The sequence below is a fragment of the Linepithema humile genome, chromosome 5 (genome assembly GCF_040581485.1).
Source record: "Linepithema humile isolate Giens D197 chromosome 5, Lhum_UNIL_v1.0, whole genome shotgun sequence".
Taxonomy (NCBI): Eukaryota; Metazoa; Arthropoda; class Insecta; order Hymenoptera; family Formicidae; genus Linepithema; species Linepithema humile.
In genome coordinates, this window is record NC_090132.1 from 10612201 (window position 1) to 10738423 (window position 126223).

A 126223-nucleotide genomic window follows, 5' to 3' on the forward strand; every position below is an offset into this window, starting at 1 on the left:
CAATGAGTGCCGATGTTGGTAAACCGACACGGGGCGCAAATATTGTCGGCGTTTTGAACATTTGCACAGGGCATTATGAATTTCGGGTCGAATTCCAATGGCGCGGTGTTGTTCTTCGTCGGTACTCCGTCGGCAGTGATTTGGGTCGACGGTGGATTTTAAATCGATTAAGCGGACGTGGCTGGCCCGGCGGGCTTTAAATGCACGCGCAGCACGCTTGATTTCGTTATTCGATTTTGCGAAAAATAAAATCCAGTTGTTACCAGACGCGAGACTATGCCCACCATGCACACCATTAACGAGACGGAATAAAAAGGCTGTCGACCTGTTTCCAAGTCGAAGCCTGTTAAACAACGCCGCTGTCAAGCTGTTAAACAATCCCTCTCTTTCTCTTTCTCTCTTTCTCTCTCCATTCTTCCTCTTTTGCATGCGCACGTTCGAAAATTAATATTCATCGAAGTCGCGCGTCGACAATAAATTCTGCTTTTTCGGAATTGCGCCATGGGGAGCTTTTTTTCATTGTCGTGTAATTAATGTGCACATTGGAAAACTTGTCATAGTAGTTGCACGAGTGAAAGTGCGTGCAAACGTGTGACCAATATTCTGTTTTTGCAATTTTACAAATAATTCTTATTTTTAATATTAAATTTACAAGCATTTGAGCTCTCTTTTTAATTGATATAATTTAATTATTTGGGAAATTTTGTACATTCATATAAATGATTGATATTGGTTTGACAATTTAATGTGTGGCAAATTGCATTCTATGATAAACATTTAATATAGTATGAGTAGTATCGATCACTTTGTTGATTACCAAATAATAAGTGATTACAGAAATTATAATACTTTTGATTAAAGTACTAAAAACTTTTGATTAAAATACTAAAAATATTTACATTTTTGATTATTATAAATTTATTTAATTTATGAAATTATTAAATAAATATAATTGTTTGTAAGAGTTGATAAAATTTATTTCTAGATTATTCATATTCTGTATTTTATATCAATTTTATTTTACAATTTTCTTAACAAAATTCTGCTCTGATAATTTATCATATTTTGATCATTTTAATAAAAAGGATAAATTTAAATAATATGTAACATTTAAAATAATATGTAACTATTTGCAAGAAATTGAAGCCACCAATGGCCACAAAAAAGTGCCGGAATTTTCCACGATATACAAAAAACCCATAAACGCAAAAGTTTCATTAACTAATTTAATGGAATTAACTAAATTTTCCCAACGAAAAGCGAAATGCATTTTCTTACTCTAAATATCCCGGTTACTAAGCTTCCGTCACAAAAAAGGACATCGTCCATCGATGAAAGTTTTTATTCCACAATCGGATCCTATTTACCGCAGCGTAAAAAAGTCGATACTCCTTTTGCAGGACCATTTAAAGTCAAACATACACGACGATCGAGTTTTCCGACTTTCGATATTGCGACGTATCCTAAGTCGCGACAATCGCGTGAATCTACGAAATACGTGGCAGTAGTCTTAAAGCGCAATTTCTTTTACACTAAGAACTTCGTTTGAAGGTGAAACCCGTCTTATGCAGTGGAATCGCGGGAAAGCGCGAAGCAAAGCGATAGAATCGAAAAGTTACGAAAGCGAGTCGATCGAGCGATTCCATTGCCGAGACCTTTTAACCGCTTCTTTAGTGTAGCCATATGTCAGTATGTTGTAGTAGTCAAGTATAGAGTTTAATTAAAATTATACAAAGAATAAAAATTTTGTTGTTTCCAGTTGTAAAAAGATTAATCGCAAAGAATCTTTGATTTTTATAAATTGTATACAACTTGAATAATCTAATAAATTATTGAAATCTTATTTTTAAACATTAATCGATTTTAAAGTGGCCAATTGTTATGTATTTTTAAAATTTAGATATTAGTTTCAAAATCATTCTGTATATATTCCGAATAAAAGCGTTCATATTTGTATAATGTTAAAGTATTTAAAATCTTTTATGTGAAAGAACGGCTTGTATCACACTATAGTGTATATTGTATCACTATACATATACTATACGTAAATAGTATTTTGCTCGTAGAATAAATATTTACTGATCTAAATTGCGCTAAGCGATCCACAAAGTTAGTGTTAGTCAACGTTTCGATCGTTGAGCATGAACTCGAGCTTTGGTTAGATATTTGTACTAGTTAATTTAATTAAACAATCAGTTTAGTTTATCTTAATTTAACAGGTGTATAAAGCATCACTTTTCGTGTATAAATTTATTAAATATTAAGATTATTTAAATATTAACAAAATAGCTGCAAGTCTAAACGGCAGTTCTGAATCCGTTGCAACATATGTATATATACACACACGCACACACATGTATAACAACAGTAATAATATAAATTAATAGTCGTATAAAATAGCAAAAAGATTGAAGAATTCAGAAATTTTCGCATATAAAATTTTATTTAAAAAGAATATGTACACATCCTGAAGATTTGAAAGCAATTTAGCAAAGCCTTAATAATGTGTCTTATATAAAGCACATCATTTGCAATGTGCTGGATTTTGATCCAGATTAGAACGTATTCAATTTGCGCTAAATGTTCATTTTATTACGGTGATCCTACAATGCATTCTTGAGAGTAGATATAGCCGCACGAGAGTATGCAAATCGTGCTTGTGTTCGTTTATAATCCTCTGCGTGTATGCAGGTCAGTAGCTTATTTAGAGAATCCTCAAGGACGTGCTCCCTGAATCGGGAAATTTGTATCTACGTACAGCAGATATACTTCGTTCACTCTTACGTATTGATTTACTTTCATGTGAGATTGCGCTTATTATTATTGCTAAGAATGCTGCTTTTCAACAAATTTACTTTACAACAAAAACATTAGTTTTTAATATAATTAAATGCGTTAGTTTCTTTATTTACTCACTTAAATTTTATACGTTGACATTCTTCAACTCAAATTACTTTTCCTTTATGCTTAAATGCATTTTATGGATGCACCTAGTTTCCTCTCTGTGCTTGTATCGTTAATATTTATTTCAAAGTTACCTGACGATATCTGAACAAGTTTTACCAAAGTCTCGTGCATCTTATGTAATCATGATGAAATTGGAAAGTTCTGGGAGATGGACTGATCGAAGAGAAACAGCAGATCCTGGCGGGGCTCTTAACCGAGTTGGATGACTACTGTGCCTGACACGACATTCCTACGGTATCCTGATTCTTGCTGGTTTCTTTACTCCAAAACGAATGAGATCTCCATTGCAAAGATCACGTTGACGCGAACATCATACCTTTACTGTGCGCAAATATAGTTATCTCGCACTCGCATATCTTTCACGTATATATTTATGGAAAACACAATTTTAGTAAGATGCATCTTCCTCACTTCTGCACGCGTCAGGAGAAGCGTACATATATACATTTTCTTGTAAAATGTTTCTGTAAACTCTGATCTTGGTAATCATTAGCATTGTACTTTTCTCTCGGAAGAAAGAACCACGCGTCACAGTTGTTTTTGTAAGCGAAACGTTTTATTCACTGTGTGTGGAACATTTTATGAAAAGTCCGTATTTAGAAATGACTCATTGATTTTTATGTAATTTTCTTTAACAGTGTTGTTTTTTCCATAAAAGTTTTATATAATCTTCTCGGAAAGACAAAAGAAACTTATTTGTACTTGAAATCGTAGTAAACTTTACGTTGTCCAAATATTCGTATTACAAAGTTTTAGCGAAAGGGTAAATACTGAGCTCCTTTTCCTGCCGCCGTCAATTAAACTCGTTTCCGCGTTCGAGCTTACGTCTGCGAACTAATGCGCGAAAATGAGCTATTGAATCCGACAGGATCGTTACATTATCATCGTGTGCCGTTCGTCGGAAAAATATGCCGGTATGACGTTGGCAACTCTGACGGGAAATTTCGGAACGCGGCCAAAGTTTGGGCTAATAGCATTAACCCGACAATCACTGAAGCGGCAACCATAACTCGATGACAAAATCATTTACGCAATACCTTGGGGCGAAGTTGTAGAAATGCAGAACACAGGAGACACGACGTATGCATAACATGGCGCTTTGACGTGCGCAAATTTTAAAATACGATTTGCCGCTTGTCAGAGAACGGTTCGGGCTATATTATTCGCTAGTTTGCTCCCATCATTCGCCACTGTCAAATACTGTCTCTTATACATTCTGTTACGCTGCGTTAGGAAATGTAATACTGTTTTCTTCTGTTCTTCACGTTTATCGCCTAATTAACGACCGCGCGCTATCAGCAGCACCATCGACATTACCTTCTTTGTGCGTAAACATCCACCTAATTTGCAGCGTAGCCCAATTTAGCGCATTAGTATGCCGCGCAAATGATATACAATCATGAACCTCCGTATTATGCATGCACGCTACTTACGCGTAGCAGATGCATTTATCTTCGCCAGGATGCACAGGATGCCGGATTTTGTCAGTTGCGCATAGATTGCCGAGGAAGTTTCCTATGTAAAATTAATTCCCATTCCAGTCGATATAGTCATCGTGTCAAAACCTAACTTTATTTGAAATTTCATTTAAAATTATGGTTCCCATATTTTCCCACCTCAGGTAATTCACCAGGTAACTACGGGATCATAAATCACGTTGTTCATCGACGATAATGAATACTTTAATATAAGATTATCGCTGTATGCGTCTTATTTTTTAATCCTTCAATCCCTTCGTGTAATTTCAATTAAATTAATCCTGCGTATATTTTTTTGCATTTTTTGCGACGCGTAGAAATATTAACTTATTAAAATTTTTATTTCTTATAATTTTATTATTAATTATTCTAAAATTTTGCAATTTGACAAAAAATGCAGAAAGTAATTTTTTCAAAAGAATTAATTTTGTTTAAAAAATAAAGGTTATTTAATATTATACGTCTCAACTTTAGCACGCGTAAATCACATCTACGACATTTTTATGACAAAACTAAGGAGCAACAGAGTTCTTAGTTTTGCCATAAAGATGTCAAGAATTCGGCGTGCGATTTACGAGTTCTAACACACGAAGCTATAAATAATTTTTATATTCTAAATGGATTTCCACAACAAGATTTTCTCTTTCAACTTGTCCTCTAGTAAAAAGATCAGATGTCATTATTACAAAAAATCTTTGTGCAATGACTTCGTGTTACGTTGAAATTTTTTTATGGTTGAAACGTGAAGCGTCGTCGCTTCGCTTTCACATCGAGAATAAGACCGTAAATTCGCAGGTAACTGCTAGTGTCGGCTAATTTAGCAAATCAACTGCTCGTTCGAATGCGCACTGCAATCGTAAACGTAGATACGTACAACGCTGAACCCATAAATGCATCCGAGATTACACATGTACTTTACACACGCGTATGTCCTTTGCCGGGACGTAGTTCGAAGCAGGACGTCGCAGCGCGCTGCAGCGCAATTTAATCTCGCGCTGCAACAGCGCGTCAGAGTCGGTGCGCCTCGTGTATAATAATCTGAGCTTATCACGGTTCGTCGACGGGAAGCTCTGTTGCCGGACCAGGCTTGTCAATTCGCGTGCGGTCGATAAGGTCATCAGGACGAACCGCCCCGTCCAGGGTCATTTAGCGACGCGCACGGAGCCAGCCAGGTACGTTCGCGTCATCGGGTCATTCTCGTTCGAAGGAACAAACGACGGTCCTGGGCGATCGTGCCTGAACAATCACGCACGAGTTATCCTCATAGCTATGAAATTTACGGAAGCCGGATGTCTGCCGGAAGCACGTGTGTACATTCCGCGCCGAGTCGAATTACGAGACGGAAGTACGTTGAGTCAACGGACTGATGATCAGACGGGAACAAGACTGAGAAAGATAGGTATTCGTGAATTTTCGTTTGCGCTGCACAGTTGGGAAATCGGAACGATGCCCGCGGCGTGCGGAGCGTGTTTTATGTAAGTAATGTTTTTCTCTAGAAACCTGCGCACAAAGCTTTAATTGGTTTTTGAGTTTTTGTTCCGAGCGCTTTAGGCGATTTTCCGAAACGTACTTTTAATTAAGAATCAAAAGACAGAATATTATTGCATAGATTGCACCGAATAAACTGGTGAAATTATTTGTTATACATTAGAAATGTTATTCTCGTTACACATGAGTCCATTATCATACATAAAGATGCAATTAATAGTGCTTGAACATTTTCTACATTTTTTATGACGTATGCAGAATAAGGTTTTAATTATTTTATTTTCTACAATCTATTTATTTTTAATAAAATGATTGACGTGGAAGATAATTTTACGCGTTTTATAAAAATTATATATCTTATAAAAAATATGGCATAATTATAATGCTTATATTTCATTATTAAAACTGATGTATTTTTAATTTATTAAATTTTTTACTACTCTTTATTAAATTCTTTCAAAAGTTAAATTAAGAGTTACTTTACACGTATGTTTCTCGATTAATTTCAACGAGATTATTACCAACTTATTGCGTGTGTACTGATGCTTTTAAAAATTGATTATTTTAAATAATATTTTGTGGACAAAAAAGAAATTTGTATTGTCGAAAGCATTAATTGTGGAAATAGAATGTTTAATTTTTTCTTCATTTTTCTTATCTTCGAGTGTATAAAAAAGCTGTATACAATAATAAAATATCAATTTGTTAAAAGTAACTTTCTGAAATAATGTGTGTGTGTGTTTTTTTTCGTACATATCTGTAGAAAGTTAAATTTGTAGTAATTTATCCCTTGAAAGACTATGGATACTAATGCTGTACACGATAATGCAGTTTTATTTTTTTTTTTATTGTCCTGAAGTGTGTAGAACAATTTTAAAAATTATTTTCAAAAATTTTATTATGTTTTCTTTCAGAATAAAATTTTGACATATATTTATCTCCAAGTAATAGTAAAACATAATAGAAAAAGAAACAAAATCTACATATTCTCACAATTTTTATTTAAAAAACATTATTATTTGAGACAATTAAGTTTACCGATAAAATAAAAAAGTGATAATTTAAATAATTACTCTTTAAAATTAAATAAAATTTATATTTAACTTAAAAAGGAAACTGTTTCCTTTTATTTTGCCAACCGAACGATATGTATAAAATTACTTTTAATTTAATTTATTTTTGTTAGAATAAATTTTTTCTACACAGATTTTTCTAACAGAGACATAATTATTATAATTTTGTGTTTTTTTACATTTTTTTTTAGTTAGTTGCATGCATTACGGATGCATAAATATCAATACGTTACAATTAAGTATCACTATACTGAACAGTTGTTAATTGTTACTTGAATTAACAATTGCAACAATTGTTAATTGAATAATAAACCTTTGATTGCAAGTATTAAATTAATAATAATTAGTACAAGTATTTATTATTTACATGAGGTAATAAAACAAGTTTATACGTGCTTCTATAAAGTATAGCTTAAACAGCCCTAAGACAGCAGCAAAATTTCAGCAGCTTTGTATAAATTACAACAAATATATGCTTCTAACTGAGAACAACACATTTAGATCAACAGAAACTAAACTAAAAGTTAGTGCATGCTGTTATAGTCTAGAGATCCGGAAGCGTTCATGAATATGCATCCGCAGATCATTTTCCATCCAGAAAAGTAAATAACTGTACGCTTGTTACGTACATAGACACAATTTCAAACATGCTTTAAAGTTTATTGGGTAATCGAAACATTATTTAGTAGGGTGTAGTATGGTAACTTGCAGCTATTGAAGTTGTATCTTGAATATTTTTTGACACATAATGTTCGTGCTACGTGCAAGGAATACCAAAGCTCTCTGGGAAACACCTGCAGCTTGAAATAGCATTTCGCACATAGCTTTTTCGGCTATTATAAAGAATTTATTGGTATTCAAACATTTGTATTTTTTTTTACATTTTTTTATAATATCTTTACATTCAATATATAAAAAAAGCTTATTTTTGACAAATTTTGTTTCAATAGTTTGTAGGATTATTCTCTCTATTAAATTTATAAATTTTAAGTAAAAATAATTGCATTTTTAAGAAAAATGTATGAATATTAAGTGCATAATGACAAGAAGGGAAAATGACGAAACAAATTATATCTTTAATATTTTTATATGTAAAATTGGACACAAAATTTTTTTAAATTACACTTTTCTATAAAAGAGATAATATTATATAAGATAAAAAAATAACAAAAATTATAATAAAAAATAATGCAAGATTAACTGTAACTTATGTTGAAAATTATGACATGGAAATTCTAATGAAGTGATTTGTTAGTTATACTAGTTATTGAGAATTTTATATATGTATATATTGTAATTTATTAGCAAGCATATTTACTTGACGAAAAATTAAAATAACTTGATAGAATATGCAATGCGAGAAAATATTGAGATTTTCATAGTAACTTTGCTTTGTCCATCGACTAGCGTATTTTTGCAATGCATATTGGAGAAATATGGAATATGAGTTCGTCGACGCAGCATTCTATATAACAAAATTGCAGTACAAAGTACATAAAATCGCTGGCTGGTGGAACGAAAGATATCGATACAATGAAAATTTGCATTTAATTTCATGGAAACCGTGAATAATATTGTAACCGACAATCGCGGCTAGAAATTGTCGCTGTGATTTCACACCGCGATATGTTACACCCATTACCCTTAACAGGGAAGGTCGGAGAGAAACCCGGCCGTCGTTTTCACGATGGGAATGTCGAGTGGAAGCTCGCGGGGATACATATGACGCTGTGAACTGAAATACGCGTGAAACGACCGTTAGCGGAATCACAACCATTGGTATTCCCGAAATTTCGAAGCATACCACTCCGTCGCGTGTTTCTCGTAACTTTTCTAAGCAGAATTTCGTGCTTGTCACCAAGAATTGTATAACGATATGTATTTTTTGAAAAGCCATCGTCGCGCGCATGCATAAAAAAAGGATCGCTAGTTTTTGTCGGCATTACATCTAGTCACTAAAGCACAGGCAAGAGAAGTGAGACTAAAAGATTGGTATCGTTTAGAATTTGCATTTAATTCCATCAAGAATTTGGAAATAGTTTCTACGTTGAGAATTACGATGGACTTGAAGATTTTAAGTTGGTTTCGTGTATCGTTAGAAAATCAGAAAATGTTTTTTATACATTTCGATTTGAATAAAGTAAAATAGATCTTTTTTATTTCCTGAAAAAGTTTCTTGAAGAAGTATCTTTTCTTGTTACGAAAAAAAGTGCGTATGTGAAAGATATTATTAAAAATGTAAAATATGTGATTATTAAAAATTATTACTTATAATAAGTTTGCTATATAATATAATAATATTACTTCTACGTAGAATAATATAAAATATTGTTACAAAAATATGACGATAATTTAATACTATGTTATAAATGATTTAATTCTATTATAAATGATAATCAAAACAATACATAATATAATGATATTAAATACAACTTTTAAAAACTGTATTAATTCTTTTCATTCGAATTGAAACTCGACTGTCATCACATAATTTCTTCGGTTTGAATTAAACTGATTAATTTAAAGGTTTCTTTAAAGTTGTCTAGTTTCGTAAACGGACCAATAAAAATCCCTGAAATTTAAACTGTCAGACTTTGGAGTAAAAGACTGATTGGGTAGTCGTGGTAATTTCACGTAATTCTATCAAAACTTCGAACGGTTGTGCACGCTACTGTCTGGAATTATAAGCGGATATCGCCAACGGTCTTGAATGCCGATGTCCTTGATTCTGACCACTATCGTAAAATAATTTTACTCTCATCCACGTTATTATCCGCACCTATCGCTTCTGGATGCGATTAATAAATCCGATAATATTCAATATTCCTGTAAAACCACTATTTTAAATTTAAAAAAATTTTTTTACAACGCTGCTCTGATATTTATCATTGTCAGAAACTTTTGATATTGTAGAAAATCGAATGTTTATAAATTTTTTTAAGTATATGAGAAATTTTTAATCTTCAAGAAATAAAATATAGTAGAGTTATAATTTGTATAATACTTTTTTATACATATAATTTACATAAAGTTTAATTTTTTTGTCTTTGACTATTTAAAATTGTTTAAACATGTAATATATTCTTTATCTGTTAAAAATAAATTTTTTATACATAACATAACAAAATGTAGAGAAAATAATTATAATTTTTAATAGAGTCAAATAAACTTAAATTTTAATTTCGTGAAATTATTAATGAAAACAATATCAACCGGCAAAACTTTATGAAGTCCATAAAATAAATTTTATATTAACTTTAGAAGTTCCATTGTTGGTGAATGCGAGACGCGGTTTTGCATATCTGTTGTATGGAACTTTGGAAATGGTTATGCGCCGCCAATCCGAATGACAATAGAATGAATATTTTTGAATATTGATAACGCATAAAGATATAGGAATATCGGTTTTAAATTACAAATCATACACAAAGGAGTTACGTATTTTCATCATTACATTATGTGTTGTATGTTTAATTTCCAATTGTATACCTGCATTAATTCCGAAAAAGGTTTCGTGGAATGTATTTTATTTCGCAAAATGCGTGAATGTTTTATTATATTAAAAAAAGTATCTTAAATAATGTAGATAAATTTGTGTGTGTGTGTGAAATATATGAAAAGAGAACTATGAGATATTTTTTAGTATTTCTTTCTTTATATACATTTGTAAATTTTAGATTAATTTTTAAAAACAGAAGAATTAGAAGCAAGCTCTCGCATGTATTTATGTTATAGAATTAAATATGTAAAAGAGTTGATAAAAATTTGTAATAAATGCTACCTTTAAACTGTAACATGTAAAAATTACACGAATTCTACATTTAATTAAACTAGAAATTCTAAACCGACTTATCAACATACTTGACATATAAATTATATATTTTATACATCGATAAAAAATTTTAGATCATAAATAAAAATTATTATTTGATTATTATTCATAACACATAATATAATGATGAGTCAAAACGTTTTGTTTAGCGATATCTACAGAAGTATGAAATTTGCTTTGGGCAGATTTGCAGAAATCACATTGACCAATTACGAATAATTGGACTATAACAGCGATGGTTGCAATAAGAGAGCGCATCGTGGTCTTGTGAGGATCTTGATTTGATTACCTAAGTGCTTGAGTGTCCTTAGCGGTTTCATTATAATTTGAAACAAGAGCCGCGGTCGTCAACACAATTGTGTCATTAAGCTAAGAACGATCTTAGAAAATAAATCATTTATCTTTTATTATTAATCCTTTTCTTATAAATTTTATTGGCAAAAAACCAAAATCTCTTTCAAAAATAAATAAACAGTTAAAATTCAAATAAAGATAATAATAGATATTACAAAATTTCGAGATAACCGTTATATTAAAAATTCGGAAATGAATGAGTTTATTATTAGTAAAGTTACAGAAGCATATAATTTCCGAAGTTGACATTATTGAATAATCGTTCTGTCATTTGATATTCATACATTAACATAAGTTTGGAGATCTTTGTTACTTGTGGTGATATGACTTGCAGTATAGATCAAAAGTAATATTTAAATTACTTTAGAGATAATTACGTAAGAAGTTTGTAATAATTTGAAGTTAGCTTTGCATAGGTTTATTAATACCAGATGTACAAAACTTATATATTAACCTCGTGAAAATACCGTAAATCTTTTTCGCGACATAATGAAGTCGTTGTTTTTACACTTGCAAGCACGACTTAAGCAGATTCTAAAAAAATAATTGTGTCTCGTGTGCATATAAATAAATATATATATATATATATGCAAATATAAGGTGCGTAAGCGACGAGATATGGTGGTGTTTTCTCTGCAGAGTTAATTTACTGTTTTATATAAAAAAGGAACGATATGTGATAAAACTCTGATAAAAGTCTTAAAACTTCTGTGACCCAAAAGTTTTAAATTTTGCATGTTAAAAAAGTTTTTATATTTAATACTATTTAATTTAAAATGTTATAAACTATTTTACTTGGTATTATTAAAAGTAGAAACAGAATTTTCATATTGGGCGTATTCAAATTATTTATGTGACAGGCAAAATCGGGGAAAACAAAATAGCTTGTTTATGTTTTTAAATGTTAACAACAACATTTGTTTACTTTTTATACAAATATTTTCTAATGCTTTATCTGTTTATTATAAAAGCAAATCGTATCTACTTTATACCTTTTATCCGATTTACAAATAAAATTTATTTAGTTCACATTTAACACATTAAGTGCCGGTTGGAATTGCGCCAACTATTTCCGGTTCTGAACTATTTTTAAAATTAACATACTTAACGTATGCATACATTAAAATAATAATAGCTTTGAATTTGCATTAATCTATTGTAAGTAAGAATGTAGCAGATAGCATAAGCTGTTCTTCGACGCTAATCCGGAAGTCCAAAAGTCCTTCATCCAAAAGTCACCGAGAGCTGTATGGCCGCAAAATGTGCATAGTACAACGTAGAATTACAACTAAAAATTTATCTATATTGAAAATTTATTTATTTATTTATTATTTATAACTGATATACTACGCAATTTGTATTTTAATATTGCATCGGTTCCATTCTTCATACGCGCTTCATATACGCATTCAGTTTTTTAACGGTGTATTCTAATTATAATGCTATAATATAAACCAATAATGTTAATTGAATTGTCCAACAAAATATCGCGATATTTCCACAGCGACTCGTCGTTCCACGCTTCGGTATGTTCCGGGCTTTTCGGCTCGTCGGCGGGGGAATTAAAATCAACGTGAATTAATCAGTCATGGCTCATAGCAACAACGGGAACGGGTGGATTCGCGTATCGGTTATCAGGCACTGTTATCAGAAGCGTACGCGAGATATTCGTCATGATTTTCCTGTTGACATTCCCTTCTATCTGTTCTCGTTCAAGAACACACGGGCGGGTAGGTATAATAATCCGGCTTTTATCCTAATGTAGACAGCCGGTGCTGCTTTCATAGACTAAGTCTGACACGCCGAGGAGTTGTCACGGATAGCGACGGCGAGTCGGCCGGGAGAGATTCGCCACTGCGCATAGTTAACTACGACGGCGTCCCTATCGAAGATACGAATCAGCAAACGTACATACATACAGTCGGCCCTACACCTATAACGAGACGGCGGAAATAGATTAGAGTCATCTTTCTGGAATAATGACGACGTGTCGCTGCGCGATATTAACGATTCAAATTTAGCACGCTCGGATATCGGACGCTGATTGCAAATGCAGCACCCATTTGGGTCGACGGCCGACGTGCATCGCTTGCCTGTTGGGATTTCTCTCTTTTTTTTGTACAGTCAGCGATCGGTATGCAACGTGATCGGGCGCGCGCCTGTGTAGATGTGGGGTTCATATTTACCTAGAAATATCAGCGGGTGTTGACTGAAACTGTGTGTGCCTGTGATCGATTCCCAAAATCGAAGAATTTCCTCACACCGACGAAAGATCTACTGTTTCGCATCCGTTGAGTGTGTCGAGTTTGATTTCGACGTTTATCCCACGTTATTCCGAAATTGTTAATTTGTATTTGGGCGCAAATGCACTCACCTGATTATGAACTGTTGTTTGCAGTCCAGCTCACGGGGTGAAACCGGGACGGATTTAACGCGCGATTGGGAGATTAACGTTTTGGCCGCCGGGTGGTCGACTCGAAAAATCCTGCAATCAATCACCTGCAAGTCGCTTATAATCTCTGATGACATAGATTAATCTTTGATAATAATATTATTTTATTAAAAAGAACATTTTTATTCAACAAAATAATAAAAATATATTTAGAAACCAGTGTGCAGAGATATTTCTTATCAAATGCGTTTTTGGATTTAATTGCGTTTTAATAGAAATTATAAAAATGATGAATTTCTTTACATAGTTTGACTTTATAATTCAATATACAAATAAATTTCATATCTTCTTATTACTCACATTTAATCCATTGTTTTAGATATTTGAAACGCATATGCCGTAATAATAAAAATTTTTTAATTAATAAAAGTGTACGTGTGTTTAAATATTTTATACGAACGAGCATGGCATACTGCTCGCAAAGTGACATGAAGTTTGTACACAAGAATTTCATGTTTCCAGACAGGAAACTTGTGACTCTAAAGTATAAATTTAAATTACTTAGATCAAGGAAGCTTGTAGCATATTCAAACTTATAGTTATGTAATAAATAAGAGTGAGATAAAGCTTATTCAAAAATTAATTAGATATTTCCACAATTTCTGGATATAATAAGGGATTTTTATGTTTTTTTATACACGCGTAAAAATAATAAAGATATAAAAATTACTTCATTCTTTTTTTCGATTTAAACAATATTTTACTCGTTTATATGAAAATTCACAGTAAAAATTACAATTATAGATAGCCATACATTTAGTTGTAAATGTAGAACATGCAAAGGTCAAATGAATTATCGAAATATGTATCGAAATTGTGTCGGGAATTATATTCGTCAAAACGACGAACGGGCAGATAATTTCAATCGTAATTAGAATATACGAACCCAATCGCAATGGTGCATTTCAGAATTGAAATTTCAATTTCAACTCTGTGAATAAGATTACGTTTCGTTGAACATAATAGTGAAAATTTGATTTTCTCAAGGTAATCAGAGCGCTGTTGGTTACAGACAGTTTCATCACTGTATTCGCATTTATGGAATAACATACGAGGAGGAGGGGCTTTAATCTAATAGGAATATCTATAGGATCAAACGGTTATCATAATTGTACAAAGAGAGACAGACAGACAGAACAAGGACGAGAGATTATAGCGAAATTATTCTATAAAAGTTATTATGCTTGAATCTTACCTTGCAAATGAGCACATCTGTGATTCTTCTGTTTTGGAATGAAACTATGTAAACAAACACTTAAATATTTTTTTTTTTTACATATCACCGAAATAATTACAAAATATTTAAATATGCATTTATAGGAAATAAGAATAACAAATTATTCGATTCTATTACACACTATTAGATCTTTCAACAATTAAGCAATAAATTTATACCAACATTAGATTATTTGAATTTTGAAATAGTCAAATCCGATAGCTAAATATTGTTTAATTAAAATAGCATTAAGTTTAACTGCGAATATGCATTTTAATTGTATATTTGCATATACCGTTTTGTATGTAAAAATTTGAAATTTTATAGAACAAACAATTGTACTTCAGCGCTTTGTTGAATTTTAAGTTTATTGTTATTATAACTTGTTAATAGATATGTTGAAGCAATAATCATAAGTCAACCTGTCGTTAAAAATTTAGGACCACAAATTGACGGTGAGCTCAAGTTTCGTCAAACCACTCAGAACCATAATTGTCTGGCGATAAGGATCTCCTTTCGTAAATTAATGAGAACGTTATCCACCTGTGTGCCATTCGAGCGTAGCATAATAATCGACTTGCGTTGGTTGAACGTTAATTTTAATGTGGTAAACAATGTCATTAGCACGCTGATATTATCGAGGTCGATGTTTTATATTACAATATAACACAATTACATTTACTGAAGATACTTATCAGAATGTTTGTAAATAATCTGAGCCTTGTAATACACCCTGTCATCATATTTTACAGTTTACAATATTTCATATCTGTAAATTTAATACTTGTATTAACTTATTTAATATACCATTTCATGCTTTCAGATAAAAAAAGAATTATTCTTTTGCAATAAATTGTTAATTATGATTAATTAATGGCAGAATAAAAAAAAAAACAAGATTTTCTGACAAATCAAAAATAAATAATTATTCAGACAAATTTTAAAAATATGACACAAGGATATATTTGTATCTATATCTACATAACTTGCAATCAAGAGATCGGTAGATGATTGTTTAAACCATTTATTATACGCTTAATGATTAAACAATATTCCAGACGACGTAGTTACAGAGATATTATCGTTTAGAGTTACTTGAAATCGCTCGTCGAGCGATCGATCTTTTTCCGTTAGCATTGTCCAGTCATTAACACGTGTCCCTTAATCTACGGGAGAAGCCACTGCGCGGATTTTCACACATCAGCGAGAACTCTTCATTCAACGGCGCTGAATGGTACGTTCGTTGAGTGCCATTCGCAGTGCGAGGGATTATTCCCGTCGAAAATATGTACGATATATGGCCTCTGGGGACGCCTATTGCAGTAATAATGAATTAATGGAGGACAGAGGTAAATGAAACAAGTATTTAAACTCGCAGCACTGCCGGACACACCGCCCTTCTCCGCTTTTCGCGCTTGCTGAAAGATAGAACAATTTACGGCTATCATAAATTCCTTTCTCTGGTGATTATTTGTGATGCGTTTTGATCACTCACTTGATTGAACCGGTCATTCAGAAAGGTTCATGAGTTATAAAAGGTAAACCCTTCGAAACGACCAGCGCTATGCCATTTTTATCTAGTGACACGGGTTCACTAGATCGAAATGGTACAACAGGGATTTTGTTTCTCAGCAAAATGCCAAAAAAGTATCAATCATCGTGAACGGACAGCGGTACAACCGCCACTTTTATTTCGCGAAACAGGTCTAGTAGATCGAAGCGATCTAGTGCGGATTTTGCTTCTCGGCAAAACACAAAAAAAAGGTAGCAATCATCAAAAAACGGACAACGGGGCATGATCGCGTCAGCCTGCTGCTTCGACAGCGAATAAATCCAGCGCGACATATTTTCCACGATATTTCACCACTGATATACGCGGGACGGGGGCGGAAGCGCGCGGGCGGGAGAAAAAAACGACGAGCGCGGAAATCGCAACCGGGGCGTCGCGCGCGTAACAACTAATACGCACCGGATATAAAACTCACACGGCAAGACATGTTGTTTTTCTTCTTCTTCTTCTTTTTTTTCCGGTGCCATTTATTAGTACAAAATCCTGCTGCCACCTGTTTCTATTCCCAGCGCGACGCTCCAAGGTTAAACGCGAGCGACGCGTCTCATGCGCGACGATCCGCTGAAATCCGTTGGGAAATGTTCCTTGCAACTCATAGCCCGATACATGATCTCTCGTGAACGTTGGGTATAACTAATTTCGATGTTATAAACAAGGTCAGCGGCGCAGCGACGTAGGATAATATCGTTAGGCTGCGCTGCATCACGCCAGGATTATCGCGATTAATTATGTGCACCGGCTACGTAGACCGAATATACAAGATTATTCTGTGCGTGTGCTTCGCTTACATTCAGATGTGGTTTGAATTCACTCGAGTTGAGTCCGATTGATGGAAATTGCCAAGCTGTTGGAAATTAGACATTCCTTCCACATGAATATTTCTTATAAATATTGATTGTTGACTCCCAAGGTCCATTGTTATCTTGCAATAAGATCGATTGAAACAAAACCTGTCTAATGATCATAATGCGATCTTGCATTATGTGTTTCTTTTAATATAGTTGATAAATTATTTTTTGAAGAATTTCTAAGAATTTTGTGATAATTTTATAATTTATTTATGTATGATTGATAGTTTTCTGCAATTTTGTGAGAAATAAAATTAATCTGTTTTTTTTTTCAATAGGTGAATTTTTTGCGAGCGCCATTTTGTCTTGAGAACATTTAAACGCAATTCGTGATAAAGGAATTATTCAATTATTCCTGCGCGAAACGTGAAGCAACTACTGTTCGACAAAAAAATGATTAAAGATCCAAAATCTATTACTGTTCTTTAGATTCCTGACAACAAACTCGAATGTATTTCTAAAACACGCAACACCGGGAAAAGTCAGTTTGTAAAGTCAGTTAATTAATTCTTTCTCTTCAGCGAGAGTCGGCTCAAGTTCGCTCGCGCTGCGCCAACTTCCGAGCAAAGGCTGTGCATTAAATTCAGTGATTCCAGCAGTCTACAGTTTACCGTCAGCTTTAGAACAAACTTTCAAAAACACGCACATATATACTTTGCAACTTTTCCGGGCTTCGCTCGTCCGTTTGCACGGCCGTTTGCACCGATAATTTTTCATCGCGCTCTTCAGTGCGACGGCGGTGTGACGAGGGTGATAATCAAGATTAACAAGTTCTAAACTCCGTAATTTGTCAGTGTCAGTTTTCGCGCGGAAGGATTATCGGCAGCCAGCGCTTGCACTTTCAATCGGAAGTGCGTGCAAGGTTAGCAATTCCGGGTCGTACAAGGTCGTAGGCATTGCGAAAAGTTACGCCGACGAACTGGCAGTGCAGCAACGCGAAAATATCGTTATTCATCGGTATTTATCGTAGATTGATCAAATAATTATCATTTTATTATCGAGAAAGTGCGCGCATCGTACTTTTGCGTGAAGCATCGATCACATCGATCACATCGGATAGCTCGCTTGAAAGTACGTGCGACTTATACTCGTCGATTTGATCGAAGAGTTCTTTTGTGTGCTCGAAAAAGGAATATTGTCACCGTTTTTCGAGGATTGAGCGAAAGGTAAGATATTGTGCGAACATCGCGCCTAATGTTTCAAGTCGAGGGTGAAATGAACAATGTGAGAGATTTGTGCTGTACTTATTATCGCCATTAATTACGTATAACGTTATTTAAGCCGAACGTATCGTCCTCGACGCCAGGAAGACGCGAGTTAATTAAATTTGTGTTTTGTTTTTGCACGCACATTTACGTATTGCAAATATTTTAATTCTTTTCCAATAAAAATCTATTCAACAATAAGTTTAACAAAATATTTAAATTCATAAATAATGAGTAAATTATATTCCACAAATGTTAAAATATGACGTAACACTTGGAATGTAACTTATATATGTCAAACTCATATATTTAACTCAATATTTATTTCAAATCAATGATTTATTATGCTCGTAAATTTTGATAGAAGAATTTACGTCAATGTTGACAATACCGTAACTGAAGAATAAGAATTTTGCAAAAATCTTAATAACGTTTAAAAAAATTATTAAATTTGATTAATCATTATATACAAACAAATACATTTTTTCCACAAACACAAATATGTTTTACTTATCGATGCGAGCGGTTCAAGCTTCGAGTTCTCTTAAACTGACTTTCTGTGAACTTTTAATTATAAAAGAAGTTGGCACGATAGTTTCGCATTTTATAATGTAATAAATATTCGCTTGTCTGAGCGCGCCGCTTGCGAGCGTCGTTTTACAGAGCACACAATAGCAAACTCAGTTTGTGTGTTTAGTCTCGAGAGTACTTTCACCTGCGTTCACTACCTGTCAAACTGTTACTCACAGTATTAGGAGAAAGATAATATTGCACACCAACCCTTGTTAACCCTCGTTAAAGTCCTGCCAGTATCTTAGGCCGCACGCGAGAAAAGACGTTAAGACTTTCGTAACTTCTCAGAGTCATGTTTCTTCCACAACGTGTTTACTGCGTATTTCAGGTCGAAGCGGCAGCGGCATCGTGCGATTAGCGATGGCGTACTGTAAATGCGAATGCATCATCATCATTGCTTCTGTGTAATGTACTGTCGAAGCTACTGTTGATGCTCACGCATCGTAATTTGATGCACCGCAAATAGTCCGTTATCAATCCGCGTTATCAATCTTACTTTCACGCGCACTACAAGTAGGACGAGTATCTTATCACTCAATGAAGTGTCTGTCACGCGCGCGCGTATGCTTTTTCTACTTAAACTTAACGCTTAATTACATATGCGTCACATTGTCCGACAAAATGTGAGCATGGATAAATCACATACAGAGTTTCTCTCTAACAACTCTCTCGTACGTTTCACATTCACGTCCATACAAGTCCCAGCTTATTGGAGTTGCATCGAAGTCATATGGGGCGTCGAACTCCCCGTATCAGTTTGCGGATTGATGAGCCTGTCTTCGTTCGCAGCGCCATTCTTCCCTTTTTTCCATTAAGCATGCGAGTCGTAGACGATCGATCGTGAACATGATCTAGCGAGAGTTAATCCAGCATTCCCGATAGCATCTACCTCTGCATTACGACCTAATATTTCTCGCTCCAACATGTGACACGGAATGTAAAGCGATCGATCGATAGAAGAATGCATGATATAGTGCGACTCATCTGGAAGTTATGATGGCACTTTATTCCAGGCTGGTATCCAAGTTTTTTGGTCCGACAGATGACCGCCCGAGTACATACGAATATACGAGCTATTACACTCTTGTTCTCCGTTGCAAGCAACGTTTCCCGATTAGAAACTTTTCATCAGTTCGCAGACGATTGAATACTGATTGGTCATAACTAATCTCGCAGTAATGGCATTATCCTGTTTCGCATTAGCATACTATATTGTAACGTGTTTCTCTCGTTGAACAGCAATTAAACGCGCGTAGAATGGATTAAATGGTCGCTCGATGGCGCAAATAATCACAGCTGGTCCTCCGATGCTATTTTACTCGGCATCGAGTAAGGGCTGATCGTTCGAATGGATAGTAATCAATCACAGCCAATCTTACAGCTCAGCTCAGAGAGAGAGAGAGAGAGAGAGAGAGAGAGAGAGAGAGAAAGAGAGAGAGAGAGAGAGTTGCGACGCTATCGGTCCAATAACAGCAATGGGTCTTCCCTTCAACTGAAACCACCATGACTGTATCGCTACGTTTCTACAACTTCGGCGGTCAAATTAGCGCACTTTCACAGCACGATCCGCGACGTGGGTCACGCGACACGACAAACGACAATATTACACAATTTCGCTAACATACCTCCGCAACTTTTGCAAAGTTTTACACTCACGCACGTCACAAGCCCCAGTTTGTCTGCAGCGCAAGCTTGAGCGTGACGAACATGGTGAGCAGCGCCGTGCAGGCCATCATTGACGGTGACGACGCCATGCTGTGCTGCATGGCCGCCGGATTGTCGCCTTTGAAGATGTGCACTAGGACGCGCGCCGGCTGGGCGTTGCTGGCCTTACAGGTGTAATTGCCCGAGTGGCGGTCCGACGCCCTCGGCACCTCCAACCAGCTCTCCCGATTGGCGAGGTCGGTGCTGACATTCACGCCCTGATCGACGTCGTAGTTGATCATACGGAAGTTGTGGTACCAGAAGAGATACGACGGCACCTCCGTGGACTTCTTCACCAGACAGTGGAGCTGCAGCGTGCTTCCGGGCCTCACGAATTTCTCCGCCGGGCCGGCTATCTCCGCTCTAGCCTCTGCAAATGGCCGAACGTGACGCGTGAGACGTGAGCCGCTTATAGCCCCGGATAGACGTCGGGGTATTGTTTACTACCGCGGGTGCGAGACTACGCGTCCTGGGGTCGGGAAAAGGGGATAGCTCGTGCTAGGGGAACGACAGGATCTCGAGCACGTCGCGCCAGGGTTTCTCAAACGGCGGTAAGGAGATTGGCGTAGCGCGATTATCTTCGAAAGATCTTCGCGATTATGTCATCCGCCAAGATAAATTTCCTTCAAAATGTTGTCCCACCGGGATGCTGATACGTAATTCCGCTAGCAAAGTTGTTGAAAGTTATGATTACTTTAAAATCTGTTCGCAAATCTGCAATTTACAAAATATACTTTTTCAGCAAGTTTCAAATTTTATTTTAATTAGCTGTATTCAAGCAACAAGTATAAATCAACAATAATAATATAATTTATTTGTTTCTTTCCAAGTTTAGCTTCTTCAGAATTTGATTTTGATAGCTTTGCATTTGAATAGCTTTGCAAAATAGCCGCCCACAATTGTTTCCATAATTTAGCAATCATAATGACCAAGTATGCCGTAATTTGTTAATGATTGTAATTGAATATTTCTCTCTGACGAGGGAAACCCCAATGATGTTTGGTCTACGAGATTTGCGTAATAGGCAATTGATGTAATTGCCGCAGCGGTGTGATTCATCGGAAACGATATGACGCGACGTTTTATCCAATAATATCAAAATTACAATTAACGCGTGAAATGTACATGTGTACACGTTTATAAGCAGTATTTATGTGAAAGCAGTCCGATTGCATAATTAACTTTTCATCTAGAGCGGGAGATCCGCTATGTTGCTATTTCCATTAGCAGAGTGCCAAGTGCATTTGTAACATTCAGAATACGAAGGATATTGAGAAAAGTTAAACCGTTGATTGTGATTTCGATATGAATTTTCTTACAAAAGCGGACATTCAAGTCTTTTATTTCAATAATAAATTTGAAACAGATAATTAACGTGGTAAATGCGGTGGACGTGGAAATATAATAGATATATCCGTCACGTGTTTGCAACGTTAAAAGGAAAAAGCTTAAAATTTTGCAAGTCTAAGAAAGTTCTTTTTATTAGGCAATGTAATTCAAGGAAACGCATTTTCTATCATGATTAATTGCTCGATGAGGCGAATCTCTTAAGGTAATTAATTTCGCGAACAATTCACTCCATTGAGTAAATTGTCTATCAATTAAGTATTCAATTAGACGGTGTTCTACGGAACAGTATGCCCTATAGAGTAGTTTTTCTCCGCAGAATAGTTGTCACGTGTGATGAATATTACCATTCACGGAAATTCTAATTTATCGGCGACTTAACGCTGAGCGGCCATTTACCAACTACTGCCGTTTCTATTCAAAGCGCGTATAAAACAACTACGTTCGTAGTATTATTATGAATTTCACAATCCGCTTTACTAGAGATTTAATTACTTTATCAGTTACCACTCGACGTAATACGATAATATGTAATACGATATTTCCTAGAATAATCATATCAAAAGGATTATTAATTTGATAAATAGCCAACAATCGATACTCGATATTCATTTATACAAGTCATAGAAATTTAATACATTCTATTATAATTTGAAAGTTATTTTAATTAGACTTAATGAAGTCATTGGAATGAAAACGACACACACATTAATGAAAATTGAAAATTGAAAATTGCATGTGTGTATCGATAATACTTTATATCATGCCACGGATTATTGTCATGTAACGTTAATCAATCAAGAATAGAATCAATCATGAAAGGATAATCTTCTTTTAATATCTTTCTGTTAGCAACTGTTTGTGCTCTCACAGAATTTTAACAAGTTTCATCGTAAATGGAAGCTGTTTATTCATTCCTTTACAATGAATGTTGATTTTGCGATTTGTAAATCGATAGTATTGGAACAGCGTATGACACAGGTTTCTCTCTCAAAATATTTAAACTGAACTAAAAACATTGGATTGATAAATTCATGATTGCAGCGTAGCGTTTCAAAATGATTATATACGAATACGTGATACGATACTTTGACAGCTGCACATTTCGGAAAAAGATTCACATCTGCCGCATTGGTTACCTACTTTCGCGAAGCGCACACTATTAGATGTCGAACATTTCAAGTTGTGATTGATTTTGGAAAATATTTGCTCCGTTGGCATTTTTACAAATATTAATATATCATATATATATATATTTTTTTGTGTGTGTATTTTCGTTATTTCTAAAAAATGAATTATTCATACAATCATTAAAATATTCAGCATCGTTTCAATTACAATTATTATATAATTTAACATTTAAATGTTCTAAATCCTTTAATATATTTATCTACAATGACGACAATACTCTATTATACACATACAGAATATTTGCAACAATCGTCGATTGAGTTTCATGACGCTGGAGAATTTTTTTAACTTAATAAAAGTTTCCGCAGGCGTTCATGATCTCGAGACTTTGAGAAATACTGTCGAGATGACTCACGTCTTGCGGTATCTTGCGCGAGGGCTCCGCGAATTTTAAGTCCGCTCACGCCCCGGCGCGTTTCACCCTTTCACTCGACGCGACCTGACACGCCGCGCGCCGGCGGTGGGGCATTATAGGATCAGGTGTGTGTGGGGAACACACTGTAAACACGCCACCGACACCCGCACCAGCCAGCCCAGATACACTTTTACTACTAGTCGGCTACTGTCACGGCCGAACGGCCGCGAACGATAGTCGAGATGTGATTCGAAACGTTTGCGCGCGGTCTGAGGGCTCCCTCCGAGTGAATGGGGCGTCGGTTCCTGTGGAGTTTCTGCCTCGTAGTTTCGATTCGCTAGAGCGTACGCCCTTGTCCCTTGCCCGAACGATTTTTTGACAACCTTTACAGAACGTTTACGCGGGTCACCCTCGCTTTGTCGCGATAAAGGATGTCGATGCCATTCTTGAAAAGTATTCGACGTTCCGGCTGCGGACTTTGCTCCGGATTTGCGATAAATTTTTTCCTCCCATTCATTTAATTCACACTGATTTTTTTATCTGCCATATCTCTTGTTCTCTTAACAACGAGAAATTCTTTTGCTTTTCGCGATCACACTGTAAATAGCATAAAATATTTTAATATAACAGACTTTTATCTGATATCGATAACAAATTTTGCTTTCGACATTATTGAATTATAGTTTATCAAAAAATTTTGTTTATTAAAAAGTGAGATTTGGATATACAGCCTAATTGATAAAAGAGTAATATCATGAAATAATATACTTTTTTTATTTGAATAGGTTTTAGGGAATTGTTTTTTAGGAAACAACATTTTTGCAGCAATTTTACACAATAATGCACAAACGTGTTATTTGACAAAAGTTTGTAAATAATATTTTGTAATTTCTATTTTATTTTTGTATTTATTGTCGTATTTATTACATATATAAACAATTTTAACTGGAGTCTCTCTCTCTCTTTAAATCTGGTTTATGATTTCTTTTAAATAAATTAATAAAGCGAAATAATAGCAGAAAATCCACCTTTATTCCTGTTATTTTTGGACATTATTTTCACATAACGCGGAGTAAAATCTCAATGCGGAACGTTAATGAACGACGTTGCTGTCCCATCTCGTCTGCATAAAAGCATAATAAAACCGATATAAATATCGCGCAACGTGACGTAAAATATATTATGCGAGAAATAGCATCGGCCCGCCGAAAGTTAATAATTCAAAGTCGTTCAGTCGAGCGTTCAGAAGAAGCGTTGCGCCGTTTAATAACATTGATGTGCGGCAATATGCTCGCGTATCATTCGCGACTTATCAGACGTACTACATGCCGCTTGTAATTAAATGGGAAACCGAGAGCCCGTGTAAATTAGAAATTTGAGATGTTACGCGCGAGGAATTGGGCGGCTTATAAAGTGCCGCGGAACATAATATCGCGCGCCGGTTATTGGAAGCTTAAGGACGATGTGCCGTTATCGGATGATCAAATCGGAGTGGTTTTGCCAAGAGAGAGAGAGAGTGAGGGGGGGGGGAGTAGAGAAGAAAGGGGGAGAGTAGAACTGCCGAGGTAATCCTCTAAGGACAAAATATGCTCAGAGTTAGAATAAATGGATGGGAGTGCCGCGCGTCTCGCTCTGCGCGTCGATTGTATTTTAATGAGAGCTCATTAAGGCCGAGTTTAAAACTATCTTCATTTCAAAGACAATATCACGATCATATTGATTCGAAAGTTATACCGGATTCCATCCAACTCGCTGCCTTCATTAAATTCACCTTTCCTTCTGAGTTCTCATTCTTAGTGTACCTCAACTGGATCTTTTCTATTCACTTGCGCACCGATATATAGGCGTTTCGACAGGTTTATTTCAATTTTCTTCATGAGACTGCCGGTTCTCAGAAATTACAATTTGGTTAGCCGTGCAACTTTACGTTTCTCAGATACGACATATTTATTATGTTTTCAGTAATCAAAAGAGAAATGACAAAGCATACTGCCACTCCGGGATTATTGTATAATATTTAGAAAAGCAATTCAAATAACTCATTTTACATTACTTAAATTTAAATTAATAATAAATTGAATAAAATATCAATTTGCAGAAGTTAATAGAAATTCATTACAGATGTCATAAATTGATTTTTGTTTTGTTTTGTTTTGTTTATAATTTTATTAAATCTAACGCTAAATTTAATTAACTCGCCAATGGAAATTTAAATAAAGTTTATTCAATTAACGCCGTAATAATTAATTTTCGAACTGAGCAAATTTCTGTCATTTGGATCGCAAGATTGCAACTTAAATGTTATGGAAGTGAAGACTTATAGAGATGCTTCTGTCAATCTCACCAAGCAGCCTAATACTTGTTGATGCACAATTCATCGGATAATCCTTGTTTTTGGTACTTTAATACGATTGAAAGGTCAATAGGAGGACCTTCTAAATTTTGCAGAGGGTTAGAATAAAAATTATAAATATTAAAGGCACGTAAGAAAAGACCTTAGTTTCGTGTAGCGCGCCAAAACACATCGAGCAAAAACACGGACCTACATCTCGAGAAAATTACGGTGCTGCATACATAAAATATGTACTGTCAGGAATTAGAGTACACATTATAAACAACTTGGCATAAATTAACCTCGGTACACAAACAGGAAAGCGTAATCAGAGCGCGAGCGAATCATCCTGTGAAAATAAGCGATCCTAGAGATGTAACTTGGATAATACATGTATTAAAAAAATATGTACTTATATATTTAGCATATAGTATATATCATAGTATGTATTGCATAAATTATGTTATCAGATTGTCTTATTTATAAACATCCCTATTAACAATCAGAGCGTTAAATCAACTCGATTAAAGTTTGCTAGTTGACGGGCTCAAATAATGCTTATTAAGGTAAATTTTTCACGTATAGCTGTTTGTGTTGCCTTTCGCGTCACTTTTTATGCGTGGGTCGTAACAATCCCAAAAATTAAATTAGATTTCTTGTTTTTGTAACATCTACTTTCTATTGCAAATTTTTGCTTCACGTAAATTGTATTAACGAAATGTAAAATCAATTTGATCAATATGGAAATCTTCATGTGTGCAACGTGACATAAATACGAAATAAAATTAAAATGTAAAATATGATCCTATTTACTTGATCCGCCGTACTTGATTCAATTATTTAAATTGTTTTCACCCCCATTCTAGGATATTAAGGTTGATAGAAAAAGCACGTGTGAGGGTGGAAATGTATCCGAGGTATACCAGACTGGGAATACATAAATATGAAAGTAGCAGTAAGAAAGGCCCATATACGCGAATGTAATTCGGCGTAGAATAAAAAGCAAAAACAAAAAGCCGAGAAAATAACGTAGACAAAATATATGACGATGTATTCTAGATAACTCTAAAATATTTTGTAGTAGAATATCAAAAAATAATTAAATCATTTATATGATGGTAAAAAATAATATTAACTGCGGATCAACAAAAGTGTGCAACAAACATTCTTGACAAATAGAATTAACTATACTATGTTTACCAATTGTATCGCAGAGCACAGAAAAGTTTCACACAATTTTTAATTTTGAAAATTTGTTCACACATTTTTTCAAAATTCTTCCCGGAGAAAATTTAAATAAAAAAACCTATCTCTGAGAAAGAGATATTGTACCATAATTTTTCTAAAGATATTATAATTGCAATAAAATAGCATTCTTATGTGACAGAAAAATTTTCCCTTCAGAAATAGCATCACCTGTAGCAGACAGGATATTGCCTTTTAAAAAATTTCTCTCACGCAGATAAGATCATCTTTTACTTTTTAATTTCGTTGTGTTTTGTGCGTATTTTAATTTCGTTGCATACATACAAAGATTTTGATACTAACTTTCTGAAATATTGTTTGCTTCAAGCAATATCCGCCGGTACAAAACGAGGTATTGACGTGGTTGACATAACGTAGTTTATAAAGGTTTTACTCGAACATGCATTAAAAAGAATCTAGATTTATATAAATATATATATATAATAAATATTTCTGTTATATATCTTAAAAATTTTTGTTTTATCCCGAACTATTTTTCATACGTTTCACAATATAAATAAATATCAATATACTAGTATAACTTTTATCAATATAGTCCAGTTTTTATTTTTAAAATATTGCAAACATTTGCCATAATCTATCCAATTCATACTATGTATCTTGAAATATAAAAAATAATTTTTTTTTCTAAATTATCATTGACTAGCAAACATTGTAACATATTTGAAGATAATCTAGTGCGGTATTGCCTTTATACTCGAAATTTATCGCTCGGAAAAATTGCTTAAATCATGTGCAAGGACTACGTAGAGCACTAAAGCTCAAATGGCTGAGTAAAGGGACGGACTCAACAGCGCGTGTTGCGAAGGCATAAATATCGAAAGCATCGTAAGGAAAAGAGTGGCGAAGCCGCGTAATACCGAGGCGTGCGACGTCGAAAAAAGGGCACCGAAATCCCGAGGAAATTAGATAGCCTCGCGCGTAGAAGAGATGCGCGCCGGAAAAAGCCGTATCTAAATGCAAATATGCGGCTGGCTGGCGCGCGTGCACCGTGAGCGGCAGTCGCATCGAGAGCGTATTTCGCGAAATTCCCGCAACACAACAACGAGAAAGTATTTTCGTGCTATCGATCCCTACGCGCGCTTGCTGCTTAATAAAATCTAAATAAAAATGCCTGTCGCCAGCTGACAGCTCGCGCGGGTCTCAGCCGGAAGAAAAACGTAAGCGCTTAAATCGTGACCCTTTCGACTGAGAGCAAGATAGACAAATTACACAAGGAATACCTAGAAAATCTGCAAAAGTGCACAAATCGTCAAAGCCTCTAGGTAGACATTATATATATACATACACACACACATATATATACATATATATATATATATATATATATATATATATATATATAAGTGGAGGGAAAGAGAGTTCTGCTATAGACGCACTCTTATCACAGACGAACAAAAGCATCGCGGCATTTTTCTTCGCGTATGATACTTTTCACGATCTTCTTTTCACAGGAATCTAGAATCTTTCACAGCAAGATATGCATATGAGTGTGACCGCACACGGCAAACTTTGTGCATTTTTCTCACACATTGACGCACACTGTTCACCGCGCTATATATATTTATTTGTGTACATATTGTCCGCGCACGTTTCGTATAATAATGCATGAGTTAAATGAAAGAAGATGATGATAAAAAAAGCACGTGGAAAAAATGCTGAAAAAATAAAATAGCGAGATACTAGATGGCGTGCTTTTTTGTTGCAAAAAAAATAATTTTTAATTCAGTTTAGTTGTTTACAGCTATGTCGTGAATCGTCAAGAATACTAGCACCACAATTTACGAGCTGAATATTTTTGTTGTAAAAGTTTTCTTAATGTAGAGTATAATTTTTCTTTTTAAACGCATTTATTCATTATTATCCTTGAGATCTTTCCAAAAGCACGTAAAATATAAGAACTGAAGTAATATTATTAGAGTAAATTTGAAGTTACTACCCAAGTAAAACAAATTACAATAATATAACATAATAATTTATAAAAGAAATATAATACAAGCGACATTAAAAATGATTTATAGTTATAATAAAAGAACACAACTGATTGCGAATAGTATATAACGATTGATATATAGTCGGTGATTAACTCCGTGCTAAAGCTTTACGCTTACCGACAACCTCAAGGGATAGAAATATACTCGTGGGCGGATGAGTGGACACTTGGCACTCGTACGTTCCAGCATCCCTCGGTTGGACGTATTTTATTTGAAGAGTCCAGTCCTCACTGTGGTGGAAATGAACTGCCTGAAACCGCTCGTCGTTGGCGTACGTCGTCAGTCCTACGGTCAGTAACTCTTGTACGTTTTTCCGCTTGATCCACGACACCTGAAAAGAGATTTGTAAAGGTGATATAATTATTGTGGGCGGTGTTATTTGCAGAATTAGTGATAAAATTAGAAAGAAACTCCTCTTTAATAGAGATAACAGTGATTTTACTTTATATCTTACGTCTTCCTAGACAATATTTCGGCAAAATATCTCATTTGCTTAAGAGAAAATTGAATTTTAATCAAATTGCATAAGTGTTGTGCATTAATCATTTTTTCTCTCGTCTATTAACCTCTTAATCTCCAATATTCATTTACAATTTTTATATTTGCAAAATTATAATAATTGCAAATATGAGATATTGTAAAATTTGAAATTATCAAATTGTCAAAGAACCCCGCACAAATTTTATGGAAAATGGATCAAATCTCGATCAAATTGCTTCAAATTTTAATATTTTGTAGCTCATGTCAAGCTGATTAAAAGTTCTCACGGGCACAAACCTCCAAGTGCCTTAGTTGTTCCAGGACCTTCGGAAGGTCATCACATCTTATGCGGAAAAATAGTCAAAATAAATTTTTTTTACTAACATTAGTTATGAATACTGTATAATATATTCATGGATATCATGGATATATACTGTATATATGTTACGGAAAAATATATCGGATATAATATCACGAGAAAAGTATCACATCCTTCAATATCACTATTAAAGTCAGTATTAGACGCAGCACATAAATCTCCATGAATAAATCTTAATAATCGAGAATTACTTGATATTAAAGTGAGTAATTGAAGAAAAGGATTTGAATAATTATATTATACGTGAAAGGCAAGGGAACTCACAAAAATCAAGCACCCCAAAGAAATGAAACGCCCGTTTTGTCGTTCATTCTGGGTAATTCTAAGAACGGGCGAAAAACTAAAATCATAAATATACACTTGCAGATGCACATTGATACATGCACAAGTATAGTAAAAAAGATTTATTTTGACTATTTTTCCGTATAAGATGTGATGATCTTACAAAGGTCCTGGAGCAAAAACTAAGGCATTTGGAGGTTTGCGCCTGTGAGAACTTTTAATCAGCTTGACATGAGCTACAAATATTAAAATTTGAAGCAATTTGACCGAGACCCATTTTCCATAAGATTTGTGCGGGATTCTTTGAATCGTAGAATGAAATATTCCTTTAATCTGTCAGAGTGAAAGAATGAAGCAATTGAAGAATTTTAAGACTATGCGCGTATAAAGTTCATGTTAAATGTACAATGTTTATATAAAATTTTTGATAAAAAGTTGACCACAAATTGGTGGAAAAATCGATGGGACTGGAATAGTATTGTATAAGAAAAATGAAATATATATTACAAAAATGTGAGTCTGATAATTGATTAATTTATATCACTTTTTGTTATTTAATATAGATAGTTTCAGCCTTTTTATTTGCTTTTGTAGATGACGTCAAAAGGAAAATATTTTGTCGCTATTTTTACATACATTGTGCTCGGTTATTGGAATACAAATTGCCAACTCAGCTGTCACAACTGTTAGCCATAACATTCGGTGACTACTGTCCGTATATAATGAACAGTAATCACTGTCCGTTCATAACGGTTAGTAACTACTGTCCGACATGGCGATCCACTACTGATATGTCGTAGAATACAAACAGTAACTACGCGCATAAACTCGCTCCCCAACCCACAGTGTTCGTTATTACATTAACGGTTTATATCTTAATTCTATATACGTAATTGTTACTTTGAAAATAATAATCCCAGATGTAAAAGAATACGTACGTACATACCTATATGTATATTTCGCAGATGCAGTACTTTCCACAAGATTTAGTAAAATGTATACTTTGTAGAAGTATAAATACGAATTAAAAATATAGCAATAAATAAAATTGCTTTCATTTGTGTTTTTGACAGATAAATGTTTTAGTATCTGAAAGTTTTAGCGAAATCACATTACAACGGTTATCGCAATTTGCAGTGGAAAACTTTGATTTCTTTTCTATAAATATGAGATTTGTAAAACTACAAATAAAATTGTTGCATTCTCACGAAAATATAGTAAAGTTTAAAAATAGAGCTTTTATAAAAACATAGTTGCTACATTTTTGAACATTTCAGCTTTATATAAACCTGGCTTTTATTGAGATACCATACGTGAAGTTTTAGTAACTTTTTTGATGATGCAGTTACGTACTGCAGTAAATATACGTTTTACGTTTTCGACAATCACATGTTTTCACAAATAGAATTTCATTTCTTTACGAGAAGTACCGCTACTATATCGATGTGTGCATTTTTGCATTTCTGTATACATTTTTCACATTTTTCAGATTTATTGCTCTTTGCAAAATACATAATAATAAAGCTTTTTGCATTTCAAGGCATTTTTGAGTCAATTATTTTATTGCCATAAAATCCGCGCTTCCATATTAAAGAGTCCATATTTTATCGTGCGATATCGGCTTAAAAGCTTAAACAATGAATATTCTCATTTGCCCGACCTCCATCATACTGCGTTTAATTACAAACACTTGGCGCGGAGTGGGAGACACATACCTGCCTATCTCGGCCAAATTAGGCGTTATAAAGTTGGTGACATCAATAAACCACTCAATGTCGACAACTATTAGTACGTACTCGATGCTCATAACGGACAGTAACTAACGAAAACTTGCTACGGCCAGTAACTGCGACACACACACAGACACACACACAGACACACACACAGGCACACACAGTATATATATATATACACACACACACACACACACACACACCTACCTACACACGACGCTAGTAACTACGGCACGTCAATAACGCTCGGTAACTACTGTACGTACTTCCGCCCGATTCGGACCACCTGAAAGCCACCAAGAAGCGCCGTCAGCCAGAATAATCCGACGACTGTGCCGCGAGATGATTGTAGGACTCGTGACCGGAATTGATCGTGAACTCCAAAGACGTTCAGATCCCCCTTGATAACCACACATCTCTTACCTCTTTGTCACGCCGCCATCTCTCACAATAAGGAAACATATATGTACCGAATAGAGAGCATCGTCATACATAAAATATTTCTTACTTATAAATCAAGAAATATTTACAGTATTTACGGTAATATCTAAAGTGTGATAAACCTAAATTGGCTTTACTCGCTTAAACATTATAATTTACTTTCATGAAAAATAGTCTTTTCTAAATCAACGTGTTGTAAACACACATGGCGATGGAAATGACATAATAATTAAAATGTAGAAATTGTTTTTCAAATGTCTTTTTCGACGCGTATAACTATTCTTACTCTGGTTTGGTAGTCGTTTCGTGTCATTCCGCGCAGCATAAACCGGCGATGTTTGCTCGCAGAACGGATATATCGTGGAGAAATATCCCGCGGAGTCGATCAGAAGACATATCTCATAAGAAAATATTTTACGTTTGATACGACTTGGCCGGTATCCATTTTCGCATTTCGTTGAACGGAAGTCCGTAAAATTGAGCGGACGAATCGCGTCTGCGGTGGGCCGAACGTCGCAATAGTTAATTTTATTGTGTATTTGAACGTAACACCATACTAAAAAGATTTAAAAAGCGGTTTTCCTAGTTTAAACACGATTTCCTTTCGATCGTCATTCAAACAGAACGCGAAGAAATTAAATTGGACAACAGGTGCTAGTCGCAAGTATAAAAAAATCACACTAAATTTGATAACTTGCAAACACTAAAAAAATTTGATGGCAAACGTGTTTCTGCGAGAGAGAATTGGACTGCTTTCGTATATTATTTAATATGTAGACAACGCACAAACATAGTGTTTTGCAAACAACGAAACAGCAAAACGGAATATATGTAATGTATTTCTACATATACACACTGAAAAAGGTAGCGGGAAATTTGCATAGGAAATGAAGGGAAAAATTTTTCTGCAGGAACTTACAGTGCAGAACGCTGGAAAATAGAATGGAGAGAGACGACCAGAAGACCAAATGTGATTAACTCTTTTATTTCAAGCAACGGTGTCTCTCGGCTTGCGCGTTTTATCTTTCATCATTGTTATCTTTGCTATTATAAATTTCTCTGCATTAATCAGTGTGTCACTTGTGTAAGACATGTTCCGCACTTGAAGCTAAATGCAGCCTCTTCATTCGTCTTATTCAGAAAATGTTACAAGTATGTCTATCTAATTAAAAATCAGATTGATGTTCACATTTAGTGTTAATATAAATGCACATAAATACGCACGCACACATAAACTTGGAATAATTACAGATGATTTATCGTAATTAAAAATTCTTGTGTACAATTTATGATATTACATACGATTTGATATTAGTATATTTCTTTTTAAGTATGCAAACTTGCGGCAGTATTTGTTAAACCGAATTTTATGGCATCTAAATGTAAATATAACCGATTTATTCGACCGCAATAATATCCGTTATTTATCCGTTGCACGCTATTAGGCCGGAATCTTTTATCTTAACGAGAAAATATTTTATATGTCACCTGGATGGCCGATAGCCATTAACCTGTTATTTTAATGGAGCTATATTTTGCAAAATGGTGCAACGTGAAAAGCATCATTAATATAATATGTACCGTTGCAAGCTTTATCGTGTATTCTAACCGTTCTGTGGTTTAATACAAAGGTTTAAAATAATCCATTTGCAAGGAAGCACATAGCGAAAGGTTACAGCGAACCCTAAATTCAGTCCGAGAGAGAGAGCGCTGGACTCGAAGAGCATAAATATTAAAAGCACCTGGGAAAGGTTCATATATGTACGTACTATTCCCCAACTGAATGCGGTAAAGTACTTCCTAAAATCTCGCGTAAATTAGATGACAATGTACATAAAATATGCACAAGCTAAGATAAAATTTCGAAAGAAAATTTGGACTTATGAAAAAATAAAATATTAAAAGACTTTACAATTTTCATTATATAGCTCGGTTATTGTTTGAACTATTGCCTCATTGTATTAACAAAACATGCTATTAAACATTTTAATTAATATTGTAAACGAGAGTAGTTGTAATTGTTTGTACAAAAGATGTATTATACATTTAATAGAATTTATCATTCTGCGCATATATTATATTAGTTTAATCTATCTTATTACATTGCATAAATTTTACGAAATAAATAATCTTTCTAATTATTCTAATAGTTATAATGCATGAAATTGATACGCTACATAAAAGGAATAAACAAATATTTATTTTAAACAATGGTATTTTATTTTTCAAGAAAAAAATATCAAATATTACAAAATATTGTAAACACAATTTTGGACTTTTATCACTCGGTAGGAAAATATTTTAAAAGTATCGCGCGGAGTGAGATATGCTGTCATGGGCGGAAAACAGGCATAACAATCAATATCCGTTTTCACGTTTTCTGAAAGGATTTGCGATGCCTAAAAACGGTCAGTGCCGTCACAAGAAGAGCTATCAGCAGGGATTATCCGATGAACGCAGTGCTCCCCGAAACGACGGTACCGCCCGTAGACAGAATTGGCCGGCGAAATCGGGAAGGAAGAGGTCTGTCCGTGACGATAGGATCTTTCCGTCCGTATATGCCTTTATATTCCCCGTAAAGTTCTAAGCACCTGCTAAAGCGAGATTGAGGAGCTTTTTCCCGCAGAGAATTGAATTCCATCGATCGCATGCATACGTGCCGCGCCATGCCGCGCCGCGCCGTCGCCTGATTCTGAATAGTGGACATCGCGGTAACGCCGCTTTAATCGAAACGCTTCAATCAACCTCATGTGACCTCGACTTCGCTAATGATCATTCCGCGCAATTATCACAAATTCTGTAACGAATCTGCTTTGAGGTGTCCGATTTGGATACAAGTAAATATTTTTCTTTGTTCTTCCCCCTCCCTTTTTCTCTTTCGGAAACAATTATACGTTTTAACGAAAATAATCAACAGGATATAATTAATTGTTTTTTGTTTTAAAGAAAAAAAATTTCCATTTGCTGTCGACTAACAAAACATCAATATCTGAAGTTCAATAAAATTATCGCAGTAACAATAACTAAGAGGATTATTGTTAAAGGATTAGTTTTCGAATTAAATTGTTTTCCAAAAAACTAGACCCCTAATTACATTTAATTTTGTATTTAATATAATTTGTCATTTTGTTAATTGGTTTGTTGACATTTCTAGTTTTTTTTACGTCAGATTATTATAAATAATTTATCATTCATTCAAGTTGAAAATGTATAAATTAAGTGACCGCAGTAGTTGTCCTGTTGCGATATGAAAATATATCTACTGTGTTGCACGTCGAACGTAAAATATCGTCACAAGCACATATACTATTTCGCGTGGTTTATTCGGTCAGATTGTCCCGAGAATTTATTCATTCGCATGTCCAACCATTTTTCATCAAGAATAAGTACTGGACTTCCTTATACATTTGTCGAGCTACCCCAACGAAAACATATACGTAGAGAAATTTATTCTCTTCAAATCCTGCACTTATAATTTTATTTTAGTGTAAGATGTATAAGAAGGCAATAAGTTGAACACTTGACTGCGATGAGAGACGATCGGCGCGGATTAGACTCAATGGATTCATACATAAGAAAAATTTCCAACGAGTAAATTCTACTTCTCGTAAAATTCGAATGAGCATAAATATAATAATGATGATGAAAAATAAAAAGTGCTCTTTTGAAGAATTTTTATTTCTTGCAATACATGTTTCACGCGTTACGATGTATTGTTAATAAAACACAAATTTTATTGAAGCAGTAAGACATAAAACTCATTAGACATATTAAACAAGTTAAATATTTTATTCGGAAAATTCATACAATGACTTTGTAAATTTATTTGTAAATGTTATGTTTGAAAATATAAAACCTAAATACAAATATTGCTTTTTTAAATTACAATGTATTTTTTTTCTATTTAAAGTCAAAATAAAATAACAGCATTTATATTTCGTTGAAATATCTTTCCATTTAAAAGTTTTCTGTTCGAGACATAATTTTGTTGAATACATGCTGTTAATGTATAAACTATTAATAGAATGCATTCAGAACACGACCAGAAATATATCATTTTGAAAACACTATAGTTAGAAAATTAATTTACCATTTACGGACTTTAAGCCCTGTCCCAGGTACGAGAAACTGTACTGCAATTGCCAGTAAAACCCGGACGGATAGTCACTGTTGTGAGTTGAGTGACGTGGATTTAGGGATCGTTTAGTTAATGATTACGAAATTGTCGGAAGACGCTTGTGAGATGTATTAATGTAAATGACAGAAATTGTTATTGTCGACATGACATAACCCTGTCGCTTCGCGTGACATGATGGCGAATAGCGGTATTGTTACACACAGCCCCATTCAATTCGAGAAGCGTTAGATATCGGTCACTAATTCGCTTAGATTACTAATTGGGTTTGGCTCTTTTGGCGCTGCGCCAACGTATTGTGTACTTACATTTGTCCATATTGAATCAAAGCAAACATGTGAAAAAATCACATGCATTTGACGTCGACGTGTTTGCGCAGAGAATAAAAAATTTAAAAAAATATATGTATATACATGACACTTTTGTAAAAGTTAAAAATTGTCACTTTTGTACATTTAAACTTCCAATAAGAATGTTTGCTATCGGAATATGTTTTGCGACATTTTATTATACATTACTATTTTCAATAATAATGTATAATAATAAATTCGTTAACTTTATAAATCATTTAAATAATAGTCATTCTAATAGCCATCAGGATTGAGTGATGTAGATTATCAAGAAAAAAACCTGCCACATCATTACGTCCGGCAAATTAAATGGCTCCTTTTGAACAAAATCGTTCTTTTTTTATCGCTACCAAAACGAGGGAAAGGTATTCGAGCTATTTAATGAAGGTCTGGGATTCAGTAATGAATCTCGGCGCAGCGAGATCTTATCGTTGAAGATGAGAATCTCTTGTCCTGGTTTCACAAACAATTTTAGAAGCTTTCCAATCATTTCGTACAACAGTCGACAGTCTGTACTGAGTTTTGATCAAGTCCGAAGGAAATTTTCCTTTAGACTTGAAGCGCCTTTAAACTTGCCAAACTTTTATTAATTAATTTAATATTATCATAGTTTGTGTATAACAATACGTATGATTTATCTCCGTTGTTTTCCAAACTTAGAATTTACATACCACGACTTTAAGCTTATCTTAGCTTTTAGTTCCTCTTGATTTATCTACTCTTTTTGTTCCGCTTTGTATACATTTCGCTCTCTTACTCCGATTATTTCTTACACGCACGTTTCCTTCCTTCCTGTTTCCTCCAGTCTTCTTCCTACTATCACTTCACGGTTTCTTGCACTTCTGTGCTATGTGTTATGTGCTATCCACGGTTTCTTTTCTTCTTCATCTATATAAGTCGCCCATTTCTTATCTTGCCTATGTTTTTGTACACATGTTGTGTACATATTTTACATAGTTTTAACGGAGTATATAATAAAAAACTTTTATATTTACATACGATGTAAAACGTAATTTATATTACAGCATCTACAAAAAATTCTTATTTATTTTTTTGCGATTTGATATCCGAATCAGTCGCGACAGTTTCGAAACCACTGTAATATAGTGAAATCCGGAAAAAGGAAGACATTTCTTTTCGATGATAAGATCTCGTAAAGCATTCCCTCTGCTTTTCCCTGCCCGCCTTATTTCCTAAACTCTCCAATCTCTCTTCATGCTAGCATTGACTAGCATCACGACGCTAAAACTGGCCGTGCCCGAACGGTTTCGCGCAATTTCCGAGATGAGGCTTTGAATGTTTACCCGCTGTCTGCGGATATTTTCTTCGCGCGCATAAGGTCTTTTTATGGAGGAAGTCGAGGGAGGATGCGGGGTGTATGCTGTTTGAGAGTCAGCGAGAAGAATTGTGGGAGAGGAAACGATTGCACAGCTCGCGAACAGAATTGGCCGTGTTGCCGGGACAACAGAAGAGAGTGAGGCGAGATGCGAGTTGAGTGGGTTGGGAGGGGATAAAGAAGAGGCGAGTTGGATAAATAGAAATTGAAGGAATAGCCGTCGGCGAATTCCTGCATCCTTTCTGCGAGCCGAAACTGCGACAACGCCTTGGGCGGAGAATAGATTGAACCAGCCGCTCTCGACGAGTGCGTTATCGAAACGTGAGTGCGCTAATAGCGCATTGCGCGTAATGGGAGATTCATTAACCAGCAAATTCGATTTTCCGCTCATTACGGGCCCCCGCCCCCCGGCGAGGTGTTTTCGTGAAGCTCCATGACGGAGGAGCCACACAGCCAGCGCGACGTCGCGGAAATTTAAAGCAGCTTACGGCAAATCCGGGCGACGACAACGGCATGAATCGATGATGTAGTAAGTAATCGAGACGCGCTTAACACGTCAAACGTGATGCACGTCTCGTTGAAGGCGTATCGAACGTGACCGTGCGCTCCTTACGATGCGCTTGCGAAAACGGTATTACGTAGCCACCGGCTGCAATTTTATTCCTCCCGCTTGAAGGAGGAATTATTGATAGCGCCTTCAGAGCTTATTACATCCACTTTCGATCATGCTTTCAATCTTTCTCGTTTTAAGAAACTTTGTAGGATCGTTTTACAAGCTTTACAGATTTTTTTCTGTATAAAAGCAAAATATCGATAATCGTATTGGTCCATTAGAGTAATAAATATGTTTCTAACAATAAAACAGATTTGACAAAAAAGTGCAAGCTCTTTTATCCACAAAAAAAGATATTCCAATTCCACACAATTAGAATATTGCTATAACAATAAAAGATAAACAACTTTTATTCCACGTAAAGTGAAAAATAAATAAATATAATTACAAATTGGTGTTTTTCGAGTGTTATTAAAAAATTGGCTTAAATCACCGCGTATCAAAAAGAATTTTTATCAAAGATCGCAAGATCTCCGTATTCCTTAATTGCGGAAATTCAATGAATTGCTATGATCAGAACGCGGATAATTAATGTTTCGTATCTTGAAAAGAATAAAGCATCCTATTCTATGAATAGTATTTCAGAGTAGATTTTAATCTCATCTTTTTATAATCTGTAAAAGATGCATTAACGAACATTGTCAAATGCAAGAAATCATATGTTATATCATTTTCAAGAGTGTTTGTGTACTTTCTGCACATAATTAGAGTTTCCTATATCATTATTATAAAGTTTTCGATTAAAAGCATTCTCTCATTCCGTAAATATTTTGTCTACAAGTGGCGCTTGGCATGTTAATGTCTCTTAGACAGTAGAATAGTATGCTGTGCACACTAGGAGGATTTCGTTCGGTGCGAGCTTCTACGGATCATTAAGCTGCTTTAGCAATGTGATAAATACCTCTTGCACTTTACAGCTTCCAGATACAATCTCTCTTTCCCTTCGCTTCTGCCTTTTCCTCTGACCCCTTTGGGCGAGCGCGGTGAAACAAATATCATGTCATCCGTCGGGCTACATATTTCTACATTATAGGATATTTATTACCGATGGAATTCGCAAGAGAGATAAATTTAACAATAAGAAAAGGTACAGGGCAAGCTGCATACGATGACACAAAGGGAGGTTCAAAGAACCACGCCCGTATTCTAATCGATTTTATCGTCCACTTGATTAATGGACGCACCTTCGACGAATTTAAAATTAATCGCATAGCGGAAACGCGCAAGGCAAAGATTTGTCGCGCATTTCGGCTTGCATAACTTTTCTCCGATATACATATATCTCTCTCATTGGTTTTTGCGTGCGGAAAGTACATGACACTTGGAATGGCAAATACGATACGATTGAAAAGTGATGGAACACCGGAAAGTTACCGGAGAATAAAATAAATTAACTCGTCGGCCATGAAGGGAAATCCGAGAATGCATAGCACAATCAACCAATTGAAATCGATCTATCCGCTTGCACCACTGCACACACCGGCTAACAAAGTTCCGGTGTGTATACAGAAGCACGGCTGGCTCCCTCCTTTGTTCCCGAAGTATCGTGATAAATATACACGTTCTACCAGCGGCGGAAACGGCGAAACGTATTTAGCACGCGCTGTTAACGATAATAGTGACTTGCCTCTTCTTAATCCAGCCTTGGATTCGATTGGGTTCCAATTGCGCGTACATATCGGGGGAGACTTTTTCGGAACACGATCAAGTACGTAATATAAAACGTAATTTTTCGCAGCAATAAAAATTTAGTACTATAGATTGTTATATAATTTTAAAACATTTTTTAAATTAAAGTTTTAAACTCGAAATTGAAAAGTTAGTTCTGAAATTTTTAAGACTGCTTTGGAAATTTTCTGCAATCAATCAACTTTTCTTTTTCCTTCTCTCCTTTTTCCGATTGAATTCACGCATTAGTCATTAATTAAATTATGAATGTAATTGCTTTAGAAAAATATGCATTTTTCGTATTATTATATACATAAGTGTGGTATAATTAAAATGCTTGTAATTTTCAAATTATTTTTCAAATTTCTCTTGTTATGCAATTTTATTGAGAAATTGTTAGTTCAGCGTTGTTTTATACATTAATTAATAACGATATCAATACCATAACTCATTACGCAATGATATTACTGCAATTTAATATTCTGTCAAGCGCAATTGATTATGACGTTAAAAACATATTAAATCAGATTTTATTTTTAAAATCACAATCGCTAATTAATTTTATATAAGTGGTTTTTTGTTTCGGAAATTCTCGTGCAAAACAATAAAATCGTTAATTAAAAATTACATTATCTCTCTCGGCACGCTCGTTCCGCTCTTCCCTGCAGTCTCGAAGCAGCGTGATAAATACAAGGCCCAGGTACTTGTAGCGCGCTGCTTAGCTATAATAACGCTCTTCCGTATCTCTCCAATCCTTCCTTGGAGTAATTTCTCCCTCAGGCAGTTTCTCGGGGAATAAAGAAGCGTAATGTATGTGGAATGTACTTCCATGAAAATGTACCATAGTTCAAATAATAGCCGATGTAGACGTAAGGTTCAGGCTCACTTAACAGCATTACGCGACACTTCATTAAACGTTAAAGGACCAATTTTATCGCCAATACAAATGGACGATAATTGCGTTCCGCTTTGTGAATCTTCTTCCTTACTCTGCAGCCATTTTTAATACATTTTCTGATTTAAGATTAATTCTCATCAGCGCCTCCGCTTTGCCTACCATTTTTTGGCCAAGTGCATTTATCTCGCGTTGCAATGAAACATGCATTTCGTCGAGCTGTAAATTCTTTTTCTCGACCATTGCATATGCGTCGTATTTGTATTGTAGTTTTGCATGTGTGCGGTCTGTGTGCGCTCATTGACTGGATGCAAATAATATATGTATGTATGTCCAAGAGTACTATTTTTTGCAGATCACTCTTAATTCAGGCTGCACCATGATTTATGTATTTCATGCTGCGCGCGTTCTACTTTTTGGCCAACTGGCGCTTGCGGTGCCCCAGTATATAGTGCATTTTACTTAAAATTCGAAAATGCAAATACCGTCCTTCACAGTGAGTTGCAAAAAATACATTCCAATGGTGACTTGCAATGCATGGTCGGCGTTTTATTTATTTTTATGTAGCTACTCTCTCACAAACTGTGAAATAAAAACGTATCAAAGAAGAATAATAAAATGGATATTAATGTCCCGATATCTCTTTTCAAAGAAATTATCGTTGCTTAAAAATACAAATATATTCTTAATCAAACAAATAACATGAAACTCTCGCAGTTGCGAACAAATGGATATAGTTAATGAAAACGAAAAAAATAACATATATTTATTAAGTAAAAATGATATTGTGATGCTAAAAGATGCCGCGCTATCATTTTGAAACAAGTTGCATCGTTGGACGCACGAATCCCCGCGGGCGTATGCGCGTACACGCATATACGCAAAGTATATATTGTACAACACACACACACACACACACACACACACACACACACACACACACACACACACACACACACACATCAAATGCACACTCACATACTGCTCACAGAATACTTAATATCGCTTCACGCACAATATATGTATGAATTCTGACCGTTGGCATTTGCATTCTTTTCGTTCTCGCTGCGCCAGCGATTTTCCGCATCGATAAATGCCTATAGATCGCGGGATTACGATCGGCGCAGTTTCGCGAAAGTTGGCAGTTAAGAAAAAAATGGATTAACTGCGTGCTCATTGTCCCGGCAGTTCCGCCGAATCCGCGGCGCTCGACCAATTTGAATCGATCCTACACAGAGCTCGGCGATGCCAATAAAAACGTACCTTGAATGGATGCATGCGCCGCCGTTCGGCTTTCATGTATCCCTTTTTTTTCCACGCAGTTTTCGCGACACGAATAGTTTTCACGCGCAACGCCATATCAGCGCGAATAATTTACGCTGCAGATTGAACGTATTTGTCGAACGCGAGAGATTCATTATATGTGTATTCATTACGTTTTGATCACATCTACACGCGCAAAACGTAGATATTTGTGTACTCGGGACGCGCGCATGTTTCACGCGCTCTACGACTGCTTCGCGCTCGTGTTTCCATATTTTTTCCCTTTGTTCGCCCTTTAGCGTGGGTTAGTCCGCGAGTTTTCGAGTAATGCTGGTAATATATGCATACGCGTGAGCAAGCACGGTCCAACTTTATCTGTTTATATGTGATATGGATGCAAATGCACACAGGAAACGGACGAATGCTTATGCAGATTCTCCGACGCATCCACGGCTTGTGAATTGCAAAAGCGCCTCTAGTGCGCACTCTAAGATCGTTCCAGCATCGCGGAAGTTCACATTAACTCGTTGACATTTAATTGTTCTAGCGTTCTCACCTGCTTTTTTGGCTTTACTGTCTAAATGTTTTCATTGTCTCGATACATTTTGGGCGGTGTAACAAACGCGACTGCACAAGTAGAAGCTTCATCGGGGTAAATTTAAATGCATTATTTATATATAAAATGTACTCTGTGTTCGTTTCACAAATAAATAATAAAGTTACATTTACTTGCGATTATATCACATTGTTATGCAAACAATGTCCATTGTAATAAGTGATCTATCAGACACTTTTGTCAGATATTTCTATCAATGTATAAAATATGTATGTTTTTGTATAATCAACATGCTTTTATTTCATAATTTATTTATTTTACGTTACGTGTTGTGCTTCACATATTAAGCTTCCACACGTGGAAAATTACCGTCGCGCTCGCTACATATTAATAAATCATATTCATGACGGGCGAAATTTTGGTTTAAAGCGATGACAATAAGAAAGGCAAGCAAACATTAGCGATAAATAAAAATATGAATTGCATAACTTTTGCTCTATCTGCATGAAAAACTTTGACAATTACTATTGTGAACTGAACGATATATTTTCGCCCGAAGAATGTACCTTCCGATAATGGCAGCGTTGGCAACGCAAAACGCGCAAATTGATTTATCGCACTGCGATTTTACTGCTATTTCAGATCTTATTCCGGCCGCCAAAAGGATGGCCGCCGCCAGAATTTCGTAGATCTTGCAATCCACTGCACTCGCGCGGTATTTGTCAGTTCTCACGTTATGCCACACATGTTCGCCGCGCGTGGCAGTAAAATTCTCGTCGAATATATCCAACATCCGACCTCGTCACACTTGCCGATGCGATTTTTCGTAGCCATCATGGTGCTCATACGTGCGAGTGGAAAGACGAGGGAGGGGGCAGGAGAGAAGGAGTGAATTTTACTCTTCAGAAAGTATCGGCTGCATCGATCGCGCATATACAATTTATATGCAACGAAACAGCCCACGCGTGATTCTAGTGTTCACGACACAAGTTCCCGTTGTCCATCTTCGCGATCCTCGATGTCGTGCATCGTCCCGAATTGACCTTCTCCGTAAAAGAAATTACCTGACTGTCACATCGATTTACATACGTTCTAGGAAAAATTGCGACGTATCTCAATGAATAATTCAACGGAAATAAATATAAATATTGATTTAGCGATAAATTAAAAACTTATTAACATGCAAATTTATAAAATTTACGACTACTCGATTTGAGCAATTTATATTTCATCTAATACTCGTAGAGAAAACAATAAAATTATTAAGAATTAATGACAAACGTTCTTCCTTCAGCAATATGTGAAACATTATATCAGCATGACAATGTATTGTAATTAAAATAGCATAAATAAAATTGAGAATAAATAATTGTATTAATTTTCGCGCGCGACATGTCCTTTGACAATATCCTTTATTTAACTGTTGAAGAAAATGACGTGACGAAAGATAATGCGGGATACGCGCGTCCGCCCGATTTCATTCGCCTGGCAGTCCTCCATGCACCTGCTGCACACCCAATGCACTTCCTCCACCAACGTGCGGAGTTAAAATTCTCTGGAAGTCGCGCACAAGCCATTCCCGTGCTCCATCGGTCGCGTCGCGATTTTTCGAGACGCCTTTATAGATGTGCGCGCGAGCAGGTGTGCGCTCGCAACATCCGAATACCGAATGCCTTCGGGACCGCGTATATGTTTATCCGCCCACCTCCAGCCATCTCCCCGAAGCGCGGTTCACGCTTATTGAGCGATATCCGGATTCGGATGTAACACGAAACAGCATATCCGACGCCCGACGTCGACACCCCACGTCGCTTTCACGCGCAGACGATTCCTCGTGCCACCCAATTACCGGGATACAGCTCGTTAACGATTCCCGGCAAGTTTTTTGCCGCACAAAATGCGATTCCTTCCTTATCGCATGTTCTCTCCGCAACTGCCTATTATTCGCCATCGCGAAAATACTTTTACACCGCGCAAAGAGTTACAAACCGCCGTCGGGATGAGGTCGCACACTTCCGGAGATTACTTGCGGAAAGTCGCAAGGGTATGGACTCGCGCTCTGATTTGAAGAAGCGAAATGAAAATCGACTTTTTGCGCGCGAGAGAGAGAGAGAGAGAGAGAGAGAGAGAGAGAGAGAGAGAGAGAGAGAGAGAGAGAGAGAGAGAGAGAGAGAGAGAGAGAGAGAGAGAGAGAGAGAGAGAGAGAGAGAGAGAGAGAGAGAGAGAGAGAGAGAGAGAGAGAGAGAGAGAGAGAGAGAGAGAGAGAGAGAGAGAGAGAGAGAGAGAGAGAGAGAGAGAGAGAGAGAGAGAGAGAGAGAGAGAGAGAGAGAGAGAGAGAGAGAGAGAGAGAGAGAGAGAGAGAGAGAGAGAGAGAGAGAGAGAGAGAGAGAGAGAGAGAGAGAGAGAGAGAGAGAGAGAGAGAGAGAGAGAGAGAGAGAGAGAGAGAGAGAGAGAGAGAGAGAGAGAGAGAGAGAGAGAGAGAGAGAGAGAGAGAGAGAGAGAGAGAATGCCAAGAAGGGACCGAATGCGCGCTACAAAAGTCGCGGCGCTCACTTTGATTTGAATATTTTAATGGCGCAGGGTATACGCGCGCGCTCCTCCACAGTGTACCAGCACAGCATTAATGAACGAGGAATGGGCGAGAGAGGAAAGAAGAAAATAGACGAGTTGTTATGTGATTTTTTTTTCTATAAGTCGGTCGCGCGCTTTCGATGCGCGACTACGACGGCGAGAAAAAGATTGCGTTTGATGTAATGACGACGCTCTGCGGACATTTCGAATGCGTCGATACGTGTACACTGCGCGAATAATTATTGCGTACTTTTTCTCGTTATTTTGGTATTATTTCTTTTTCGTATTTTCCGCCCTCTTTATTCTCTACACTTGCGCGAATAATGTATGCACGGTGCTTCGTGTAAAATGCGTCAGAGACATACGTCAGGCTGCATTTTTAGAAGAAAATTTATCTATGACTTTTTTTATTATTTCAATATTAATATATTTCTTATTGTTTGATATTATTTTTTCATCAATTTGCATGAAAATATGTAGAAAATATAAGTACATAAACATGGTACGTGCGCGCGCGCGCGCGCGTGTGTGTGCGTGTGTGTGTGTGAAGAAGTTCTAAATACGTATACAAAATTTCCCACGATTTGCAATTTTAATTTAATAAGATATTCTTTGGTGTATTTCAAATAAATTGTTTTCAGATATGAGTATTATATTTTTTAACATATTTCGTAAGTTGTGCAACAAAAAGTGTACAACATATATTGTTTTACAAAAGGATAATAATTGATTAATGTACTTTTAATATTCTTTGGTTGAAAAAGAAAATAGGGCAGATAGTATATTTACGCTGGTCTGTTGAATCTTTGCGAAATCGTACGTCAAATCAAATAAGTACCTTCTTATAAAATATTCAACGTTTTCTAAAATGGTAACATCAAGTAGGTCACCTTTTGTGTACAGGGTGGTTACAATCTATTGTAGCATATAAAATAATATGCAGAAGGTGATTATATCTCGATCGAGTATTTGCTGATCTCTTACTGCGCAGTGAATAGGTGCGCAAACGAATATTTTTATACAGATAAAGACGTAATAATTAGATTATTAATGAAGAACAGAAATATCCGCAAATGCATATATCTATATGTATACGAATAGTTTGATATAAGAATAAAAAAATATAAACAATACATATTTAAGTTATCCACATTTTCGTTTTTGTGAAGAGAAAGACAATTTTCAAGTTATATTTTATATCAAAGTTAAGTATATCACATAATTTTTAATGTCTAACTGGAAATGCAGTAACATAAAAAGTTATATTAGCTGCAACATATTGGATTTTACTTACGTTTAAAATATGAAAATTTCTGAATATCTTCCAAATGGTTAAATTTCGTTATCATTAATTTTAATATTTTCTTACGTATTTTTATATTTTCAATTAAGAGCACTACATTTCACACACACACGTACGTACGCAAAACAAGAAGAAAAATATTATAATACTTCTTGTTTTTAATCAAATTTACAGAAATATATTTTTCCGCAAATGTAATATTTATTAAAATGTAGGTATGTTAAATATGTGAGAAGAAAAATATTTTAAATAACAGGTGCCAGCGTAAATGTATGCGTAATAAAATATAATATAGAAAGTATAAGCATATAAAAATGTCAAAGAGACTTCTATAAAAAATGTGACATATCCCGCAACTTACGACTTTAATTTTAATGATATATTCTTTCATGCATTTTAGAATCAAGTTTTTCTTAACAAAATGTTAAGATAATTTTAAACAATTTCTGAGTTATAAACGATTCAAAATAAAGAGCATTATAAACCAATATGCAGAAAAATATATCGATAACAAATTATATTCTTCTGTCAATTTTGAGAATTTGATTTAATAGAATTTTAATCTAAAGTTCCAAAGATATATGACGTTGAAAATTAAAAAGTGACAATAAATGATAATTTATTTCGACATTTTTGCTGAAGAAAAATTAATTGCAAATTGATCAAAAAGTTTGATATTAATATTAAAGTCACGAATTGAAATATTCTAAATATATAGATAAATTGAACAATAATCTTTCTTTCTAATTAATAATTTATATCTATAAATATATAATATATTTATATGTATGTAAAAAATAAGATTTATATATATATGTATATTTTTGACAAAGAATGTTGTTTAGTTCGTTAACTCTGAATGAAAGAAGAGAAGAAGAATATAAAGGTTTAAGCGTCCAAGAATTTACTTTATAAATACAATGCACATAAATTAGAAGATCTTAATTGTCCGATTGAAAATACCCTCTCCTCTCGTTCATCCTTAGATCTAGTCACGGCGCGGCAAGGATTTTATAAATTATCGGTACTGGTTGATTTATCGTTCCAGCAATCTTCTGGCGTCTTTTATACTCAGCTGATAATACACGCAATCGCAATTCATTAAGATTGCTGATACACCGAGAACCCGAGCATCCGAGTATTTCCATATCGAGATGCCTTCGGATTGCGGAGCTCCGCAATCTAGCCGACCCCGTTATAATTAGATTTATGCCGGAGCATTCGTCTCTCTTGAACGAATTCCAAATATTGCTGTAAATTACGGATAAAAAGGTTGGCGGTGCGACCTAGTTCGCTCAGCCGTGATTGTATTTCCGCATCCTACCAGCAACTCCCAGCACTCGGAATGGTAACGTCATTACTTCCGTTCGTTCGAATGAAAAAAAAAACAAATTACCGCAAAGGGGCAATAGTATATGAGCAAACTGCGCGAGCTTACGGCAAGTACGACATGTTCGAGTTTTGCGTTAACGCCAATTTAAGTCCTTGTTGGAAAACAAATATTGATCTGTCGCCGCCGATTCTTATTAGTTTATATACGTTTTATTAGTCAAAGAGTCTCCAGCTTATATAATCAAATCGTTCGTCAAACAGTAATTTAACGGATGTCTTTTATACATCTGAAGTTTGTTTGCGATATTACGTATATGAAAATAGCGTTTTGAATATCTCACGAATACGTTACTTTTAAGTATTGATTCGTCCGAATTCTGGGTATAAATGTACTCGTACCACACCAACGAAACACGTCTGACAAAGTAATTTTGTTCATTCAACGAAAGATATTTATTAATTATATTATGATAACACATTGTTCGGTTGAATGAACAAAATTTCGGTTGTAGCAGGGAAATCCTTCCTCCTATATATATGCCGCAGATCATTTATAATCTTCATTGTTATCCGTGTACACTATCATAATTCACGTCCAGCTCGTCATGGCCGTAACGTTTACGTACGCGTAAACATATGCACGAGGTATTCTCACACTGCTGTCTAGCAGTAAATGCAACCCATGACCAGCCATACATTAGATTCGTGTGAGTCTACCGCATGAATCTAATCTTCTCTGAAATACCAATTCAATGAAATGGAAAAGCGCGCACACTGGCCCTTATTATTGCGGCCCGTCTCTCGATTCTCTTTGTGGCCCCGCACGCGTTGCCACGCTTTATACCGTTTGCTCCAGTTCACGGCAATGAAATCTTATATGCTCGCGAAACGACGCGCATGCAACATCCGACAACTACGGCGGATATAACGACGGCCGGGCGAGTCGTTCGACGAGACCGTCCCTATCGATTTCCACCTGCGTCCGTTTGACTCACACGCGCCTGCTCTCCTCTGTCCTATAACGCGCCAATTATTCTCGAGCGCTCGTGGGAAGGGCGTAATAATTCCGTAATAACTTCCGGAACATCGCCCGAGGAACAACGAGCGCGATAGCGAAACGGCCGCAAAACTGACAAACGATGCCGCGCAAACGATTCTGATCACTTTTCGAAATAATAACCAACGATTTTAATATTTCGTGCCATTTCCACGTAATTATCGCGTCTTTCAATAAAATGTTTAATTTACATTTACGTCGAATGGTAAAGCATTTACATTACGTATTACGTGTGTTTTATATTTCATTTTTTATTCCAAAAATTATTATAATTTTTCTGTATTTTGCAATATATATATTTTACAAGAAAACATATAAATTTGTGCATGTATATTTTTAAATATTTTATTTTTTTGTTTTTATGTCAAAAAAAAGTATTTGTTACTAAAGTTGCAGCAAGTGTCAAATGCAATATTTATATAATACATATTAATGAATATATATAGAAAAGATTAAAACAACACATATATATATATATATTTGCCGTAATTCCAATTTTTAATAAACACATCTTGAAGAATGAGTTTGCTTTCTCTGTCAGAAATTCTCATTGTATATAAACACTATTCACAGAGTTCTGACATTATTTGTCTTTACTTATAAGATACTCCAACGTATTTTTGTAAGAGACCTCTCTCTCTCTCTCTCTTTCTCACTTTCTTTTTCTCTCCATCCTCTTAAAGTGTTGCCTCCTTCGAACTCGAGAACTTCACTCCATCTTTTCGAATTAAAGCGAAAGTAAAGAAGAAAAACATTTAACGTATACGCGCAATTTTTCATGCTATTTCCAACAGTGTCGCACATCGTCCCTTATGTTTCACGCGTGTAAACAATGACGACTACGTGTATCGAATTAATTAAATGGAGCTTAAATTTATTGTTGCGTTATATATAACACAATATCGCAGTTTGGAATTTGGACAACGCGACACTTTTGCACCCTCCTACCCCCTAGTTGTAACTGCAACCTCTCCTAGGAAGCAAAAGGAACTATTTCTAATAAGATCCGACCGCGAGGACGCTGCAAATTAATTAATTAAATTCTTGAAATTCTGGAAATGGTCAAACATCGCACGCGAGAGTAGATTGCATTCTTCCACGACAGCATTTTTTCAAGCTTCCTTACAGAAAATCATTTATTAAGTCCGTAACGCTATCGAGAAAATTCCTAAATAAAAAACTATGCATAAAAATATTGTCAATTGTTTTATAATAAATAACTAAAAATAACTATACAAATGTTTCTCAATACGGTAAATTACACGCAAAGAAAAATAAAGATTTTGCAATAACGAGACGAGATATTTATTCTCTGTGCGCTGGTACGTTTTTAAATTACAAGCTTTATATTAAATAAGAAATTTGTATCATCATTTTTACGAATTTCCGATTATTATAGCTGTTTTATACATAGTCAGTAATTAATACACTCTACGTCACGTTATCCAACTTTGACGCGTACGCGCGTAGTGGTAAATGAAGTTGAACAAGCAATAGGTTCATTAAACGGTTCATTAAACTCTATTTGATTGTATTGCTTCGTGTTTGCGTTGCATGTTAAATCAGCGCAACATTGCGGCGGACAAATGCCAGTTGCATTAAGTTATGACAGGCTACGTTGACATCCATACATGGGGAAATAACAACGCTACCTTTTGGTATTTTAACAGACCTCCGATTATTCATGTACACTTTTCGCGCACGAGGATTTTTCCACTCTGGATACTGTCGTCGGACGCGACACGTAAATCCGCGGTGTCGCTACTCTTCGTGGGAAAAACTCCGCGTTGATATGCGCGCAGGCAAAGTTATCGCGCAAACAAAGAAAACAAACTTGATAACAACGTTAGTCGCGAACCACGCCAGAAGAGTTCCGCGAGGCTGCTACATTGTAAAGTTGTCGAGCCGCGTAAGAAACCGCGAATGCAGTTGCGAAAACATCGGATTAATTAAACAGCGCTTTAAAGTTGTAATCGCCACATTAATTCTCTTGCCACGAATTGCGTTCTTCTAAAGTGAGATTATACCGCGGAATTTTATGCGGCGAAAGATACGCGCGTGCTTGTGGAGTTTTTCTAAAACGTGCTTGAATTGCTTTATTATCTTCTTCAATTGTATTATTGGTATATTTGCATATTATTATATTTGAACATATTTATTATATTGTTCGATATCTCGAACACTAATCGTGTCATTTATTTCGAAAGTTTAAATAAAACCTTAAAAAGTCAGCAGTGATCGATACTCAACGTCGGTTCACATTCGCATCTCATTGAAATTCATGATGTTTCAAGCATGGACTTACATAACTTTCCGAATAAGCGACACAATTTACAAAGTTAAATGTAACTTATGTGAATTGTACAATATAAAATATTATCATCTACTTTCGAAAGCAATCAATTTAATATTAAATATAATTAAAACAGTGTAGTATTACATTTCTCAATTGGTAATGTAATATTATAAAAAATTAAATTGCGTTTAAAAAAATAAGAATCAACGTAATTGTATTTTAAAATATTGTGTTATAATATATTATACGTATATTAAATATTTTGCATAAGATATTTTTAATTATCAAAGTTTGTAATTAATGTAATGTATTAATATATTATTCTTATTATTAATGTATTTTTATATTATCGTTAATTTTATACATTCTAACATTACATTATTTCGTTCATCTTCATTTTTTTTTTGTTTAACGAGATAACTGTAATATGGTTTTATATGGTAGTTCGCGAGAATGATACGTCGTAACAGTTGCTCGTTAAAGCTGTTGCTAATGAGAAAATCTTAAACATTATACGCCGCTAGATAAATATAATCAAGCATACGTGAGAAACAACGTTAAATAACAGGAGTGTGAAAAAATAAGAGGACAAACAATGTACCGGCATTAATACAAAAGTCGTAATTTATATACATTTTGATGCAGCGAAAACTGCTATCTATTGCGTGTACATGTTTTATCTATTTTCTTGGCGGTATCATCGATCTTGAAGGAAATTCTCGTCCTATTATTAAGATTCGTGAAAAGGAAGGACGCGGAAGTTGAAAATTCTCCGGACCGACGAAATTTTGTTTATTTCCTCTTTTATTTCGTCGCACCGAAATTAGATGACACTAATGCTTTTACTTTGTACAATTGCACGGACGTTGTCGCCTCTCCGGTTCGTTCTGCATACCTAATTAAGGTGCAAATAAGCGTAGTGTCGCTTTGTCCCGAGATCAACTAAGAAAGGGATGTGCAATGGCGCGCGCGTTGAAGCATTAGATAGTCCTGATTCGAAAAGTTTAAGAAATTTCTCGATATTGTTGACAGCAGGCTTACATCCCCCTTCATAAACTGTGTCGTATCAGAGTTTTTTTTCGAAAATAACACAGTAAACAATATACGGCAGCATCGATTGAGCGAGTATTGAAGTATCAAAAATAATCGTCTCAACACCGATGTTGAGTCTGTGGCACCCATTGTTGACCCAATTGTGATCCTGTGTTGGCGTGACTTTGCACCGATGTCGTCGAACGTCGATTGGCTACTGATATTGCCCTAACTATTCGATCGATCCTCACGATTGGCACTTTACCGACATTTCCACGTACAGCGAGAGAGTATAAACCAATTTTGCACAAATCAATTTTTAATATTTAAATAATCGGTAAAAGTAAGAAAATAGGAAAAAATTCTTACATTGTATTAAATTTCTTGTGTCACAAACTCGCTTCTACTAGTATAATCTTACGACACCGAATTAAGCGCTACTAATTAATGGATGACATTTAATAAATTTTGACTGATTAGTGTATTTGCATTGTTAATGCTTTGAAGGAAAATTCAATTTTCTATCATACGGTAATGCTGATTGCCACAAAATTGTGTTTAATTAATGAGTATAATCTGAGTTTCGCAGTGGTAATACTAGTTACAGAGAAAGCTTGTTTGTGCTAATTACTGAGTATTGGTGGTCATATGGTTACGCTCTGTCTGTCTGAAAACTATTAACCCATTGATTGGCGCATGCGGTAACAACGTTGCAAGCAAATTCGTCTTTTTGCACCAAGGAAATAGATGCAATAGTAACCCTTATACTTTTATCAACTAAATTTCAATATTAATATGTACATTATTTTATTCAATCTCTTTACAAAATAACGGTTTTATATTTTTTGAAAAAAAGAAATGCAATATGTCTCATCGATAAAAAATAAATAAATTTTATCCAATTGACATTGGCGAGACGATGAGTAATGGCGTGCCAATTGTCGAAAAAATTGGAAAATGCCAGGTGTTTATTTATACATCCATTTCTCATGTGTCAATCAATGGATTGTGTGTATAACAAGCTCTGGCAAATGTCTCACCGTGCCCTCTCCTAGATTGTGAACAACGCAAGGCATCAGGGCAGTGGATCCTGATTGCGCTGAAACTGTTGTTGAATTGTCCGTGCCGAAGGTCATCGGCAGAGTTGGCGGCAAGTCCACATCCAACGGTTTCCCCGTCGTGCCGTCCAGTGAGTTTACGTTCATATCGACTATTTCTGCCGTCACCGCCGCCGGATACTCTGAAATTAATTATTGATTATTACTCCTGAATGAAATGTTCAATGATTCTTAAGAAAGCACAAAATATAGAACTTTAGGCACAATATCTATAGTTAAAAGAATAATGAAAAGCTGTAATGTTTTTGTAACAATGTATTAGATTAATGCAGAAAAGGTTTGTCATGTTGTAGAAAAAATAAAATTATATAAAGTCTTAAACCTAATATTTATTAATCAACATTGTTGCTATTAACTTTAATACATTTCTTCCATTTGTGGAGTCAAATTTTTGTACGGATTAAAAAAAACTCTGAATTATTAGAATTTATAAATTCCTTAATGATCATTTCAAGAGCTACATACTTGGTTTACAATATTTTTGTTTTTCCAAATCTGATCTAGATTTTTAAACAGATGGTAATCAGTGGTTGAAAGATCCGGAGAAAACCGTGGCCAAAAAACAGCTCTCTTTGATTAACAGAAGAGGAGTGCTTTTTTGCATGATTACGCTCGGCTACATAGCGAGAATGACCAAACTATAAACTTCAAAAACTCTAATTTGAAACATTACCGTATCTACTGTTTTCTCTGGATTTCTCGTCCACTGCTATCTGTTTAAACATCTCGATTCGTTTAGAAAAAATTCGTAAACCAAACAGCTATTAAAAACGCTGTTGTAAAATTTACAACTTTTAATAACTCAAAGTTTTTTTATATCTGGCATACAAAAAGTTGTTTTCAGATGAAAGAAGTGTATTGAAGCCAATGGCGACTACTTTGATTAATAAACATACATTTCTTACATAAAATTTAAGACCCTTTAATTTTATCTTTTTTCTAAGTATAATATGATAAATACGCCAAACCTTTTGCATCTAATAGCAAAATAAGTATTAAAGTATGTGCTAAAAAAATACTTGTTTAATCAAATTTTATCTCCACAAGTTCGAGATCAAATTTAGACACATAAAAATTAATTTTTTAAAAATAAATATTAAATCATTAAATAATTTAACAACATGATTAATGGAGAAGATAATTAGTTCGATCAATTGCAATTATTGGTGCAATTGTATTAATAAAATTTGCGGATGTATAAACACGTAAATTATTAACCAGATATTTATTGCAGTGAGAATGTTTATCAATTCTATCTAAACGGATTTTTTTTTATATAAGAATAACTCTGCTGTATTTTAATTTTTATATTCACCTTTAAATTAATATAATTATCTCACTTTTTACAGATAGTGTTGGACTTGACAGATTAATTAACAAATTGATATATGCATACCAACACGATATATTATATACTCATTTTATTACTTCCGATAAATGATCAGCCCAGGGGAAGGGGGCGGCAATTTACTCTGGTCATGTATCTGTCCTGTGAGCAATTTTGCATGAAATGTAACGAGTCTAGTCCCTTATCACGAATGCTGAAGCCGGCCGAGTTTTCAGCGCCGGAGGTCATCGACTATCCTCGAAGTAACCGCCGTTAGATGCACCGAGAAATTGGCATTAAATCACGATGGCTTTTACGAGGTCGACTTCGTTACAATATGAGCTTGCCTTCGCATGAATATGAGTCAAACTCTTGATTCTGCGTTCTATTTTTAATGCAGTGTCCAACCACAAAATTTCATTAAATGATAATAGTCCTCGCAATTTAGTGGTACAAAAATAAGTATGCGCACCAAAATGTTTATAACTCGTTTCAGCAATTCAAATTAATAAATAGAATTGTGGTTTGTAAAAACATAAAACGTAAACACATACACGCGCGCGCGTGCATGCGCCTTTTAGTAGAAAATGTGTAATTATTGTGTTTTCGAAAGATGATATTTTTGTCAGAGATTTTTTAGGTAATCCAAAAAATTTAAATAGATGTAGTTTTGTTTTTCTGTAAAATATATATTTACAGGCATAAAACTATTAAACTTGCTATGTTTATGTGAATATTTATAAGAAATTATCACATTTTGCTAATGTTTGATGTTTCCAAATTTTCATTTTCAACTATCGTAACATATTCCTGTATAGTGCATATTATAAGCACTGAGGCTTATATATATATCGTCATTAGTATGCAAGCATTATAACTATAATAACAATAAAATTAATTTTGTGTCATTTTCTAGCTTGTTCAATAAAGTTATTTTTACGTTTTTAAGAGAAAACAATATAATATATTTAACGCGCACTACATTTATACATTTTACAAATTTCGGTGTTACATGCGCAATATTTATAAATTGATTCATGTGTTAGTTATGCGCGCCAATATATACTGATTTGATTTCTTTCATTTGAACCGGAAATGAGTGATACGTATGAAAAAAACTCTTTTCTCTACGCCATGTTTCGCGTCCACGTCGTTTTGCCTATCGATCTCGACGTGCAAGCGCTTCGGTACAGCGCTGAAGATGTCTACAGACTGACATGGCTAAAAAGTACTTTCCATCGTATGCATCACTTTTCATCCATGAAAATTTACGGAATGTTGCCGGTCATGCATGGCGCTTGTGGCTATATCGGATGCGCCGTCTTGTCGGAATAATTTTATTTCTCCCGATGGTTGGAGGGATGGCAGCAGCGAGAAAGCGCAAGGTAGTTATCCGTCCATGTCACGCGGATTCCCACAAGACCGTCATTTATTTTGCTTCCCGTAAAGAAAATAACGAGTAAAAAATCTATATCCCCCGCGTACAAATGTTTGTGCAGGGGCGATCGTGGTGGCGCGAGGGTGGTTAAAGTCCGGTGGAAGCCTCTTAACGAGAATCCCTCCGACGCGGTGCTGAGGCTTTGAGCGGGGAACCGTTAAACCTTGTTCGACCTCGTAACGACTGCTTTGATTTAACGCCTATTTTTCAGAGCCGCCGATTACCGTGGGCGGTGGTGTGTGGTTGGCGGGTGAATTCGTTAGATGATGCTCACAAGGAAGTTCGTCTGGTCGGCGACCTATGTTGACAAGACTGCGCCGTTAACGATCACGCGCGTTGACGTTCTTGTCATTATTCCAGATGGATGAAAGTTAAAGAAAAAGTGTGATAGCTTCGAAGTTGACATCCGAAACTGAGATACCACGAAAATTTGTAAAAAAGATCATAGCAGATGTAAGAAGTGGAAGTAGAAGCTGAAGCCTGGAGATGTGCCAACTTTCGACTTAAAATGTAAAAAAAAAAATCCGAAAAAAAATCAACGTAAATGTCAAAAGAGTGTGAAATAAATTTTGAAAATCATAACGACCCGATTAAAGTTAATATTTTTGCTCGAAACGTTGTTATATGTGTTTGGTATGGAAAATTGAATTTTCCAAGTCTTCTCAATAACGATCAATAACTCGTAATTTAAACTTGGAACGATAGAATCCCCCCAAATCCTTCTAATTACTATGTGAAATTCAAGTCGAAATATCGGGTGTCAAAGTTTGGAACTACACAGCTAAAGCACTAATTACCATTGATTAATTGTTCATGAATCTCCTTAGTTACTTACTACGATCGTTTCTCAACGGTGCGTGATTATGAATTTATGAAATATATAATTAATTACACACAACACAGACGTAAGATCAAGCAGGGGCGCGCGCGCGCGCATTTTAGCGACACGAAAGCTCCTATTCTAGTTACATAGCGACGTTTGAGAATATTGTTCGCGTTTCGTGACGATGAAATTTCCGTTCGCGATTTCCTCGAAACGTTACCGTTCCCTCTGCCGGAGGCATGAGCAACGCGCGCAATGTACATTCGAGATATTAGCTTTGTGCTCGTGCCCTTTGATCTAACTCACTAGTCCTTCTTGACCCGTTTTTCACCCGACGACGAAGGCGCGCGTTCGGCGACCTGCAACCCGCGTTCGGTTACCCAAAAATATTTTTAAAATTGCATCACCAAAGTACCTTGCGCGACCTCGTTTGCCATCAGGGTGCTGATAAAGTTTTTTATTTTTATAGCGAAAAAGTAGAGGAATAATGAGGACATCATTATCGGTACCGAGAGAGATCGAGTTTTTTAAGAGTGTACTAGTAAAACTCATAGAAGATGTTGGCGGTCGATAATGCTAGGAAAATATTTGAGCGGAGCGACTTTTTCTTCTTTGTGATAAAGTAGCGTCCAGATAATATATGGATGTTAGGAAGTCGCTCAGAAATTTTCAGAAATTGCTAGCGATGTATAACATAGTGCTTAATATACCGGTCAGCTCCTTTTCGATCTTAAAAGATTATTCTGAACAATATCCAGGATTTTCTTGGTTCTATTCATGAAGAATAATAGAAAATATAGGGCAGGCTACATTATTTTCATTTCATAAATCATAAACCATAATGCCGAATATGTGAAGTAATTAAATGTTTCTCTTAACATGTTTATTGGTTATAGAGTAATATGCATTAATAAATATTTGATAATCAAAATTGTTACACAAATTGATTTCGAGATTATTTTTTATACATATTCAAATTTTTACCATGTTTTTTTATGTATAAAAAATGTATGAAAAATACAATATAAACACTCATATCAATGTTATGCAATATTCAATATACATGTGATACAAGTATTTGGATTTATCAAAAATATACAATTCTGCTTTTCGTTGATAAAAAACAAGAACGATATGGAAGGTATAAAAATATTACAATCTCGGGTGACTTTTGGTAAACGTACGTGTCTACAAAAGAGAAAATTTTGTAGATTTGGTTAAAACCAGGAACGATAAAATCATTTTTGCACACACACACACACACATATATGTACATACAAAAAAATCTTTTATGTATAAGACTCATTAAAATATTAATACATTTACTGAAAGTGTAATATATTTGTAGCTTAAAATAATTTAAAGATTTTAGGATTATAAAAAATTAATTCATCCAAAAAATACATTCATGTACCACCTTTTCATTAAAACGACATTCATATATCTAGTTGCATTATCAATCGACTTTTTGTTAAAAGTGAGCACATCTCGTTTCAAAAAGACGATTCTTCGAGTACTAAATTCGAAGCCAATGATTAGTTCCAATTAAATCTTTAATTAAAAAGTTAACTATAGAGTTAACTTATTTTTGAAAATTTATAATTAGAATGAAATGTGATGTTGTTCATATTCATCTCTCATATAATATCTGTCATGTAAATATCTATAATATTTTTTTGATATAATAATCGTAATAAAATTTATACAGAGAAAAATTGATAACGAGATGAATATGCTTGAAAGATGCCGAAACGACATTTGAAAACGAGATATGAGACGTGAATAATGTCGTTAAACGTGTCAAGCAATATTGACAACTTCTATCCCTTTTTCTCAATGATATATGAATTGCAAGTGTATATTGAAAGCTTGAAAAGTTTTGCTTACAAGATGGTAAAATATAGCTGCAAATAGCAAACAAAATGCATAATAAAATAAATAATACAAAATTAAAATAAAAATTTTTTAAAAATTTTATTTTAATTATAAAACTTAATAACATTTATGTAGAATTTTAAAAATATACTAAATTACATGTATTTAAAAATACATGCAATTATGCGTGTTATGAAATTAATTATATCAAAAATAAATGTATGATTGAATATGATCCAAATGTATTCTGAAACAAATTTAAAAGTTTTTTTATGCAACTAACTTTACAACAATCATAAAAATTTTATTTTAAAACTAAATTTGGAAACAATTGTAAAACGTGTGGAGATTGCGGATCTTCCTTCTTTAAGATCAATGCAATCAAATAAATTATCGCAATTAAATGTAGAATGATAAGTGGTGTGTACATGCATTGCGTATAATAATTCAATACTTTGTTCTTGCACTAATTAATGAGATACTAAATAATAAACAGGAAATAAAATAAATAGTTGAAGAAAGCTCGAGTCTCAGTGAAACCGATTTATCACCGCGTGTATACGTTTTTTTCACGGTAAGCAAAGTGTGATATTTTTATGCTTTAACCCTAGATTACTAACCTGGTTTACGAGGCGTATATATTAAGCGTCCAGCTTCTATATTGTTATTTTTAAAACTGTTGCTTTCAAGCTTAATATCTAAAAAAAAAATGAATGCAATTTTTCGGACTATATTAATGCCACAAAGTGGAATATTCAGAATTCGTAATTATAAAGATTATGATTAATTATCACACTTTCAACTACTTAATAAGGATATTTCCTCAAAAATTATTTTATAAATGTTGTAATTTCTTGATTTTACATTGATCTTTAGTTTATTTCTCATAAATAAATATTTTTTCAAAGAAATTTGAACTTATTTTCAAGTTTAAATATAATTATAAAATAATAAAAATTTATTTAGTCAATTCAAATAAAATAATCCACTAAATGTATGTTCAATAATGCAAAAAACTAACGAAAATATGTAGCGTAGAGGAATTTACCACTTTCCGCGATTAGTTTTAACGCTTTTAACAATTTCAATAGATTCGATTTCATCCGTTATGTTGCACCAGTGAGGCACATTATCTCCCATAGTGACTTTTTATAAGCGGAGATTGTTACTTTCAGCGGAGATTGTTACTATCTAACGGGTTATTAAATCGCTGCTTCGCGAAAGAATGGAAAAATCGCATGTTTTACGCGACTGCGTAGAGCGAGCATCTTCAATAACGAAGTTGCAATAAAATCGGCCTATATTGTGCTTGACAAATATAATAGCCAAATAACAAGAAGGTGAGCTTTGCTTATTATTTCAAAACTTAAACTGAACCGCCTACAATATCCTTCTTCTTCTTCCCCTTCCGTTTTTTTCTCTTTTTTTGTTCGCTTTCCCTTCACGTTCAACTTTAAATCTCAAGCATCACATTGCCGTGAGACACACGAGGATAAATCCCGAAAGGCTGGCGAAAACAAATAGCAAAAGTTTAAGGCCATCAGAAAAGTTTCATTATTTTCGAAAGGTTACGTGCTGCGTATTTTTAATAAAACAATACTGAGTAAACGTCTGATGAAACCATCGCGCGGCTTATCGTTTATCGATTAGGAGCTTGTACGTATGCTCTCTTTTTAAACGCAACCGCGAACGAATTTAAAGACAGAGTTATCTATTTGCAGAAATTGTAACGGACGATTACCTCCGAAAGCATCTGAAAACTTTTTTGAACATTTAGCTAATGTGAGAAGCTATGCGCGCGAATAAGAAGTTCTGCAAACATCTTTTTCAAATTATGTTAATGATTTCATTCAACTGGTTACTTCAGAAATACGATTTTGTTTTGACGGTCCAAGAGGTATATTTATATTTACTGAAAATTATTATTTATGCGTTTTTATTATTATTTTTTATTACTGCTCCATTCCGACAGTAATTAATTTTTATTCAAAATTTGTACTAGAATTTATAATTTTTAAATACAATCAGTGAGGATATATATATATAATTATTCCTGTAAAATGAGCTCTGTCGAGTTACATAGTATATGTACATTTTAATTGTTTGCTTAACTTGTACGTACCGCCATTGTTTTCATGTTAAACAACTTTCTAATTATATCCTCGTAGTTATTGAAATTCGTGACATCATAACAAGTGAAAATTGTTTAATCTACATCGTCTTTTTATCGTTTAACCGTTTAAAGGCTACCTCCGAGCTAACTCCTAAGCGGAAGTTGCGCCAACTTTTTCCGCGTACACGAGAACGCGAACTCGTGCAACTTCATATAGTCAATTTAGAAGCTATGCGGTCCCAATTCTCCGTATTCGCGTTAACACGAATATTTTTCTTTTGCGATAACTTTAGTTTGAAATTCTTGTATTTTATCAAAAACATATTTTTAATCACATGATATAAGAAACAAGCAATTGCGCAGTATATATAGGGTTTTCAATAAGAGACTTACTAACAATTAAAATGTTATTTTATACAAAAAAAGCTTATATGATGTGAACACCTTTTGTCACTCGTAAGATGTTTTAACTTATTAAATTCCCATGTACACATAGAAAGAAATCACAAGATGTGATGTCTGGCGATCTAGACGGCCATTGTATGAACTCCCCAATCCACACCAATCTAGAAACTTTTTATTGAGTGACTGGCGTACAGTGTTCATTCTATCGGCGCCGTATATTTAATAAATATCAAAATAAAACTTTATGAGTGTTTATTGTTCAATTTATTTTTATTATTCCTCCTTTAGTTTCCACGTCGATTCAAAGCAGTAAAGATAATTTATGTACACCCTGCGTACAGCGCAATTTATTTGACAAAAATAATTAGAAATAATTGTGAAAAAGTCAGAAAAAAGTTTGATAAGGCCTAGAGTTAATTATTAATTCAAAATTACATATATATATAAAATGAGGAACAATCTGAAGCATATAATTGATTAAATTAATTTATTCAATTAAATTTGTTATTAATAATACACAAAGACATGAGCAAGCAAGTTAATACTTTCTGTAAACGCAATTTCAAATTTGCCTCTCTTGACGTAATTGTGGTATTGCATCTTGTTTTTCGATTAATTACTGGCTGACGTTGTTAAAAGTGCCTGCCGCGGAATTGCCATGCATTTCCTCGCGAAACGCGGTACGTTAAATTGCGACGTTAAGCTCGCGCGTTCCACTTCGCGGCTACGGTGCGTTAGCCGCGAATGACACAGCCGGAATAACGTGACGCCCTCGTGCCGCGCGGAATTAGACGTATCCGGAAAAGTTTGATGTCAGTTCGCGAACTCTGGCCATTCTCATGAATTATGTAATCATACGGTTAAATGAGGATGTATTTATTTTTACAAACAACAAGAAAAGTCATGCCTCTCTTTTCCCTTTCCCCTACTTCTACTAATAACGCACTTTATCCTGCGATACATGCATAAAATTTTAATTTTGTTAAATAATTCTATTTGAATTGAAATTTGAATTGAATTGTACGCTATGCTAAAAAAGAAAGGTATAAAAAATTTTGCGTTAAATTTATAAAAATATATATATATATATATTGTGACGTTTCAGGACGTTTCATGCATGGCAATATCGTGCAGTGACACGTAAATAAATAAGATCCATTTTCACCCGTGATTTCGATTCTGATAAATACAAGTGGAACAAGATCGGACTCCCGACGAGTTTTTCGCGAGCTGCACGAATGAAGTGGAAATTTTTCTCCACCGCGAAATTCGTTAATTATGATTTATTGCTCGCGTGTACCTCGAAACTTTGAGAATTTATGTGGTTAAAGCAACTGTAATTTCCCTGAATTTTCGCGTAACGTGCATCTTTCGCACTAATTTCAGCTACAAACTTTCCCTCAACGTTGGTTAAGCCGGGCTAAAATACTGGAATCGTCTCGAGCATTCGTTTTACCGTACTTTGCTCGCTCACTTGCGCACACAACTTCGTCGCGGTCATTCGAATTTGTCCCATAATTAGATAGATTATGCATGGCCGTTTTGATATGTGGCAGCTCTTGCAACATGTAACAGAAAATACAAATGCGGTGCTCGAAAGGACCGACATATCGCAACGTTATATGGTAATTGGATTCCCATATTTTATGGGAATAAACAAAAAGGCAGACTGCAATGCAGAACGCTGTTCATAGCACACTAAGTTTTTATGAATACGCTAATTAAAAAATGGTAGGAAAGTACGTGTGTTTTTCATATAGGAAAAGGTAAACATACTTATATATAGTACACAGAAAAGAAAAATATATAGCAATAGTGAAATGTATTATATTTGTAATATTAAGAATAAAAAGATATATTTAATTATTGATAGAAAATTTACCCTCCAAAATTTACAATTATTTTCACAAATTGTTTCTCATTATTTGCAAAAACAATATATGCAAATTTGATATCTTTTTCTAAACACACTTTGTGCGCTTTTGCAGTAATAATAATTGATTTTCAAAAATTTTAATATATAATTAAATACATTATTATTCCATAAATATATAATTCTTCCGTATAAGTACACTTTTGCGCGCAACTCTTCCTGAAAATAGCAGTTTGGTGCCTTTTAAGATAAATATTCCACATTTGAATTTAAATTTTATCAGGTTAAGAGAATCTGAAAGTTGTCGGTTCTATCGATTGAATAGTTCTACAGTTTCGCTAGAACATGCTATTCCCAGTATTGACTGCACTGAATTGTGAAAGCACTTGCGCTATAAAAGTACGTGCACAATTGCATTGTACGCGTAATTGAGACATAAACTGAAAACAATTAAAGTGTGTTATGATTTTGCACGTCAATTTGCAAACGATAATTGGAGATGCCGACTATTGAGCTGCAAACTAACACGTAAGCCGTCATTATTCTATTGTTTTTCATTTTCGGACTACTATTTCGACTGTTCCAAGATAAATTTGTGCACGTGCCTGCCGTATCTGTGAAAGCTTTTGTAATTCTGTGCAGTCAACACAAAGAATAGTGTTCTATAAAAGCTGCATTCGGCCGTTAAAATATACAGCTACCGAGCCCACTCAACGCTACTGAAATGCAAATGTTTAAATACTTCAATTTAAAAAAAAAAAAAAAAAAAAAGCGTCGATGAAACTCTTCTCTAGTCCCATTCTCGTGACTCATCAGCGAGTGTTCATCGATAACACTTTTAAGATACTAATCCACTTGCGAGTATCCTGAGACACTTTTAGCGCGAAACAGTTGTAGATGTATTTATACTGAAATTAAGATGGATATGTGTGTTTACGCTGAAATAACTTGACTGCGGAAAGCTGTATACAGCTGCGAGTCACTGCCGACTTATTCTGGGAGCCAAGCACGATTTTTACTGGAAAGTTGGCATACAGCTTTATAAAAACCACAAAGCCTTTTCAAACTGAAAAATAATTTACTAGATTTCCTTTTCGTCACAGAAATCGCATTAAGTTATTACGATCTTTTTTACATATCTGCTGCTTCTTCGCTTCTAGCTGCTAATAATAATAAGATTAGTATCGCAAAGCGCTTAGCAAAAATGTATTCTCTATTTTAAATGCAGTATATTTCAGGTATCCACGTCTCTTTAAATGGAGATAACGGTTTCGCAAACGATAAACAATATTTTAATTGTTTTCATAGATTTTTAACTGACTTAGTCACAAATTTTAATGTATAGTGTAGCGGCAATATTATACGTTAGCAGTATTAAATAACAATCATTTTGCAAAAATCCGTAATACGACATTCAGTTCAACAATTTGCAACACCACTGCATCCCGTTACCTGATACCACGCATTATTTTATATAAAAAAATGGATCAAAAATGAAAAACACTGTCGATATTTTTGCAACGAGGTCGAGGTGATTTTGCGAGAAAACTGATCTCGGGGTCTCGATTTTACGGCGCATTTAACAAACATAGCACAGTATCATCAATATATGCATGTGTCTACACATTTATCATATATATGTGTATCTTTTTTCATTCTGACATATCTGCACCGTCGCCCTGCTTCCGTCTTTTCCGAATCTTCTTACAGATTGCTAAATTTATTCAATGTGTCGCATGCGTTAATCAGTTTCGCTTAAATACACTACTTCCCTCTGCGCGGACGATTTGTGTGGAGACGCGAGAATGCAGAAGCGAGCAAAAGGAAACTGTGTACTCCCACCGGGCGGACGTGCAGATGGTCTCGGGTATAGAGTATGGAACACACCCGGACTCCTTGCTCCATGCGCGCAAGGATATATTTAGCGAACGGATAGCCCTGGCGCATGACGTACTATTTTGACTTTCTTTTGCCACGGCGAAACTTATTTAGTGTCACGAAATTACGCTACTCCGCGTACCGCGCGAGAAAGCACGCGTCCAAATACGAATAAATCGTGATAAATTTAGCCGACGGCCAAACGAGCATCGGTTATAGTTACAGCGATTAATTTGCTTTTCAACCACGCATCGCATTTCAAAATTTCGCTAGAGGCTTAATGTTGTTGCAATAAGCCCCGAGATATTCGATTTTAGTAATATTAGCATCTAATTGTGCAATGGATGTGCGACATAAAAAGGATTGATTTCCAAATTACAGTTCTTAAATTTAATTTAATCAATATGTTCTGACCGATATTCGAATAAAATAATTTTTTCGAAATTTGACAAAAAAATTTTTATGTTATACCAAAAAAAAAAAAAAAAAAAAAAAAAAAAAAATATGCTCAATTCAATAAATTTAATATTTCGAGGAAAATATTTTGGTCTTGCTCAATGGACAGTGCAAATGTTCATGTTTAACCAGATTAAACAATGCGTGTCACAAGCGAGCGCGATGTGAAATTTAATGCGCAGTGAGAAACTCAGAAAATTATAACGGTGAGCTAAAATTTTAATTTATAACCCTGATAAAAATAAAATTTTATCACCGGCGAAACGTTTATATCCGTTACGTCTACCGCGCAAGGTAACTGCAACAAGCTCTGAGAAAAAGTTTTCGCTTAATATCGCATTTGTGAATCCCGCAGTTCGCAGTTACGTATATTCCAGATTTTGCAGTTGAGGAATTTGCATTAATTTTAAAGTAATTATATAAAAGTCTGCCCCAAGCTGAAGTTTTTGTTTCGCTGTTACTTAATCCTATAACCATTATATGACTCATACGAGAAACGGAATTTATTAAAAAAATTATGCTCAAAATTTAAAAGAATAAGAGAAGATTTTATTATTCTGTGGACAATTTAACTCATCATACTTAAAGGATTTGGAAAAGGATTATAAAACCACACTGTAAAATAGACACGAAAAAGATTAAACACGTATGTTATGAACGAATATATTTTGCAAACATTTATAATCGCATATTACTGAAAATATTCTATCGTATGAGTTAAATTTATTAAAAATACAATATTTTCAACGTATATTTTTATCAATTATTATAAATGATCAATATCCAATTATCCTTTATAATAAGGAATCTGAAATCTTTCTGATTTATCTGACTTTCTAAAAGTTTCAACTCCACCACCTCCGCCAATTACTTCAAATCATCCCGGATAAGCCCCCAAATCTAACGTTCCCACCAATCAGTAACGAAAGTCTCTAAACGAACTCGTAGAGATCTCGGAAAGTCTGCCGCGGGCGTAACTTTAACGAAGTAAGCACAGTCTCTCAAAATTCCGACTCTTCTTCCCATTCCCTCGGATGTAAGGTGGATTCCGAGCTACCGATCGCCATCACTGCGCCACGTACTACCTTAAACAGCTCGAGGAACTCCATCCCCGCTTGAAACTCTTCAGGGTGAGCTTACGGCGGTAAGCTTTTTAGCGCGGCGAAATTTCACCGAGTGCGCGCTTAAGCCGCTGCGGAAACAAATCAATGTGTAAGATAAACGGAAGTAACACACCTGGCGCGCGCGTCGCCGACATCCCCTACGGCGCGGAAAGTTGCGCCGCGCGCCGAATTTCACGGTATATTGAAGCCGCAACTCGTGCTTTATTACGCCGCGGTGAATATCGTTGTCGCGCTCGAATTCGACGCAGTTTGTTACCAAGTATCGGAGCGTATAATCCCGTGAACACGCCCGCGCTCGTGCATCGCGCCGCGCGTATTAAACGGCAAACACGATCTCCGCGACACAAAGGAACTTTTACTCGCATACATGCGCATATGGGCTGTCTTATTTGCATCGCGGCGCATACGAGAGATACGCGAACAATCGTACGCTTCAGCGCTCAACATCTATCGAGAAGGACACGCCCGCGAGAATAATGTCGCGGACAAGCGTGAATTCCGGGCCTTTAATCACTCCGGAGTGTTAATTCTTAAATGGACCGGACAATTTAAGTGCACTTTCTTGCCGTCAGAATTTTACACGCTCTCTTATCCCTATTAATAAGACATTTAAGCGCGATCGTATTAATCTTTCACAAGTGCTTTTTACAGCCGAAGTGTTTCGTGGGATTTAGTCGGCGAGTGAATTTATGAATTAATTCCACGCACACCTGGCATACCTGTAATTTGCAAACAAGATCGTAACTGCCACACCGAGGGTTATTTATATCTTAATTAGATGATTAAGCGCTCGCAATGGATATGTGAACATAGGTATGTGGGATGAAGCTAGTTGGAATTTTTAAATCAGCGAGCAATTTTTACCAAATGCATTTGGAAAAAACTCTGAATTTTTGATTGAAACAGTATGATGGTATTTTGCATATATGTATGCGATTGGAGAGATTTATAGCTTTGTTCTATTTGCAATTTTTCGCGTTGATTCCAAGTAACTGATGATTTAAGAGCAATATTATTGGCAATACGATACGATAAATTGCAAGAGATCCAATAATAGTCGATCGGTGAGGCAGCATTTCACAATCAATCCGATGGAAGAAAAGCTGACGCGGATAAAAGTTTTCTTAAGGAGGAGCCTTTCGAACGCGGCATTTCCGTTGATTTTCCTCGCCACTTGTGAAAATACGCAGCGCTCGACGTTTGCATGAGCGCATCCTATCTCGGCGCTCTACTCGATTCCATCCCAATTTAACGGCAGAGTTCAATGGCAGTAACGATAGTTACGTGCTACGCCACGCCGATAGGATCCGTAATTAATTGTTAGCGAAGCCGCTACTTTATTGACGCCCTCGATTATCAGCGAGCACGGCCGATGCAGTTGCTCCGCGCGCGAAACGTCTTCGTAATTTGCGGTCGACCGTCGCTTTATCGCCGGGCGCATCGCCTCGACTGAGCCGCCCCCGCCGTCGTTTATACACTTAAGGACTTCTATCGGCACGTCCCTCCGCTCATTTGAATCGCAAATACGCGCGCGCGCAGGGACGAGCGAGCGAGCGACTCTCGCGACAGTTTTCAAAGATGAATACACACCTCGCTTGATGAAGGAGCGTGTCGCGCGCCAGTGCGCCGATTAATCTTTCACGCCCCGACTTTTTATCTTTCCCGATAAAGTAATTCGCAACTTCTCGCTGCGCCCAGGTCTATTATATATTCCCGACGACCCGTGATCGATCCATTAAGCTTTTCGCGCCTCGCTCGTTTTTACATCGGAAGTAAAGTGCATCTTTCCGCGGGAGATTGATACAATGTTTGCAACAAACATAATAATACTCTCGGAATTACGCGGCGATTTATATCGCCATTTGGCGACGGCAGCGTCCTCTCTCTCTCTCTCTCTCTCTCTCTCTCTCTCTCTCTCTCTCTCTCGTCCAGGATTACCAAGTTTAGATAAGAAATGTGATATACCGAGTTATATGAATTTTTTCCCGGCTCTTTCTTCGTCCACGGCACTGCGGTTTAAATTTTTCATGGCCCCGCCAAGTGGCGCAGTGGTTACTATATCATTCCGTAAAGGTTGACACTGTCTAGACTCTAGACTACTTCAGAAGCTGTCCGCATATCGAGTGCTTTTTGTCCCGGAATCGAAAACAATGACACAGCACTCTCCACGTGCGTTCACTTGGCCCCTGCATAGAGTTACTCTCGAACTAAAACAGTGCTTTCTAAACTCTATTCATAGGAGCAACTTCTGCGCACAATGCGTATCGAGTTATCGCGTTCGATTCACGGCAAATCTATCAGCGATATTTGCCATCGTGAAAGTTGATCGAAAGACAGGCTACTGAATGCTGATTGCGACAATTAATCTGTGACCGAATGCTATTTAATATTTAATAACACGATTGCAAACTGTGACTTTAATGTGCTACTTTAATCTTTTGCTGCACGGTGATTAACAATAATCACAATTTTAGGAGAGAACTCTGCAATTAGTGCTGCTAATGACGTTTAAAATTGCAATATTCTGAAAATTTGTACCGTTCTGCAAAGTATTTTATCTCGTGACGCGCGTTACGAGCTTCAGCTTACGACGTTCAGCTTATCATAATATTATAAGTAATGTTAAGAAATTATTATTATTACTTAGAATCTCTCAAGATATACACTTTGAACTATTTTTTTCAATACTTTTTACTCTTAGGAAATTGCTGCTGGCAGCAGCGTACAGATCGTCTTTGTTTGCCAAGAAAATCTATTAATCGAGGAGTAAGCGGCATGTACTTTTTCATTTATCTTCGGTCACGTAGCGCCGAATGGAAAAAGCAAAGATAAGAAACGAAGTTCGCGCGCTGTACGCGCGCTGTACGCGCGATGGTACAAGTGGCAATATGGAAATGTGTGATTATGCAAGTCTCCGGCGTATTCATCGTCTTCGAGATGAATACATGAATTTATAGGAAGTTGGAATTTACGTTCGCAGATATTAAATAAGAAGAAAGAAAAACGCGAGGGAAAAAGAGAGCTGGTTTAAAGCAAATCACACACCTATTAAATACGACAACAGTTGCCAGTAAATATTAAATTGAAAAATTTATAATAATAATTGTTATTGTATGCTTAATAAACGCAGAAAAATGTTCAAAATTTTTGAAACTGCAGTCGCACAAGAACATTACGCATACATGAGCACAAGTGTCGTTTAAATGATAAAATGTTAAAATTGAATATTGGAATAACTCATTATTGATACAAATGAGTCCCGAACGGCTACATCTTCCACTAAATTGAACCCTATATCCAATGTAAATTACTTCCAATATAACCGTAAATAAACGATCAAGCATGTAGAAGGTTTAACGGGAAACGGTTGAGGGTGAGGGTGCGTAAAGGGACGTATGCTTAATGTTTACTGGACCATATACGTTATTTACTACCTTGGTAACGTCTGATTAAAATCGTAAAGCATCAATAGGCCGTAAATTCCCGTTACAATTACTTCACATCCAATAATTATTCGTGTCTTGTAAATAAATAATTTAACTTTAGCAAGATAGTTTCACTTTGTGCAATCAATAAAAACCACTTGTACGGAGTTTTTAATGGTTAATGCAGCCGCCGTTTACTTCGGGGTTGGTTATTGGACCAAGTTTTTGCTTCAACTACTTATGGCACTTACATTATGGTTTTTAAGAGATAACTTTTCAGTCCGACATTCCTTTAACAGTTTCTTAAACGGTTAGTTAAACGCCTTTTTGCAACAAAGCCGCAATTTAACTTTCGCAAAACACGACAATTTATTTTTATGGTACAAACGATGTGATAAAAGGAGGATATAAATAATCCACGTTGCAAGAGTTCTCTATTTAAAGTACGTTCAATATCCGAGAATATTTCTTTGACGCATCCAAAGTCTGTGAAATTTTTAAGCAAGCGAAAATCACTGCAAATCGTGAAGCGCGTACAAGTTCACTGCATTGTGCGCTGTAATCCAAGTAATTCATCAACGATGCAAATTTGAATGCGGGTCACAAAAATATAAATCCTCAACTCTGTCACCAAAAGTCCTTTTCCGTGCATTGTTTTGGGAAATGGAGGTTTGAACACCATTTCCGCTAAACGGAGACATCGGCTTTGTAGAACTTTATCCGCTCGCACATATACGCGCGCAACGACATCTCAACATCTCCAGGACCATATATCGCAACGATTTGTAGTTTCCACCATTACGTTTCTCGCGGAAAATACGTTTCCCACTGACGCTATCAACTCGCAATACCTGGAAAATAATATAATCGCGCCACGTGAACGCGATGCCAGCCATTTATCCAGCATGCATGACGAAAGAGAAAGAACTCGTTACCTTTTGTTCAAAGCCATCAATCATACGCGAAATTGTATATTTTGTGTCTTTTTGTTTGAAACACACGAGCACAGTGCGAATTGCCAATTTTTCGCAAACAAAACTTTGAGAATTCTCTTTCCTTTTTACTTTAATCAAATCTAATCATTATGCATTTAACTGAGCGCATTTAATTTTCTCCGAAAGACAGACGTGATTACAGATAGAATCCTTCCGAATGTTCAACTTACGATCGAATCGGAAATTTCGCGTTTGAAAGTTTTCTCCGCGAGATGTTGATCGAAACTGTCGGACGCGAGTACTTTCTGCTCGAATTGATTGAAAGTTACAGGCCGATAATTGGATCGCGGCCATTGCTACTGGGGCGCACAGCCGAACGGATGCAATCGTTGCTTTGTCGGACTAAGGGTGTACACGGACTCTGAAGATTGACTCGCAGCGGCGAGCGGCGAACAGCTCTCTCTCTCGATCTTTTTTACAGATCGTTTCTAATAGATGGCTTCAAGTAGATATCGCCACTCGTACAGGAGGTTATAAACGCACTTGCCGCAAAGTAATGACCCCAAAGGTTCGACTCGAATCATTCGTAAAGACTTGACTGCGGCGGCGCGCCGCACACGTGCGAGCGCATTTCATCCAAGTTTTATCTCAAGTCCAACAGTTGCGTTTTATGTTCTTTTTAGCTTTTATCCCCAATGTTATTGTGTCGCGCGGCTGGTTTCCTATGTGAATTTATGGAGTCTATTTTTTAGAAAGGAACACCTTATTGTAAGCTGTGCGATATTTTCACGCGAGCGAGGGGTTGATTTACCCGTTTATCATCGCGAAAATTGTAAGGAACAAATAACTCCGAGACTATATATTTGATATATCAATTTTATATGTCTTTTTCAAAACCTGTACAAAACTTATAACAATAATAGCAACAATTTAAATAATTGCACCAACATTTCATTCAACATTTCGTTCAACGTTTGCATTAATTAATAAATTGAAAAATCAATTATTAATTTTAATTATGCCGCAAACAGCTCTGCATGTAATTGTTTTTTTTTTTTTATTAAAAAATAGGAAAATTATTCGTCTGGTTAAACATTCATAAAATGTAACATATCAATTAATTGTAAGATCGTATTCGAACTGTTGAATACGTTCAAATGCTTTTACTTATCGAAATAAGAATAGAATGAATAACGATAAAAATTTGCAAACTACGGGAAATCATTGCGACGTTTAGAATTAAAACGTGTAAACGTTTTGAATAATATAACATAGGGAATATTTTGCAAATTCTTTTCGACAGTAAATTCACAATATTCAATGTAAAATGACGTATAAACTTTCTAGATTCTTTTTCACAATTTATATCTAGTCTATTGCATCTCTTAAAAAGCAAGCTTTTCATTCTAAAGGACGTAGTCAAAAACGGTGATGGTTGTATTTTTAGTTTTTTGTAAGTATAGCACGCAGAATTTTGCATTAGCGGATGCATGTTTTATGCAATACAGATGCTCAGAATATCTTTCTCCTATTTTTGTTATGTTCTATGTGTTTTGCATGTAAAGTATTATAGCGCTTTTATGCCGACATTGTATTTCGAAGTACCATAAGCATTCGAAATGAAATTTATTTCTCCTCGCAATCTTAATATCACAAATGTTCCGCATAAACGTGTTAGATTTTATTGCGCAGTTTAATTTTTATTCGCCGGTTATTGATTTATCATGCATAAATGAAATTTATCATGCATAAATGAATATGCAGTAGGTATTGAATTTGAAACATGAACAATTTTTTTCTATCATCTTGAAAAAAGAATCATATTCCAACAGTTCGATAAATGATCAAAATTTTATCAATAACGTGATTGACATTGGTGTAAAAAAAAAATATCCTTATAAATTTTACTGGAAATTGTTGAGTGGCAAGTATATCATCGTTTTGTGTATACGAATCATGTTATATCGTATTCATAAAACATAATATGACGAATACGCGTGCAACCAGATTCCACTTTTAGTGCTTGTATCGATATGCAGCAGTATATCTGTGCATACTGGGACGTAATTTAAATGCATTAATCCTTTGAGTGGCGAACTATGATGTATCGTCATATCATGCATGTGTCTAGAGTGCCAACGTCGATTTATCGTCGTTGCTGCAACATTCGAGAGATAAACAAGACAAGTATACTTGAATTTTGGACAAGCTTTTATTAAAATCTCATTAAATAAATGATCAATCTTTGCAAGTGATAGGCATGAATATATTTAAAATTATTAGTAATCATTAATCAAAAATTGATGTTTCCAAAAGATATCAATAACGTCGATAACGTCAATATCTATCGTAATATAATGCACGCGAATCTTTCATATTTAACAACTTTAATTGCACTGATAAAAACATTTATTTTATACGAAATTAAAATATTCAAAATTAATCACTTTTCGTGCATCATACACAATTTTGCGTAAATTTTTTTTTAGAAAAAGAGGAAAATTGTGTTTTTTAACCTTTTTTAAATAACTTTAAGGCTATATATGATAGACAGTATTTGTGAAATCTATCTACATAGGCCTTATATCTCATAAGAGATACATATGATCATCCTCTGAAAATAAATCTTTATTTCCAATTTCCAAAAGTTCAGTCACACATACATGTGTTAATACAATATTAATCACACATCAATTCTAATTTATTATTGACACTCGTTCCCTAATGATAAGTCGTCGGGGAATTTTTGATTGTTAAACACGTTCTTTTATTCCGATGACAAATTTTTTGTTTTACATTTCTTTGACATGAGTTTCTTTTCATTTGCTTCCGCCCGTGCTGCGAGGTTGATGGTGATCGCTTCACTGCTTATAATATTTAAAAAGAGACGCTATCTTTCATTTTAATCACACACACCATATGGAGGAACATCCAATTTGGCCTCAATATTTTACCATTGGAAACAACAATTAATAATTTCCAAATTTATCACGCATGGATTCAACAAAGATTAAAACCTTTTTGGATTTTTCGGATGTACCTTCTAAGCTCCTTACCAATGTCATTTTACGTATGTCAAGAATGAATTTTTTATTACTAATTATTGTCTTTTCGTTGACTGTTTCATTTCGTTTACGTTTTTAAAATTTTGCGAGTCCAAGATTGAATTTTATCTTTGATTATTTCTATGTAAGCGTTAACCTCTATGATCTGTACACGCAGATATTTATTTTTAACTTTTTGAATTGTTACACTGATGATAAAACGTGGCCGAAATGTCTGTTTTGTGTTTCTTCTCGAAAGAATTTGAGCAATAAAGATCTGGCTCGGGCTTTACGTAATTTTTCGTTGTATTTTTAAAAATTGTAATGTCTGTAAAGCCCTTATTTTTGTATTATTTTTATTAGAATTGTAATTTATTTTATACTTAAATATTTATTATAATAACTGTCCTTCCCGAAATAACACATTCCACACACGATTACCGATTTATAAAAAATATCCAATTTAAAATACAGAAACGCATGATACATCTAGAAGAAATTTTTGTGAAACTATGCGAATGTCGTGCAAGTGGATAAGAAAAGGAAGCATCCGGTGCGAGTAGCGCTCGAAACTGTCCTTACTTTACGGAATCCGGCTCGGCTTTGACGACGGCCGGGAGGGCGTGCGCAAACAAGCCGTGGAAAAACAAACGCCACCGAAGGGAGAATCCGGAAAGTGATTATACTCACCGGTGCGCACCAGCACGTTGAGCAGGATATACAGGATGAGGGTGGTGGCTCGGTATCCGTGTATTATGATCATCAGCCACCTCGATGCGTTGAATCCCGCCGCGTGCCATAGACCTGTGCCCTCGTGCACCATATTTTTCCGGCTCGCCCGTTCAAGCCTGCCTCAAGGCCGCCGCCGTGCGTCCCTCGCGTCCTCATTCACCGGCGCTCTGCAACGTAACCATCGTGACGATGTAATGCGGAAGTTATTGGCGATACGGTTCACGTCTCGGGCTCACCCGCGGAGAAGTCGATTCTCTCGCGTCGGACGCGAACCGTCGAGAGCCTCGTTTCACGAGAGAGAAACAGTGGGACGCCGCTGGGACGCTCGGAAATTCCTGACGCGACTTTTATTGCTGCTCCCTTGTTATAGCTATCACACGCGAGCGCATGCTGTGAACTCTCGTCCGCATACGGTGCGCTCTATGAATTCGGTTGACTCTCCCGGCGACATTTTGTTCCAAAAGAATTATGGGTTTGGAACGGATTGGCTAAGGATAACTTTTGAATCTTAAGACTTGCGAATCTTGTGGAACTTTTGAATCTTGTGAAAAATAGTGAAATATTACATTTTGAAGAGCTATTAAGAACCTATTAAGAGCTATTAAGAATAAAATGTGTGTGTGTGTGTGAGTGCCTTTCGTAAAAATATTACAAATAAAGCATTTGATGCGATGCAAGTATGCACTGTGAAAAGAACTGTTAATGATTTATCAATTTAATCAGTTCTTTTGTTAATACACCAGAGTATTAATTGTGTCTCTCTACAATTGTACCAATAATCGTATTCAATAGAATCAACTATGTAACAAATATTGGTTATATTAATTATATAATACGCTCAATTAATTTAATGTTTGAACAAAAGCAATTGTGTATTTATGTATTGACATGTGTATATATTGATTTTGTCTCCAACGACCAAATAATTTCTTCTCGACAAAACAAATGTTAAACAAGTATGAAAGATATTTTCATTTTCTAAATTCTCATCAATTAACAAATTTATCATAAAAATTTGTAATTTGCTTGGAAAATGAACATTTCAAAACTTTATCTCCACAACATTTTTTAATATGATACATAATATCGTACAACAAACATGAGTTGTTTTATTGGATATTGGCATGATTAACACGCTGGAAACATATAAATCGATTGAAATGTTTATCAAGAATCAAGTTTTAACAAGTACAGTATTGATCGGCTAATTCTACTTATGGTGAATGAGAATCGATCGGAACGCATCAAGCTATTTGAGATGCGGTATAGTTCGGTGATCATCCTACCGTAGCACGAAGGGAACCGATGGTACCCATTAATGCGAGTAAACAGGTTCGTTGATCTCGAAATTTCTCGGTTGATATCGTGAGATATTAAACAAGTTCCCTGAATAATTTCTAACGATGTCGATAACACTTCCCATTAAAGATACTAGATATAGTATATCGATATACTCGAATTAAATCTGATTTTTCCTGCAGATTTCTTGGTAAAATGGATTAGGGTCAATGGAGATTTAAAGCAATCCGTACTTTACATCATTACGTATATCGGGAGTGGATACGGATTTAGCCGTGAATGACCAGCGCAGTTCATTTAATACCACGCAACTCTCTCTTTGACTTCAACAAAATTATATCTCGAATAAAAATTTTTTACGAAATCAAACGAGCATTCCGCTCTCTGTAATAACGTAATAACGTTACGTTGCTTTTATATAAATCATTTATTTGTACAAATGATTAAATCTGATTAAAAGTTGTTATAAATTTTTCTGTAAATAATTTAAAAATAATTTCATAAATTACATTTTTTAAATAAATTGATAAAGTCAATATGTGAAACAAATGATTACCATCTTTTGATTTAAAAACACAAACAGATGCGATATGAACTAGTTAAAATCGGGGAAATTATTTTGATTTCCCACGTAAATGCCGTGTAAATGGTATTAATTTGTTTTTTGAAAAATCTAAATTAAAATCAATTTACGACGCTTTTTACGCATTAAGGTAATGCGTAGTATAAGCCGAGTTTCGACAAACACGAATGTTTCCTTCTAGCGGAAGAGGAGATATCAGCACTCATTTGCTGTAAGACGTGTCTAGAACGCGTCACCTCGACGAGCGGAGCTCTTCGCCTTAAATCTGGCTTTGCACCGCCCATCTCCTGTCTTTCTCCATTTGACTGACATTTTACCGACGACTAACAATACCTGGGAAACGCATGTACCAGTTTGGGAAAACCGATTAAATTCTCTAGACTGCCAGCGAGAAAGAATCCTGCGAAAGTTTCCACGCATCGTCAATATTGTATTAAAAAATAAATTCTAAATAAATAAACTCTAATAGAATTGTTTGTTGTTGGATGTTATTAATATCCTAGTTTAAAGTTTTGTCTCGTCAAAATGATGAAAAGTTAACTTTTCAAAAATTTTGTTTCACACAATATAAAATAAAGTTACACGAAACACAACTGTAACTAACATTTAACTTGTACAAAAATATTGGAATTACGTAATCGAATATGCGAGATAATTTTCTGATAATGAGTTTAGTGTCACGGAGCTTTTTTCAGTATTCTTTTCTTTCTTCATAAAAATTTGCCGCGCGTCCCGGCTGCAGTGTTTCTTCGGTCGGAAATGTGCAGAAACGAATACTTTCCTCCCGTGGGCATCTCTCCCGGCAATACGAACGCTTATTCAGTAATTAACCACTACTCCCGGAAATAAATCAAATTTTTTGCAAGGCATTTGCACAGCGTCGCCGTAGTACTTGTAGTACGGCTCAGAGAAAAAGAGGGCCGATTTAATATCGTGTCGTGAGAAAGGAACGAGACATCCCTGCGGGTTCTACCGCAACATCTTTTTCTTTCTACCCGACGACGTCTACGACGGGCATCACGTAAAACGACGTTCCACCGACGCAATTACTACAAGACTACTGTCGCACCGACATTGTGACAACGTACCAGCAGTACTCGAACATCAAAGTTCTCTTTTCCGGCTGCTAATTTCAAATGCAAAACGTCGAATGAAAGAGTCACGGAAGCGTTTTGTAGCGCCGCTGTTCTGATGACCGGGCAAATCTCGTGCGAGCTAACGTTACATTTTGCAAAACGTCTGTTCTCGTATTCCGCTGCCTCGCGAGTATTATTCCGCTCGACTTCCATCGAGGTCGAAAACGTCGATGCGTCTTTACGGAGATCTCCTTTGTATTTCGCTGCTCTTTCATCATCGGTCATCGTTCTATTCTTAGTATTACGATGATTATTGTCTACAAATTAGTTGCCTAATTTTGTCAGCCGTGAGAACAAAAGTGGATAAGCAAAGGCAACATCTGACAAGCCGCGGCAAAGTCAAACGCTCTTGTTTGTCAAGATACTATGACAAACCGAAGTACGCTTCGCCGCAGCCCTTCAACGAATCTCGACGTGCGCGTTTGAACCTGGGTAAATAGTCGACTAACAGTCGACTTGACTCGTATTGCGTGTTCAATGCAAACTTAGCACAGAATACGACCCGAAAAGAGATTCAGTCGAAGAGATACTGTCAACTTCGTCAGTTGAAACTCGGCGCGAAATTCAGCTTCGCAGATGTAACGTTAGCTACATGTAAGATTGGTTGCGCGCCCGTGTACTTGGAGCGCTATGTAACTTCAACGCCCAACTTCCCTGATATCTTCAAGTTCAACAAGTTCTTCGACATATGAATCCGTTCGTCTCCTCCCGGAAGCCGACGTAGGGAAGAGGCAGACGTCCCATTTTCCGGACCCGTGGGGCGACCTCGACAATATCCCGCGGCTCGTTGTTAAGACCGCGCTGGCGCCGCTATGCGGCCATGATATCTCACCCGAGACGCGATATTAACTTCGTCACACCTTCGGTGCGACGATAACTTTGTCATTTCGGGCTAAACGCGTTAACGGACTGTCGAATTCCGGTGCTCGTCTTATCCCGACGCTCGCGGCTGCGATACCGTGTCCAAACTGGCGCAATGACCATAACCGTAAGACTTCCGATGGTGGTGTTAACTGGCGCAATTCACAGAGAGAGAGAGAGAGAGAGAGAGAGAGAGGTGGCGCGGCACGATCTCTCCCATTTCGTCGACTACTTGGATAACTTCCGCCCGCTTACGTTTGCAGCCGGGGGGTCGGCAGCTCGTTACAAACGGCACCGCATCTTCCTTTTACGCAGGCACACTTACGCGGGGCGAGAAAGAAAGTTCGGCGTTCCGCCGACGTGCACCGCCGTGTGTATCTCCCGCGCACTCTGGAAATAACAGACGTCGGCCGGGGCGTAATCCCCCTCCCCCCTCGTGATGTTCGTTCATGACCCAGAAGCTTTCAAGCGAGCACCGGAGCGTTCACCGACGTGCATCCTCGAGCCGTCGCGACGGTGATGCCGACGCACGGATGCCGCGCGTGCGGATCTTCCATTTGGCAGCTTGCATTCGCTCGGCGTCTGTGGAAGCAGGAACTTTGATGTTTCGCTCCGAGGAGCAACGTCGTTACTGAGTAAAGAGTAGAAGAAACGCTGCTGCTGCTGCTGTGTCTGCGGTGCACCGCGGTACCGTGACTCCCGTAAGAAAGAATGTTTTAAGAGACTTTGAATGAAGAAGTAATGCCGGGAGTGAAACGACGAGCGGAAAGAGGATTTTCGAGGCTGCTCGAAGTATTCATATTTTTTGCCTCGCAACAGTTTAAAGAGAATAATGGTCAGCTTACCGCGCGTCTCTCCGAGCCCTCCTGAGACAAAACTATGTGGGCATTGCGCACGAGGAAATGCGTAAAATCCTGCAATTTACAATTCGCACGATAATTTATCACGGAGTCGTTAGCGCTAAAAGTTAATTTAATACAAGTCTTTTTGTCATACACACACTAAAGTTTCAAACACGTACTCCGTTTATACGGGTATCACGCGGGTCGACTCTTCGAATTCGTGTCACGTGACGTCTAAAAAGTGGAAACTTCAACGTTACACTGACGTACGCGACCGCGATACGGGAAATAAAGGAGAGGAAGAAGTGGAACAAGTTTTCCAAGACGCGCCACTCGTAATATTTGAATCAAAGTTATCAAGATATCGCGCGATATTTCAAAGAAGCCCATTTTGTATTAAAAAGATTTCTCTGAGAAGTCCTGATATATTTTTACATCAAAACTTTATATATATTTTATGCCTCTGTTCTCAAGTTATGTCTCGTATCAAGTCTTTATATAGGTTTTATGCGATTTCAATCTTTTTTTATACAGTCATAATTCGAGATTTATTTTTTTGTTTAATTATTAAACATTTCGATAAATGTAATATTGTTTAAAAATGTGGAAAATATGAAGAAAAAATTAATTTCAGCAACATATAACACTTGGCCAATAAGCAGAACAATAAATCTATAAATTGATTTTTCTAACAATTCTAAGAAAACTTTTGAAACCTTTAAAGCAATTGTCGCCCAACTTATTTAATCGCGATATAATATTGTTCGCAATGCAACCTCACAATTCTCCATTAAAAAAGTAGAGAATAATTATTTTATTTACTTTATAATATATATTAAATACAATTAGAATTTTTGTATGAAACAAAATTGTATATATTTATTTGTCTCCAGCAAAATTTCAATTTTTTGATAAACTCGATTTCGCATCATATTCCTTCAAAAATGATTGAGGTTATAATAAAAGAAGTCTCACAGATTCTTTCGAAAGAAATATAAATAAATCCGTGACAGAATCGTGCTAGATTAAATCATAAAAATTGCAACAAGCTGAGATATAAACTATTTTCTTATTTTCTCCGAGTTTATCCTGTATGCGAAAATTCATGACGACACCGCGTATCAACTATCAATGCGGAAGGTTGCATTCCGTACCTCGCGGCGTCTCGTGCTTCTCATAATATTCATGCCGAGGTTACGCCGCCTTGGAATGTCCCGAAGACATTCATCCGTAACATCGGAAAGACAGACGGTGTCGGGCAAGAAAGCGCTTACGAGAGACGCCATTAGCCCCGTCACCTGGGACGTCTCGTTGTCGAGGTATAATATTAACTACGTGATCCAACTGTCAACGCACTATCTGTCGCGGCAAGTCACTGCCTCGCAGTAGTGTCGATGCGGTTTACGTTTTCGTGCCGCAAGTGAATTATAATATTGCGGTGGAAAATTTGAAAAAGGAGAAGAAAAGGGGAGCGAAAGAGACAGAAGAAAGAATGAGCGAAAGAACGTTTTAAGAGTGGAAAAATTGAGAGAGAAATACTCTTTTCCTCAAATAGAGATAATCCTTCCCGCACTTTGCATAACGCGTACTGTGTCGCTCTGTTGTTCCAACTTAGTAAGAGACAGTTGTGAGTGAAGATACGTACAAGAACGCATAGATCAGAAGGAAACAAATGTCACTGGAGAGACGTAACGATACTTAAGTAAGCGAATCTGTCAAGAGAACGAGCGTGGGATTCAACTCCCATTTGTATTCTTCTCGAAACGCTGAACATAACGTAAAATAGATGAATGAGGCGAGACAATGTGTTTACTTCGTAATTTATATTGCGCATCGTTGCGCACGACGTTCTCGCGCTGCAGCTCTTGCCGTTCAACACCTCTTGAAGCCAAACTTCCCCTTTCGACGAAATTGGTACTTTGAATAGTCGCGCGATTCCGACGAGTGCTCGTGCGAGTTACCGAGAGTCAACTGCGTTGACAATCGCGTAATTAATATTAATTCTCGCTCATTACCCTACACACACCGCCATCGCAGGGTGTTCTCGGGAGCGTGCAACGTCTGTCGGAATATTACAAGAGGCACGAAGCGCTCTGGGTCATGGAACTTCTTCTTCGCCGCGTAACGTCAAAGTTTCGCCGCTCTCGGAAGTACGTAAGACGCAAACTCGAAGATCCACGTGGACCTCCTCCCGGTCCCGCGGATATTGTGCAAGTTTTGGAGATATTACGCGAGTGGGCACGAGTTACGCGTTAGCGGAAGCCCTCTAGAACGCGCAGTTAACGTTATGCCCTTCAGGGAGAAAGACATCGTACCTTCGAGCCTAACTTCGTCAACTTCTACTATAAGCGCACTCGTAAATCCTTCAATTTATCGTACCTAGCTGTTTCTTTTTTTTTTTTTTAAGTAATATGTACGATGATCTTAAACAGGATAGTTGTAAAGTTAAAGAAAAATAATTCTTCGTGATCTAACAATAATAAAAAATTAGAACGGACGGCTCTTTTTAATTAAACAAATAATTTGAATACATAAGAGCTAACAATAAGAGCCAGACCTTGGTGCTCCTGTTTAATGTTTACAATAATATACATATACTATAAGACAAACGGTTCGGCTTTTGGTTTAAGCCATCCTTAGTGTAACCTTTAACATTTAATATTCGCACAGGCACATTAATTTCAAATTAAACGCTGAGTTAGACGCAAACTATAATCATGCTTATACAATTCTATGGTTGAGGTAGTAATCATTGTTTTCTCTGATACGTACAGTAGTGCTGTAAAGAGTTAGAATATATATCTATTATGAAAATCCACTACATTATAAGTCAGGAATATTAAAGAAAGTCAAAATTTATAAAAATCAACTACTTTAGAAAATAGATCAAAACTAAATAGAAATAAAAATCATAATTTAAAATTAAACGGTGAAAAACGTACCTCAATAAACGTGAAGATTTAAAATTTTGTCCCAAGACATTAATGAGCATGTTATTCGAACAATCTGTTAAAAATAAGTGTAAATCAACAAACATTACCTTGCACTACAAAGTAAATAATAAAAACTGGAATTAAAATCTTTATCAATCATATCTCATTCCCTGATCGACCGTGTGTTGGAAATGAAAATCTTTTTCTCTCCATAATGAGACAACTAAGAGTCAACTCTGTCGATCCTTCAGTGAAGTAAACATCTCGTAGGAAAGCAAGAATATGAATAATTTCGTAAACTGATTGCCAAAGGCCGAAACATTTGTCGTATAGTATACGTATATTATTGTAAACATTAAACACAAGCACCAAGCTCTTATTGTTAGCTCTTCGTGATCTCCCTACGTTGCTGATAATTTAAAAGCAAATTTCTTTTATCGAAAATATATTTGTTGCGCGCGATACATTTAATTTCGATTTTCTCAAAATGCTATTTTTCAAACTTCCGACTTTGACGGCAAATAATATCTGCATGTTTCACGACAGTGACAGTGAATAATACCTTCATGTTTCAACGTAGGGAGTGCATCCTTTTTTTAAATTGTTCGTAATTTAGTAAAAGCATGCCCGTATGCATCATCCTACATCCTACATTAATAAAATGAGCTCTTTATTACGCGGACGTTTACAATTATCACTCGAATTATAATAATAAAATATACTAGTTATAAACAAAAAAATATGTATATACATGTATAAAATAATTTATATTAAGCTAATTTCTATATTCATTATGTTTTATATTTTAATTGATGACAGCTCCACTCTCGCATATTTATTCTTAGCCCGAGAATATCTCTCTTTTCGCACTTTTTTCGCGACTAAGGTTGCTCGTGTAAAAATCGAGGAGAATTCAGAGGTAAGCGCGTGGAAAGACATTTGCCACTACTTTTGCGGGTGGGTGAAATTGCAGGTGGAAAAACGTTTCCTTTATGTAGTACGTGTATTGAAAAATGTCAAATTAAGCTTGCGTTTATGTTAAGTATAATCTGTATTTTGCAAAAAAATTTACTCGCTAAATAGTACTTGTAATTAATTATTTAAACGTAATTATTATTATTTGTGTTGAAGCATCGCGAGAAAAATGGTATCAATGATTGTTCTCCGAATTTCAATTTTCAGATATTTAAGATAAAAATTTCATGAATCCGCTATCAATAACAAAAACCTTTTAAAATCAGAAATATATCCATCTATATTGGAGAACAGAATGTTCTCTATAAGGTTTACTGAAACATTAAAAAGACAAAGCATCGGAACTGCGATAACACGTAGACGCAGTCTCGATAAATTGTGCAGAGAGCGAATCGCCGCTCAGAAGACATTGCACGTGTACGAGTCTTTGTTCAGCAGCGGCCAGTCCACGTCTTTGAGGAATCCGAGCTTAAGTTCATGGAGGATATCCTGGTGTAAGGCCTCCAACGTGCGGCTTCGAGGATTACGAGGAAGTTGCCTCTTTAAGGATCCACCGGCGCTCTTGAAATTCGAGCAAAGTGGATATAGTCCGCAGGGCAATTCGGTCTCACGTTGTAGCCGCGACACGCTCGGGCTGTCGTAAAATGTTGAGGGTAAGCTGCTTTTTGTTAAAAGCCAAAGGGTGAAGAAAAGGGGGGTAAGTGGGGTGGATATGTAAGGAATACGTTCCCGGACACACGACGCTAACTTTAAAGAGCATCTCGTAAAGATATAATTGCGCGTATACCACTATTTGCTGTAACGCGCAACTGTGTACTTTAGAGTTTTATGGTATTTGATATAAACGCGAGGTCAAAGAGTCACCTTTGCAAAGCATTTGAGTATTTGCTAGAAAAAAATTACGAATTGAGCTGCGAGTTAATATTTGATCGGTATCAGATAAATTTTTAATACGTTCTGTGCCGCGTAGGGGAATCATCCGTGACTCACACTAAATTTTCCCGTTTAAGCCACTTGAAATAAAATATTTCTTATTTTTTTATTTATGATATTTTTGGCTTCATAATGTATTTTTTATGTTACATCTTCTTCTTGATACTCTTTACGATTCTAATCTCTTATACATATTTCTTATAAACATATATAATAATTTTTATGACATAAATGCAAAAGCATATAAAATTAGCGCAAAAATTACACACTTTGACAGTTCACCTCTTGAAAAGGTTAGTAGTGTATTACGTTTAAAAGAGAAACCAACCGACGAAAGTTTATTTGCTTAAATAGTTTCATTAATATATATTTCTTTGTAATTAAAAGAATAAATAGCATTTTTGTGTGTCTAATTAATTAAAAATTGAATGCGTGCTATGCAGGAATGTTTACATTGTTTCTAAAAAAATAACTTTACTAAAAAAGAAATAGATAAAAATTTAGATCAGAATGATGTCATAATAACTAAGAAAATCGTTTTTATACTTTCTCATAACAAGCAGTTATTATACCGTCTATCTGTCTATACTATCAGAACATTATCTGATATTCAGCTGCCATGTTAACCAAGCATAAGCAATGTACTCTTATTATAATGTAATGTAACAATCTCCTACTATTACATCCTTTAAAAGAAGAGCATTATTTACACATTAATTATATAAAAGGAGCTTCTCGTAGGAAAAAAAAATAAAATACTTCCACCTAATTAACGCGTTCGTATAAGCTTTAAAATCTCCGAGCTCTACGCGGAAAAGCAGAAAAGCCTCAAAATCATTTTCCCGTAACGAGGAAATTTTGCAACGTCAGACAACGATAGAAAAACAATATAGTATGATACGTTGGAAACATTTCAATATTCAAGAAATTTTCCTCCTAACATTTATTTCCCTTTTCAAGAGTCCATATAATGCAATTGCATTTTATAGGAATTGTGTAGAAATGTTGTATAGAATAGAGAAGAGTAAAGAAACCATATATTGAAAAAAAAAAAATTGGATAGTACCTAATTTACACATTTAGAGAAATTTAAAAGCAGTGTAATTAAATTAATAAGACACTTTATATATGCGAGGGACACAAAACTGCGAATAGCTGAAATTTGACTGCGCTAAAGCTGAAATCAATTTAATTACAATAGCGTAGCACGAGATAAACAAAAATAGACGCGAAACATTTCTACTTGGAAGAATCACGGATTCTGTAGCGTGGAACTTCCCTTTCCGGGGCCGCGCCGCTGTTACACGAAATCGATAATGACGCGCGCTGATCAATCAGAGACTCGAATAACCGTGCGCGCGCTTCGTATCTCGAGAAATGCGCTTCACAATACGACCGTGCTCGTCGTCGAAGCGCTCTCTCGTTGATTTAAGCGAGCGAAAAATGGAGGGTGTATTCGCGCGGTACCACCGGAGGATTTTCCGATACGTGTTAATCATCCTGAGACGTCTCGATCTCAACGGCGCATCCTTGAAGGGAGGCTGTGCCACGGGAAACGGGGTGGGCTTCCCTATCTCTATTATGGCGAGAGCGTTAAGCTCCGGAAGATGGGCACCAGCGCAAACTTTAACGAGTGACTGAGGTAGTTGCTATAAGAACGAGCAATAAAGGAAAAAAAATGAGGCGGAACGACGGATGCAGCGGGTGTAGCGGTGGAAAACGGATACGACCGTCGTTGCAGCGACGGCGGCGGCGGCCGCTGAAAGTAACGACATGTACGATTATACATGGCAGATCAGGCACAGAGGCGCTCGGATTAACCGGCGGACATTTGTCCGGCAATACGGTGGATTAAGTTTCAGCCAAAGCCCGCCCCCAGGGGGCGCACTTTATGAATACTAATTGCTATCGGAGAAGACATTTGCTGCGAAAATTTATCGGCTTTATCGGAATCGGGCGCCTCCATCATATCCCGTAGGACCTCATTGAAAAAAAATATCTCCGTCATGGCCGAGGGAAGATACGTAGACGTATCGTAATGCGCAAACAAGCTCGCGTTACCCAGCGAAATGTACGCTCTCCCTGAGCGGGTTTACACGCAAGAGATATATGTATATGTGTGTGTGTGTGTGTGCGCGCGCACGCACATATGTGTACCAAATGGTCAGAAATATTTGACCACTTTTGCAAATTTTGAAATTGGTTCCCATATGCGGACTAGTGCACGTGGAGGCCTTTAACAAACTCTGCTTCTGAATAGGTTTTTATCTCTACAGTTACGAGCACACACATTGCGGATATACCAGTTCGCGTGGAACATGCGTTTGCAGGCGGCTTTGTGGAAATGTGGATTTATGTATGTCAAGATCCATGGTTTTGCGAAATATGAAAGAATAAAACTTGTAATATATAGAGAGAGAAAGAGCGAGAGAGGGAGGAAAGAGTGAGAGAGAGAGAGAGAGAAAATTAAATAATTATTAATATCATTTTCGTACATTAATAATTAATTAAGCGAAATAACTACATGAAATTTGGAAAGAAATAATTTTATAATATTTAGCTAATTTTATAACGGCAATTATCATTTACGTGTATTTATGAATTAAATGTAATGGAAAAATTTTCGAAGCTGCGAAAGATCTGAGGCAGTATGTATACGACTGCTCTACCTCTCGACTGCTGCTTTATGCAAATTTCAAACTTTTAAAGTGCGTTTTTTCGAAACAAAATAGAATTCTTTCTTCCGCAATTTTTTTCCTTTTATTATTGCAATTTTATTAATTTCTCGATCCATTAATTTTTATGATTTACACAATAACTGTATTTATTCAGCAATTAATGTATTACCACAGCAATTCTTTTTCGACCAGTGCAGCTGTAGATGACTGCTGTTTACAAAAAAAAGCAGAATTTTGCTTCAACGAGGCGTAATTATGACATTTTTTCATATTTTTATATGTACTTTTTAAAGTAAACCTCATCAGATGTACAAATATATACAAACCACATAAATACTCTTTTCTTTTACTGTACTTGCGGTCTCTTTAAAAAAAAAGTTATTTATTGCTTTAAAACAGACATGTTTCTAAGATTCCTTTATATATTTTAAGAAAATTATTGCTTTATTAATATTGTGGTTTAGCAATAAGACAAGTCAAGTTTTAAAAGTACAATATTTGAAAACTTTTTTAAAAAAGAAATTTCACGAAAGCCATGAAAATCGCACGAATTACTTTAATAATAAACTTTAATAATAAACGGAGAAATAACTATTCACGATTTTGCCATCAGTTTAAACTGCAATGGCGTGCAAACGACGCTGACAGTGTAATTTTATATAATAGAGTAATATGTTTTATATGGTTCTTAATAAGCACATCAGTTATATAAGCAGGACGAGCACGCTATGCGCAAACCGAAGGACGGCATCAGCGCATACAAAATTAAAGCACACTAGAAGGATAATAGTTTTGCGGCGTCCCGGTGCATCCTGCGTTGATGATAGTGACAATAACATTTTATGCCATAGTATGATCTTATCCGGCCATTTACGAAGTAACGCTGGCTCACTTATTAGCGAGGTTCTACACAAGACACCTATAAAACTGCTATTGTTTATTTTATTGAGATTAAAGTAAAAAGAGGCAAATAATGGAGGACATTTCTTTCCTTCGGCAAGAATGATCTCTTTATCCGAGTTATTTATTTTGTGATTTATTATTCATATTTTTCAATAATAAAAAATTTACCATAACTGCATACTTGCATGTAATTTTTTGCGCCCACATGTATAATAAAAATGTGGTAATTTTGAACCAAGAAAATAAATTGCATTTTTTAGTAACGAGATTAATAATATCTTTACTCCGATCGCGGAAAGCTATCACAAAGCATATTTTAAGATAACGATCGATAAAATATGCTTCTAAAATATATATATATATACTGTCGGCCTTCCATATTTATAACTTTTTATATCAAAATATACTTTTTTTATTAAAAGAAATCTCTTTTGCCTTCGATTATGTTAACTCGAGGCAAACAATTTTTCCCTTTATATAATAAAAATAAGCATAATATCTATCTTTAATATGTGAAATATATTTCTCTTACTATGTAACTGTCATCATTTTTAGTCTACAAATTAAAATAACAAAATTAATACCCGTAGAGCAGTGAAATATTAAAATAATAAAAATACGTAAAAAAGGATGATGTATAAGTGTTGAGAAAATTAAGAAATACAGTATATTAATCGCAAAGATCTAACAGAGAATGACAGTGCACAACTTTCGGTCGAGATGGCAAAATGTATCACACTCATCACTGATAGTAATGTACAACGTAGATTTTCGCGTGCAGTGCATGCACGTTGCATGTAGCTTGCTGGCTTGGATCTGGCAATTGCATCTGGCAATTAACTCTAGCATCAGCTACAGAGTTGCGTCAAAGCGTTGAATCCCACGAACCATGTATTGCTAACCACTTTCCCGTGTATTCTATGGTATCCTGAATGCCGAAATTTTTTTTTTTTTTCAAATTAATCCCCTTGCAGCTATATCATCTCTGGGCAATTGCCAGACAGCACGTGTCGCTCGCTTACGATATCGAGCTATTGGTGAAAAGTGATCCAATCGTAAGCGGAGTGAAACCATTTTGGCGATAAATTATCGGACGTTTACAATACTATAATATGTCGGATCTGTAATCATTCCCGCGCTTGTATGTTATTTCTGTGATCAAATATTCGTTAGTATATATTTACAGTCGACAAACATTGGTCTGAAATATGCAAAAAGATAGAGTTTTGCAACTTGATGGATACGTAGCATGTTACATTTATAACATTTTAAACTACAAAGCGCCGTACAGCGAATTTTAGTAGATTCGAAAATTAGCGCGTCAGAGTCAAATCGGTCAAAGCATTCGTATCAAACAATTCGTATCACGAGATTCCTCAGACGCAGCGGCTCGTGGTTCAAAATTACCGGATCGATTCGTAGCGTGATACTCGAAAATTCTACGAGCCCTGCTCTCGTAACGCGCGAGGAAAATAAAATATCTCGTTCTCTAATCCGATAGTATCGAGTCTCCTCGAATGTACCGCTCGAAATTGTATTCCGCCGTTGCTCTACTTAAGGGTTGAATTCCGTCCTTCGTGTCTCCGTGTGCACTTGTGTGCGAAATTGCACTGCGGTCGTTCACGTCGATTAAAGAACCAACGATGCTGAGCACGAATTTAACCTACAGCTCGTATCAATTACTCGGATCAATCGTCGTCAAATGTCGCGCTTAGTCAATAGCTCGCGTCGACAGGAAGTAGCGACGAAGGATGAAGCGATTCCGCCAATTTCACATAGCAATGATCATCTTTGAGCGAAATGAATTGAGTAAATTAATATTCCGCTAATGCCAGCTTGATGAAGTCTTATTGCAATTTTGATGATATGAGATACTTGATGCGGAATTCGGAATTGTATCATAACGTACGAATTCTTGCGCATAGAAATAAACCTTTATCGTTTGATTAATCTATAGGTGCTTCTTTCACTTTTGTTTTGTTAAAATTACATTTGAAATTAAACTGCTTAATGTTAAACGCGATGGAAAGTTGCGGCACAAAAGGACAACAGATGGACTTTTACGAAAAACTCAAGACCGTATTCTTTCAAGGATAAGGATTATATCGATTTATATTGGAAATTGTATTACCGATGGAATTGAGTATATTAAATACTTAAAAAATAATTTCGGATAAAAATTTACAACGATATCGTTATTGCAGTGTTCCAAAGCATAAAAAGTGATTTGTCACAAATTGTTTGATTTAATATTGTTGCCATTTTACTGTTGCTATTCTTTACATTTTTCCTTTCTTCATTAAAAACATGTAAATTGCGAAAAAGATTAAATTTATATCCTTATTACTTTATCCTCTTGAGATTTACTCAAATTTTTCAATTTGTCTGAATATTTACAGATAATCTGTTCTACAATAGCGTATCAAAAACTGAAACCGTTCTTTCCTACCAACGCTATCAATTATGCCACATCGGCTCATAAACCGTATAATGTATGCAAAAGTAATCAATTGTTGAAAACCTGTATTCTTGATGTCCAATATTCATTCATATTACACGATCTCATTATGCACTGGATATCGGCTTGTATTATATATGTGCATAATTTGTCTCAAATGTTCCGTGCACCTCGTTTTTTTTTAGAATCGACGAGTATTATGCAGAAGCTAGGGGATCTACATATTAATAGTTCATAGATAATGTTAATCTGCATCGTGAAAAAGATTATATTAAAAACATATGTAATTGTTACAACTTTTAATTGGAAACTTTTACACAATGTAAAACGTTTCAATTTAAAATGTTTTTCATAAAATCTTCACCATATATAAATGTTTGCCATAAAATATTTATCATATAAAATCTTTATTACATTTAAAGCTTTCTCTTTTCTATTAATTTATTAGGAAAATCATGTTCTCGTAAATTGTTTGTGATTTTATAACTTACCGTTTGTTGCAAAAGTAAACGTTACAAATAAAATGCTAGGTAGCGAAAACATACACGCGCAGAAACTAAAGTAAATTATAACATATATATTTTGTGAACCAAAATTTAAAATATATTTTGCACGATTACATTAAATTTGGTTTCAATGTAATACCGTACACTGCGGACTTTAAATTATTCGTGCAGAAGTTTAGCTTCCAAATTTTTGAACAAACTCGTTTCTTGCTAGAAAGAACACAAAATTTTCGTTAACATACTAATACTATCGTACAATGCTAACAATAGCAATACTGCACATGCTATTCCGGAATATTCAAATTCACGTCATCTCGCATAATTCACGACTAACTGCGGAAAGTAGTGCATTATACCGAGGAGAGTATAAACAGAAAGTAGCGAGTGCTCTATAAAACAATTGTTATTTCAGCTGCTTCCCTTTTTTTAAAAACTTTACTAATATTAATGTCTACTTTTCTGCAGTATTTTAAGATTTCTATTAATGTAATATTCATTAATAATTTCGATAACCTAAATACATTATTCTGAAATTTACAATCAAATTTAACGAATTTTACGAATTTTCAACACATTAAATGTAAATAGATTTTGTAAACACACACAAACACACGCGCGCGCACACAGATTACGTTGACTATACATTTGGCACTACTATGCGTGTAAGATTATCATTGCTAACATTATAGTAGCAATTCTTATATAAAATGAGTATTCATACTATAATTATTTTACTATGAAATTATAGTTCCAAATATCACACACTTTTCTCTCAATGTATCATTTCGATATTTAAGATGTAACCGATCTATTTCTAGTAAAATTATTTTTAAAAAGTGTCGAGTTAAATGACTGCAAAAGTGTCAATATGAAAAAATACATGCAATTAATGCTGTAAGCATGTAGTACCGTATAGCAGATGTAGAATTTAAACATCCGCACGCTGGAGAAATATTTTGGGATCTTGGCAAAAAGACGCTTTTGATAAAAAATTTCCACGCGTAGCGCCCGATTATTGAGCCTTTCCTATGTACCGTTGACCTCAACGTGAAATGCTTCATGCTCGAGGTTTTCAGAGAGAGCGAAAAATGTTGGCGTCCGTGAAAAAAAACGCCACTTTGCTGCAAACCACGTGCAAAAGCCAGAACGCTCGGTACCACGCTTGATTTTCACTCGTTTCTCGCAAATTGAGAATTGCCGACCAGCCCTTTGTTAATGTGCTTAAATTGTCATGATTTCATGGATTTCAACAATGGGGAATACGTAATTTAATCGGCGAAAAAGCTTGCCTCCGAGGACAAAAATTAAACGAGGCCGAGTCGTAACCAACTTTGCAGAAGAGAGAAAGAGAGAGAGAGAGAGAGAGAGAGAGAGAGAGAGAGAGAGAGAAGTAAGCGAGTAAGACAGAAAAAGATAGAAATTCTGTAATCGCAAAACTTTTTAAGCCGCTTCTGCTGAGATTTTTTACGTTCGGCACGACAAACTTTTTACGATCTAATAATCGAGTAAAAAAATACAGGTCATGTTTTCAAGATCGCGGCGCACTTTTTCTTTGTTTCGACATTGTTTTTTGCAAATTTTCCCTACTTTATTAATGGACCGTAGTGAAACTTCTCTATGGCGATACTAAATAACTTTGCGCGAAGTGTCGAGAAGGTGAAGCAACACGTATAATGAAATATTAAATACAAGAATTTTAATTAAAAATGTTAAGCACATGAAGTTAGCAGAAAATGAAAAGCAAGATAATAGGTAATTTTACCCATATTAAGCTACTTAAAGAGGGAGTGTAAACTTAAGATTACAAAGCACGCAGTTTAACAAATTCTTTGGCCATACATAAGGCGAAAATGAGGAAAATGCAAACATAAATACAAAGTATACAAATTAAAATAGAGAAGCATAAATTTGGAAATATCCACATAAATATGCAGACTAGCATGTAACTTGTTTAATATATTCAGCTTATAAAAACGCGAAAAGCATGTTAAATAATGCTACGCACTCTGTCGCAAATGACGACAGATTAAAAAGATACATCTACAGGTGGTTTGAAACGTGCACGAATGTAGTTATTAATTTGCGAATTATATTGCTTAAAAATATAATGCGCCGTACAAACGTAAGCTGTAGCAAGATAAACTTGCATTATTTTACGTGAACATTCTAGCTAATTATCCATATCGCGTATCGAATAATTTGCGCAATTTCATTACTATACAAGCATTACCTAAGAGTATATGTGCACGTACGAGTAATTTTGATGAATAATTTAAGCTGCAGGCACATCGTCTACGGTGTAAAAAAAACCCTTATGAATACTTATCAATGCTTGTATGGATTCGGTTCGCATTAGATAAGCGTTTTCATCGACGATATCGAAGAAGCCATTTCTGGATATTCACGATGGAAGAAAACGCTAAAGAGTGCCCTGAGGTCTTGCGCCGAGAGCACATTGAAAATGACCAGAAAAATATGTGGGATGTTGATATATTATCGTATAGCTGAGAACGAGTCGAACGATCGAGAGATCTTCACTCTCGTCCCGCTTGCGACTTCCGGTAGGTGCAAAAAAACGTCGCCGTGGCCTGTAACTCGCTTACGCGTCGCTTAACTCCCCCGCTTTTCTTGACACTATTATCCCGCCTGAAAGCTTTACAGAAAATAACGCCGTATATATTGTCAGCTGCGCTTATTTTTTTCCATTAGACCTCGATATGCTTCTGCTTTTGTTCACGGCAATCTCTCGCCGAGTCGCGCGTAAAAATTAAATTTGCAAAGTGCTACCAGCAAAATCGCCATAAACCGTGTTTCGCTTTTTACATCGCAGGAGTTTCCTTTTTTTATCTTCGCGTCGTTGCAATCGAATTTTTCAAAAATTGTAAAACCGAACGTTTGCCAAAGTCGACACGTGATCGATGCAAAAACTGAAAACTGCGGGAGCACGGAATTAAATTGTCTAACGTGTGCAAATATACGGACGCAAAAACAATACAAGCGTTGAAATGGTTAATAAAGAAGTTTCAAGGTTTTTGTTAAAGAGAATAACGTAACATTCTTTGATGCGGAAAAAATAATTTAACAACTTTTAATAAATAAGTCACTTTATATACGAGTTGTCGGCGATCAACATTTCTTTAAGACACAAGTCTAATCTACAAATGGAAATAAATATATATGAAGCTTCATCGTAATCTCACGAAGCACTTACAAATCTCTACTTTCTTTCAAAACGGCATATAAAATTTCGATCGGGAGTTTTGCAACCACGGAAGCCGACGACGGAAAAATGTGGTTCTGATACGTCGTCCATCATTATCGACAGTATCATTGATCATCGTGCAACGCCGAGGAAACTGAAGGAAGCAATCAGCGAGGACATTCGATCCATCTCACCGACGTACCGCGCGTGTTCCTGTGCTGTCTATGTCAATGGCAAACACAGAAAATGCTGTTAACAGTAATGAAATCCTCCACAATCCAAGTTAAATGTATATTCAAACGAATCAGTCGACTCACATCCGAACCGCTGAGCGTGCACTCGTCAGTGGGAATGCTAATGTTGATGATGAGAAAATAATGAAAAAGAAGAAATTAGAAACGTGGAATATTTAGTCGCGGTATAAAACGTCGCGCTTTTAAGGTTGCATTAAAGTTTCAAGTGAGTCGCCCCTGATAACAAAATTAGGTGCTAAAATGTACGTAGTAAAGAGTAATATAGCTGAAACGAAAGTGCGGTTAGTCAGAAATAAGTGATAGCTCGATAATGCACTTTATTTTATAGCAAGTGCCGCACGTGATATTACATTGCTTCGTTACATCTCTCGAACGATTGCACTCGAATATCTCAAGAAATGTGTAATAACAATAAATATCTTCATTCAACTAGCAAGAAACTCAATATAATCATAAAAATATCTTTCTTGAAAAAATTTATATATTTAGGTTTATAAATAATATTTACAAAATATTATAACTGTTTTCGAAATGTAATAAACATTCAATAATATACAAACTGATGTTACAAACAATTATTATTATTAAACAAAGGAACAAAATTTTATATAATTAAATTTGATATATAAAATAATACAATAAACCTTTACCAATACAATACCAATTAAAAAAAAAAAAAGAAACAATATAAAAAATAAAATGCAATTTCAAAGCAAATCGTAACTCGAAAAGAATTATTACAATCCTGATAATGACAATTAAACCATTTTCTAAAATTACAATTAAAAAGTCATTTTATGAATTTCTAGACAAATGTGAATATAAAAAAAAGATTAGTAAAAGAATTAACCGTAAGTGCGGATGTCGGAATGCAAAAAGTTTATTATCAATTAATACAAAATAATGATACCGACGCACAAACATTTCGACCCAATGTCGGACTCTTCTCAATTTAGATTGTAACCGGTATAGTCATTATGCTCAAACAACGTATGGCAGAAGAAAAAATATATTCAGAATTTATATCTTATCGAACGTTGAAACTTTTCCATGTTAAAGTTTAAATACATCCTGTTAATAATCGTTGAATGATGGACAAACAAATCTCTACGGAGTTTAACGATGAAAAGTACATTGCATAAATCTTTCGGTGATGACAGAACACAACATCTACTTATCGACGAGAAAAATAACAAGCGTAGCGTAACGCGCACATTTTTATTGCAAATATCAAATTCGTTATTCTTCGACTTTAAGAGGCTCGTTAAAACTAAGTAAAGAACAAAAGGTTACAATAGATTATTTAACAAATTATTTTTCTGATAAATTTTCAATATAAATGTGTATTACTTTTTAAAATATGTTCACACATCTACAAAAGTTAATTAATTATTGTACACTATATAAAGTGTAATATAAACTGAAATAATTATAAACTTGTATTTCAAAGTTGAAATACGCAAATCCGGATATCTGGATTTGATAAGCCGGATTTAGCGAATACGAGTAAATGGATCTAACATTTAGATCCGTTGAAATCTAAATTTGTCACGGATGCAGAAATTCAGTTTCTCACATTATTAGATAAATTATAAGGTTAAGTACATTACTTTACTGCATCGGAAATGTGCTAATTCAATCAATTATAATTAGTAGCTGACTATATTTCTCAAGAAGATCGCTCTCTATTAATTACAAGTTTCTACAGTGTAAGTATATAAATGAAAATTTATTATCGTAGAACACGATAGAACCCAAGAAACCGGATTTCACGACGGATCCGGATCTCAAGTCCGGATATCCGAATCCCAGAATCGGATATCTAGATTTAAAATCCGGATTCATAATTTTTATCCGAATATCTGAGAATAATTATGATTACACTCGGTTAAGAAAGCTCTGATGTAAATCGACCGAATATAAAAGAAGAGATTATTGTACAACTTTTCGTACACAAACCGAATATTCGACGTTAATAAAAGACCGAGCATTTAACTTGCATTTAATATCGGCAAATATTACACGAAAACAAGAAAAATATATGACATACATTATTATGTGCGCGAGTTTGCGTAAGAGATTGCGGTTGCTCGCACATTGAACGTAGAAAATATCGCGCCACTAAAGGCGATAAAATGTACAAACCAATGAGTACCACAAAAAGCGTACGTTACATCAGTGCTTCCCAATTCTATCGGCACGAGTACACTTCGTTAAGTTATCTGTTCAAATTTGTTTAATTTGTTTAATTTTTCGATAGGAACATTGAGTTTGTGAGATTCAACGTTATTATTTTATATGATTTTTTTCCTACGTTTACATTAGTGCATCATTTTCTAAACTTTCAAATGTTTCAAACGATGAAAGCAATAAAACATACGCGTTAGAAAATACTTTTCACTCGGGTTTTCTATTTTAAAAAATGTTATTAAAACTCTTTTGATAGGGTAAAATTTATCAAGTTAATCGACTTGCACGATCGAAAACTTGCCGATTGCAAGAATTGAGAGCCGCTGTGCGATGCGATTGTTCGCGCGGCCAACCGAAACGTATCCGATAGAGAAAACAAAAAAAAAGAGCAGAAAATTGTCGAGATCTGGTCGCGTACGATCCTCTGGGAAAATAACTTCGACAAACAGGTAGTAACGTTTCCAACGGCGCATTGTGCTTTTTCTTCTTACGGAGAGATTATGCCTCAGATGCCGGCATTGTGCGCCTTTAATCTACTATTTAAGGGGAACGGGCGGAGACGCATTCGCGGCGTAGTTTCGCAAAGTCGTGCGCGATTAAAATTGAAATCCGTTCAAACAATCAGCCCCTTTTATAATGTAACAAACCCCCGCGTACCGTTGTCCAACGTGGATGGGGGTTGCGCTCCCCTTTGTACAGCCGACTTTCCCCTTTCATCTTTCGCGACCGCCTGTGCAAATATTAAACTATTTGACCTCCTCCTCCTCCTCTCGCCACCCCCCCTCGCTGCCGTTTCCACTACTTTTGCGATGTTTACTGCTGCATATTACCACTCGACAAACAATTATTCCGGCGAAAACGCGATCCGTTGCAATTAAAATAACCGTTTCCACATTATAACCGCACACTGCGCACAATGCGAGAGAAAATTAATGCGGCAAATAGAGTGACCGATATCAGCTGGTAATTTATCGGCTGGTAATCGCCGCAATTATTGGCATTTAATTACCTCCTTCTCCCGTTTTTTCGCTTTTCTTTCCGAGCCGTCACCATCGCTTGTCGAATGACAACTTTCTTCCGTCGATGCTGAAAGAAACTTTTCAGCCGCCGACTCGGAACGCGCAGAGTGGATAACGAAGAAATAAGAAAGTTTCGACGAATTAGCATTATGTAGCGCCGAGGTATGGGATTAATGAGTTCCCTTCATCGTGCAACACTTCTGCTCTCTCAATTCCTTCCCTCGTCGTTCACGCCCTTTGAACGGACTTTTTTTCGTGAGCGCTCTGTCCGTTTATGGCGCGTAATCTTGTAAAATACAGTGTAACCGAACTCTCTCGTGCCGCTTTTTTTCCGGCCGCGCATCGGAAAAGCGTTCTTCAAGCGAGAAGATATACGAAGGACGAAAGAAACAATGGAGACGATATTTCTCTGCGAAATTCTTTTCCTCTCCAATGTAATTGCCCGTTCATTTACGACATTGTCGCAGGTTGTTATTACTTTCAATGAAGACGAGAGATCGCACGAAACGTCAGTGTTAATGCCGACATTGTCGGCTGCAAGAACTCTTGGAAAGTTTTGATATCATTTCGAGTTATTTCGGTCGTTTTCGGAGTTTTTTTCACTCGTAATTGCAACAATAAAGCATTCGAAATAATTAAACAATATATATTACTCGCTGAAATAAATAAATATAAAATCTATGCAAAATTGTATCAGTGTGTTACTTGTTTCTTTTTAATCAGTCATAATTCTAATTATATAATGACATTAACGCAAAAGTAAATTGTTATTTTTGTTATAAATCAAAATCCTTCAACTGTTTACAATACAACTAAATATAAAAAATTTCGATTTGTTTGACATTCACATGTATACAAATATTGAGGATATATTTCTCGCATGAAAAAATAGTAGAACGAGGCTGGAGGCGAGAAAATAAATGAACGCTACAAGTGTATGTATGTAAATATATACGTACAGAGATACGTGAGAAAAAAAATTGCGATAGGATTTGGTAACAGAGGCCGAAATTGAGAACATTTTTCTTACTATTTGTTTTGTCCGCTTGCTTTTATTGCAATACGCGATAAGCTGCATCGGGAGCTCGTGCGCTGTTATCAAACGATCGCTTGAGGAACTTTTAGAAAGAATCGTATCCAATTCGCGATTGTTTAAAGTGCTCCTTCGCTTCTGCTAGTATCACCGAGAAGTAAGGTTATCAAGTTAGGCTCCTTTCCCATCCATCCCATCAATTGATTCGCTATCGCGAAATTGTCGTGCTCAGAGGAATTCTTGGTTGCTTTACTTTTTCAATATTTCTACTTATCCTCCCCCCTCCCCCCTTCCTGTCGCCGAACGAATCATCTACAACATTTCGCAGCTCGCAAATTACATCCCGAAATTACCTCCTTCATTAACCCGGTGTCTGATTACTCAAGATAACTTGGACGCCCTCCACGCCCGGAAATTTATAACTCGAGTTAAAATCCACTCTTGGGTCGGCTTTTTGTGTCAAGTGGATTTTAAATACGAAAACGGCCGATATCTAAAACGCGCGAGTTTTTTTTCTCTCCATTACATTCGGAATGAAAAATATACGTACATATGTATATTAATGCAAATTTGATGTGTGCATGAATGTTAATAAGAGATAAGGATTAGTGCCCCGCGTCAGTGAGATTATTTTAATACGTTTTATGAAAACGTATATTTTGCATTATTAGCAGTTATTTTAGCATAAATAATTAACGGGACATTATTTATGAAGGTGTATATTTCGAAAGAGATTTTACAGAGCGGTCGATGTAGTACGTAGCAAATTTCACGTGGCACGATTGTGTGTTCGGGTGGATTGAAATTTTCATTAAGGCAAAGATAAAGAATTTTAAAAAATAATACAGACAATGCATTGAATGTCAATCAGATGAAAGAAAGATATTTACACGTTTTATATGTACATACGATATCAAAAAGGTATTCAATACCAAGTCTTGCTTTGCCATACGTCGAACACTTTGTGAATAGATATTAGTTTCTCGCGCAATAAATATTAGCACATGACATATTACATCAACAAAACTCTAGCTTTGAGAATATATAAGATACATACAACTGTGCCAGTTATCGTAATATGTGCTGTACACCACATGTGTATAGACTATACAACAAAAACTATATAACAAAAATTATAATATTGCCAAGAAGGAAGCCGTTTCTTGTGAGAAACACAACAAACGCTTCTCTTTGACAGATTTGAACAAAAACAATTTTGAATATATGTTAATTTAGCACTTTGATTTGAATAAAAGTTTGCTACGTACACATGATTTTAACTTGTAAATGTAGTATGTTTAAAGTTTTGAGTCAAGATAATGGCACAATGTGGTATTTTAGATACTGCTCATTTGTTAGTAAAAACAATAATTAACTAATATTGAAGCCGATAAGATATAAAAAACCAAGATACTGAAAATAATTTATAAACATATATTCCTAGAGACTTTCGTCACGTAGTGACATACGGATGACGTTCTTAACAATGTATTGTATGCAGATATAAGTCGTAAATTAATTCAAGATTATTGTAAAATAATTCTGCACAAACTCATGCTTCTTCTCTTTTGCAATCGCACTGTAATTTCCTTGCTCGCTATTATTTTATATACATATTACGCAGTAAATTGAAACATACTTATTTTCCGTGTAGGACTACGAACAGATATATTATTAAAAAAATCCGAAAAATCCGGTGCTTAATCTCTGTTAAGATAGAGCTATATATACAAGAAATCCAATTAAAAGAAAACCTAGCAAGTATACGTACCCGCGAAAAGACCCTGTGTGTCCTACATACGCGAGAGAGCAGAGTAATCCGCATATAGTCGCGCATACGGAATGGGCACACGTGCGGCTGAGAAAGAAAGTGCGGAAAATAAAGAAAATGTCAGTTTTATCTTGATTCGTTGGAATTATTAACGCGGTCAAATGTAGAATGCCGCACGTCGTAAGGATCAGCCGAAATCCAACTAAAGTAATTATTAAAGACCCGATATACGGTTGGAGCACGGTGTGTGACCCGGTAACATGGAAAAACTTACGCAACTCCGGGGAGGACTTATGTGCAACTTTTATGGGAATGGAAAATAATTCGTCAGTGGAGCATCGCGTTGCGAACCCGCGACGGTCATATTTCCGAGACGAAATTTGGAGAGCGCGTTGCGGCAAAGGGATTTTCCGAGAGTCGGAGAAATATATTTACAGCAAAAAGCAAGCCGTTTATTTTATTCCTCCATGAAATTGTCAAACTAAAGTGTTGTTTAAAGTAACGATTCAATTAGCGGCTGCAAAATGAATGAATGATTAAGTGAGTCGCGTCACCCGGGCTCTTCGAAAATATGCATTCGCAGTACAAACAGCGGCAAAATTTGTTTGTAATGCATGCAAATGTTTCAATACGCGTGAAATATTCTCTTTGTACATAGAATACAAGTGCAATGTTATTCAAAGAGCAATTTTACCGTAAAGCAGCTGATAACGACTTAATCGTGAACAAGAAAATTTCCTGATATTTTATCAATTTCGAAATTCATCCGTGTAAAAATATTAATAGTTGAAACGCAAAACTTGTTATATAAAATAAAAAAATACCAAGAATTTATCGCTTATGCTTTATAACAATCTGTACAATCGTACAAAGTATTGAATTCAGATTGAATAATGACATGTGTTTATGGGAGATACGTAATCATGATCGATAGAAGAAATAACAAATGCTCGTGACACGAAATTGTTTCAAAAAATGCAAACAAGCTGCTGAACAACATCTGTCTGATAGACATTTCCTATAAATCTCTGCAAAAATTTGGACGTGAAAGATGCGGCAGCGTCTTTTGAGAGGCTTACAGGCTTCGCGTGAATTAATGCGATCCGGTCTATCCTGATCTACGACAAAATCTTGTTAGTACACCTCGGTGAACGGCTGAAATTTGTGTCTGCGACGTTGCGACGTTGCGAAGACAAACGTATGCAATTAAATGCTCACGTGAACGATATAACAAGCAGAAATCGGAGAAGCGAGCGGAATATTTTCCGTGGCTGCAAAATACGTTCCGAATTAATGATATCAAGCTGATTCTAATTCGCGACGAGAAATTCAATTAATACGCCCGAACGATTAGCTGGAACTCATCACGGCAAAGAGCGAACAGATAAAAGATACGCAATTCGCATCGCTATATGGATGCGCAATATTAAAAGTCTCTTTTATCACGTCTTTTCGTGTCGTATAATTTGCGCATTTAGCTCTGCATAAGACTTGGACTTATCGCGACTGTTTTGCATATAGTTGCACTGGATTTCAAATATAGAATTTCTAATTCATTCATTGTTTGATTCCCTTTGCACAAGTACAATCGAATGCTATTTCTTCTTAATTCTTTCCATTAAACATCTTAACAATTAAAACTCAATTTATAAACTTGTGTTATATTTATACAAAAAACAATATAGTATAAAACGAGCAGTGAGAATTGGCTACAGATTTGACAATAAATCAGCTACTTAAAGAACAAATATTTAACACAAAGATATACGCAATAGATATCTAATTTAAATTTAAAATTACATTTTTACAAATTATATTTCTCTTCTATAACGTATAACACATTAAAAATAAAATATTGCAATGTTAACAGTCGTATTCATATCACCTTTGAATTGCAAAAAGCGACAAATTACATTTTAACAAAATGTCACTCGGTATTTTTTGTAAATCAGGGACAATATAAAAAACTTTATATGTATGTTTTAATTTCACTTATACACACTACACTGTGTGTAAAATGAGAAAATAAGATACCTTTTCGTGACATAAATAACACGAGTCAGCTTTATTTGAGAACTCCTTCATAACAAATTCCAAGATGTTTTTAAAACACCTGAGCACGTCCCTTATCAAATTGATTGATTTATTATCGAGAAAATATATGTAGTCGAATATAAATATTAAAGACGCCAATTTTTTATTCTTTTATGCGCATTTTAATGTACTACGGAAAAATGGAAGAAAATGTCGCCGAAAGAACTCGGACCACTTCTGTTCATGTAAATCAAAAAGGTCTTGTCTACCTTGAGATTCAATTAGTATACCTCGACAACCGTTCCGGTGTTTGTTAGGAACGCAACGTATTGTAACGCAACAACCGACGTCCATGTCGGAGGGTTTACAAGGTGTGTCCAATAAAGGTTTCAGGGCTGCTGGAATGGAACATTGAAAATCTTTTACTGAGAGAATGAACTCCGCAGTTGTTAATTGTTACGGACAATTTTAAGCTTTCAAAAAATTTGATATGAATATTCCACAATTTTTATATTTACACTAATATTTTTTCACTTCTTAAATCTACTATATAACTATTTAACAATTTATTTAAAAAGAGCCATCTTTGTGTTATATTAAATATTAAATAAGTAAACATGCAAAAATAAAATAAACAAATTTAACGTTTAAATATAATCTTAATGATTTCAGTCACTTTAAACATCCTTATTCAAAGTACTCGCCTATTATTTTATTAAAATTTCTCTGAATTTAATTTTAATTAATTAAATTTAAAACATTAAACAGTTGTCAACATTTTTGAAGTATTTGCATTATTATAAATAACATTTTGCTGCAATTATTTTTATTTTTAATTATAATAATTAAAATTATGGTTCACACTCATGATTGTACCAATAATATTTGAAAATATATCCCTTTGCACCAATCTACTTTTGATATAACGTCGTAATATACTTTAATATATTAATTATTTCTTTTTTGGTGTTGATTTCAGACGCAGCCACAAAAAAATGCCAAAAAAGAATCAATCTCGCGCGAGTACGAAGGATACTTGCAGACAAAAGGCTTTTTTCGCGAAAAGCGACGTCACGGTGATAGCCACCCGCACAATAGCATTCAATTATAACGCGACGCGGAAATTAAATAACGTTGAATCAAAATTAAACAAACGACTATTTTACGCTTTTCTAGGGATTGACGGGATTGATTCTAGGGGATGACGGTAGTTAGTTATTATTCGGCAACTGGTTCCAATTTAATTCAGATTCGATAAAAATTAATCTCGAAATAATAATTGTTTGACATCCGCATCAATATCAATCTGTGGCTCCTTGTTCGTCCCGATTTTCCACTTCATTCATTCAATCCTGAAACTTCTCGGACACGCCTGGTACCCTACCGCAGAATAATTCACGCGCGCCGTGCGCGAAAGGATTAATTAATCGCCGAAGGCAGACGCGTCCGCGCTTTGCGAGCGACAGTCATAAGGACTCCACGTAAAAAAGGTCCAAATCCCGGATTCGTGAGTTAAGCGGATTTGGCCGATCGGTCGATTCGCGGGTGTGTTCAATTAGAGAGAATGTCGAGAATGGAATTGCGCCGTGAAAATTTCGCCGCGGGAAATCTCGGAATGCCGTCTCCCCGAGATAACGACGCCCGCGCTCAGGATAAGCCGTCCATCAAGCGGGCGCCGAAAATAACTTCCAGCTGAAGGGGAGCGCAGGACGGGTGGAGGAAACCGCCACCCGCACCACAGGATCCAGTCGTCCGTCGTCTACGATCCACGACGTGGATCCGATCAATACACGACCGCAACGCGCCCACCGGATTCTCGCGGATCCTCGTCGGAGAATCCGCCGCAGCTACGCGCGCATCGCGTGGGACGGGACTTACGTGTCGCGGCACGACGTCACTGGATCGGATCGCTGGATCGCGACTCCGCGCACCGCGGCGGGCGTCGCACGATGTTGACATCGCGGCGGATTAATCCCTCCCGACCTCGGCCGCGAGTCCGTATTCCGCTGTGCTCCCGAAAACTGTGCCTGTGTTCTGCTGCGTCGTCCGTCCACCCCACGGCACGAATGTATCACTTTTCGTCCGTACAAGAGAGTTTATCGCTTCATCGTTGATTTTCACCCATCCCAGCGAATTCAAAGCGTTTCGATGATCCGCTGAGCGTAGTTCGATAAGACTGTCACTTTGTCAATTTAATTCAAATGATGGCGATTCGAGAAAGAAAAAAAAAAGAGAGAGAGAGAGAGAGAGAGAAATTCTCAACACGTCAAAACAAAAAAAAAGACACGCGACGTCGCAGCAATGTGCGCGAGAGGCGTCAAAGGTTGACGGGCGATCGTCGGCCGTGAGCGCGCGGGTTCGACGCCGATCTCGTCGGGAATTGCACTGGCCGGTTCAGCCCTTTACTCTGTGGCGGAGGGGTGGCGGCATGAGAGAGTGCGTCGCGGGGAAGGGATAAATGGGTAGGAGGGAAAGGAGAACGGGAGACAGGGCGCGGTGGGGACGGTGGGACCGGCGTGGGAGGATGGAGAAAAGCCGTGGAGGGCAGGGAGGGAGCGGAAGGAGGGAGGATGAGGATATATACCTAGCAGCATCCACAGTGCTGAAAACCACCGTGGTACATTTCGCGTGGCTCCCACGAGGGACGGCGAGCAGTGGCGGCGGAAGCTGTGTGACGGAGGATAGGGAGAGACACTGAGTGAAGAGAAAAAGAGAAAGACAGAGACAGAGAGAGAGAGAGAGAGAGTGGCAGAAAGAGAAAAAGATCGCGCGTAAAGAGGGGGGGAGCGAGATGGAGCCGGTGGCCTCTAGGAAATTAAAACAAAAAGCATAGGGAAGCACATCGTGTCGCTGGAAACGGACTCGTACACACGCCGACGCGCTTCGTCTCTCTCCCTCGCGCCGCGTCGCGCAACCACGTCCGTCCTCCTTCCGTCGTCGGTCGCATCGGTTTCCCTTCTCCGTTGGGCGGTGCCACTTTTATTTCCCTTTATCGTTTATTACGAGTGGTACGTTGCCCGCCGACACGCTCGTCGTTGAAAAAGACGCGCAAGAAGGTGCCGACGCGTTTTCTCTCTCTCCCTCTCTCTCTCTCTCTCTCTCTCTCTCTCTCTCTCTCTCTCGTCCCGAACCCTCCTCCACGGTCCTTCCCTCGAAGATTCTTTTTTCGCGACGCCGTTGCGCCGAGAAAAGTCGAAAATTTAGATAGGGATGTAGGGCACCGATCGATCGATTCCAATAGTCAATACGTTACTTGTGTTAGGTACTCGCTTATATCCCTGTCTTCTGCACAATATCTTTCATTGCGTCCCTTTCCTTCGTTGCATTTGTTCCGCGAATCGATGTAATTCTGATTTGGCGCAATGTTAAAATATTTCTCAACATTTGCCAGCTATATTTCGTACCTATAAATAAATTTTATTTTATGAATCTTTAATTAATATAGCAGAAAATAATTACAGAAATGTCTACAACAGCACTGGAAAACTCATTTGATTTGGGATAATCATAAATTGCACCTGTATCAAAAATGCACTTTTTCGTGCTTTTGTTTTCGAATAATCAATGTTATGAGTTTCTAACAAGGTAGAAGGTTACAAGATTAAATTTCAAACTGTTGCACTATATTAATTTTTCACACCGGTTCTTCTGTTATGGAGTTTTCATGCGGTGGTGCGCAAACTTACATACATCTATTATTTAACATCGTGGTGTTGCGAAGAGTATTATACAACTTTTGATTGTACAACCGTCACATAATAATACATGAGACCGATAAAGATCGAGCACGCATTACCGCTATAAAAAATTGAGCAAATAAATGTCAAAATACCGCAACGACCATCGTTAGTAGCATTTAAAAACGCGTATTTATTTCATTCGCGTGTATATATTATCATTAAACTAAATAAGTGAAACGCGTGGCAACATGCAAAGTTGTCATATCGTCATGAAAAACAAACGACGTCACGACGTCACAAACATCATAACATAACAATGAACCTCTACCCTGCACGCATTACCGCATTTACGTCACTTTACTACTTTATCCCAACTTTATGTACACTTTCTTTCCATTGTCTCGCCGGTGAACTTCTCAACTCAAGCAGAAAGTTCAAGGTGGAAAATTCATTCGCTCGAGGAAAGCTGTCTTTACTCATACGTCTTTCAGAATTTTCCCGCGCGCTTCATACTGCGGGGAGAATTTTGCGCGCGCGTGAAATAAATCGAATTTTGAAACGCGAGTAGGAAAAGAAGAGAGAGAGAGTGTGAGGGAAACAGAATCTTATTGGCGATAGGTGCTTAGTGGACGAGCGCGATTTATCCGCTATTTCTCGCAAGATTTATCTACCCATTCTTTAATCCTTGGTCGATTCCTTCGCCTGCCGCGCCGGCGAGAAACTTCCACTTACATTTTTTTTAACGGGTGCCAAACTATTTTTTTCCTACGCCACCCTTTGTGCCGGGTAAAGGTTCTTTGCGCGCGCGTTCGCGATAAATCGAAGCCGCACGGGTGGAAGCGAAAGGAAGGGAAGAAAGCGAGAGAGCGGCCTACCTTATTGCGGACGTATAAACGCTCAAAACGTGCGCGACTCTTCCGCTATTTCTCGTGAGACTTTCCCATCGTCTCTTTAATTCTTCTGCCGAGCGAGGGGATAAAATCGAATCGGGAACGGCGCATACGAGCTAACCAGACGGATTTTATCGCGCGCCATACGCTTCAGCGAAGATTTCGTGCGTGCTGTAAACCAAGCTTAACTCATTCATGCATTTTTCCGCGAGATAATACCGTTCGACGCTTCGCAGATGATACACATAGAAGATGTATATGTAAAAAAAAAATATGAATTCTTCCTCGCAAATTCTTACTTTTATTAAATTCAATATTGTAAGCACATTTAAATCTGGTAAAATATCATAAAATTCAAAATACCTAAATCAAAGATGGCATGTAATCAAGAATAGTGTGCAAGTTAAAAATACAAGAGAAGAAAAAATCCTTATTGCGCATTCTTCGTTTCTTTTAGAATTTTTTAGTATTGATAAAGCGGAACCTGTCAGTCTGGCATTCAGGGGCGGAGATTTCAGCATCGCGCCAACTAATCGATATGCTTTTGTAATTTCTCGAAGGGCCGTGTTGAGAGAGGATTGAAGTTCGTGTAGTCGAGAAAAGAGCTGGTTACGGACAGGCAAGTGTAGAACAATTCCCGTCGTTCTTCTTTTATCGGTCGATCTACCCTCGCTTTAATTCCACGGGTGCGACAGCGCGCGCGCGCGCGCGCGCGCGTTTCACCCTGCGAGATGGGAATCTTTTATTTACACACACGTCACGCTTGACTTTTTATTTTTACATCAAAAATTTCTCCCATCCCTTACATTGTCGCAGAGGATTTTGCGCTCGTGCGCCGAATAAAGGGTAAAAAGGAAGGGAAGGGTGACTCGGGGTGTCAGGCGGCTTACGTGAAAGAGAGGGGTGCTCTCTTATTGCGGATAGGTGGGTGCTTAGTGGACGGGCGCGATTTATCCGTTCTTTCCGCCGAGATTTATCTGCCCTTTCTTTTACAACCCCCATACGTCCCACCGCCCCTGCCTTCAACCCATCCGCCTATCGTCAGAGGCGCAATACGTCTGCCGCGATAAGTAAGTGCGCGCGCTCCGATAGAGTAATAAGTTCCCGCAACTCTCTCTAGGAAGTCTGTCCGCGAACTCGCAAAACTTTTGCCCGTGTGTATCTTATTAACGGTTCCACGCGCGGCAATGTTCACTTTTAATCTCTGTAGTCTGAAAAGCGCGGGATTAGTGCTTCTCGCACAAATGGCGGCGTGTAGGTGCTCGTCGCAATTATCCTGGCAGGATGCTCTAAATTCTCGCTGAATTACCGGACCGTGTTTCACGTCACACACGGGCAACTAACCGCTCGCTCATTCCCAATTCCCTCTCCATTTCGCTGAGGAATGCTAAAGTCTTTGCCAAATCATCTGAGAAAGTTTTACAAGCGGAGCCAATCATCTATGGAAAAATTTATATCTATCAAATCTCGTGCAAAACTTGGAAAATATCAAACATTCTTCTCCAAGATCTTGAAAGTTTGCTCAAAACAACGTTTTAAGCGAGAGCTTCTTTCTACGTGCTTCAGTAAGTTAAGACGAGAGCTTCTCTTTTAAGCAATATTCTCTTGAAACTTTATAAAACGTTGCGATTCTTAATCCCGTCAAACTTGGTTGACGTCAGTTCATTGCCTGTTACATGCATGGTCGCGGAAAACGTGAAAAAGTATAAGGATTGTAAATCACTGTATAAAAACGTGACGATAAATTATTCATAGAAGAATAACACATCTGTAATAAGATTTATAATATTTCTCCTTGTAAATTGTGTAGACGTTTTCAAGACAGTATTTATTGGAATTAAAATGTAGAATGCCAAATGTAGCATTAGAATAAGATGTAAATATAGAAAAAAAAAAAGAAAAGAAAACAAAATGTAGGACTGTTGAAAACTAACAAGAGGCAGTAACGCAAGCTTGTCAAGCTCAGCGTAGTAGTATTTTTTCTGAAGTTTATCGAGTCTGTGAGAATGTTCATGCACACGTCCTTGAAGACGTTGTCAGTACGCTGACGCCAATAAATTCTCCTCTTCCTGCCACTACCAATTGTGTACCCTTTATTATCGTACTCTGACCGACGGTCTCCGAGATAAAAGTCGATCCATAAGTGCGAAGGCGAGCAAACACTTCGCTCATCGTCCGTAGATTTATCATTTCGCTCGGCGGACCGACGTGAATCGTGCCGGGTTTACCGAACAGACAGAGGAGTGAGAATGAAAGGGTGAGCCAGCATGTGCTGGCGCAAGGGGATGCGCGCGGTGTGTTGTCAGGGGTAGACTATGGAAAAGAAAAAGTCGAGCGCGACGCGGCCATGCAGCAGATTATAAGACCTGCATGGATCGGACTGGAATATGCGGACTGGAACAGAACACGATGCGGCACCTACCGACGCCCGTCACCGGCTGAGAAAGAGAGAGAGAGAGTCTAAAGATTAATGACAAACCGTCGACGATTCGAATTTCGTGGTAATGGGATAGCTCGGATATTTTAAGGATAACCCAAGAGACGCTCCTGGACATTCACCGTGACGCAAGCGCTCCTGCACCGCCCCACCCAGTTGCAGAAGTCCTCACCAACACGACGACGACGGTGACGACGACGACACCGTCGTTGCCGCCGCCACGGGCGCCGCCGAACGGTGTGTGCACGTGGCCATAAGCGTCGTTGTCAGAGAAGGCGAGAACTATTGAGAGGGTGAAAGTGCGAGACCACCGTGCCGTTTGCGCTTCGTTTTATTACCGACACTTTTTTTTTTCTCTCGTCGAGGGATGAACTCGCGACTTATGTGTTTTGTTTCAATTTTTTGCAATCTGCGAAGAGCTGCACGATATTGTGAGAAGCTCGGCCCAGCAATATCGATTCGAGCTATCGACTGATTGAGAAAATTAAATGTGAAAAAGAAAACCGTTATGCGGTGCCATATGGTCGTGGCAAGATAAAGAAAATGCTATTTCCCGAATTTTCGTTCAGATATACGGAAAAATATAATAAACTGATCAAGAAATCGAGAAAATTTTAGTTTATTTACTATTTACTATTAATTAAAGAAAATTACGATATTACGCATCTATAATAAATTTGATAAAATTATTCTTTGAAAAGCATTTGAAAAGACACACATACAATCTAATTTATTATTTATATATATATATGTATACATGTGTGTGTGTGTGTGTGTTTGTGTATGCGTGCACATGTGTATGCATATTAGATTCAGAATAAATTTTCAAAAGTTATTATAAATTGTATACTCTTTATTTATTGAAATTTTAAATCGATACCAAATAGCTGTTATAAGATAAATACATGATGTTATATATCATTCTTTTATAATGTAAGAAAAACGCGTGAAAGAAAATTTTTACAAAGAATAAAGTATCTACATCTAACGTTGTTGAAAAAAATGCGTACATTTACAGATAACAGCACGATTACAAATTTCCAGGTCGGAAATTGTGAGAATGGGCGCCATAGCCAAGCAATAGGGACACCCTTGCACTAGCTCGTTGAAGCAGTGGGCTTGTGCGTGTGTGTTTTCATATGTATGTGTATGCGAAAAGCATGTCGGTGAAACAGGGGTGGATTCTCGACGAAATATCGTGCAAAAACTTGAAAGCCAACGGAGCAAGAGATAGGTATTTATAGGCGGCACTTTTTAACACTTTGCCGCAAAAAAGCTTAATATATATAAAAATATTTCACATATATATTATTATTATTATTGTTATTATAATATCTGTGTTAACACATATTCAACTGATACCTAAGGTTAGATTATATACTTAATTTCGGTTAATTATACCAACATGCGATTGTTATTACACATAACTTACTTTTATTATCGTTTACTTACCAGAATAATTTATGTTAAAAATCGAAAGATTATCAAAAATAATAAAGTCACTTCGTTTTCATTAAAAAAGAATTGATTCAAAACTTAGTAAAAAATGGAAAATGATTGCGTAGATATACAAGGCACTCGATGTATTGTCGTAAAAATGAGATATGTCAAAAATTAATTGAAAAGTCTTTTTTTTTATAAACTCCTCTCGTTGAGAATATAGACTTTGCTATATAACAAGTTCCGTTCTCTGATTTTATGGCTCTCCATCTGACGCCACTTGCTCCTTCCCATTACCACTTAATCGAATCGCCCGAACTATAGCTTTTTTTCTTTTCGCCGAATATACGCCTGTTCCTAAGTCAAGAAGAGGGTCGACGTTCAGTTAACGGAAGGTGCTGCTGGTAATGTAATTCCATTCTGGATAATAAGATGTAGAACGTTTGGAAATTGTATGCAAACGAAGTGCAAGGTAACCGCATCGATTGACCGAAGTATCGACTTTTATTTTGCAATTTTATTCAATGTGATTTGTTAATTAATTAACGTGCGATAAAAGTATTTTTAATTTACTTACATAAAATTGTGCTATTTAAATTTTATATACAGTTACCAAGATATTTATTATCCAAAGCATGAATGTGGACTTTTTTTATCTGTTATTTTATTTTCTAGTATATAAAATTTATTATTCCCTTTATAATGCATCCGTGTTCTCAATTAAATGTTTTTCACTTAATATTGCGCAATTCAAAAGTAGAGAAATATACGACCACCCAATTGTGCTCCAGCGACCATTTCTGAAAAAAGATATCGAGATTACTCGGAGCCTTTTAATAAAAAGATCTTTTTGCGAAAAGCCCGAATAAACACGTAGTATTTTTTTTCAGTTGCTTTTTTTCTGGAAAGTACTTGGACCTTTTTCTACGCTTCCAAAAGATCCTCTCTAATATGAAAGTAGTAGAGCATTATTTGAATGAGGTACAGATGCCTTAACGATCTTTATAATAGCAATTGAAGCGAATTCGCAGAAACGTATTACTTTATACGTTATATTAAATCGCATGCATATGTATTTGATTTATGTAATCAGTAAAAACTTTCTTACACAAGAAATTAAGCGCAGGCCACTCTAACCAAACTAAATCATACTAAGCTGCGATAAGTTGAGGCAAAGTATAGTAATTAAAGTGTAGCAAACTATCCAAGACGCTACGTTATATTCTCTATGCTAGATTTAATTATTCCCTCTGATTTAATTAAAAGCGATTTTCACATAACATGATTGCTGTAAATACATCAAGTATTTTGTTTAACAAAGGCTCTTTTGAGAATTTTATGAGATGCAAACAACTAAGGGATAAATAACTCAGATAAGTGCGTAAGTATTTACCTCATATGCATATAAAGGATGTAACGCAACCCGGTCGATTGATGTTTTAATTATCGGACCATACGGAAATTGATATGCAAATCAAGTGTTTGAGGTACTGCCTTCATGGAACGGCGTCTAATAATGCGCATCCGCGGGACGCCGTGCCATCGATTTTAGAGTCTCTCACAACATCCTTTTCAAGTATTTGCCTATCTTTGTGCGGAATAAGACTATCTTAGATTATTGAGGGGATTGAAAGGTTAAACAGAAACTAATGGCGGGAATCAATGTTTTAATTAACGGACGCAGATCAACAAGGTTTTAATTAAGCAAAATAGTGTGCAAATGGAGTGGATACTCTGGAGCTTCTTTCGCTTTAGAAAGTTGAAAACAAAAAGTCAAGAAAGGCAGCTGGCTATGTGTGTTAAAGTTCACTCGATAGAAGATTAACCCGACTCGAGGCGATAGCGTCTCCGTAGATAATTAAATTGATTTTTCTTAATGCAGAATAGTAGGATAACCAAGAGTATGCTCTTCCGTCGAGATTATTTATAGATTATGCATTTGTTTTGTTTTTTGTTTTTTCTATAGCACTATATACATTTTATATTAAATAAAACCACAGTAATCATGATTAAAATTTGTAACTTTGTAATCCAATTTCTTTGCACGCCTATTATCAAAATCAATTAAATTTATATTATTAATTTTATTATAGTTTCAGGTATTATATAAATTGATACGTATTAATTTTCTTTTATATTTAGCTTTATTAAATTTATTGTTATTAAATTTACATTATTTAATTTCATATATTGAGTCTTTTATTATGTTTTATAATAAATGTTTCACCATTAAGTGATATTTTCTAAATAATGCAAAAATATCTTTTGTATTATTTAAAAAGTTAGAATTGGCTTTAATACACTTTTTGTGTTACCACAAATGGTCTTAACATTCTGATTTATTTGCGCTTAGACGATCTATGCGATATATCATTATTCGTTCTGCATCATTAATTCTAGTACAATGAAGTAAGTCTGAAAATTATCTCGAATTCTTGAAATTGTTGGTCGTGCCGACATCTCAGTTGCAATGCCAACCCTTCATCTTTCTAAACATTCTCGAATTTCCAAAAGCACTTCAAAATTAATTTACGTGCCTTGAGCGCATCTTACATAGTCATACTATAATTATAGATGAAATATGTAAGATATTATACCGGCTTGAATTGCAGTTAATATCGCATTCCATTAAATATATGTCATGTTATTTATTGATCTGTTGCATTTAAGTATCAAGATAGAAATTCAAATAAATATTGAAAATTATAATAAATTCCGTTATGGTAGAGAACTTTGTCGTCTGAATAACTTTTCTAATGTAGATAATTGTCGATGCAAGTCGCGTATCTACTAAAGTAGAGAAACGTTTAGAGTCCATAATTATAATAACTCGACGATAATCTCCCTTACCAAGTACGCGGGAAGAAACTTGGTAAACTTGTTACCGCGAGACGGTCCGAAGCGCCTTAGGACAGATTTGTCATTCGTGTGTGGTTTAATTAGGAATTCTAACGAGTTTCTGCAACAAATACGCTACAAATTACATATTTTGACACTAGTTCTCCATGCTTTGCACTTGGTAAATATCAAAGTTGTCTCTTTTTTTCCTTCTGTTTTTTTTTTCATCAAGTTCGTTAACAACGGTTATTTATCAACGTCACAAAAATCTTCGTGTACAGCGCGGAAACAAAAGAAAGGAAAAATTACGCCGCACAGAGAATTCATCCTGCTTTGATATTATATTTACCTCGCGGAACAACGCGCGATCGATCTCTATTTTCACCCTCAAAACGATGTTACATTTTCATTCGCCAATTTACTTCGCAATTATGACGCTTCCCGGGAGCAGCCATTTCTTATCGTAGATACGGACGAAAAGGGGCATTCGCTAAGACCAGGAGTATTATTTTCAGTTTGCCGCGAGTACGTACGCGCATTTGTATTTATTAGGCGAGCCGCGCGACTTATCGCGCGAATCCACCCCGAAGTAGAGCCGGCACTTTACAAAGCGTGTACGCGGTACAACACGGCAGACTAAGGGTGTGCCCCGAATAACTCTGAGAAGTCAGTTCCTCTCCTCTACATTATGATTATTATATATATTTCTTTAAAAGAAAAAAGCATGATTTATTCCGCGCACAATTTATATGTGTATATTTTTTTTTTTTTTTTTTTTTTTTCCTCAATCTTTATGTTCGTTGTACTTTGTTCTTATTCATGAGACTCGTATTGGGTCGATACACGGCTTCATTCAATTAAACAAAAGTACAATTTATACTTAACTTGGTGAGATTAAGCCGAGATATACATACCACAGTTAATTGAGTTGATTCTAGCTTCTGTGATTTTAGAATTATATTACTTCTGTTGATTAAATTTCACTATCACTTTAAATGCAAAGCTGTAAGTAATACAATTAATGCACAGATTGCATAATTGTATACTTAACTGTATTACATAATTATTTAATTACATAGCTTAACGTGTTTAACTAAAATAAATGTTTATTCGATTATGGCGACGGAAAAAGCATTTCGCAGTAAGCTACTCGAGACTGTTATTCTAAATCTTGGTATTTCCCAACTCGTTATTAAATAGCGTATAAATATACGGGAACTCTCCGAAACGGAGGATTCTAAGCGACACAATTCTGAAAATTCCCGTCACAAATGGTTACTGCTGCCGCGACATTACCCCGCCGTCCATAACGAATTATGGAATTCAGGGCTTTCGCGAAATAATATTTGAAAAGCACTCTAGCCCGCCAAGTTCGAAGCATTCTATCCTTCTTTACATAACGCACGACGACCATTGGAAACGCAACGCGCGGGAATTGAGTCAAATGCTCACGCGACGCTCCCTGAGGTTTTCATTTACCACTATTTATTGCGTTAAGCGACATAATTAGTGCGCGACCCCCTTGAGACTGGTTTAATTGCGGAGTAGAGCAGCCGCTCGATATCGACAGACGAAACAAGAGAGACGTTTTAAACATAGTGACAAATTGTGTTTTTCATCGTATTCTTCTTGGTTAGTCGTACGATAATTTCTGCTTCAATGGATACGTGCATTATGTATACTTTTTCCGAGTCTGCTGACTGTGCAAAACGCAAGTGATGTGGCGTCATGTACAAGAAAACCAGATTGATTAGGATAGACGTGTATGATATATGGCTGACTACGATATACTGTATCTACTATATCCCATACAGTGCAGAGCTTTTCAACCGATATGTTGCGAATGAGTTATATGTGTGCCGCGAAGTATTGAAAACTTTTAAGCTTTTTGCGGCAAGAAATTTTTCTATTTTCTTTTTATCTTAATTGTGTATCTGAAAACTAAGAAAAATGTAAAACTAGAACTTTTTTTTAAAGAAATTTTAGTAATCTGAATAAATAAATAAAGTCACATTTAAAACTCTGTATAAAATAATTTATTCGCGATTATTCAAATAAAACTTATTTTAAAAAAGACTAGTTTTATATGTATAGCAAATATACAGTGATTTTAATGTATAAGATATCTTTATTTTATCATTCTGCAATATAATAGTATTATTAGCCTAAATATTATTAAATAAAAAATAAAATTAAAAATTTTGCTTTCAATTTTCTTAAGAGCTTTATTTAACAAGATACGCTGTATAGTAGCTGTATAGCATAGGGACATCCTGATACCGTAAATTCCCCGATGGCTCGTAACCCACCTACCTTGAAACAGTACCTCCTAGGCTAATGACCATAGTTTGATCTAGTCGATAAGAGCTTTGAGTCACTTTTAGGGCTATTTGTATCTAAATTGTTAATAATAATTATAGTATTTTGAAACAATTATTTCAATCTATATATGTATAACGTTAATTTTCCTAATTTTCCTAATTTTGACAAATATTCTTTTTATTAATTTAGAATTAAATTATTCTTTTAAATCACAAATTTTATTGCAAAGTAAAATTTTTGATATACGTATCGATAACCTTGTTTTTGCGACTATTTAAGGTAAATTTTATAATAAAAATATTTCGAGATTAAAATTACTTGATATTAAATGTCAATACCTGCTAAAAAAATTAACTGCAAGTTAGTCAAAAGAGTTGTCGATATAAATAAAGTATTTTGCATGAGTAGCCATACTATGTATATATTTTCAGATAAATAAGATCAAAAAAGATATCGATCAAATAACATATTGTCGATAATGTCAAAAGGGAGATGCAAAAAGCGTAAAATTGCAAAATAGTATCGATTTATCTGATAACTCGATTTATCTCATTTGATGAAAAGTGCAATGAGAATCGAGCTTAAAAAACGAAACAAAGTTTCATCTGCTCGTAACCTATTGCTTCGCATCATATTTAACAAGGTTTAAATTGTTTTCCATCGTGTACAGCACGTGTCCGTCTGAATCAATTCGATCTCTGTTTGCGGTACAAACACGGGACGCGGCAGTTCCGCAATTCCGGCGCAACAGATAATACCGTAGATATGGCATGCGGAAACGCGAATGTATTCGTTTGTGACATCGATCACTCTCTCTCTCTCTCTCTCTTTTTTTTTAATCAAAATAAAAATTATTTCTGTGTGAACCGCTCGCATGGATGATATTTGAAGTTATGACGCCGCACCACCGTACTTCTATTTTTGTATTTTAACGCGCACTGATCTCGCATTTAATAGCACCGATTAATTCTGATTACCGATGAAAAACGTGGAAAAACATGAGTGAACGGGATAAAATAAATTACACCTTTTCATATATTTTACTTGTAATGATAGACTTGTCGGACAAAATTTCGGCCATCGTTCACGTATAGATTGCCATCGCAATCTATACGGTTTCTATTTGCAAGCGAAATATACGGATATCATTGGTGTACGATATTCCTGTTAGAGATAATGTTGCAGACATCTTGTAATAGAATATGGGCGGAAATGTTTGCGGAACGTTTTCCGGATAATGCGACACGCGACGATATATTAATCGGATACTGCGCTTTGCCCTGTACTGTAAGGATGTTCGTGCGATTTCCGATGTGATGCAAATCTGATTATTCGCAATATTACCGCGTAGGCTTTGAAATAGCTTTCGCACATATATTAGGTTGTTTCATAAGTCCTGTCGTCTTTTCATTATCAATTTTCAATAAAGTATTGTTCTCTATCATGTTGTTTTTTTAGTTGTTTATTTTTTTTATTAGTATTTAATCTTTAATTGGTGCAAATTTCAAGAAGATTGACAGAGTGATTAAAGAATGGCAACCAGAAGCTCTAATCAAGAACATTTGCGACATTATATGTTTCATGAATTTCGTAAAAGAAATAAAGCAACAGTTGCAATTAAAAACATTAATTTGGTTTATCCGCAAGCCCTAAAGACATGGCCAAAGATGGTTTTCGAGGGAGGGAAATTTTGATGATGACAAAAATGGCATCAAAGACTATTTTAATTCTAAATCCCAGAGTTTTTATAAGTTAGGGATAAAAAAGTTAGTTTCTAAAGGAAACCTAACCTAAAGGAAAGGGATGATAAAAAACGAGGGAGAATACATTGATGAACTCATAATGCTTTTCTGTAATTTCATGTCAAACTTTTGATAAAAAAACGACAAAACGACCTAATAAAACGACCTAATATTGATTAAATTTTAAATATAATATACACAAAATGTAATAAAAGTTTTAATAAGTAAACACTTTTTACTTTACATTTTTTTTCTTCTAATATAGTATCTAATAAAAATATAAAATAAAATAATAAAATAATATTCTGAAATTTAAATAAAAAGTAAAATTTATTTAAAAGATTAAATAAAGAAGACTGTCGTAGTTCATTTGTATATCCCAATGTTTAATTTGTTTAACGTATAACAGTGACAAAAATTTATAACTTCTATCTTTAATGCAAAATTTAATTTCAAAACCAGATTTTATATATAAACAGTGCAGTGATGCAAGTGCACTTTCTCACTATATTTCAATGCGTAAAAAATATGGATGAACGCAGTTATATGGAATTAATATTGACGGAACCATTCAACCTTATTCTTTCACATTTTTCTCCATCTGTTGTACATACATAGAATTTAACCCGGATCGTATAACGTAAATTGAGATCCATTTCCAGCATCTTTCTATAGAGTGAAGCTGAATTCACTCATACCAATCATTTCATATAAAGGCTTGATCAATAAGAATTCTATTATAACTGTTAAATGAATTTTTTCTTTTTCATCTTTTGGCGCATAGATTCTAATAACTTACATTATTATTATTATTATCTTATTATTATTAACAAATGAAAAAACTAAAACTATCAATAATAACTCCACTTTCTATTTTTAGCTATAAAATATTTTAGCGATTAAAAATATTTCTAGTAATGTAATATCCGTATCTCTCATAACTTCGAAAAATATCTGGCACAAAATATTCTGCAGAATATTCATCACGCATGTTTTAAAGACGGATCTGCGTGTGCAAAGACTGACAGTGTTGTTTTACCAATTATTGCGCACTGTGAAAATATTTTGGAAATGTTACGATGAACACATTCTCACAAGAACCATTGCGAAAACCGCATCCTCGCAATGCGAAATATCACGCGCAAGCTGCTACAGCTCGCTACTATTACGTCACAACTAATTAACGCCGCGAACGCAACAAGTATCTCTTTCCGTTTCCACCCTTACTTTGGCTCTCATAAATTCGCAACCGTAATCGGTTCCTCGGGGGACACGAAAGCACGAAATTGCTCTCTAAAATAAGCGGCAAATTGTGACGCCAAAATTGAGTTTAAGCCCCGGGTTAATGTATCATTATCGACGCCATCGAAACCAGTCTTTCGAGAACAAAAACCGGCATCCTTTACTGTGACAAGAGTGTACTTACTAGTACACGTACGCAAAATACACCTTAAAATCTAAATGTCGACTGCGAGAAAACAATTTCACATGCTTTGGAATGCATTGTTCTCAAACTCTGTGGCTATGCGAATATCAAATATTCAAACGGCGTAAAAAAATGTTTAAATTTGTTTCTTCTTTTCAAATAAAACTCTTTCAAGCAGGAATCAATAAATCCATATATAATAATATCTCTGTTAATATATCGCTGAATTTGCTTCGTCAACTGCTCACCACTGAATTACTGAGTCTAACACAGCGATCATTAATTACAACTGTTAATTTTTCCTCTTTTCTATTGAAATACACAAACACCGTACAATATCAAAATACCAGTTAGACCAGCTAACATTTTGGAAGGGTCATTTTTCGCGGTCCGTATGAACTTTTTTCGCCGTTTAAATGAGTATAACACAGTCCGCAAACAATGCTGCCGCGGTTTATATAAGCTACACTCTGCAAAACGGCGCATATCCGATACCCTCGACGCGGTCGTACTCAGCCCTTAATTTATGGCGGCTTAATGCCAAACAAATAAACTCGTCCGCGTCGCAAATTTACTTCCGTTCTGCGCGGCAGTCATGGTCACCACCGGGATAAACATCCCCTTTTATTAGTTCTCTTGTCCAGCCATCGAAGAACCGAAAGCGGGGGGATGTAGATGGTTACATCCACCTCTTCCACCCTCCGTCCGCAAGAGCGTAGAGCGAGAGGGAGAGGGATAAAGCGCACTTTGCTTTTCCCTTTTTGCCGGACGCTTTTTGTTGCGCGCGCCACGCTCGAAGGATTTATTGGTGCCGGGTTACCTGTCGGCCCTCTCTCTTCCCCGCGGTGATAACCGCGCCCGTAACTCCGGTAAGTTTCGGATTATTTCCCTTTTTTTGCGCGGCTCACGGTCGCTTTAAGCTCAGCCGACTGATAAGGATTTGAAATATTCCGCGCGGTCGGGTCTCGATCATGTACGATACGCGAGGATCGCAATTATACGACGAGAACCGACATTGCCGGCAATAAATCGCGAGTGGAATGGGATGCATGTCATTAACCTAATTCTTTTTTTCGCTCATCTTCCGAGTCTTTTTTCTTTTCTTGTTGCAATAAGCCGGAATATTAAAGAGCGTTGACTAGAAGGATGTAATGCGAGACGGTGTCTGAAGACGGCTCGCTTCTTCCTTTCTATCATTCTCTTTTTGGGATGGCGGACTCCCGAACTGGGCAAACTTCCAGGAGCCTGTTGGGTTGAGTTTTGGAAGTTTTATCTCATCGGTATAGACGTGTGGAATGATGGTATTGAGGCTGTGAAAATGTTGTGGTCGGAAATCAATGAGACTTTTTGCGCCCAGTTAGACGCTTCAATCAGAAATCTGCTAGTATCGCAAAATATCAGTTCTTGATAGTGACATCTATAATACTTCTTAAAAAGGAGACCACGTGGACAATTTATCAAAGTTGAACGACAAAGAATAATATTGTTTAAAGTATGTATATGTTCCTAAAAATTTTAAATGCTTATTTATTTAGTTGTTAATGAAACATTTATCCAAATTTTATAGATAACTGTTAAATTGGCACTAAAAAATTCTGAGTAACATTTTGGCTCTAAAAGCGGATTTTTGACTCGCTATTTTTTTCTTTTTTTTTTTTTTTTTTTAAATTGTTGCATGTTGCATGATTTTTGTATTTTTATAACTGGTGCATACAAGGCTTTTTTGTTACAAAAAATCGTTATAATCATATATATACTATCTTCGAAAGTAGTGCATCCACGTTTTTGAGTGTGTCAAGTATAGATCGAGCTATGCAACCATAAAATACACAGCATCCAAAATAACTCACTCGAAATGTGACCTATGCGAGGATAACGATTTGGCAACCTATAAAGCTTGCGTCAAACTACAAAGAAATTCAACGATGCATATTTCCAATTCATCGATCAAATCAAGAAAAGCATATTACTTCGGTGTTCAATCAAACATCACATATCTGTGATTTTTTGCAACTAACATGCCTTTGTAGTTATGTCAGTTTTAGAAAAAATATTATATAAACAGTGATGATAAAAAAACCTATATATTCCAACTTTACTCAAAAAGCCATTAAGAACTAATTCGATTTCTCCGCGTCAATTCAACAATTAATTATAAAATTATTTCATCAACAAATAATGCGATGTTTATATATTTAATTAAGTGTATCCATTTTTATAGTTTAATTATTGAATTCAAATAATTAATATTTTGATTATAATATTATAATTATATTATTGATTATAATTTTATTATAATATTATTATAATAATAAAAATAGTAATAACATAAATATTGACAAACAAAAATTTATCTTATGTTAAAAATTACTAAATTATGAAACATGGACATAACTTGTAAAGTTTTTAAACAACATTTCAAATTATAAATATAATAATAATATTATAACTCTATAATATATATAATAATATAATAATAATATAAAACTTTTGATCATTTAATAAAACCATTTTAAACAACAATTTTTCTTCTCTTTTCAACACAAATTACTAGCCACATTGTATAATTCAGAGGATACCTACAGAAAAACTAAAGCATCCAACCTTATGTATATCTCTCTTTCGATTTGTGCCCCGAAAATATGTATCGGAAGCGATAAAGCAGGGATTTTAGTCGAGTAATTGGTGACGATATACCAATATCATTCCTATGGATATTCCATAAGAAGAAATGAACACAAAATAATTTTTATGAATAATAACACAATCTTCTAGAATTCAATTGACAAATTAATGCTTCTTCGTGAATAGAAACTCTTACAATAATACGCAAACTAAAACGCATTAAATTAAAGTGTATAGTATAATTTTATCATTGTCGAAATACTGCTGCGAGATAACATGCAATGGCTTAGGTCTGATCATAGTCATATTTAATACTTTTTATCGAGTCGCTCTTATAGAAAAACATTGATCGCAGCCGACTTATCAAACGTCAATCATAAATATGTTAATTATATTACTAATTTTATAATATTGTTGGAAAACAATTTTTTTCATTATTAATAGAAAATCAATAATTTTTGACAATATACATATATAATAATAAATGCAGCAATTAATAATAAGTGCATGTAAAATTAAAATCATTATACAAGATTTTTGTTTAGGAAAATAATTGAATGCAATTTCCTAGAGAATTTGCTATTAAGATTAAAAAGAATAAAATCTTAAAAAGATCAAGAAAATCAGTCAATAGCAAATGTATTGATACAAATGCAATTACGATTGTAGGAAATTCTAAGCTATTGATAAATAGTACTTTTGAATTTGAGTTTAACGGTAATATCAGACAAAATAATAAAGTCTTCAATACCGAAGCGGATGTCTATAACTACTATAATTAAAATTTTCGCTTTTCGTACCATTGATAATTGACAGAGTTCCATACTATTGAAAAATCAATAGCTGTCATCCACGTCAAGGCTTCAATAGCTTCTAATATCTCATAGAATCAATATCCCGTGACATTAAAAATATATGACTTGCAAAATAGAAATAGCTTTCAATTCCACAGTTCTTTTTTTCTTTCTTGACACAATTCATAAATATCACATAAGTATACGTAATTGTAACAGTATTTTTAATTCATTTAATATTATAAATAACATAAATTATAAATAAAAATATTTAATAAATATAATTATACTATAGAATAAATATAAATATTTATGATGTATGAATGATGATAAACATGGGATGTAAATGTATGTAATTTAAGTTATAAGTTATAGCTTCTAATATTTTAAAGAAATTTACATTGATGATGCAAATTGTGTAAAAGATGATTATAAGAATATTGATGGATTTCGCTGTAACTTTTTCTTAAACATAAACTTTTAGCACAATTTATAAAGTCGTACAAGTCTAAGTTCCTCCGAATAATAATGAATTTATAAAATCTACAGAAAACATTCACGTACTGAAAGAAGCCCTTCATAAACGAGAGTCGATAAAATTCATTTCCTTACGCTACGCGCAATAACATAGCATAACTATTCTACTCAGAGATGACGGGAGTGAACAGGAAGCATAGTAATTTGAATTCCTTCACGTTCTCTGCAAAATGCCTTCGAAGGGCGCGCGAAAGTAGCGCGAATTCGCATGGTTTTGATTCGCCTTTGCGATTGACAGGTCAATTTCATTTCAAGAAATTCTTTGTTTGCAATAAGAAGTTATTTTCAAGATTCGATTTATGTGTTACATATGTTACGGACAATGTCCGTCGATCTTGGCGGACAAACAAAACTATGTCGCGAAAGTAGGATTATTGTTATCTTAAAATGACAACTTACAAATGTTACTGAAGTAGCGATCGATTGTATATTGAACAATTTAAAAAAACTCAAAACATTTGTAAGCATCTACTAGCATTTATTTGCCTATTTAATTTTTATTATAGATTTTAAAAAATTAGTACAAAATTTCACGTAGAAATTTGCGTAGAAATTTACGTAGAAAGGAGGATGTTAAAAATAGGTCGATTTTGGCCCATGGTGTAAAACCAAAATTACACATGGTTTCTTATAGATTTCATACCGTAGAATCACGTGGTAAAGTTCGTTTTCCTCTAGATAGCGGGGAAAGTACGGAAAAATTGAAAAAAGACCATAAAAAATGCAATTTCCCGAGCTGGTTGAAGTTTGGAACGTTCCTGGAGCGATTTTTTAAAAATGATTTGTCGCTCTTGTCCTTTTGCAGGGAGGAAGTTTCGAAACTAACAAACAAAGTGCAAAAGAGACCGATCCGATATATGTGTTGAAAGACACCCTTATACCCGAAAACCAACCCCAAAATCACTCAAACAATTCTAGCCAAGCTAAAAATGATTTGTCGCTCTTTTCATTTTGCACTGAAAAAGTTCCGAGGCCTTCACACAACATGCAAAAGAGACCGATCCGATACATGCGTCGGAAGACACCCTTATACCCGAAAAACCACCCCCAAAATCACTCAAACAATTCTCGCCAAGCTAAAAATGATTTGTCGCTCTTCTCCTTTTGCATAGAGAAAGTTCTGAGGCCCTCACATGACATGCAAAAGAGACCGATCTGATACATGCGTCGAAAGACACCCTTACACTCGAAAAACCACCCCAAAATCACTCAAACAATTCTCGCTAAGCTAAAAATGATTTGTCGCTTTTCTCCTTTTGCATAAAGGAAGTTCTGAGGCCCTCACATGACATGCAAAAGAGACCGATCCGATACATGCGTCGGAAGACATCCTTACACTCGAAAAACCACCCCCAAAATCACTTAAACAATTCTCGCCAAGCTAAGGGTGTCTTCCGACACATGTTTCGGATCGGTCTCTTGTGTACTTTGTTTGTGGGTCTCAAAACTTCCTCCCTGCAAAAGGACAAGAGCGACAAATCATTTTTAAAAAATCGCTCCAGGAACGTTCCAAACTTCAATCAGCTCGGGAAATTGTATTTTTCATGGTCTTTTTTCAATTTTTCCGTACTTTTCCCGCTGTCTAGAGGAAAACGAACTTTATTACGTAATTCTACGGTATAAAATCTATAAGAAACCATGTGTAGTTTTGGTTCCACACCATGGGCCAAAATCGACCTATTTTTAACATCTTACTTTCTACTATATTATAAATAAAACAATAAATTTTTTATTTAAAATAATATATGTATCAATTTTATCTTAATTTATCCAAAGTCTATATATTAAAATTTATCAATAATGTATCTGGATCCATTTTAGAGTCAGAGTTGTAATTTCCTTGTACTGTGTATCATATAATATAATACATATTAAATTCATTGTTATACATTTAATATTTTATTCTTACACAAAGGAAATAATATTTTTAATTTATTTTGACCGTTTATAAATGCAGTAAAAATATGCATGAATAAATAATATAATTTATCGGTATTAAAATATGAATGCAGCAATGCAGTTTAAAATCTGAAATGGATACAGATGGCGGTGCAGCATAGAGATCGTTAAATTTTATATTTCTTTATATGCATTTTATTAACATATGTAACATAAGCTTTCTGGTCAAATTAGGTCCACTTGTGTCATTATCGAGATAAATAGTTTGCATTATTGACAGCATATTGGAACATTTAATGAAAATTAGATACCGATATTTTTTAGCGCTCAGACAATAAATTTGAACAGTTTAATGTCTTGCAATAAGAAATAATAAATAAATGATAAATATTTATTTTAAAGTTGCTTTACCAAATTGTCTGTTGTGTTCCGCACTTTCTTTTTGTCCTA

The 126223-nt window shown here is 35.7% G+C and overlaps 1 protein-coding gene across 1 annotated transcript; it reads right to left on the bottom strand.

Moving 5' to 3' along the window:
• Nucleotides 1–15868: 15868 nt before the first annotated feature.
• Nucleotides 15869–105831, bottom strand: LOC105668573 (defective proboscis extension response 13). Its single transcript, XM_012361022.2, has 5 exons — nt 105022–105831; nt 75492–75700; nt 54008–54207; nt 29363–29576; nt 15869–21130 (listed from the first exon to the last, which is right to left on the bottom strand). Exons 2-5 carry the CDS (start codon nt 75622–75624, stop codon nt 20718–20720), a joined length of 960 nt encoding a protein of 319 aa, XP_012216445.1. The 5' UTR covers nt 75625–75700; nt 105022–105831; the 3' UTR covers nt 15869–20717.
• Nucleotides 105832–126223: the final 20392 nt, after the last annotated feature.

Coding starts and splice junctions, on each gene's coding strand:
- LOC105668573 (XM_012361022.2), bottom strand. CDS start 75,624: ATGGTGCACGAGGGCACAGGTCTATGGCACGCGGCGGGATTCAACGCA. Junction 54,208..75,491: donor CAACGTGCTGGTGCGCACCG/GTGAGTATAATC, acceptor AATTAATTTCAG/AGTATCCGGCGGCGGTGACG. Junction 29,577..54,007: donor ACAATCTAGGAGAGGGCACG/GTGAGACATTTG, acceptor ATCTCTTTTCAG/GTGTCGTGGATCAAGCGGAA.